This window comes from Acomys russatus, chromosome 12 (genome assembly GCF_903995435.1).
Source record: "Acomys russatus chromosome 12, mAcoRus1.1, whole genome shotgun sequence".
Classification (NCBI taxonomy): Eukaryota; Metazoa; Chordata; class Mammalia; order Rodentia; family Muridae; genus Acomys; species Acomys russatus.
The window spans coordinates 48,025,382-48,169,560 of NC_067148.1; the positions used below are offsets into that span (position 1 = coordinate 48,025,382).

Consider the following 144,179-nt stretch of genomic DNA (forward strand, 5'->3'; position numbering starts at 1 on the left):
CCTCTGAGTACTCACAAGCTTCACAATGCTCATAATTACTACAGTTGTCAGAATAAGAACTGTTTACACAATTCTACTAGCCTACTTTCTGTTGCTCTTTTCAAAGTCCTAGTAGATTCCAAACAGATGTTATATTTCATTGCCCTGCGCTTTATTGTTATGTAGGATAACAGATTTCCTAACCTCTCACTCATACTGAAAATACAGCCTGCAGTCTCTCCTGTAATGTTTCAGGACTGCATGGCCAGTACGTGATGTCAGAGAAAATTTATGTCTCTTTTGCTGTTTCTTCTGTCTCAGTACCACAAAGAAGTGATAGTTTAGCACTGCCCTGTAAGTAAATATAGTATGAGGCAGTGTTCTCCAGATCCCACCCCTTTTTAGGAGCTACTGGCAGTTGATACTTTCTGTGGGAAGGAGTATCACTGTGTTTGAAGGTATGGTCACTGGCAGCTTGCTCATGGTTCAGTGGATGCTTCTACACTCAAGCACATCTGGACCTTAGAATTTATATTATTAAACTTACATGAGTTATGAAGAAGAAGAAGAAGAAGAAGAAGAAGAAGAAGAAGAAGAAGAAGAAGAAGAAGAAGAAGAAGAAGGACGAAGAGGAGGAGGAGAGAGAAGGAAGATGAAGAAGGAGATGAAAAGAAGAGGAAGTTAGGAGGGGAGGTATTGGAGAGACTAAAGGGGGACTTGGAGAGTGGGCAGTGGGGTGTATATGACCATATTTCAGATTACATGTATAAAATTATCAAAGAATTAAAATTATAATTAGGTTTTTAGTGGATACAATAAAAAAATCTAAAAAAGAAATAAAAAAATGTTTCTAATAAACATTTAACCTAATGCATACACTAATTTATCATTTAAAAGTGGAGTTAATATTAAAATTAACAAAAGCCTTCATATTTCGTGAATCATATCCTCTGAACCCAGCATACATTTTAGAGTGGCAGCACTATTAACCACATGTTAAGACAGTACCGAGGCGGAGACAGGTAGATAACTGCTTGCTTTCGCTCAGAGCTCAATGGCCACGTGTGTTTGGGTCTTGGCTCTATTGTATCATGCGCAGGCCCATGAAGAACTTCAACTATGACTCACGTGCCTTGATCACGTGGACATGCAGCTGTAAGATGGTGGTATTGATATCATTCTGGCTTTTGGACTATACACGGCTGATGTGTTCTAGCTATGGAGAGCTTTATGACTCCTCTGTACATCTTAGTGCCAGCTGTCCGAGAAATGTATTTCCTTTGAAGACATCCTTAGTCGGATTGGACTTCAAAGCTGAAATCAAAAATTTTTTTGAGATAGGGTTTCTCTCTGTAGCCTCGGCTCACTTTCTAGACCAGGCTGGCCTTGAACTCACAGAGATTCACGTGCCTCTGCTTCCCGAGGCACTGGATTTAAAGGTGTGTGCCACTGCTCCTGGCTTGAAAGTAATTCTTAAGCATTATCTTTCTAGTGATAAAATAATGAAATGTACTGATTCTTGAATTTTTTTTTCCAAGCGGAAGAAGTCCTTCCTGTCATAAAAAAAGACAGAAATGTCCACCAGAACTATGCATTTGTTAGTTGCCGTGTCTTCTTGCTTTGCTTTCTGGGTGTGTGATGTTTCCTGTCATTTATGTCTTAGGCAAACACAACCTGGTTGTCATTTGGGACCAGAAGCATTCTACGCAAAATGTCTTTTGTTTCTTCTTTGAATTATTATAGAAGCCGCCCCATGATGGCTCAGTGGCCTATGGGGTTTTTATCAACAGTTAGGTATACTCTGAAGCACCTTTGCTGTTTTCATGGCATGACCATGTTCCTTTAGGGGATACATTCCTTAGAAGCCCCAAGAATGCGTTACCCTCTGACTAACAGCACTTGCTAGTGGCTGACTTCAGTTCTTTGAGAGGCAATGGAGGAGATTTTCATGCTTTGCAGGACCCTGCTGTTTCTCTTCTCTCTTCATTTCCTGGTTTTATTAGATTTCCATTCTGTGCCTGTGGATTCCCCAGCTAACTCTTTGCCACCAAGATCACTATTTCTATGTGATTCTACTGCTTCTGATGTCTCTGATTCTATGACATTTGTTAACTTCCAAACAACTAAAGCTTGCAGATTTTCATAGACTTGCTTATCCATATTTAAAATCAGAGTTTAAAAATGACTCATTTTAGCCTTTTTAAAAACGAAAATGAAAAGAGCAACTATAAACAATTGGTTATCTCAAAGATTTCTCCTATTCTGTCTGTTACAGGCACCATTGTACAAAGCCAGGTAGATGTTTTTTTGTGTGTTTGTTTTTGATTTTTGGTATATGTTGGCCATCTTTTCATATATATATATATTTAAACATAATTGGAGCCTCACTCCTTTTTATATCCAGGAATGGGTGTTCACTCCTAGTTCTTAAAAAATAAATTTAGTAAGTCATTTGGCTTTCTAAATGTATTTTTTTCAGCACAAGCAGGAATTTTACTGTCTGAATGAATGTATTGAGTATTCTTTGTTCATAATGCAAGTGGCCTGTTCCTGTAACTTTGTGACTAGTGCTTTGAGTTATTTTTTAATTCAAAGAACATTTTAAACTTTATTTTTTTTAGCATTTAGAGGGGCCAGTTGAGGACTCAGAAGAGAATGAAGCTAATTCAACTATTGAGGGATTTGACCATTGAAAGACTCATGGCTATCGGGTTTAGTCAGTGGAGGCAAATGGGTACAGAGTAAATAAAGCATGGTGTATCACAAGCAGTTTTCCTAGCATCGAACTGTTCGGTGACTCCCCATATCAGGAAGTAAGTCACAGGAGTTGGAGTCCATCTGTGCTCACCAGCTCTGTTGTGTGATGCCACCAGTTAGGAATTTGGTAACATAAAGAATGTTACATAGGTGCCAGGCAGTGGTGGCTCACGCCTTTAATCCCAGTACTTGAGAGGAAGAGGCAGGTGGATCGCTGTGAGTTCAAGGCCAGCCTGGTCTACAAAGCGAGTCCAGGACAGCCAAGGCTACACAGGGAAACGCTGTCTCGAAGAAACCAAAAAAAAAAAAAAAAAAAAAAAAAAAAAGAATGTTACCTAGGTCTTAGGTGTTTGCCTCATCACTGTGTGCCCTGCTCTTCCAAGGACTGCTGCGCCTTGAGGCCCAGGCTTCAACAGATTCTTCAAAATGCCATCTCAAATGGACCAAGTCATGGACGCCATGAGGGTTACATTTCACAGATTTGTAGGGGACAAAGACTCCTTGACAAAGGAGGACCTGAAATTGCTCATGGAAAGGGAGTTCCCTGGGTCTTTGGAAAATCAAAAGGACCCTCTGGCTGTGGGCAAAATAGTGAGGAACCTGGACCAGCGCCGAGATGGCCAAGTGGGCTTCCCGAGCTTTTTATCACTGGCCTCAGAGCTCATCACTGCCTGCACCACACATGGAACAGAAGGAGAAGAAGTAGGCCAGGTGGAGCATTGATGCTCCCGCCCTCATGAGTGTTCTCCTCCCACTTGAGGAATCTGCCCCACTGCTTCTTGTGAACAGAGCAGGACCCTTAGGAAATGTGTAAATAACACCCAACTCCAAGTCGACAAGCAGAAAAGAAAAGAGTCCGTTCCGTGACGGAGGAGCTTTTGAGCTTTATACTGTTTGCATCCTGTGGCCCCCAATAAAGAAAGTTCTTTAAAAGAGATAGAGATAGAGATAGAGATAGATAGATAGATAGATAGATAGAGAGAGAGAGAGAGAGAGAGAGAGAGAGAGAGAATGTTATATACATTTGCTATATTTTATTTTTATACTATCTATGTTAGTTTTAATTTATGATCAAAAATGTATGCTAATTGCAATTTTGATCAGTAATAGATGAGTTAATGACTAGTGATTTCATTTAGGAATCGCTCACTTAGCAAACTATTTAAGACCACAGCACTAAAAAAAAACTGCTCACATTGTGTGTGTGTAGATGTGTGTCCCAATGCACATAGATGTGAGATTTTGAGTGCATGTGATTTTGCGAATCACACGTCTATGACAGCCAGTTGTCAACTTTAGGTACTGTTTCTCTTGTTCAGACACCATCCATCTCCTTTTTTGAGAGCATCTTTCACTGGCCTGAGCAAAAGATGGATTACGTTATTTGGCTGGCCAGCAATCCCTAGAAATCCACCTACCCCCAATTCTCCAGTGCTTGGATCACAAGTACACAGCAGCGCCATTCTGCTTTTTTCTTTAAATTATTAATTTATTCAGATTACATCTCAATTGTTATCCCCTCACTTTTACCTTCCCATTTCTCTTTCCTTCCCTCTTTCACCCTTTTCCCCTCCCTAGGTCTGTGACAGAAGGGGACCTTTTTCCCCACCATAAGGTCACAGTCTATCAAGTTTCATCATGGTAGTCTGCTTATCCTTTTTCTGAGTGGCACCAGTCCTCCCTACCAAGGGGAAGTGGTTAAATATGGGGCACCAGTGTTCGTGTCAGAGTCAGTCCCTGCTCTCATGTAACTGTAGAGAATGTCCTGTTCATTGGCTAGATCTGAGTAAGTGCTCAGTGTTTACTGCACGCATTGTCCTTGGTTGGTACAGTAGGTTGAGCAGACCACCCTAGGTTCAGATCAATCCATCATGATGTTTTTCTTGTAGGTTTCTAGGACCCTCTGGGCCCTTCTATTTCCCCATTCTTCCATATTTCCCTCACCTAGAGTCCCAATAGGAAGTCCCTGCATCTTTCCCAATCTCTTGGTAAGGGAAGACTTTCATTGGACATCCCTTTTGGGCTAGTGTCTAATTATAAGTGTCTATATACCATGTGAGTCTTTCTGGATCTGGGTTAACTTAGGATGATCATTTCTAGTTCTACCCATTTGTCGATAAATTTCAAGATTCCCTTGTTTTTTTTTAAACATAGTTTATTAATTTATTCATATTACATCTAAATTGTTATCCCATCCCTTGTACCCTCCCATTCCTCCCTCCCTCCCATTTTCCCCTTATTCCCCTCCCCTATGACTGTGACTGAGGGGGACCTATTCCCCTTGTATATGCTCATAGGGTAGCAAGTCTCTTCTGATTGAACTAGAAATGCTCATAATGAGTGAGTTAACCCAGAAGCAGAAAAAGTCAAATGGTATATACTCCTTGTTTTTAATAGCTGAGTAGTATCCCATAGTGTAAGTGTACCACAGTTTCTTTATTCGTTCTTTGACTGAGGGACATTTATGTTGTTTCCAGGTTCTGATTATTACAAATAAGGCTGCTATGAACACGGTTGAGCATATGACCTTGTTGTGTGGTGGAGCATCTTCTGGGTATATGCCAAGGAGTGGTGTAGCTGTGTCTTGAGGAAGCCCTATTCCCATTTTCCTAAGAAAGTGCCAGACAGATTTCCAAAGTGGTTGTACAAGTTTTCACTCCCAGCAGCAATGGAGTAGTGTTCCTCTTTCTCCATATTCTCGCCAGCATGCACTAACACTTGAGTGTTTGATCTTAGCTCATTCTGCTTTTTAAAATATGTATTAGTTACTTGTCTTGTAGCTGTAACAAAATATCTGATAAAAGTGACTCTGGAAGTAAGATTTTATTTTGGTTTAGAGTTTCTGGGAATACAGTTCATTGTAACGGGGTGTTTGTCGGTAGGAACACGAGGCAACAGGTAAAGTTACATCCACAGTCAGGAAGCAGAAGGCAGTGACTGCTAGTATTCAGATCCCTTCATCCTTTTCATTCAGTTCAGATCTCAACCCATGGAGTGGCACCTCTCACATTTATGGTGACTCTTCCTATCTCAGTTAGCCTGATCTAAGTGATGCATCACAGATGGACTGCCCCAGGCTTGTTTCCGTGGTGATTCTAAGTCCCATCAAGTTAATAGTCAAGGTTCAGCATCACATACAGGCTCAGGGAATCAGACTCAGGACATCAAGCTTATTTGGCAAGCATGTTAAGTTACTGAGCTGTGTCCTAGCCTGCCCACTTTTTCTTATACGGCTGTTGTCAAAATGACTTTACCTGTGCCCTTCTCTCCAGTTCATATAAACCTTCACATGAAGCTCAGTCTCTGCAGTCTCTGATGCCTTGTAACTCCTACCTCACTGTCAACAACTGCCTTTGTTTCTACAAACTCGGCTGTGATTGCTCGCTTGAGTTCCTTGCTGTGACAGAAATCTTGTTATCTCCATATAGGCTTTTTCACATCAAATGGATTGCAATGCAATAGAGGGAATTTAAACCCATTTACTGTTCTCTCCTATACCGAGTTCGTTCTTTTCTTCCCTGCATTTATCACCTTTTGATTTATTTAATTTTTTGTTTTGTATGCTTGATTTGCCCTTAGGCCTGCTTTTGTTTATAAGGCTACTCTTCTTCAGTGCCTAGTGTTTGCTATCAGTGAACCATCACAAGCCAAAGGCTGAGTGCATTTCAAGGTTAATTTTATACTTTGACTAGGTACATTGATGCTTCAGTCCAATTTTTAAAATTTAACTGTTATAGTTTAGCAACTGGATTTCGGCTTGCTGCTACTTTTACACAACTTCCTGAAGGAAAGGTAAGAAAGTACGCACATGCCTTCAGGTTGTTGCACTTATCTGACTTGGGTTCTGAATTACTGAGACTCTGACGCAGTGCACGATGGTGCAACAAACTAATCTAGTGTGACACATTTCTTCATTCCCTGTGAAACACTGAAATGCCGACCTTGGTAGCAATGCGATGCTTAGCACCTGTGTACTTTAGCAGAGCTAATGTACGTAGGGCCCTAAGCTAACATTACACTTGGGAACAGGTGCAAGTGGTTCCCAAAGCGAAACACGTCAGTTGTGGATGGGAAAAATGGAATGCTGTAGGGGCAACAGAGGAACCTACAAGTCTCAGTGATGTGTCTTTTCAGGGCTACAGTTGAAGGGAAGCTCCACATTGCTCCTATGTTTGAAGAGATATTTTGTTTAGTTAAAAATTTGAAAAATGAATTTTGCCATACTCCATCCATGGCTTAGAAATTCATAAAATAACTTTAGGAGAGAATAAACATACAAACACATCTATCAAGAGACAGTTATTCTTTTGAGAAAAAGAAAAATTGAAAAATAGCACAATTAACATATTTTAGATCTAAGTTAATAGGAAATACAATTCTGAAAGGACTTGCGCTACTTGTAAGTGTATTTGTCTAGTAAGCATGAGATTTTATGTGCAATTGACAGTGTAGTAGAGGGTGAGAAGAAACAGAGGGAAATCCTTGTGAGATTGTGGCACAGTGTTACTAGACTGGACTACTTCACATTGCTGCAACGACCTAAGCAAACTTCCAAGAACAAAGATTATAATTTATTTTATAGCAGGGGTCATTTAAAATGGTCATAATCATGATGGCAATGACTGAACAGATTCACTAAACAGAACATTTTATTTCTAACTACAGGTTGAGAATCTGACTTAGCATGAAGGATAGTGTTTATAGTCAGTTGGGAAGGCTGAGGAGTGATGCTGGCGGCAAAGAGGGTTTGGTGTGTACTGATAGCGTTTACTTAAGCAAATTCTTTCACTCTCACATTCATAGTATAATGTTTCATTGCCTTGCTGGCAAATCAACATGGTTTTAGTTTTCTGTAAAAGGTCAAGTTTTCAACTGAAGTTATTTGAATAATGTCCATCTTCTTCGGTGTTATATTGTTGTGAGACTGTTCCAAGGGAGGTGTGGACGAATGTCTGTTGGGGAACCAGTGACCAACCAAAGGATAACACCAAAGTCCAATTGATGAACAAATGAGTTTTATTGTGTTACTTACAGGAGCAGAATTGACTAAAACACAGGCGCATCACCACATCTCATTCCAGCATGGGCGAGCTCATGAAAGCTAGAAACCTGGAGGGCATTGCACATTCTACAGGCAGCTCAATGGGATAGAGCATTGTCTCTAGGTAGTTCAGTTGGTCTGAGCTTCATCTAAGCAACTTGACCTCTTCCAGGAGGATCAGTGAGTGAGAGTCTTTGCACAGCTCAGCTAGTTCAAGAGTGACTTTCAGCAGCGGGTGCTGCTAAGTTACGTGATTGGGGATGGAGGGACCAAGTGTGTCTTGTCATTTTCAAGGGCTTTTTGAAAAGTTGAATTGTTAACATCCAGTGTCTTCATGAGCTCACCTCCAAGATAGATGATTTTATCTAGGAGGAAATTGTTGTACAAAACACACATGTGTGTGTGTGTGTGTGTATATATATATATATATATATATATATATATATATATATATATATATATATATATATCAATATCACCTTATTTATGTATAATTGTCTCTTCCTCACACTTTGGGATGCAAATTTTTGTAAAATGTAGTGACCTCTTAAAAGTCCAGTATAATTGACTTTACTGTTTTCTTAAAAATTTCAGGACCAACAAGTTTCCTAAACCTCTTGCTTAGAAATGAAGCTCTGAAATCTACTTTTCAGTTGGGGCTACTTAGTACAAATGTAAATGTAATGAAGTTAAATACCTGCATATCAAATGACTTGTTGCAGGCAATAGAATAAACTAATGTTAGCTACAACCATGATTCTGCACTGAGCCCTCAGAGGTGGCCTGTGGTTGCTTTGTCTCTGACATGGGAATCTTTTTTTTTTTTAACATTTTTTAATTTTAATTTTATTAATTTATTCAGATTACAACTCGATTGTTATCCCATCACTTGTATCCTCCCATTTCTCCCTCCCTCTTGCTTTCACCCTATTCCCCTCCCCTAGGTCTGTGACCTAGGGGGACCTCCTCCCCCACTATATGGTCATAGGCTATCAAGTCTCATCTTTGTAGCCTGTTTATTCTTTCTTTGAGTGCCACCAGGCCTCCCCACCAGGGGGGGAGGTGGTCAAATATGGAGCACCAGAGCTCATGGCAAGGCCAGTCCCTGCTCTCCACATAACTGTGGAGAATGTCCTGTCCATTGGGTAGATCAGAGTAGGGGTTCGATGTTTACTATTGTATTGTCCTTGGTTAGTGACATGGGAATCTTATGACTTCTGCGAGCACACTTTTGGCTGTGACTAAGCTAGTTTATTAAGCTGTAATAGCTGTAATCATTTTGGTTGGAATTATCTGACTTATTTTCTTTGTTATTTAAAAAACTTTTTATTGAATCTTTGTAAATCATGCACCCCAATCCCACTCATCTTCATAACTCCCCTCCTGCCTTGCAAACTTCTAAACCACATAAAAAATAATCTTGCTGTGGAAGCTGTAGTGTGTCACAGTATATCCCAAAGTATACTCTTTTGTCCATGTCTTTGATTGCAAATGTTCATTGCAATGAGTCACTGGTCTGGTCTGAGGCCTCTGGTTTCTGCTACACTATCAATAACGGATGCTCACTGGGATTCCTCTCAGATATCCTTTTCTTGCCCTGTTTCATGGAGATCTTTCAGCTTTGTATCTGTAGGACACACTCCAGAAGTCCATGGATGGGGATAGATGTTGGGGTGTGCTAACTCAAAGCCCTGCATATGGGCTTGGGTGGCAGCTGAGCTAGTCAGCCCACTAGCTCTCCTGTACCCACACCACCAGGGATAGCTCTCTCATTGGCCTGATTAGCTGATCCAATGCTGCAGTCAGCAAGGGGCAGAGCCAGTTCTCCTGCTATCACCAGTGCCCACACTAGCAGGGCCAGCTCTATTGTGGTACCCAGTCGAGGTGCAGGGCCCACACTTGAATGTTGCAGCAGGTGAGAGGTTAGGCTAGCTGTCCCACTCTCATACCCTTGGATCCAGCTCTCCCATTTGTTGCAGGTGGCAAGGCACAGGGTCGGGGTGGGTGGGCCTCTCTCCCTTGCCCACGCTACCTCACAACAGATGAGTTGCAAGGCCAGCTCTCCCACACTCATACCCTCAGGACCAGCCCACGTAATGCTAACCCAACTCTCACAACTAGGGCCAGCTCTACTGTGCTTCCTGGGTGAGGTGCAGGGCCTGCTTTCCTGAGTCCTGCAGCTGGCAAGGGGCGGGGCCAGTTCTTTTGCTTTCCTGGCGTAGGGGCCAGATCTCCCATGCACATGATGGGGCTGTCTCTACACAGCCTTTAGACATCAGTATGTCCCCCAGGTGGCAACTCACACCAGGGACTTCTGCCTGGCCTTTGGTAGTAACAGACCCCCCTGCCTGCTACACAGCCATGGACCCAGACATGGCCCTCGGTGGCAGCATGGCCCAGGACTTCACCAATGCTTTAGGTGGCATGTCTGGCTATTCACATCAGGCTGTTCTTTGCTACCCTTGAGTCTCCAGTTTCCCCTCTCTTCATTGTGCACATATCATACTGCTTCTCTTTCTCATCTTAGTGGTACCTGGGGCCTCTGGGTATCTTGAGATTCATCTCCCGCATGCTATGCCCTGCCAATGCCATGTGACACTGGACTTGCCATCTGGCCTGGCAGCATGGCACTGGGCTGGGGGTTGTCTGCCTGCCGGGGACACGTGGCATTGGAGTCTTGTTTTGTCTTTTGAGATGATCTGGCTTCTAAGTCTCCTCCATTAAACTTGCATAAGTAGGATAGAAATCCAACTGTTGGACTTCTGGGACTCTACTAAGTGGAAAAGCAAGGGTTCCTCTTCCTATTCCACTCCAAGCACAGAATTAGGGCTATAAAGTTCCCCAGACCTATTGTTAACCACCCCCCCCCCCCATTTTTCAAATGTGATTTGCTTTTTAATTTGTTGGAACTGTGATTGAATGATGGAAATTATTTTGTCACAAGGAACTAGACCTGAGAACAGACACTGCTTATTTTTTTTTCTAGCAAAAATTATATTCCTATAGATGTATAAGGAAGAAAAGACTATATATATTTATTCACAAGGCCACATATGCCTATGCTTTGCTCTAGAATGTTCCTTTGCGTTGGACATTTCCTATCTGAGTATAGTCACTAATAGTGTCTCTTCTCAAAGTGTCTGATTTAGGAGGTAGTTTCTGTTGTCACAGCACTTGGATGGCAAATAACAGTAGACAAACTTGAAGAACAGCTGGCATTGCCATTATGGGCCATGCCAATCAAGTCAAGAGGCTCAGAGTTTAGGTATCTGAAAGGGGATGGGAGGTATTTACCAATATGAAGGAGCAAGTACCTCAGAACTGTGAAGGATCCTGTCTCTCTGCACTGATAAGGACAAACAAAGCCTCCCATATGTGTTGTAGGAAACGCATTTGCTCTTTCTGCCAGTACAAAGAACTAGCCCTGTCATACTGGTCATGGTTGAGAATGGCCAAGATCAATATAACAAATGACAGCTCACACATTCATTGTTCATGGGAGTGTGCAAACTTGTACAGCCTTTATAAAGATGGCAACCCATCTCCCTCAAAACTCTGTTACACCACTCTGGCCTATGCCCCAAAGACTCAACAACCTACTACAGAGACATTTGTTCAACCATGTTCATTGCTTTTCTATCCATAATACCAGAAATTGGAACCAGTCTATATGTCCATCAACTGTTGAATGGATAACTAAAATGTAGTACATTTACATAATGAACTACTTTTCATCTGTTAAAAATGAAATCATGAAATTCACAGGTAAATGAATGAAGCTACACAAAATTCATCCTAAGTTAGATCAGTGCCTCACTGAGCCAATAAATGAAGAAAAATCAAGTTTCTTCCATGGAGTCTTATTGTGTATTAGCATCATGGCAGGCCACATGCCCAGGAGTGGTTGGCTAACAGAAAAACCTCTTCTTGATGTCATGGGAACTAACACAGAGCTGCACAATAGGACAATGGTGCAAAAAGTGAGGGACTTTGGAGAACTTAGTCCTAAATGGGATGTCTTCTCTTCATCAACCCCCATCTCCCAGAGCCCAATACAAGTAAGAGGATGTGGAAAGATTTAAAAGGCCAGAGGGGGTTGTGGACTCCAAGGAAACAGTGTTTTCCAGAAACAACAGACTGATGCACACATGAACTCCCAGACTGTCAGAATATACTGGGCCTGAGGGGAAATATAAGGTCCCATCTGTAACTAAGAAGTTATCTAAACATAATGCTTTTTTGCAAAGGAAAAATTAAATTTCTCCAATGGAGTCTCAGTGTGTATTAACCATACATCTAGGCAGGCTACATGCCCAGGAGTTCTTGGCCGACACAAAGTAAACTCAGGGCTATTTTTTGTAGACTTTTGTATTATACTGCTTTGCTTGGACATTTTTTTTTATTTATCTTCTGTTTGTATTTTTTATTTCCTTTTTTGTGTCTGGGGTTTGCATGTGCCTGTATTTCTTGTTATTTTGTTGTTGTTGTTTTGGTTGATTTTTGGGTTTCTTTTTTGTTTGTTTGTTTTTGGTTGCTTTTGAGTAGGCAGGAGAGAGTTGGGGGCCATGAAGATTGAGAAGAGTTAGGGAGAAGAAAAAGTATGATAATATCATATATGAAAAATTCAGTTAAAATGTTGAATTTTTTAAAGATAGAGAAGAATGAGCAAAGCAGAGAGTGGTAGAGAGATTTGCGTCTCTTCTGTCTCAGGCCCTGTTTAAATTGCCCCTGGAGCATAGGACACCATTACTTCACATACATTAAAAATGTATGGCTAAGCTCTCTTCCCGAAACTCCTGTGATTTTAAATCTTCAACTGTGTCCAAGTTAGAATTGAAACTTAACATTAGAAGACTTAAATGTCTTTTGTGATTATATTGTAAATTGGAGTTTATTCATTTTATATAAAATGGAGTTTATCTATAACAAATGTTAATTGCTTGATATTATGCTCTTTTATGCTATTATGCTAATATTATGAGACACCAAGGTTTCTGCCTATATGGTAAACAAAATACACATAGTTTTTTTTATTAATTTATTCTTGTTACATCTCAATGATTATCCCATCTCTTGTATCCTCCCATTCTTCCCTCCCTCCCATTTTCCCCTTACTCCCCTCCCCTATGACTGTGCCTGAGGGGGACTTCCTCCCCCTTTATATGCTCATAGGGTATCAAGTCTCTTCTTGGTAGCCTGCTATCCTTCCTCTGAGTGCCACCAGGTCTCCCCCTCCAGGGGACATGGTCAAATATGAGGCGCCAGAGTACGTGTGAAAGTCAGACCCCACTCTCCACTCAACTGTGGAGAATGTCCTGTCCATTGGCTAGATCTGGGTAGGGGTTTGAAGTTTACGGCCTGAATTGTCCTTGGCTGGTGCCATAGTTTGAGTGAGACCCCTGGGCCCAAATCTGCCTATCATAATGTTCTTCTTGTAGGTTTCTAGGACTCTCTGGATCCTTCTACTTTGCTATTCTCCCATGCTTCTCTCATCTAGAGTCCCAATAGAATGTCCTCCCCTCTATCCCAGTTTCCTGGTAAGTGAAGACTTTCATGGGACATGCCCCTTGGGCTAGTATGCAGATATAAGTGAGTATATACCATTTGACTCTTTCTGCTTCTGGCTTAACTCACTCATTATGATCATTTCTAGCTCAATCCATTTGTCCACAAATTTCAGGAATTCCTTGTTTTTAATAGCTGAATAGTATTCCATAGTGTAAATGTACCACAGTTTCTTTATCCATTCTTCTACTGATGGACACTTAGGCTGTTTCCATGTTCTGGCTATTATGAATAAGGCTGCTATGAACATGGTTGAGCAAATTTTTTTTGTTGTGTGCTGGAGCATCTTCTGGGTATATTCCAAGGAGTGGAATAGCTGGGTCTTGAGGAAGCCCTATTCCCAGTGTTCTGAGGTAGCACCAGATAGATTTCCAAAGTGGCTGTACTAGTTTGCATTCCCACCAGCAGTGGAGGGGTGTTCCTCTCTCTCCACATCCTCCCCAGCATGTGGTGTCGCTTGAATTTTTGATCTTAGCCATTCTGATGGGTGTAAGATGGAATCTCAGAGGTGTTTTGATTTGCATTTCCCTGATGACTAAGGAGGTTGAGCATTTCTTTAAGTGTTTCTCAGCCATTTTATATTCCTCTGTTGAGAATTCTCGGTTTAGTTCCAAGCCCCATTTCTCAATTGGATTATTTGGTTTGGTGAAAATATGCATAGTTTTTAATCTCTGAAACTATCAAATAGTAACTGCAGAGGTCCTTCCATTTTGCTTCAAAAGATTGATAAAACAGCTTTTTGGAATTTTTTTTTAAAGTGTGTGTAATGAATCTGGTATATCTAGCTAGCCTGTGAAGAACTCATTGAAATAAAAATGTTCTGTCCAAAAGTGCATACCACTCTGGAAAGGCCAGTTTGAAAACAAGAAAGTATTAATATTAACCAATGTTGGTATAAATAATTGTGTGTGTGTGTGTGTGTGTGTGTGTGTGTGTGGCCATGTGTGATGTAAAGTTATTGTGAGAACAGAGTAATTACTTTTAGAAAAAGTGCTTATAGCTTATAGCTTAACTGTTATGGCCTGAAGTAGAGAAGTCATTGATAAGAATTTCATGTGGTCTCTTGGGAAACTCACACCGTATATACACTTCTATAATTTTAGCTGTGGAGAAACCATTCTCTTTCCTCGAAAGTTCGGGGGAAATTATTGTTGCAAGCCCCAATACAAACAGAAGCTTTATATCCTGTCCAGATAGAGTCTTGTTACATCCCTCTATATCGCCCCCACCTTTAGACCCTCAGGAGACAAGACAGCTTTCTGTATTTTTCCTGCAGCTCTTTTCAGAGAGATGAGGTCCATGTGTATGCTGACTAGTCCTTGCTAATGACACCAAAAACCATCCTGGGACTCTATAGGATTACATACTTCTCAAGGACTTTTCGTGGGTGGCTGTGCTTATTGAATTTCCACAGAAACTTGAGACAGGGAATTCCTTAGGGAATGAGGAGATTGTAGCCAGAATGAGGTAGGGCTGACTCTGAGCCACTTGCTGTGTTCCAATGATTTGAATGTCTTTTCTACCTTGTCTGGTGGCAGTCAGAAAGGGTGGATCAGGATATGTGCTCACTATATATCTACTGACTGAGCTTGTGGAAAGTGCTCCCTGATTTGGCAAAAGGCTAAGGCTCTGTGTACAGCCAGATCCTGCATATGTAGCAGGTAGGCTGTTTCTGTGTTCTCCCCTTCTGATCATATCTATTGGAGATGCAAGTCTGTTGGGCCTTTGGAAACATTCTTAGCCTTAGAGCTAAAAAGTATATTTTGTTTTCCTTTCTGGGTTACATTTACTCATTGAGAATCACATAAAAACTACCAACCCTCTCTGCATGAAAATGCCCACCAAGAATTTTTTTTCAACTCAATGTCCATAATTATTAAGGTCAGTTGAACCTTCCATAAATAGCAACAGTTAGTTCAGGGCTGTGTCTGTGGACTTTAAAAGTTGGTATCATTCACTTTCAAAGAATTTATGTGAATGCTTAAGTCACAGAAAACAACAGTCACATTTGACTGAGGTATTGCTTTTGTTTTCCCTCTTGCAAGGGGCGAGCTCCATGCCAGTGTTACAGTTGGCTGTGATTGCTAGCTGGCTGCCTGGTAACGGCACAGTTTGTGCATTCCATGGCCAGGCTCCAGAGAGACAGAAACACCATAGGGGAGCGGAAGTGCTAGCTAGCCCCAGGTTCCTGACATGAACATTCCTGAAGGTTCTGCTGAAAGACTGCTTTATTGTCGTGGCAGATTCTGTGAGAACAAAGGCCCCATTTTCAAGATACAGAGCCATGTGTTGTTTTAATGAAATATTTTTTGATTATGGCAGTAAGTTGGTCAGAGCATTATAACATGCTGCTTTTGGGCATTAGCTCATATAGGCAGCGTCTCCTAATTCATGGAGCAGGTAGCACATCCTTACTTCCTCACAAGACTATGTTATTTGAACAATGACAAATAGCAGGCACAGGCAGGGTTTGGGGGATTCCATAGTCATTTTAGCCAAGGAGTGATACAGAATATAGGACAGTGACATGATTTTATTACCTGTTTCACACTTAAGATTGTCTGGAAAATAATAGTATAATTTAAACCAACATGGGATACTTCCATGAGATGTAACAAATAAAAGAGGGCATTAATTTGAAAGAGAGCAAGGAAAGATATATGGAAAGGTTTAGAGGGAGGGAAGGGATGGGGAGGGGTAAAGGGAATAATAGTGTAATTACATTATAATCTCAAAACCTAAAAGAAGTAATAAAAATTATTCTAAGTAATATAAAAAATATGGAGCATTGCTTCAAGTTTTTTCCTGCAGACTGGAAGTGTTTGACAGGACACTTCAGTGTCTTTGTGTGGGCATATCACCCTTTCTTGGGCATGGTGAGTTGAGGGGTGGGCTAGGCAGGAAGATGTAGGGTGGAGAGACGAAGCCGGGACTCAGCTGTGCTCCGTTCTACCAGGATTCACTGGTATGGTCATCAGCAGGAAGTCACCTCCCTTTTCCTCATCTCTGAGGAGGACAAATCAAACTGCAAAACCACTGTGGCTCTGAAACAGCATTTTTTGTGACAGGACCGGCTTGCTTTTGCATTCTGAGTAGCTTCAGGGTATTTGAATCTTAACAGGTGAACACGAAACCCATGGTCTATGTCCAGCATGTGGGACTTCCAAAATGCATCGCGCCCTCCTCAGCACTCCTCCTCAGCAGTAGGAACCACTGCACTAAGAAATACAGCCAAGGCTTCTTTTTACTTTCTTCAAATTTTGTTTTCTAGGTCTAGAACAATGAGTTCTTGGTTAATTTTAGTCTTGTAGAAATTTACACGCTGAATCAGATCCATGCCTTTGAAGTGTCTCCTATAGTGTCAGTCTATTTCCTTATTTTATGGATTTTTAAATAATAACATCTAAAAATTATTTAGTAGAACTCCACCTATGAAGGCCTGGGGGTAGCGTTCCTTATAAGAGAACCTGATGAGATGACCTCCTTTGGCCGAAGTGCTTATCTTGTAAGAAACATCATTCTCATGATTTTAGTTTTCTCTAATGTCCTGTGTCCTGGCCCAAAGATTTCCCTTGAGGTTTGCGGCCAAAGTACTGAATGAAACATTTAGCAAAGAGTATTAAAAAATGAGACAAATACATGTTCATTTATGTCTTCAAGAGCTGGAGGTAGGGTGCTGGGGGTACCCTGGTGTACATGTAAGCAGCCTCGGCTATAATGTAAGTGCAATGCTTGAACGCTGATGGTGGCGAGTGGTTCCAGGTTTTAATGCATAAGAAGTAGATCCATTTGAAAAACTGCGTTTCAGAGCGTTGGGAAAGAAGTGTTTCACTTCTTTCCTCAAGCTGGGAACGGCCTTGTGGAATCTGTCTTTTTAATTGGAGTTTCTTTCACATTCTGGTCTCCTCTAGAGGTCGGTTCATGAACTCTTGAATAGCTTGGTCCAAAGGAAGCCATTTTTTGATAGATGTTTTCAAAGCTGTGATCCAGCTGCAAGAAAAAGAAATCATAGAACAGATCATTAGGTCTGTCAGGCAGGCCCTGGGGAGGTAAGATGTGACAGAATTCTTTAATTTATTTTCTAATTGTTACTCTTGGCTATTTAGTTCGGAATTAATGGGAAAAAAACATGCTCTATGGATTTCGGGTTGAGCGAGAAGGTGAAATACAGAGAAGGCTCAGCAATGAAAGCGAGGGGCATAGAAGAGAGGAAGATGTGCATAAATTGTGATCAGTGGAACTATATGGCTTTAACATGGCTAAGAGTAGTTTGTTGCTTTCATTTAATTTTAAACTTTGTTGATCAAACATTTAATAAACATTGCTATTTTAGCAAAAAAAATTTCTTTATGTTAAATCCCAGAAACCACACAACCTTCTAGTTAATTCTCCAGAAACCACACAACCTTCTAGTTAATTCTCCTTTTCTCTCTCTCTTTCATTTTCTTGGACAATGTTTTATGAAACCTTGTTTCTAAGGTCAGGTGCTGTATACTAAACTACCACGAATAACAAGCAGACACAGTTACCCAAGAGTATTTCCAACAGCCTCAGGATGGTCTCAGAATCACAAATGAATCTGTGGGTCTCTGGACTATAATTTTTTATCACTTTCTAAACTTACTTTAGGGGTAAGTGGAATAACATGCAGATCTAAGTTATTTCCCCAGTGGCTCAATATAGGTTTTTTTACTATTAAATAAATAAATAAATAAATAAATAAATAAATAAATAAAGTCCCCATGGACCTGACAGTCAGCCCCAACTGTTCAGCCTGCTGTAACAGAGAAACCAGTAGGTTTTATCATATGGGACGTAGATCAGTTTCAGTGACCCTTGCTTCAGTGTGCTAGCTGTAGGCTTCCCGTCATCTGCTTGCCAGCTGTCCAGGAAGAGAGTCCTGGCAACACACCTAGCAGTAACCTGCCTGCCTCCTAAGCCAGTGCTTCCTCCAAAGGAGAGCCACCAACAATGTTTACATAAAGGGAAAAGGCAGATGAGGTCCTTAATCTCTTGCCTAAGTCTCTTTGTGAGGGAGATTCCCTAAAAACCCCACTTTTGGAGTTGTGTTTCTTTGTGTTTAAACCACAATTTCTTATATATGTCCCTTAAATGTTATATCAGGTCATGTAGTGGCTTTACTAAGGAATTTCTTTATGGGAACTTTGGAGTTGTAATAAAAGGCCTGGGACATGTGGGAGATTACAGTGATGCAGGTTAGAGTCCAGACGGAGATAGAGGACATGGGCATTTTGGGGAGATTGGAAAGGAGGAAGTTGGTGCTGAGTGACTCCTTCCCACTGTGTTGTGTCTAGTGATGTCACCACTCTTATATTTCATAACCATTTGAATGAAGTGTTTGTGAATGACAACCCAAGACTGAACACAGTACAGATTAAATCAGCTTTATGTCCTACAGTGGCTTATAATAAAACAACCAACCAACTATAAATGTCAATGCAAGCTATGTGACAAGAGATCAACTGACAAATCTATGTTTTACTCAAGTAAGATATGCTAAATATAATTTTAAAATCTATGGAATATTTACAAATTGTAAATGGTGTGTGTGTGTGTGTGTGTGTGTGTGTGTGTGTGTGTGTGTGTTAATGTTGAAGCCAGAGTTACTCACTGTCTTGGGAGGAATTCAGGTTATCATGTCTTCCTTTGAGGGGAAAAAGTATCTCTAGAGAAGTCACAAAAAAAAAAAAAAAAAAAAAAAAAAAAAAAAAAAAACAAAAAACCCAAAAAACAAAAGGGATGAAAGAAAAATAATCCTGGAGAATAGTAAGTATGAAACTTGCAAAGAAAGGATGGATTGCCCTTAGGGAATGGAGCTGGGAAGTAAGGGGATGGGTTTGTTTGTCAAGGCTGACACAGAGGGAGGAGGGGGAGCTCTTGGCTGACCTCTTGTCGACACTGATAAACAGAAGGCGGAAGAGGAGGTCCTGGCTTACCGCTGGTTTTCTGTTTTATTTTCTGCACAGAAATAGAAAGTCTTGAACTCTTCTGATGAAGGCTTGAGTTCAATTACGGATTGCTCAAAGCCGTGGGTCTGTTCAGTCACCCTATATCCTTGAAGATATAGGCCACCTGCACAGGGTGAAAGCAAAGAGGCGAGAACAAGTGAGAACAGGGAAAGTAAGGAGGAAAAGGTGTCAGGAAAGGTGTTAAAATTCTATGTGTGAAAGGACTGCTTTTCCAGATGAATAGCCCCACACTGATTAGCATCCAGTAGCAAGGCTGGCAGCAGAATTAGAACTTCTTGGTTCCATTTGTAAATGATAAGTGTTTATCTTTTCAAACTCTGTGCTTGGATAAGCTTCTTTACCAGAAGGACGTAGGTTTGAAATAAAATTTCCATTATCAAAGAGGAACAGCTGTAATACCATATAAGAAGAAAATTAAATAGTATTTCTTGGGGCAGAGTCATTAAAACATACTTCCTGAAGCATGGTGAAGGCTGCAGGCAGTTTCTACAACCCACACAGATTCTCACCCATTTGTGTATATACTGCAAATCCCACTTAAAACATGAACCTAGAGGGTGATACGAAAATGCTAACTTGAATTAGCAATGAGAATAGATGACTAATTATAAAAAGTAATTTTCCTCTCATGGTCCTTTAAATCTAAGGACCTGGTTGGTCTGAATTTTGTTTCCATTTTGAGGTGGACTGTTTCTTCTCCTCTGGTTGCCCAATCTTATACAGAGTCTCAGGCATTATCAGTTATAATAGTGACAGGATGTTTAGAGATCCACTCCTCCTGTGTAGCCTTGCTCTCATCCCCTAGCACCTCCAGCTGTGACCACCATGCACTTCACTAAAAAAAGCAAACAAGAAAACACCACACTGCTCTTAAGAGCCTATGCACTGATGGCATGGAAATATGGAAAGGAGATTTGAGTAGTGTTGACTCTGGCTTCTGGTCAGTCACATTCACCATTAGCCATGTGAAGAAGACAGATGTTTTCATTTATGCAGAATGAAGGGTTTTAAACCTTAGAAATTAGGTAGGGGGTGCTTTTTAATTTTTATGGAGGATATGAAAGGCGATATTAAATTTAATTTTTATTTTCCTTTGAAAAGAGTCCATTTTGGACGTCAAAAGAAAACATTGACTTCAGAAAAGAACAGGATTTTTCTTTCCAATTCAGTCAGCATCAGTGGTATGGTGTTTACCAATAGGGTGATACCACTCTTGAGACAGCCTGATGGACGAGGGGTGCATAGGATGGAAAACAGCTTAGAACCGCATCACTGACTCACCATAAGCTCCCAGACTGGTGGCCTTACTCTACTTATGATATTTGTGTATCCATCAGTATTACTTTCCTCACATCGGAAAGAAACACCACACCATGAGCAGTCACTCCTTAGCTCAGGTGCCAGCCCGGCTGATAGAAATCCCTACCCACTCTCCATCTCTCTGTATTTGCTATTTTCCCTGCAGCACCTACTAGAAAAGCAACCACACAGCACATACCCTTTTTTCTTTGTCTGTTCTCTTTCACTTACCATAATGTTTTCAGGATTCATCTATATTACATACCATATTAGATATTGGTGCTTTATTCCTTTTAGTGGTAGTGTGATGTTTTGTTGCAGGGACCTAGCACACTTTACCTCCATGCTTACTAACTGATGGCAGCTAAGACTCTCTTGGACAAGGCAAGTCATTGTCTTCAATGGGGTAAGCATTACACGGTCCAGTGGATGGCTCCACACCTCTGCTGGTGGGGACAATGCTGGATGATAACATCAGCAGGTCACCAAACCAAAAGACACAAAAGTGTGGTGGAAGAAAGGTATGTGGGTTGGTGTGGAGGGAGGAGGATAAGAAAGAATCCATCTGCGTATCAGCTGTTTTTCTATTGCTATGATAAAGTGCCATGAGCAAGTCAACTCAAATCATAAAGAGTTTATTGGAGGCTTTTGGTCCCACAGGGTCATGCTCCCTAGCAATGGGGAAGAGCAGCACAGCGGGTGGCTGGAGCGGAAAGCTAAGAGCTAAACCTTGAACCACAAACAGGAAACAGAGAGAGATAATTGGGAACTGTAATAGCTTCTGAACTTCAAAGCCCGCCCCAGTGATACACTTTCTCCGTCAAGGCCACACCTCCTAACCATACCCAAACAAAACTAATAAATAGAGACCGAGTGTTCAAATGCCTGAAGTTTAGTGGACACATCCCATTCAGACTACCCCAAAATGTATAGCCAGAATGCACAATGTATATGTATGAAACAGTAAAAACAAAGATATAAAAATATAAAAGAATGTAAAAAAATATTTTGAGTGCAAGTAACAAAGCCTTGTAGCCATTTTTCTAGCCACTTGCCGGGCCTAAGTGGCCATGAAGCTTGTGGCTGTAACCCCAGCACCTTGTTAAAGGAAGATTCTCTGGGTCCATGCCTCTTTGTTAGGTTAGTAACAGTAATTATCAGTCCAGTCCATTGTTGGCTGAATGAACTGTGCAGCCATTCTACACCCCATTAACTGTAGAATAATCTCTCTGAGAAGTGCTCACAGACCTTGGAGGGATTTAGTAACAAACAATGGTGGACAGTCATAATTTGTCACATCTAGATTTTGCTGGGGAGAGATAAAAGGGGATGGGGAGAGACTGCCAAGAGCCCCAGCCTTAGGTAAAAGTCCTTGACCAAGGCTCTTCTGAAATAGCCTTAATATTAGCAGATGCATGAGACCAAGTAGTTCATTTTGCTAAAGGACAAGTTCCTCTTTTGATGTGAAAGCAAAGGTAGCCTCCCGGGGACCAAGGGGACGTCTCTCCAACCCCTCTATTGCACACTAGAGGCATACATACCCAATTGAAAGGACAAAATGTGGATAGTGCCTAATACGGTTCGCACTGAAAACCAGGGCTACACTGGTCTCTACAGCTAGCTCTCCCCTCTCTTTTTACTTTTGTCTTTTCTCTTGTTTTGTTGTTCTCTGTACTTTTGTGCTGTGGGTAAAAGAGAATTCCATGTCAGTAAAATTACAACTATGTCTAGGAACAGGTAACATATGAGGTCTCCCAGCTCTGAAGAAGAACCAGTGTGTTAACAATGAAAACGAGTTAAAATATATAAAGCAGTAAAGAAACTCAGATGCTAAGTCAGAAGCATGAAGCAAAGAATACCATGTGTGTTACGGTGGTAATTCGAAAGCAGTAACTAGCTTTATATTCCCTGTTTTAAGATCTGACATAAAAGTCACCATTGGAGCAGGCATGTATACAGAGACTAAAGACTTTGGCATATAAGTTTTGTTTTAATTATTTTGGTCGTGATCCATAGGTCTAATAAGTGAATATTATTGCATGTTTTCATATAATTGAGCAGAAGTTTGTGAGGAATTATACAATGTTTTTTTTTCATTTAAAAATAAGTGTATTTATTAATTAGTATGTGTGTTTGTGAATGCAGTATATTATATATATTTCACATATATGAGAGAAAGAGAGACTATCAGGCACGTGGACGACAGAGGACAACTGTTTCGAGTTTGCTTTCTCCTTTCATGGTTTCTGGGGGCAGAACTCAGGACATTAGGCTTGTACTCCTTAGTGTCATTAGTGTGTGCCATGTTTTCTATTCAGTTCTTTAAAAAATAGTCACAACTGACTGCACTGATTACATGGCTTAGAAACAGAACCAGGGCCTTCGGCATTAGAAACCCTGTTGTAAAAGGTAACCAGGGTCTAGCTCAGTGTTATCACTCCCCCAGGAAGAAAGCTACAGGGACTTGTAAGTTGTATTAGAGCTAAGCGGAACTTTTTGAACACAGGCATAGCAAGAATTCTAGATTAGAACGGGTCAAATGTCATTTCTTTAGCATCTCTAGGAAGAATCAAAGATGAATACTGGAATTCTATGTACTCTTTCTTTTCTGGTGGGGTTCATATTGGCAACTTGAAGATTCTAGACCCATCTGTGAGACATGTCTCTCAGCACACCTGTGAATGCCTATCTAGATTAGGTTATGATTTCTTCCTCAGGGCTGAGCTGAGAAGACCCCTCCATATATGGTGGGCAATTTCTGGCAATAGCACTGGCATGAGGAAGCCCAAGGGGAAAGGTCTTTTGCTTCTGTGCCCGCTTGCTGTCATCTCTTGGTGGTGAGTTGTTGCTGCTGTCACTTTCATTGACATCAGAACTCAGCTTCTTTGGCCTTCCAGTGTGGACTGAAGACCAGTGGCCCTCAGGAATCATCCACACCTCCAGCAGCTGACTGGGACTGAGGAAGGACCCAGTCTCCTTGCTTGAGCAGCTGCTGGGTTCTCAGCATCCCCAGTGTGAAGCAGCCACAGCTGGACTCTCCACCCACAGCTGGACTCTCCACACTGTACTGTGTAAGCCAGTCTAATAAAACCCTCTTGGAAAAAAACCTTTGGACATATATTCACTATATTGGTGTGGGTCATTTCTCTAGGAAAAGACCAAGACCTGCTGAAGGGCTTGCTGATGGTGGAGGAAATGCAGAATCGGTTGTAGAGGAAAGTGGTTATAAATACCTGCTAAGGGCATGGGGCCAAATGAAGAAACACAGATTATAAGTGACATGAGTGTTTCTGTCATATTTTGTTAAGAGTGTGTTCATATAGATATTTGTCTTTTCTCTCCCATTTATCATGTGTTATAACATTGGTTCTGAGAATATCAGTGGTTATAATATTTAAAGTTTGTGATGTTAATAGAATGTCCCTCAAGAGACTTTGCCACCTATTTTAAAATTTATAATTCATTTATAGTTATACATGAGATAGTTAAATTATGTTAAGCATAGTTATGACACACACACATATACATATATAAATCTTTAACACACACACACTCATAGCCCCGACTAATGCAAAAGGCAAATGTTTGTAGATTGTTAGGGACTATGCTCTTTTAATAAAGTAGGTTTGTAGGCTCTCCTCCAATACACACAATTTCACTAGCTTTGAGTAGTTAGATAGGTGTCCAGTAGCAGACATGCTCTCTCTCTCTTATTGATCAGATCTTAATTTGAATTAGAGAGCTCTTGGTTACTGCCAAGGTATGTGTGCCACTACTGTTTCTCTGGGAATTCAAAAAAAGCTCATGATCCTCAATGAGTTTGGAAGTCCTTACATTTTTTTTCTGAGTTTGGAGAAACATGTGAATTTAGACTTAAACACCCCTTTATATATATATGGAAATAATCTCTTGAAGATTAGTTTGGGGAGGGAGTGGCAGAGATGGCTTAGAGGTTAAAAGCACTGTCTCTATTCTTCCCAATGTCCTGAGTTCAATCCCAGCAACCACATGGTGGCTCACAACCATCTATAATGAGATCTGGTGTCTTCTTCTGGCATGCAGGCACTATGGGGGCAGAATACTATATCAATAATAAATAAGTAAAATCTTAAAAAAAAAGAAAATTAGCTTGGTTGACTTGGTAGTAATATTGATATTTTAAATTAATGTTCTAAGTCAATGATGAATCTGCAGTTCTGATTGTTTTGTTTGCCTTAATTCTTACTCTATTACCATACATTAAAGTTGGAGAGTGTAAGCTGCCCAGGAAAAGCCTGCTCTATTAGTTATGAAAGAGGCTGTTTAACTCTTCATAGCTGTATATTCATCAGGGTCATGTAAAAAACATCTTCAGTATGATTAAGAGGGGATGCATTCCACTGCTCATCCTGAATGGAAGAAAGTGGGTCATGGAGTGATGTGAGCTTTCTATCTCTTTAAACATGCAAAGAGTTGGAGTTCTTAGTAGATTATTTCTTTCTACCTGGTATGTCCACTGTACTTAGCTATACATGAGCAGTAATGCTGAAAATCGGAGTCAAATGACTTGGGTTCCATATGCACACTACTGCTAATATTGAATGGTCATTCAAATAGCAAAAATTTCAAGTGGAAATACGACAATACCAATTAGCTTTATTAAAAATTATAGGAGAATATGAAAATGGAGCAGATTTCATTGGTGAGTAGGAAGGAGGTCCATAGAGAAATATGAGAAGGAGGGATGAATACTACTGAAGATGCTTGAAAAGGACTTAGTATATAAAATTACATATAATACATATAAGTCTATGAGTATACGTATACTTGTTCAATGAATGTTGTGTGTCAACTTGACAAAGCTGAAGTCATCTGAAAGGATGGAACCTCAATTAAGAGAATGCCTCCATAAAATCAGGCTGTGGGTAAGCCTGTAGGGCATTCTCCTAATTAGTGATGAATGGAGGAGAGCCCAGACCATGTGGTGATGGCGTCCTTGGGCTTGTGGTCCTGGGTTGTATAAGAAAGGAGACTGAGCAAGCCAGAAAGCAGCACACCTCCATGGCCTCTTCCTTAGCTCCTGCCTGCGGGTTCCTGTCTGTTTTAGTTTCTGTCCTTGCTTCCTCCAATGGTGAACAGTGATGTGAAAGCAATATAAAGAAACCATCACCTTCTCGACTTGCTTTTCATCATTGTTTTCTATCATAGCAGTAATAACTGACTAAGATAATGAAGTTGACACTTTTGGTGATAGTGCTCCTCCTGATTATCATAGCGGGTGTAACAAAAATATCCAGCACCAGGCATGATAAACCCACTTCTGAGTTATTGGTCAGGAGAGTCCAAGAGACTCCCCTCAAACAGCATAGGTCATTGCTGTTGCCCTTTGGTTGCCTTTCAGAAACTGAAAGTAAGTTATTATTGCTGAAACTACTCTGTGATTTAGAAAAAAGGATTTAAGCTGGGTCTGACCTGAAAGCCTCCTCCCCTAGGACTAGCTTTTATAGTACCAGAAGATGCTGTGCATGCTGCCAATGGAGGGAAGTAATCAATAGTTCTACCCAGCTGTGACACCTATGGACCACAACAATGACCAGTATGGCTAGAGGTCCCTAAAGCTGCAATAGTGCCTCTCATATCACAGCAGTCTAATTGGAGTTAAATCCTGTACAACAAGAGGGAAATTTTGTCTGGTGCTGGAAACCAAGCCAACTTCTCAGAGCTAGTGAAGTCAAGGATGGGCCCTAGAAGAGAGCCTCCTACTGCCACTTTAGTAAACCAATATGGCTGCAGATTGCATTCTAAAACTTATCCATATATGCCCAGATGAATGCAGGTCTTGTTCTTCATCAAAGAAGAGTCTGTTTGCCAAAGAGTGAAAACCACAACGTGTCAAGATGCAGAGAGTACTTAGTTGATCATGGGTGACCGGCTCCAGTAGATGCATCCACAACACGCCTCCTACTAAGGCTCAGGGAACATCATGGATCAGGGGGCAGAAAGATTTTAAGAGCTGGAGGACCAGGAATTCTGCTGTGAGATCGCGTCTCCTAGAAACAACAGGGCAGCTTCACCCACCATATCTCAACTATGTGGCTGCCTGAACAGGGCGGGCGTGGTGATAATACTGAAAGACATGCTAGTGTAGAGGGGGAATCCCACAGCCAGACAAGGAGCTAGAGACTCTGGCAAACTGAACTGAGCTAAAGCAACTAAAGACCGAAGAGACGGGGAGAAGCAGTCTTCACCATGGGTGAAAGCCTAATTGGTTATTCAGCACTAAGTGTTCAGTCCTGAAATCACTGAAAACACACAGACACACAAACACCAAACACACTTGGCCAAATACATGTGTAACAATAATAATTAAAGAAGAAAAGGCCATGCATTTGAGAGGCAGTGAGAGAGAGACATGGGAGGGGCTGGAAGGGGAAAGAAGGGGGCCAGGGAGTCAAAATTTGAAATAAATAAATTAATTAAAGAATATTTTTTAAAATGTAAGAAAGCTCTTTTGTACATTTCAGATATAATTATTTTATTATTCATATGATCTTTATATATCTATCTTTTAAATTATATATATATATAAAACTTCATAAGAATGCAAAATAACTGTGATAAATGAATATAAATTATATGAGAGTAGGCTTTTATGCTCATTCCACTAAACATATAGCTGGTAGTATTTCAATAACAGCGTCTCATTCTTCACAGCACTCTTGCTTAACATTCAGATGCTATTTCCATTTTATAAGCAAGGAAAGAAAACTGTGGGAAGTTGAGCAAACCAACCACAAAAAGCAGACTGCCAACATCCAAATTAGGAATACTCTGAGGAAAAGATGATGCTTCAACCTCAGAAAATGACTAGCATTCCGTTTGCAAGCCATTATTGACCAAAGGAATGCAGAGTTTGTGTTTTAACTTCTAGAGAACAAGTATAAGGCACTAAAGTTACAGGCTTAAGAGTTAGCCTGGCTGTTCAGATCTCAGTAGATTGCTTATTTCTCCACTTGCGAGCCATTGTTCTGAGCGGACTGTGTGGCTGCATTTCTACTCTACAGACAGAACAGTGGTGGTGCAACAGGGCCTCTTCTGCAGGGTCCCTGTGGGCTGAATAGTTTCCTAGGTGAGACAATAGTCCAGGACGTTACAAAGGTTCAATAGAGCTAAGATTTTCTTCCGACTATTGTAATCACAACAATTTCAAGCGACGTTGATTCCTTACCTGACGCCTGAGTGGAGCGAATGCTCGCATAGAAGTACAAGCAGCCATCCTTCAGAATGCAATAGTGTTGGACCCACTCATCTGTGCTTGTCTCCAGCTGATGCAGAAGGCCTAGACATTCAGGGTGTTTGATGGCCAGAGGTGGGAGGCTACTGTTGTGCAGCGTGACATCTTCCCAGACATGGTTCTGCAGGCGTAGCACAAGGATATGTAAGCAGTCATCTCGCGTCAGATGCCTTTGACCCACACAGCAGTGACATGGGGATAAGTTCGGTTTGCCGTTAGAGAACCTCTGTCCCAAATGCTTTTATTAATATAATCTCGCTGCTCGGGTAACAGACAAATTTAGCCTCTGCCTGTAGAGAACGCCTACTTCTCTTTGGCTTCTATTGTGTTCTGAGGAAATCAAGAGTATGAGCCAAAAAACAAAAAACAAACAAACAAACAAAAAAACAAAAACCAGGAGATTGGGATTAGAGAGCCAGCGAGAATAGATACCTCAGGAAAAAGTAATTAATGCCCCGTTTGTAAAGTGCTGTCCCAAAATGCTGCTTCTCACATCACAGGGATTTCCCTCCAAGGCCCAGTTCCTGGTAGGTCCACTATGAATAACAGCAGCCCCTAGTTCATGCCTTTCTTTATCTGAACCCCGACTTGTGCAAAAGAGCAAGTTAAATGCTCCAGGCCAGCTTCAGCCTCGGGCTCTCACGGTCACTGAAGTGGAAGGCTCATGATAAATGGAGCTCCTCTATCCTGGAGGGCAGCCCTCAGTCCACGGGCCTGGGAACCAGGCTCTTTCTGAGAACTCTGACCCGCAGCCAGCAGCACTGCGCTTTATCTCTTCATCAGAACCGGCCTGTGCTTGCCAGTTTCTCTTTGTTTGGTTTTGGGTTTGCCCTTTCGTTTTAACAAGGCAGTGAAAAGATAGCAGAACGCAGAGCTTTCTGTATTCAGTGCTGTGAAGTGGGGGGCCTGCTGGGAGTTGGGCTGCTCACTTTTTTCACTTGCTGCAGACACTCCGAGTGCATTAGCAGACTAGACACCTCTTAAAAGTACCCAGGCTCATCTCGGTTGGTGCATTGGAGAGATGGGCGAGTGTGGTGAGTGTTGTGTTCCAGGTAAAATGAAAGACAAGTCCTGCTGTTCGTTATGTGACAGTGCTTACGATTGTGCTTAAAGGACAGTTACAAGGCAAGGGCATTCAATCTCCACCCTGAATTTCTGCTAATGTACAAACTCAGATGTGTAAATAAGGTAATAAGTTCATGCCATCTTTTGAAGGAATGATCACATTAAGTAAAACCTATAACATCATTACAAATCACATCCACAGCATGAAGTGAAACAGGGGGGCATTAAGACAGTGTTCCCCAAAATGTGCTATGGCACAAACTCAGAAAGAGCGCTACCTAGTGCCTTAGGGTCTGAAGTGATTAATGGCTTGTCGGATGATGTAACAAAGGCACCTGGCATTTTATAGGTAAATATCTGACAGAATGATATTGCTCCAATGTTGGAGACCATGGATGTGGAAGAATAGCAGCTAGCGGGTCTATAGAACAGAGATGAACGGATGACTATGCACTCTCTGACCAGCCACCCAGACAGCAGCAGCATCCCAAGATATCCTGGAGATCTTGAGAGTACAGAGAAACAGCAGCATTAGCATATCACCATGGTGGACTTGCAAGGGGTGTGGCTCTGTGTGAATTCAGAAATTACACCTAACTTTGTGACTCTGTCCCTGAGTCTTGATGGGAGGAATCTCATACAAACTCATGAAAATAATAAGAACAGCAGGACTGAAAGTTCCCTTCTCGGATCTGGGCAGCATGGCAACCATCTTGCTCCTTCCTCCTCTGTAAGGAAACACAAACTGAAAGCAGAGACTAGGATGGAGGAAACCTTACCTGGCGGATAGGACGGGCTGCTTTGTACATTGCCTCAAGCCACCTGGAAGACAATGAAAGGAGAGGGCATTCCATGGGGAACCCTGTAGTGTCGCACAGAGAAGCTTCTCTTGCTTAACCTGCCGTTCAGGCAGGGCAGTCCTGAGCCTCAGATGTATTTCAGCACTCCTGGCTGAAGGTAACACATTCTTGCAAATTTAAGGTTAGTATGTGGCAAAACCTTTTCCTTTAGGCATATCTGAAGTAAAAATCGTGCTATCTCCCCACGATCATGATTTGATCGGTGTCTGAGAGAAAGTTAATTCACTATTTCTAAGGTTTGGAATTTGTTAACAACAGCATGGCTGTAATAACTACAAGGCACCGACTACTAAATATGGAAATACTGGTGGATGACCATTGCCTTGAGTTCTTTCTTGCTGTTCTTTGGACATTGGCTTCATTGGTATGCCTTACGGTGTTCCTTAAGGCTTGTGGTATGCCTTAAGGCTTGTGCCTTAACCTGGCATCAGCAAATTGACCCCATCCCAGTCTGCCAATCTTTTCCAGTCTTGTTTCAAATTCCCAAACTTCTAATCAAACCACAGTGTTCCCTGTTTTTCCCAAAGTCCAGTGTATTTTCTCTGTTCCATTTCTTCTTCTTCTTCTTCTTCTTCTTCTTCTTCTTCTTCTTCTTCTTCTTCTTCTTCTTCTTCTTCTCTTCTTCTTCTTCTTCTTCTTCTTCTTCTTCTTCTCCTTCCTTCCTCCTCCTCCTCTCCTCCTTCTCCTTCTCTTCCTTCCTCTCTCGTCTTCTTCTCTTCTCTGTCTCCTCTCTCTCTCTCTTCTTCTCGTGCCTCTCCTCTAAATAACTCCCTCAGTCCCACACTCCCAAGCCCTCACTCACTGCTCTCAATTGCTGTGCCATATGTCTTCTCCTATGAAACTTTTAAACTTTTATTTGTATTCAAAAGAACAAATACCCCATCATTTTAGTTGATGTTTTGTTTTGCTTATTTACTTTTTATTTTTGAGATTATAATTTAGTTCTCCCTTCCCTTTTCTCCCTCCAACCCCCCACCCCCAATATACCACTCCATGCTCTCTTTCAAATTCATGGCCTCTTTTTTCCACTAATTGTTATTGCATGCACACACATAAGCGCGCGCGCACACACACACACACACACACACACACACACACACACACACATCTAACCTGTTCAGTCTATATAATGATGTATGTATGTTTTCAGTGATTATAGTTTGGCACTGAACAAACATTACCTCCCCAAGAAAGACTAGCTCTCCTACTTTCAGCACTCCTTAGCTGCCTATAGTTTTTTGTGTAGGGCTGAGGCCTTTTGGTCCTTTTCATATCCACATTGGCATGTCTATTTGTGTCATCAATGTTCAGGTCACATTTGGACAGTCATGTTTGTGAGACTTCATGGGTATTGCTTCTGATGTGACTAGGAAACTCCCAGTATTCTGTCCCTTGTAATCTAATAATCTTTCCACCTCCTCTTCCACAGTGTTCTTCATTTATTTCCTTCTGGGGCCAAAGATGAGCTTTTTGTTATACAAATAATCCACAGAAACTTTAAAATAATGTCTAGGCATATTAGACATAAATAAATACTGTGCACATCATATTATTCTGGTATTCATTTACTCTATATTTACTTAAATATGCAGTATTCCACAGATAGGGATGGAATGCTTTGTGCCTGAGGTGTTTCTGAACTACTAATCTCTTTAATGCTGGAGCTGGGTGAAGGAGGTATTCTTTAGGACTAGAATGTTGATGTGCTGCTACCGGCTACCTTTTCCAGTGGCTTTCTGTTCTGCACTCTCACCTCTCATTCAAGCTTGTCCAGTGAGCTCCATTACTGCAGGGAGACAGTCACAGTGGGTGTCCAATAGTCAGAACCCATTTCTACCCTCTTTGTGGATTATGTGCATATCCGATATCCACGGAGTCTCCCTCACTCAAAGCCCCATTATTCTGTCTAGCTCATCTCACTATAGGGTACTGGTCCATATCATGCTTTATTATCTTTGTACCAATAGTTTTCTGTCTTACAATATATACATCTGGCAATTCGTTAGCAGTGAGAGCCATAGACAGCTAAGGAGCTACGGCATTATTGAGCTGTCGTCTTTTAAAAAAAAATAAGGAGTGTTACAATAGTAATGTTAACAGAGTATGCCTGTGTTCTTTGACAATTCTGATCGAAATTATAATGACATCCTTAACTTCATGTGCTACCATTTTTTTTTTTTTTTTTTTTTTGGTTCTCTATCTTATTTGTGTTTCCAAGAATATGAAAGATTCTCACACTGAAAGTAAAACCAGAGAGGCGGGAGATGAATGAATTACCTTTTCATCTCTTGGTTTGAAGTCGCACAGAGGCAAAATATTCTACTCCCAGACTGTGGCATACAGTTAAACACAAATGGTTTTCCCAAGCTGTTGTCAATGTCAATTTCTGCTCCTTCTAATTTTATTACATCTAGAGGTGGCCACTTCCCTTCATCCTATAATCGATAAAGAAGATGCGAAGTTAGTGGAGAAAATGAAAAAGAAAGGAATATCATGTTGATTATTTCAAATAGATTATTTTTCCTTTAAAATGAAAATAAAGTAAAACATACTTTGCAGATTATATTCTTTTTAATATATAACACAATACCCAAAATTATTTGTTTGAGTTTTTAACCTCATTTTGAACAGTTGTTCTTTTTTTTGAATAGCTGTTCTTAATATGAGCTTTATTTATGCCCATTTGGGAAAGTATTATTAATGCCAGCTTTCCCATCACAGAAACAGGACATCAAAAGAAACCTGTATCACACAATATACATTGTAACAACGTGACATCTCTAGGCAGCACCTACACTATGAGTTCCATGTGTCAGGCCCCCTGCTTAATCATTTCTAGCAGCTGACTGACCTAACTCACGAGATAGTTGCTTTATCACCTCTGTATAATACATCATAAGACAGCAGCACAAAAAGACCAAAGAATAGTTTTTCTGTAAAGGACAACATCTTAACATACTATGATATCAATGTAAAACTAAAATAATTTTACAGGTAAATAGTTTTTACTTTTGTTTACTTTATAGTTATTTCTTAAAACATCCTTGTCATTACTCACACCTGTTTTTACCAACTTTGCATTGAGCTGTAACTTATGTAGCATGGCTTCACTCGCTGTGTAGTTACACAGCATTGCTCTTTAGCAAACTTCCGGAGCTAGGAAACCACCATTGTTATCCAGTTTCAGAATATCCCCATTAACCTCTAAATTTCCTTTGAGTCTATTTGCTTTCAGTTATTACCATTTCCCAAATCATAGATGAACAGATGTGTTTTGGTCCTTATGCATTTGGCATGCTTACATGTTTAATATAAGTGGAACCATAAAACTTGTTGGGTTTTCTTTCTTTCTTTCTTTCTTTCTTTTTACTTAGTGTGATGTCTTTAAACTTCTGTGTTGAAGCAGGAACTATCACTTTCTTCTTTTTGAAGACTGAATGAATGGTGTTCTATTGTAGGAGATATCATTCTGTTTCTCCATGTGTAAGTTGACAGATGTTGTTTTTCTTTTCCTGATGTGGAGCTATTTTGAGTAGCACTTCTATGAATATTTGTGTACATAGCTTTGGCATATAGGTTAGTGAATGCAAGGATATTCTTCGACTACAGATAGTATCTCATACTTCTATTGATCTCTCATCTTCACAACACCTTTTTAAGAAAGACTATTAGATCCAGTGGTGCATATCACTGGGTCTAATAGCCCTAGGCAGGGATGGCATAGAAGCAGAATGTGAGCCCTGCCTTCTAGTAGCATCTTTCCACACTGCATCTATCAAATGTCTGGCTTCTTGGATCGCTGGGATACAGGGGACTGTTTGGGCCATCAGTTGTGAATGCTTGTGTTATTCAACATTTTGCTGACTCAGTTACATTTCCAGGCACACTTTAAAGTTGAATTAGAAGTAGAAGTAAATCACAAGTATCTTTTCCCGTTGGTGGGCAACTGGTGTATTCACTTGCCGAAAGCGAATATCCACAGACTCTGCCTGGTGCAGTCCTATTATACAGACAAGGTGATGCTGACCTTACCCTTAGTGTCGCTCACACTCAGGGAATGTGTGTGAGAAAAGTGAATGAAAACTTATGGTTTGGGTTTTAAAACCGGGCTTGCTTTCTCTTACATGTTGTGCATCTCAGCTGCTGTCTCATGTCCCCTGCTGGTGAGCCTGCTGTGTCTCTGGGAGCAGTTGTAGTGACACTTTGGTCCTTTGCAGCCGGTGTGGGTCCTCCTCCAGCTGTGCTTTCTCAGTTTACTCTTTTGTCTCAACTCCACTGTACAAGGGCTTTTAAATCCCTCTCTTGGTGAGATCCAGATGTTGGGATCTTTTAATCCCACTTTGAATCCAGTCCTAATACTGCCCGCACTGTGGTGCCATGCTCAATAATCACTTGTTTTCTTGAGATAAAGAACAATTGAAATTCAGCTTCTATTTTATTGGCATGCCTTAAAAATCTACTTAAGCAAAATTCAGTCTTCTGGCTTCACAATAATTATTAAATTGGTCCTGTTTGATCTTTTCCCTAAAGCTCTGCCAAAAGTCACTCTTAGCTGTGATGGGTGATGAAAAATTTCAAGGCTGCATTCCCCACAACTTTGTATTCTTTTGTCCAAGGCACAAAAATCCTTTCTTTTCCTGAGCCAGTTCACAGGTTCAGCTGCTGCTGGTGTGCACGATTGATTAAAATAGCATGGATGCTGAGGGGTTCTAAATGGCAATTGTTTAGTGATGTCCAGAAGCTCTGGACTGAGAATAAAGGACCTTGGGCTGTTTTGTAGGGGACGTTGGGTAATGTTGGCCTTGTCTGTCATAGGAACAATATTTTTTTACAGGATGAGTTCCAAAGGTCAGACTGTTCAGAATAGGGAAGCATCAAGCAAGAATGATGACAAAAACCTAACCTAGAGTGAATGCACTTCTAAAATAGATTATTATTTTTTTGTGCAGAAGATTAAAGACAAGGGCATTTTGTGTTTGTGAGATTCTCTGCTAAAATAAACCTACCTACAGATGCCTTTGAATTTTTGTTTTGGACAAAATTTTTGTTTGAACATGATAGAAATTTGCTCTTGCCAGGTTTCCTAGTCTTCAAAGAGAAAAAAAAAATGTGAGGACATTGTATATCTGCAGGTACAACCCTGAAAATCTACAGACTAGTGAGGAAGCAGGGAAAGGCATCTCTAACCAGGAGAAAGAGATCATTCTGAGTCAAGAAAACAGTCAGGATTTAATCTAGATAGAAAGAAAGCCTATCTTGAAGTATCCCATGAAAATACAAATAAAATGCATGACTGAGAAGATGTAAAGCTGAGGGTTAGAGCCAAGTTGAGGAGTGTCCATCAGGGCTTTTGAATGACACTCAGCTCCCTTTATCTCTCGGTGGCAGTTTGGACACCTTCTCCATGCCAGAAACTAAAACCACTACTCTTTGAGAGCCTTGAGAAGCTGCCCATGTTTGACCATGCCCTAGGATCGACAAGCAATAAAGGGCATGGATGAGAAGGATGAAGGGAAGAGGAAGGCTTCCACTTCCCTGTCTTTTGCCATCTCTGTATAATGGACAAATTAGAAGTTTGAGGAACTACAAACCCCTCCCTAGATTATTTGCTATTATTTGTGTATGTATGTATTTATGTATGTATGCATGCATTTGTTTATTTGTTTGTAGTTTTATCTTCCCCTTCTAGGCAGACAAGACAGGACAGAGGTAACAAAAAATAGAAAGTCAAATTGGCACGAAAACTCACATCTATGTTTACAAGTAATAATAGCTTCCTGGGTAAAGCTTCATGACTTTTGACATTTTTGTTTTCACTTTGATTTTTAAAAAATGACAAAGACAATTTCATTGCCTCTCTAAACTTGCAGCCATTCACGTTTGAAGCTGAAGTACAGCCACAAGGTTTTTCATCTTTCCACAGAGCTATGGCTCTTTCCCTGCTTTTGTAAAACTCCTTGGCTGCAGATGTGACATCAACAGAGGCAACTGGCTGCAAACTGAGAGTTTTGTGCTTTCTCTTTCAGTTTGCCTGAAGTGGGGAATCAGGTTTTCAGTGTGACAAACACAGGCTGACTGCACCATGTTGTTTCCTGGCAGCAGCAATACTCCAGACTCCAGGAGGCCCTGGGAGCCCTTGCAGCTAAAGGAGCTTATCACTGGACAAATCCTGATGCTATGCCCAGACACACAGGTTTCTTCTGGAAAGTTAGCTAAGGGGATGTTTGCCAATAGTATTTGAGTTGAGGCTACGCAAGCTCTACAGCTTTGAAGAGAAATGTATGTCCTCAATTGAACTGCTCATTTGTTACCATTTTTCTTGGTAACTAAATCACACTTATAGTGTGACCACTTTCATGCAACACTTAGCATTACAAAAAACCAAACCAAACCAAACCAACCAACCAACCAAACAAAAAACCACGAGGGATTGGGTATGGTGCTATATGCCTTGAATTGTAGTATTCATGGCATGAGGCAAGTTACCATGATTTTGAGGCCAGTCTGGACTACATAGGGAGTAAAAGGAAATCTTGAGGTGTATATCAAGACCCTGTCTCAACACCCATACTGGACTCAGCAGCTTGAAAACTATGGGTACAAGAAGAGCATTCTGCGTAATAAACTCTTAGATGAAATGCTTATCTTAAAGGGCCCCGACTTAATGCAAAGTACACTGGTGCTCACTTATCCTTAGGGGACACAGCCCAAGGACTCCAGTGGGTGTGTGAAGCAGGGAGTGTTGAACCCTCATTATAAACATTTTTCTACATGTGTTGTATGTAGAATGTTGGCATACAATACTAGACTAGGTTGATCCTTCTGGGTTTGTGTTACTCATTTACACAAGTACCGCTCTACATTATGAACATAATTAACTAAAGTAATGATCCCAAAGCCATGATGCTATGACAGGAAGTCTGATTGAAATGGCTACCAAGTGACTAACAAGTGGGTAGTATGTAGTGTGTACATATACCACAAAGGGCATGAGTTATGTCCAGAATGAGATGCAGTTAGACAATAAGATAGATCACATTACTCAGAAAGGTGTGCAGTACAACATGAATTATTTATTTCTGGAATTTTCCATTTAGGGCTTTTGAAACACAATAGATTGCAGGTAATGAAACCCCGAAACCTCAGAAATAAACCATAATTACAGGGAACTACCACCCTGCTATTTCCTTTTAGAGGGGACTCTACAGTCTGAGAAGTGGGGTTTTATCCACGTTGTACTCTTCAGTGTGTCATTTAAATGACTTGCTATTGACCTCATAGTCATCCTGTGCCTCACTTTCTGTTTTGCAAAGTAGGATTACTGTACGTGTTGATCTTATGTTAAGTGTTTAAGACATTGCCTGGCATTTCATAAATGATATATAAATGTTTGTACTAAGGAGCTCCCAACAGCCCCAGACAGAGGCCAGCTCTACTACAGAGAGTCAGGCCCTTACTTCTGAGTTGACAAGAAGGGAGACCATGTCTCTGCCATGCCTGGGCTCCCAACCTGAGTACTGATAAGTTTCTTTCTCCTTCCATTCTCCCACTACTCTGAGGTTCTTGTAGCATCTACTAGATGCCACATTGGATACTCAGGTTCTTCCCGGATGTTAGAATTAGACTGATTTTCTGATTAGGCATATTGCTCTTTATTTTTTTTTTTTTCTTCCTCACAGTTTAGGAGCCTGTAGGCAGGTCCTTACAAATCCTAGCAGCTGTTCTGTCACTGAGCTGCAAGTCCTTCCCCGCTACTCACGCTAACTCTTTCTGCTTTAGTTTTCTGATTGTTGGAGTTTTCCAAGTCTAGTGTTTCCATTAGCTGTGGTCATTGGCTAAGCGTGGTGCCCATGCTGTGAAAAAAATGCTTCAGCCCTGTTGAGAGTGTTCTAGTTCGCAGTGGGTGCAGCTGTTTTCTGCCGAAGCCGAGGCTTACTTTGCCTCTTTGAGCATGGGAAATACGACTCCACACCCTCTTTTTTCAGATGCTCTTTCCTTCTTCCTTCCTTCCTTCCTTCCTTCCTTCCTTCCTTCCTTTCTTTCTTTCTTCCTTTCTGTTTTTGAGAAATTAGTTGATAACATGAAAGATTCTGCTTTTCTTTTGAAGTCTTCACTTCAGTTCCGGTATTTCCTCCTGATACTAAATTTCCTTGCGTCCTTGACATTTGGTTATTCTGAGGGTAGTGCAGAATCCTCTGCCTTTCACTGCGTGTGTTAATATTCAGCACCCAATAGGTTCTGCTGCTGCATTCCTGGCTTCTAGACACAGACACCAACCAGTTCTACATGAGGACTGAACTTCTCTGTCAACCTTTTGATAATTTTTCGTGTCAATCCTCCTGAGTCTTGTGGATGTTCCAAAGAGCCCAAACAATGAGTGTTTCCAACTCTGGGGACCCGAGACACCCTCTAGGGCCAAATTTAGCTTCTTCGGGCTCTTCTGGCTCTCACTTTGGACAGAAATGGCATGGGAGGGAGTCCCAGACAACTCCAACCTGGGTGCTAGTCCATATTTTTGCTCTGTATGCTCTTGTTTGACCTGTGAGGTTGGACATTTGAGAATCTGGTTTCTCTTCCCTAAGAGTTACTCAAAAGTGTCCTGCCACCAGCTTCCAGATCCAGTAGAATACCATGTCTCATATGCTTTACTGCAGTGGGCTTCCTCCCGTGCCCAAACATCAGCCATTGCTTATGTAAGCTCCAAGAGTCCTGATGGCTACCCTGATGCAGACCCCATATTCTCCAGACTTCACACTTATATCAGCAACCCAATACCCATCACACACTTGACTGCTTAGCATCCTTGGTTCACCTTAGCACTGTTATTTTGCTTTTTGTGTTATGTCTGTTTCCACAGAGATTGGATTTTTTTCTGCTTGGGCACCCCAGTATCCAGTGAGCTAAAGCAAACCTTTACAGTGATTTCTGAGCACTCACTTCCAAATGTGTCTTTCTTGGGCATGTTTCTTCCGCCTTAAGATACTCTTTAAGGATCCCTGTTTATGACTCTAAATGAGAGACGCATGGGAGAACAGCAAAATAAAAGGATCCAGAGGGTCCTAGAAATCTACAAGTAGAACAATATGATAGGCAGATTTGGGCCCAGGGGTCCCGCTCAAACTAAGGCACCAGCCAAGGACAATACAGGAGGTAAACTTTAAACCCCTTCCCAGATCTAGCCAATGGTCAGAATATTCTCCACAGTTGAGTGGAGAGTGTGATACAACTTTCTCACGTACTCTGGTGCCTCACATTTGACCATGTCCCCTGGAGGGGGAGACCTGGTAGCACTCAGAGGAAGGACAGCAAGTAGCCAAGAAGAGACTTGGTACCCTATGAGAATATATAGGGGGACGTAATCCCCCTCAGGAACAGTCATAGGGGAGGGGAATAATGGGAAAAGGGGGGGGGGAGGAATGGGAGGATACAAGGGATGGGATAAACATTGAGATGTAACAAGAATAAATTAATAAAAAAAAAAAAAAAAAAAAGGATCCCTGTTTATGTTTATTACTTTTTCATATCTGTAGATAATAGTTCTTTATATTAAATTTCCTGTTTGAGTTACTTAGTATGATGCCTCTTTTTTTTTTTTTTTATGTTGTTAACTTTGTAGTAGTTGTTTGGTCAAACAATTATAAGTGTTGTGTGAATGTATCTTTCAGACCTGATTAATATTTGAATCAAGAATGTTTGAGTTAAGCAGTGTAGCCCCCATAATTTGGAAGGATTTCATCCATTTAAAGACCTCAAAAAGAAATACTGACAAAAAAGAAATCAATCTTTTTCCTTCCTTCCATCCTTCCATCCTTCTATCCATCCTTCCTTCCTTCTTTCCTTCCTTCCTTCCTTCCTTTGTTCTTCCCTCCCTCCCTTTCTCCCTCCCTCCTTCCTTCCTTCCCTTCTTCCCTCCCTTCCTTATTTTCTCTTTCCTTTTCTGTGTTTGGGATTACTTCCAGAGACTTATGCATGCTGTCCAACAACTAAGCTACATCTTAAACGTCACTATACTCTGTCTATCTACTGTCTGAACCCAGACTGATATATTAGGAGAACATCAGAAATACACACTTGAATATGAATAAATTAATAAAATATATTAAAAAAGAAATACACACTTGAGGCTTTCTGTGGGTCCCCAACCATTATTTTTATGAATGCCATTAATAGTCCAATGGGGAGCGCCGTGGGTTCACACCATTCTTCTCTCTGCCTCTGCTCAAGCTCCCCATCACCGCATTTCCATTTCCTTCCCTTTCATTGTTGTTTCACCCAATTTCTTTCTTCTTGAAATCTTGTCCTTGTAGCCTCCATCAATCTCTGTCTTCTCACAAAGCATGGCTGTGTCATGCCACTCAGTGCTGAATTATGTAAGCTCTATGTGGATCTTCTTTGAAAAATTCCTTTGATTTTTTATTTCTTTCTTTTTTATTTTTAAAACAAGGTTTATCTGTATATCACTGGTTATCCTGGAACTTGCTCTGTAGATCAAGCTGGCCTGGAACTCAGAGATCTGCCTGTTTCTGCCTCACAAGTGCTGGGATTAAAGCCATCACTGCCTGGCTTTGATTATTTCTTAAATAAAAATTTTCTCAATTAAGTTTAATAGGCATGTGACCCATATAGGATATTGCTATGAAAATATGTATTTATTGTAAAGTGGCTATATATGTGTGTATGTATGTATGTATGTATGTATGTATGTATGTATTACTTTCTGTGGAAAAATAATTAAACTCTACCGTCATTGATTTTTATTATTTAATCATCTCTTCTGGAACATTCTTCACTATAACTCTAAGTTTTGCCTGTGTACTCCCTTGACAATCACCATATACTTAAGGATTCTCTTTTTTTCCTTGAGGCATCAAATGAAATTAGCAAATTGCAATTACAGTTTATTGTTTCTCAAGTAAGAACCATAAGATTAAGGTACCCCCTAACCCCAACAAACAATAGGCACATAGATGTAAACAAGGCAAGAGAAAATAATGCATACTAAATTCCTATGGGTGATCTCTGTGCATCTGGAAATTATAGTGGCCTGCTGATTCAGTGTCTTTAGTAAATGAGAGAGAATCCTTTCCCAGATTCCTCAGAAGAAGAGACATTGTCTGATTCATAGTGAAACCCCATGAAGATTAGAAAAAGGGTCAGAGTGCCTGTGTAACTTTACAGCCATTGTTTTGTCATGGCTAGAGTCCTGGCTAGGAATATCTACCAAATTTTTTGTTTAGTCTCAAGAAGTAACGTAAATGGCTCAGACATTATCAATTAGGACATTTTTCTTGCCCAGTGTGAAAAAATAGTGCAGATGGTTTTGGCTGGTGTTTAGGTTTTTCTCTAGTGAAAATTAACTCTTTGGCCCAGATTTTCCTTCCTGAAATATTTATCTTAATAGTACTTAATGACTTTGACATTATAAGGCAGTATATTATGAGCACTTCATTAACAAACAAAGAAACAGGCAAGCGATGTTAAATAATTTGACCAAGGAAATGTAGCTAATAGATGGAAAAATCAGGATGTGAACCAAAATTTACTCCACTACTGTCTCCATGAAATGAGATTTATTTTATAAATGCCTGACACAGTAAATGTCACATTCACATTAACCCTGAGGGCCAGACATGTTGTTATCTCCCTCTCTTAGCTGAGAGCAAAGGTTGCACAAGCTCCTTACAGACTGAAGGCTGAGCTGGGGCTTGTGTCTCAGTCCTGACAACCTAGCACTGCCTTCTTAATCTCTTGTTAGACAATCTGTTCCATCTGGGTCTTGTGAATTCACATGGCCATAAGCTCATCAGAGTACGATCGTGCTGCTCTCCCTGTATTGGAGCCTGGCCACTTTTAGGTCCTGAAGAAATGCTCTGTTAACAGTTCACACACTGTGAAAGAAACTACATGCATGGGACCCAGCATTAAGGTTTCTTATGGGATATGTAGCTGGCTTTTTGCTGTGTTACTTTGCAATAGTATTTGTCACCCATTATAGATGTGAGTAAGCTTAATTCTGCTTCTGAAATTTAAACTCTTCCTGAAGTTGGGTGAAGGGTACTGCTAGTAGCATTGCCTCAATCTAATACTTAGGTCCCCAGCAATATTGAAGCCTAGCCTTGAAGGACTTTCTGCTTAGGACAGATGGTTGTGTTAGAAAGCAGGGGTAGGGCATTCCTTCTACGTAGAGGGTATTAACTAAATGGTTGCTTGGTGGATTTGGACAGAGTAAGAGGAAGAAGCTGACGAGTCGTTTCCTCTGGAAGGTGAGCTCATTTCTTTACATCTTCAGGACAAGGTTTGTCCTTCCAGCTGAGGTCATATGATATCTTGTGATGTGCACCTGAATACATCTGAGAGCTGTTAGATGAATCAGATCTGCTGTGCTTCTGGTTACGTGCATCTCTAGCTTCCCCAGCTCCAGTCTTCAGCTTCTGTCATTTCTATTCATTCACTGAAGCTGAGTTATCACATCTCTCATGAGACCCAGAGCATCATCCTATGGCCTTCATAGTTTCTTCATGATTCTGTTCCGTTCTTTCTCTATGACAGGACTGGCTACAGCTGTCCCATCATTTAGAGAGAAGGTCTTCTCAGAAGGGTGTACAGGAATGGCTGTTTTTAGCCAATCCCCACCCAACCCTAATCCTGTTCTACTAATTGTGGTTATCATTCCTAAAGTTAACACTCTATTTAACTTTCTACTGATGCCCCATGAGGATGGGGAAACTTTTTTTATTCATCACCTCTGCATTCTTACTATCTTAAACTATACCTAACCTAGTTTGTTGAGTTAAAGAAGATATTTTATTTCTTTGAAATAAATACAGGGATCACTAGATGTCATGTTTTGTTTATATGCTTCCCTGTTTATCTGTGCTACCAACTTCTTGAATGAGGTATGATTTTCTTTCATCTCCCATGATATCTAGAAAGAACAGGCTTCTATAATACTTCCTGACTGAATATGTAAGAGCAAATGGCACAAGACATCTCTTCTTTTATAGAACAACTGGATACAGCATTAAGCCAAGAAGATCAAAAGTAATTGACTCGGACAGATTGCTGCAGACTCTAAGAAACCACAGATGCCAGCCCAGACTATTACACCCAACAAAACTTTCAGTTATCATAGATGGAGGAAATATGACATTCTATGATAAAGCCAAATTTAAGCAATGTCTCTTTATAAATTCTGACCTACAGAAGGTGCTAGAAGGGAAAATCCAAACTAAGGAGATTAACTACAACCGTGAAAAGAGAGAATAAATCTCAGACCAGCAATATTAGAAGAAGGGAAGTGAGCGCACACACGCGCGCGCACACACACACTTACACACACACCACCGCCACCACCACCATCACCACCACCACCACCACCACCAACAAAATAGAATGAATCAACAATTGTTGGTCACTGATATCGCTCAATATCTATGTCTTAATTCTGAACAAAAAGACATAAGTGGAATAGACGTGAAAATAGCATCCACACTTCTGCTGCACCCAGAAAACACACTTCAATATAAGGATATAGACATTACATCAGAGAAAGGTTTGGGAAGATATTCCTAGCAAATTGACCTAAGAAGCAAGCTAGTGTAGTAATCTCTTAATCATAAGAACATACTTTAAAAACTTACACCCCACCAAATTGGGGTATTTCCTCACATACCAAAGTTAAGTCAGAATCAAATATGCAGTTTAAACCTGTAACCCATAGTGAAATACCAGCAATCATTAAGCTTTTCCAACCAAATTTCTACCAGACTTAATGCCATTGCTCCCCAAATTATTCTGTGGAAGAGAAACAGAAAGAACACTAACTAATTCGTTTTATGAGGTCACAGTTACCCTGACACTTAAACCACATAAATACCCTACATAGAAAGAGAATGACAGACCAATTTCTCTTGTGAACATAGATGTAAAAAATTCTAAATAATGTTCAAGAGCCTCCTATAGCTTGCTAGTGCTGATAGTATTGGGTGCTATTACAAAGACGGAAACATGGGGCACTTCAGAAAATCCTGTAGGCAAGGTCCACAGAAAGCTTAGGTATAGTCTATCTGGGAAGGAAATGTTTATCCTATGGATGGCAACACTGCTGGTCCCCTATAGGAGTTCCTGTCTTCCTGTGGGACTCTGTGTCTTCCATCTTCCAGTTGGGATTTTAAAAACAGCTATAGGCCTCAATGAGAGGCATGCGGACAGAGGCCATAGCCTGAAATATTGCATACAGAAACATCTCTTTACCTTCATCTAGGTGGGTCCTTCATCAGCACAAAGCAAGGAGTGGAAAATGGTGCCCAGTGAGGTATGAGAAATGGTACTGCATAAGACAAATATTATTTTCTTCCCTTCTACCATGAAACATATCATGCTCACTCCATATAAAGAAGTTCCGTGTACCTGGGATTACTTTTGAACCTAGAAAGTTATCTACATGTGTTCCAGTTGCCATCCTTGGTCTTGCTTTCCCACTTGTCAGGGGATCACAGAGCAACCTTTGCCGTAGACTAGCTGATTCTGGCCCATAAGCTATGTTTTCCCAGTGCCTATATGTTTCTGGCTGTAAGTAAGTTACTTACTTGTCAAATCAGTCACCTAGTAAAGCAGCACTTACTGTCTGAGACTGATGGCTGCAGTGTGCCAAATAGTACCCAGGGGTCCCTGGTTCCACCAAAACAAAGAGTGGGTTAGGAGCTAAGGGAATCTGCCAAGTCCGGTCAGCCTTACTTCCAAAATACACCTACAAGCCTGCTCTCCTTTCCTCAGCATGTATCACTGTTTTTTCGCACAGGTCAGCATTGTTTGGTTTGCTGGAATCACATGCTTATAGGTCTTTCAGTTTCTCTGATTCCCCAGTCAAACCATCCCTATGATTGAATCTAGAAGCATTCTTTTAGTCTCCTGTTGCTGCTGCAATAAATAGGCCACAATACAATGTCTTAAAACTACCAACATGAATTCTCTCATAGTTCAGGAGGCCAAGTCTGAAATTAGTTTCAGTAGGCTAAAATCAGCATACTGAGAGGGGATTATATCTTCTCGAGGTCGTGGAGAGAAATCACATCATTGTCTTTTCCAACTCTAGTGGTTGCTTGAATTCCTAGGCTCCTAGGCTCATCAGTCAACCTCTTTGTCTGTTGTCGCATTCTTCTTTGAGTCTCCTTCTAATAAAGACTCTTAAGGTGGCATTAGTCTGTCTGAAACATCCAGGATAGAATCTCCATTCCAAGACTCTTACCTAAATTGGCCATACCCACAAACTCACATTTGCCATAGAAGATAACGTGCTGACTCTGTAGAGTAAATTGTAGACATCTCTGCTGGGCAGGAGAGCTGCTCTCCCATGGAGAGAGAACATATTTCTTATTTGGTTGAGATCTGCTGTTGATTTACCACTCTAAGGCAAAATCTATAACCTGTCCTATAGCATGCATGATCCAGCCCACATTTCCAGCAATTTCTCAAGCAAGTCTTCTCCTGCCTTTCTATGCACCTGATCTATTGTCAAGGGTCCGCTTTTCATGAAACCTCAGACCCTCTCCTGTTTGGAGTATTAGAGACCACTGCTCCCTCTGTTGAGTCATTCCTCATGTGGCTGCCTGTTTGCTTACTTTGGGGTTTGGCCAAATGCTCAATCTTCTAAAAGAACTTCTTGACAAATGCTGTCTGAAGAAACTACTATGCCCTGGTCATTTTAACTCCTCTGTCAGCAGGTTAATCAAGTGTTTGCCATCTACCTCACTAAAATGCCAGCTCAGTAAGTGCAGGTGCAATTTCTTTTATCAATTGTATCACAATGCCTACCATGTTTTGCAAATACTTAGCATCCATCAACCTCTGATTATTGAAATAGATAGAGTAGGAATCTTAGGGAGAAGCTCAGCATAAGACATAATTCTCATCTTTCTATATCATTGACTTCTGACTATGAGGCAACAAAGGGGCATTTTTCCTCCTTCACTATTCTCTATAGGAAAATTGAGTGAGAAACTTGACAAGTACACTTGGCCAATAGTCTGTGATGTTTTCATCATTCCTTCTTGTTACACTTGTGCTCATGCGCAAACTTGTTGAAACAGGTTCCTCACCAGTAATGAACATTTTGCAATTCACTCAGGACTTACAGGAAAGAGACAAAGTTTACCAGCGTTGAAATACTCTTTGAGCGAATAGCCCGTGTGGATTGTAAGAAGGGGAGGGAGCATGCTGGAAAGTTTTCTAGGTAAATGACAGAAAATTGCATTTCATTTTCCTAAAACTAGCATCCTAGTGAGATACTTCCAGATTGCAACACATTTTCTATCCCCGCCCCCAGAACAGTGAGTGAAACATACACCTTAGGTCCTTTTTTCATGTCCAATGATTCAATGCTGCCTTGTTTAAGAGACAAATCCTTAAAAATGAGAAGCCCCAAGGAATCTTCATGACTCTCAGAATAAATCTGAAGCACTTCACTGTTTCACATCTCATGATTCCTTATCAACAAACCTTCAGGGCTCCACTTCTTGGCTCAAGTCCTCAATTCCTACTGGCTCAGCATACTCTTTTCCTTTGGAAGAAAGTTCTGGTAGCTATTTCCTTACACTGGGAATTAAATGCCCCTCACACAGAAACCTCTGTGTTCACAACTTCATGAATGAGAGTAGTCTGTTTCAGGAGATTAGGGTTCTTGAGGCCTAGATTCTAGCAGCATAGAATGTGGGCTGATGATCTACGAGCAATAAATGCCTTTACAAGCTCTTGGGATGGTCTAGACTCTTGGAAGATGCCAGATCAATTAGAAAGACAGTGGTGAGTCATACTTAAAGTTTTTACTCATTAGTAAATCACCCAATACTCAAAGTCTGTTATTATCGAAACTTTAATCATTAAAAATGGTTTTACATATTTCTTTAGACTTTAATATAAGATAGCTTGATGATATCTCTCTTATCCTAACACTAAATCAAAGCACAAAATATGGAGGAATTAAATAAGTTCAATCATTTTTGATCAAGAGTTAAAATTATTGCAATTTCCTGTGTAGAAATCATCTTAAGAGACATGCATAACTCCCAGATGCTCATTTCTCTTGCCTTTCAGTTCCTTTATCTAACATTTGCCAGACAACAGCCACATGTAAGCATTTCTTTGAGGGCAGAGGCACATAGAATAACGGGGTGGACATAAACACGGCCTGCAGGTGCAGAGTCCCTCATGCAGGAGGCTGTGTTTTAGCAACTGTAGAAACTGGAAGTTGAGAGGTAGCAAACAGAGGGAGTGGGCCAGACTTTTTGTGCTGGGGTAGGTGAGAAAAATTAGAATAGTGGCACACCTAAGGGGGGCTTGAAGGTGAGGTTCAAATTGTGGAAATCATAAAAGACAGACTGACGTGTTTGACTTTGTTCTGGGAAAAGACATTGCTAAAACATTTTAGACAAAGATGCCATACAATTTGCATATAGGGAAGAGCCAGCCACACGTTTAAAGTACCAGTACTACCATTTATATCCCTTAAAGGACATGTTTTTGTTGTTGTTTTGTTTTGTTTTTTTAATTCAAAGCTGCAAACACTGCACCTGGCAGAACCTACAGTGCTGCTAACCAGCTAAATTAAACTACTCTAATCCTCCTCATAACCTATATATATCCCAAGCACTTTTAATTTTTTTTTTCTGAGAAAGCATCATAAATTCAAATGCATTGGTTTTTGGAGACATACAATGAAAAGAATTGTCTACAAGGCAGCAATTTACTTTTTTTGCATCTCACAGTCTAGAACAATGTCAATAGAATGTCTGCTCATGGTCAAGCTTATAAGAGCCTGAAAAGGGGACTGGATGTCTTAAAGCCATAGTTGAGCTCTATTTGCACAATACGATTATGATAATATTATCAATTGACTTAAAAACAGAGCCTCAAATTATCTCCAGGGATGCCATATTACACAGAGTAGCAGGTCAGTCTGATTTGCGTCTAGACAGAGTCTGGGCTCCTTCAAGAACCACCCAAGTGAGCTGGAGGACACAACTCCATTTCTAAGCCTTGTTTCCATTTGCAAATGAGATAATGATGTTAACTGTGGTGGTGGTTGCTAAAACTAAATGTTTCTTAATTGCTTCCTGAGTTCCCATTTTCGTGAATAATAAGCTCTTAGTGTGTTGTTTTTATAATTGTATATCTCTGTTTGAATAAAAATATGATGATGAAAAATTTTTATATAGTCTTAGTTTATTGATTTATAACATGATACTTTATTAGGAACTATAAATATTTGTTACCTGGGGTTTCCATATTTGTTAATCTACCTACTTTTTAAAACTTATCTATAACTCTCCCAGATTACTATTAACCCACTCTTATAGTCATTTAGAGACAAGACCAACAAAAATCTAACATGCACAACACCCACACTCTTACCCAGGCAATATCTGTTCTCAGATTTCAATATTCATATTACAACTGTTGTCTTATATTTAGTATCTGACCTTTGTTTCTTTTTCATTTTTTTTCTTCACTTTTTTCCCTTTCTCTCTATTTTGTTTGCGTGAGTGGTAGTTTCACTAATTTAAAATGGTCCCCAACTATGATGTCAAAGTACTTTCTGGAGTACCCAAGTACAAGAGGTAGTACTGTTCCTTATTATATAATATCTAATAATAGGTATAATTGGTTCAAGCATGAGATATAGTACTGATATGCATTGATATTAAAGAATCTAGCTACTGGAAATAGTGAGAACACTGCATTTAGGAAATTTATCTTGGCTACAATGATTATAGCATGTGATAGGTTAGCTTTGGAAATAAACAAGCCTATTTCTTGAAATTTCTGGTAACTTTTTTTTTCACTTTATGCAGCCCAATTATGGCTATCTTATTTGCTTTGGTTTGCATAGCTATTTATTAGAGGTTCCTAATTTTATACTGTCCACTTCATGATAAAAATCAAAAGAAAGTTGATATGTGTATTCAGTATCTTTGTCATTATATGTTGCTTCAGCCTGTCAGTGGCAGTTTGTGTTTGTTTCTGAACTCAGTTAATTGCATAATGGTCATTCATGCAAAAGGTAACCAAGTGGTCATGGTGGTCTTGACAGCAGTCAAATCCTTACATTTTGTCAGGTGAGAAGAAAACCTCATAAGAATTTGTTCTGACTCAGGAAGTGCTGTGGTGCAGTTCTCAGGGCTGTGTCCTCAGTGGTGCAGCAGGAATGCTGGCTCAACACGGTGTTGCAATGGCTGCTTTTTTTTTTTTTTCATCTCTGGCAGCTAAATATATATTTTAAGATCTTTAAAAGAACTCCATACCTCCTAGAACTTAGCAATGCTCCTATAAAATAAATTCTTCATTGCAAAGTACCCACAGCTCTTTCTAGTCTTGATGTCTTTTATTTTGTTTTTTGGTAGAACTGCAAAACTTAGGAACATACTGTTTTGAGAAACACTCTGTCCAAGAAGAAAACCAAGCACACTAAAAATGGATGATATCTAGGTACTCGATGGGCAGCTTGGTCTTTATGTGGGTCCCCTAGTAAGAGGACCTGAGGCTGCCTCTGACAATGACTCTGTTGCATGTTTTTGGATCATTTCCTCTGTGGGGGTGGGGGTTGGGCTGCCTTGCCAAACCACCATGGAAGAGGATGTGCTCAGTTCTGATGTAACTTGATGTGCTCAGTTCTGATGTAACTTGATGTGCTGGGATGGGTAGGTGGGGGTGGGGTTCCCCTTTTCTCATGAGTAAGGGAGGAGAGATAGGGAAGCCAGGGAGGGAGGATGGGACTGGGAGGAGAAGGGGGGCTATGATTGGGATGTAAAGAAAATAAATAAATAAGTTAATTAAAAAATAACACACACATATGGATGATATCATTGACACCACTGGCCTTTGACAGTTGTTTAGGTTTTTAAACTACCCAGATTAAGACCATGGCATCCTTGTAATAAATAATCCCAGAGACAGGTGTAGGAAGATGTAATTTCTATTTTTATATGTAAAGATATTTGTCTAACACATAATAATTAACTAAGCTTTTGGACTATTTTATATATGGCTTGATTGTGTTACTATTATTTAGTTTGTACTGCTGAGTCACAACTTAATCGCCTTGTGTCTGAAACTCTACTGACTGAGAGCGGGTATGTGTTCCACACATGGAGATGTGCTTGTGCACTCATGGCCAGATGTGTGCTCACTCTTTTCAGTGCAATGTTAAATTAGTGTTGGTTAAGTTTTAGGATAAATTGTCTCTCCATATTTAAAAAATATGATGTTTTGCATGATGTGGGGCAGGGTCATAACAATATTTTGCCTAACATAGAAGTGTTCTGATGCATAACAGAAAGCATGTCAAACTTAAAAATGAATCATCTATTTATCAGTTTCCTTATTAATAAGAGAAACAATAATAACCAGTCCTTCGCATTTGCTGATGAGTGTGTACATGTGTGCACATGTGCATGTGTGTGTGTGTTTGATAAGTACTTGTCAATCGTGTGCTACAGTGAAGATATTTGAAGAAAGAAATGAGACTTGATTTGCCCCTTTGAAAATGAAGGTTATATTCTGATAAAAAAAAAAAATGAGAAAAGACTTCTTTTTGAAAGAAATTCATGTTATAAGGAAAACACTTTGGAATATTTCTTATGATAATGGTTAGGTTGGCTTAAACAATGAGACTCATCTATAGAAATCATACCTACATAATGAAGACATTTGGCTACGTTAGCCCTTTGTTACTTCCATCCTATACAGATACCCATCTGCCTCGTCCCTCAGTATGTAGCCCTACACATCTTCAAAGGCAAGCATCATTACAATGCTAACCCTCCCTTACATAACCTGAGACAACCTTATATCTGTGGCTTTAGTCTTTATGATCAAACTTCTCCATCAGTTTTCTTGGTTGTTAATAACAATGGCATGTTACAGACACTCAGAACAACTTCAGAGCCACCATCATTCCTTCCAATAACACAAAAGAATATTCAGATACTGTTGCGTGTAACTTTTAGCTATTTGTTCATTAATCAGCTTATGTCTATATTCAAAGAAAAAAGCAGTAAAATATCAAAGCAGCGAATTCTCTAAGTCCTAAGAGTGTGCCCGGTGTGTTCTATCACTGATGCCATCTTACTTAAAGGAAATGAAATAAATGCATGGGGACTTCATGAACACAAAATCTAATGAAATTATCGTAACTTTCAGCACAAAGTAAAAAAAGATTTGTTGTGCTTTTATTTTCAATTTCTTTGGCCTAAGCTTCAGCCTTTGGTATGTTACATAGCAGAGGTTCAGTTTGCATATGTGTGTCAATATCCTCAACCACACAGTTTCACTCAGTAGGAAAGTCATGGGTCAATTTGAAAGGGAATCTGACACATTTTTCTGTTAAGAGTTTCCTTCATGCCCTTTTTGCCACAGCACTTATGAAGCCTTCTACCAGCAGGAAATTGCCCCTTTTCCTCTTGCTCCCAGCTATAAGGTGAGTCAGTGGAGACTGCAGCTTTCACCTTTGAGAGAAATTAGCTTCTGATGTGCAGCAGTAGCAAATGGATTTTGATCCACGAGGAACATAGCATATATATATTCATTCCCTATATTATTATGGAAACAACTATGCAGAAAAAATTAGAATGATATAGTGGTTAAGCTTGGTTTTAGCTACAAATGCAGCAATATTCTAAAGGCATTTCAAAGACATGCTCACAAAACTGAAAGACTCAAAGAAAGACAAAAAAGTAATGAAACAAAGAAAGTGGTAGCCAGAGATACTTTTGTGGGTGATGGAAAAAGGCAAGGCTACCTCCAGAAAGTGTGACAAGAGCCCCACAAGAAGACCAACAGTGCCAACTAACCAGGGCCTGTGGAGTCTGAAGCACCAACCAAGGACCATGCATGGACTGGACCTAGGTCCTCCCTACAATCTAGCCAATGGGCAGCTCAGGCTTCATGTGGGACCACTAGTAAGGGGAACAGGGACTATCTCTGACATGGACTCTGTTGCTTGCTTTTCGACCACTTCCCCTTGATGGAACTGCCTTGCCAGGTTATAGGGGAAAAGGATGTGCTCAATCCTGATGTGACTTGATGAGCTGGGGTGGGTGGGTAGGTAGGGGGGGCTTCCTTTTTCTGAGGAATAAGGGAGGGAGAGGGCAGGGTGGGACTGGGAAGAGAGAATGGAAGGGGCTATGAAAGGGATATAACATGAATAAATAGGTAACTTAATAATAACAAAATAAAAAAAATGAAAGGAAAAGAAAAGAAAGAAAGAACAAAGAAAGAGCTGTGTTGTAGTGGTCTCCCACATCAGAAATTCAGAAACTGTGTGAGTTCAGACAGGACTCAAACTATGACCTAGACCCCAGAAGAATCTGCAGAGTCCTGACCTTCTCCCAGCCTGTGGATTTCAGAGACACATTCTTAAATGTATGAGTCAAATGATGTAAGATTACTCAACAAACCAACTGTATTGAAATACCATTATCCAGACATTAGAGGGAAGGTGGGAAACAATTGCACTTGCTGCATAATAATGCACTGTTCCAACTGATTTCCTATAGTAGTCAAGGAACAGTATCGGAAGTTATCTAAGTGCCAGAGATGATTGAAGAAGGAAAGGAACTGGAAAAAGGAGTTAGATGGACAGATACCTAGTTCACATTAGCTTGAGATTGGTGCTCTTCCCCGGTTCTTAGTGCCACCACCTAAATCCAGCCGCTTCTCCTTTGGGTTATCTCTTGAATTATATTATCTCTCAGAGGTAATTAAAAGGTCCCTATTTTACCCTACATCCAAGCACCCAGAATCACATCACCACACTAAAGAACTGCTTTGTTTATGCTCCTTGAATCCAAGCCAGCACTCAAGGACACTTTAGTCTGAATTATGCTTTGTCAGCACCTGGCTTTGGTCTGTCTGCAGTCATGATGCAACCAAGGGGACCCACTTACACCTCCTTGGTTGGTCACAGCATAAACCTCTCTAGCTTTTCTTTATCCTGTTCTATTTATTTAGAGTTCTTTTTGTCCCATTTCCTGATACCCTTGTGAATCCTATCCACATTAGAAGTTTAAGATCAATCACCACTGATTCTGAGAGTACAAATTTTTTCTTATTTAACCTTGTTTCTAAAATAATGATTAACTGCATCCTTCATAAACAAAAGGTGATCAATAAGAACATTTAAAAATGAGTGAACAAGAAGATCAAATATGGCTCGTTGGAGAACACCTAATACCATAGATTAGTAAATTGAGGAGACAGGCTTAAATATACTGTGTTTTAGCAACTAAAACTTATTTTATATGTTCGTATGTTTTCATTTATTAGATCTTGTTTTTATATAACAATTTTACTAGTACCATATTTCCTCACTTAGTGATGATATTCTGAGAAAAAGACTCAATATATTAGTCACAGTCAATTTCACAGTAAGTGAAATTGTAATATATATATTACAGTGAAGGCATTTTAAAGGTTATTTCTACATAGTTTTAACTTGGGATTTTCTTTTCTAAAATATTGACTGCTGGTACCCAACATGAAATTCTGGATTGAAATTCTCATGGTAACCAACTCAAGCTTCCCTGTTCCCATAGCACCCATGAGAGAACAATGCAATCTCAGGGCTGCTGATAGCATCAGATCTGACGAATTCACTGTTCCCTATAAATTATTCAAGAGCAATCTCAACTTAGCAGAAATGAATTTCCCTTTCCATGAAAAGGCAAGTTTTGGTCATTTTCACTTTAAAATAACCTAATGGTATTGAAGACTAAATAGACAGATACAGAATATTTATCAAGGTATTTCTGCTTTGAAGGCCAAACTGACCTAAATTCATGCCAGATTTAAATGCAACTTGATATCAAGATGAAAGAACTGGAGGAGAATTAATATTAAGCTGACTTTGCCTCTCTTGATTTCTGATAAAAAGCTTCAAATGGCAGATGTTCTCCCGGTGATTTCAGAACACACTTTCCATAGCTACCCTAGGCACTCCGTTTGCAAGCTTTTTACTTTAAGATTTCTCGAGTAGCATTATGTGTAACTCATTTAATACTCTAATTCCTCACAATGCAATATATTCATCTGATCACCACACAAAATGGCAGAATGTACGAAGAGATTTAGGAGCCTCAGCTTGGTTTGCCTTGTCATTGTGTTTGGCCAAAGCTAACAGGAGATGGCAGACTGTGGCATTATGCAATATTTAGGACAAGGATGACTCAGTTTAAGTGGAAACATTATCTTAGTTCTGAAGTAAAAGGGCAGATCTGCGACAGATATTCTTCATGTAAACAAAGAGGGCAAACCTATCACAAGGGAAAAATGAAAAGGACACTGACATCCCATGGATAATGTATATTACCAGTGAACTGTTGAGTGTTTCCCCCAAGATTTTCTCGTGACAAATAAAGACATTTTAATTGACTGACTTTGCTCCTCTTGAAGTAGCAAATATTTTAATCAAGGGAGAGGAGGCTATCCCTACAAGAAGGAGAGCCATACAATGGTTTCTATTCTGATGATGACTTTTTTGGGTTGAAGCCTCCGAAGAAGTGTGCATATTGGTTTAATATTATTTGAAAAGGAGTTTCCAGTCTTCTGGACCAAGATTTACAAAGGCACTCGTGTGGCTGCTGCCAAGTACAACTTGCTAGAAAGCTAGGTCCAGGAAAGAAGGCAGGTCCCTACACAGAAATCAAAAACAGTATTACTGTTTGCCTGATGACTGTGAACCAAGCGGGCAGATAAGCTCGATCCTTTCTCTGATTCTTGGAGTTGGATGAAGAGAGGGTTAGTAAACATCCCAATAGTTAATTAAAATAGGAGGCAGGTAAACAATCCAAATTTACTTTAGCTAATTCTGTTCAGATGCCACCTTCCAAGTCAAATATGAAGACACCAGTGCACACAAAGAATATGGTGATTTTCTTTATCATCACCATCCTCCTCCTCTTCCTCATCATCATCATTATCATCATCTCCTCTAAAGCATTTGCTTTGTCATCAGTGTTGTGTGTAGCAAGGGTGGACAGTGAAGCTTTCCTACCATCTGCATCACTGTCAGTACCATCAGAACGTCTTCCTCACTGTGCCCCAAGTACAGGACAAGGGGAGGACTCGGTGCTCTCGAGATTTAGGAGCAGTCCATGACTGACATCAAAACTACACCATCTGTAGGAACTTTGGAAGAAGGTCTTGTTTTGAGAGGCAAAGGAGGACTGGTTTTAAAAGAGTAAGGATTCAATAGAGCTTTGGCTGTCTTTGGTAGACTTGAAACAATGCCTGGGATATATGACAAGCTTCCAGATGAGTCTAAGTGGAGCTTTTGACCAAGATTTGGAAAAATACCACAGTAGAGAGGAGGTAGAGCAGGTTGTTCTGAAGGCTCTCTCAAACATCTGAATCCCACAGTTTGTCCCTCAGTGAGATTTTCTGTTTGCTTGCCTTGTTGGTTTGTTTGCTTGTGACGATCCCTTCCTTTCAGCATGTCATCATGTTACTGGCACCACCAGGGTCATCTCAATTGCTTACTCTGTCCCAGTAGGAGAAGAGAAGCAGCAACTGGATTTGAGAAGGATGCCTGCCTTACATCTGCTTGTGCATCTTCCTTTGTGCCAGGTGACAACACTCAAGAAACAACTTGATGGACTCTCAATACTTATTAAGAAAATAACAACTAAAATGGTTCCAGATTTCATGTCAGGTCCTCAGGTCTACCTATTTCTTCTGCCTACGTCCTTGTCTATAATCTTTTCTGGGCTTTATACATTCTTGCTGAGCAGACACGCTTCTTTGACACAGAAAGGAATACACTTTCAACCTCATGCCACACTCTCTGATGTATTGTGCCAGTATCTAAAGTTACCATGTTTCTTTTCTGTATCTTCCTATAGAGATGGTTCAAGAGAACTGTGGGTCCTTTCTACCGTTTTTTTACATTTCTGTCCCAGTCATAAAGTAAGCTCTCAATATGTATTTGGTGAATAACTAAATAAATGTCAATTTCCCTAAGGAATAAATCTCTTAAAGATGAACAGAGTATCAAGTTTTGACCCTGGGGATTCCAGGCACTGGTCAGTCTGGGAAGTACATCATTTGGGAAAATTCTTCTTGAGCATACATTTTGTAAAAGGAATGTTGTGGAGGAAAAAGCAGAAGGTGATGGAAGAACCTACAAGAGACCAAGGGGAAGTTTTTTTTTCCTATCCTGACATGTTCCTCGTGGGGAGGAGCCCTCTTAATACTGCATAAGCAGCACAACAAAGAGCATCAGTACAGGCACATGTTCATTTGTTACTCAACCCACCATTACCTGAAGCCTTTCAGACAGGAACTGCCTGTGTCACTACCAACAGAGACTTCATAGTGGAAGGTACCTGAAGCTGTAAGCTAGTATCAGCAGGCGTTCTCAAGCGAGCAACTGCCTAATGTAATTAATGACTTTTGTGCTGTATCATCTTTAGTCCTCATTTTTCTTTCTTTCTTTTTTTTTTTTTCTTTTTGATTAATTTCTCATTTTTCCTCTAGCATTTACAAAAGAGGTAGCTTTGAAAACTAACTGTGAGTAAGCTACTCCACCTACTGGGCATCTTCCAAATTACACTGAACGTTCTAAGAAAGGAAGCTAGAGACTTGGAAATGATCTTTTAAGACTCTGGATGCCACCTTGATTTCCAGAGTGGTTGTACAAGTTTGCACTCCCACCAGCAATGAAGGACTGTTCCCCTTTCTCCACATTCTTGCCAGCATGTTCTTTCAGTTGAGTTTTTTATCTCAACCATTCTGACAGGTGTAAGATGGAATCTCAGAGGTGTTTTTATTTGCATTTCCCTGATGCCTAAGGACATTGAGCATTTCTTTAAGTGTTTCCCAGCCATGTGATATTCCTCTGTTGAGATCTCTGTTTAGCTCTGTACCCCAGTTTTAAATTTGGTTATTTGGCTTGGTGGTGTTGGTGCCCCTGATTTGATCATTTCCCCTTGTTGGGGAGGCCCAGTGGGCTCACAGAGGAAGGGGATGCAGGCTATCTAGATTAGACCTAATAGGCTGTGGTCACATGGTGGGGGAAGAGGTCCCCTTCTGTCAGAGGTCTAGGAGAGGGCAGTAGGGCTGAAGAGGAAGAGAGGGTGGAAATGGAAAGATAAGAGTGAGTGGATAACCATCAGGATGTAACATGAATAAATTATAACAAATTAAAAAAAAAAAGATTCTATGGCACATACACATCTTCCAATCTGCCTGCGTTCTTTCTGAATGCTGCAACTATCTCTCCAATATGTGTTTCTTTGGTTTGCTACTGTGAGATCAGAAAATGACCAGCTCAACTTTTACTTAACAGTTTTCTAACTTTTCTTCTTGTAGACTTAGATCTCTCTTTGCAAGCCCAACTTCTTAAAATAACTGAACTGAATGTGGGACTTGAAGACCAAAGGCAGCAGTAAGAGGTTTCCAACTGCACAAAACCAAACTCTGATAGTTAAATCAAGCATGAGATGGATCTGAGGATTTCTGCTATGAAAAAAATTAAGGCGTTATATACACTGGAGCACAAGTATTCAATTATTCCCCCCCCCCACTTTGTTTTAATGCAGGATCTCACTATGTAAAGGTGGCTGGCCTACATATCACTATTTTAGATCAGGCTGGCTCAAACTCACAACGATCTGGTTGCCTCTGCCTCCCAAGTGCTGACATTAAAGGAGTATACCAATCTCACTAAGGTTGATGCTTTTTTTGTGTGAAATTAAGAGTCACTTCCATCTCAGTGGTGTGAAAATTTGCTCTCATATTTAATAAACAGTAAAATTATATGTATGCTAAGATTGTTTTAGAGTGAATTTCTTTATGATTTATCAGTAAGTTTGTGACCTTCTTTTATGTGTTTTCCAACCCAGGGTCACAGAAAAACTTTGGGAGTGAAACTGAGTCCTTATTGGAAAAGGTTTAAGAAACCTTCTATGGAAGGATGCCATCAGGATATGTGAGCAGATGGCACAAGCAACCAGGGAAAGCTGGGATAAGAGGCACAAAGGCAAGTGAGGCCAAAGCCTTGAGATTATAACCTTGGAGGGTTTTAGATCAGGGTTTGTAGTCTCCAACTACAATTTATTTTTGAGTAGGCACAAAATTGGAACAAAAGCTAATTATAAGAAATGTTTATTCAGGAAATTTATGTGTTTACCCCTGGGATCATAGAAATGGCCATGTTTCAGACCAGAAGTAAACACACACACACACACACACACACACACACACACTCACTCTCTCTCTCTCTCTCTCTCTCTCTCTCTCTCTCTCTCTCTCTCCAAGCCAAGAAAGGCATCACAACAGGAATTCACTCTGCTGACCTATGAACTCTAGACTCCTCTTGTTTATTCAGAGTCTGCTGATGCAGCCTCCACTGTTTGACAGCGATTTTTACTTGGGTTTTTGTCCTTGGCTCTTTGCTCTTGTAACGTACACACCTATGTTGGTTCTTGGTGACCTCATGGCGTATAACACCATCTACCTCTTCACATGACTAACCAAACTGAATCTCACTCACATCTGGGTGTCTAGTAGTCATATTTAAGGTGACAAATAGAAGTCTTAGGTATCTATAGAAATCAACTGTGTGGCTTCCTTCCACAGTCCAGTCAAGTCCATTCTTTGGCACTGGTTTTCTTCTGATGAATTTCATGATTTGGCCCAAGAGTTATATCTTTCTGGTAACTGTTATTTAACCCAAAATTGTGAAATGAATCCTTCATTATAAGATTGTGGGCTGCAAAGCTTGGCTGACCTTTAGAGCTCACACTATCCCATTTTTTCTGCTCTACCCACATGTGTTCTTCTAATTTGATGGATTTGAAAAGATGTACAAATGTAGCTTAGTTGAAGAGTACTTGCCTAGCAGGCACAAGGTTGTAGATTAGATCCCCACAATTGGAGGATAAAAGTGGATGATATCACTCTATGATTTGCTTTGTTTTGCTAAAGGAAAATACAAATGTAAAAGCCCCAATTACAAGAAATATTTAAAATATATGAGTGAAATGATCCTACTTCATGCTGTAAGTTTCACTTTCTGTTCAAAATAAAGTGTCTTCTCACTGTGTGCCACGACACAGTCAAACCACTCATCGGAAATAGGGAATAGAATGCTTTTTGAAAGAGACACTATTATTTTAAGCACAACAGTGACCTTTCTCTCTGAGCATCTACAAATCCTCATGTATGCCATGCCTCCTCGTCCCACACATACACCCCCATGTTCAATTTTGTGTGTAGAGATTCATAGGACATAACAAACAGTGGTTTGTTTTGCATGGTGGTCAAGGAATGTTTTCTCTTGTTTTGAGCCTGTTTGAAAATTCGGTCACAACTTTGATGTAATTTAATCCTCTGCTGTCCCTGATGATTAGATACAACCTACTTGTTTAATACGTAGTAAACACATCTGTTATCCCTCTTCTTTTGTACTTTCATTTTTTTTCCCTCTCTGCTAGATTCTAGTACGCCATGATGGCACCCACATTTAAACTGGTATCTTACAGCTTAGAATTTATGACAAAATTAACTCTGCCCTCATACCACCTTCCGTCTCAGCTGTCACTGATGTTCTCTTTCTAATCATGTCAAACTAGATTAGTGTCAACTTGACTGCTAGAAAAGAAACATGGAAAAGCTTGAGCATATAAACACTCTTTGACTATCTCACGCAGTCAGAAATACAACAAAGACTAATGGAACCCAAGTCTGGCAGACCTTAGCTCACCATGGGGACTGCTCTCACCTAAAATGGCTGAGACATGAGCAGAACACTTGATAGACTCATGGAGTTGGGAGCCTATCACTGAGCTCCCACTACAGGCCCCACAAACAGGAGTTGAAGGTGACTGGATAGGAAGGTAAGTGGCAGGAGCTATAGGGACCCGGGAGGGAAGGAGGACATTAGGGAATTCTCAAAGAATTAATACAAATAACTTTTAAAGGAGAATGGTCCTAGTAAATAAGGCTCTACTCTAACCAATGACCCTGGAAGTAACGGTACTGGGGAAAGGATCAACACTCAAGTACTGAACAGGACTCTCCAGCACGCTTATCTTTTACAATTGAAACAAAATTGCAGGGAATACAGAAGATAGAAAGACTTATAGGGAATCTAGATAAAAGAATGATTAGAAGTGGACTTTAATATGGCTATGATTAGTATGTTCAAAGAAATAAAAGGCCAGATTGATAATTGCAGCATAAACAAGAGGCTGTAGAAAAAGAATCAAATGGGCAATAAAGTAAAAATGTAAAGTTTAAATTAAGAACTTTGAGGAGCAAATTAGCTATTAACTATAGCTGGGAACTGAGCCAAAAACACACACAGCTCACAGAAGAGGCTATTCGTTTGGGTTTTCTTGTTTCTGCGGATAAGTTAGCTTCTTAGTGTCACAGAAAAGAGACCTAGTCAAAATACTGAAAGAAATAACTACCAAATCAAGGATACTGCCACCCATTTCAAAATCTGAAATTACTAAGGAAAAGTAAAGCAACTGATGGTCACTAACTAAATAGTGTTATAACAGAAGATGAATGATCCAAGATTAAATCTTTGAAGATCCAGGAAAAAATTATAGTAGAATGTGGTAAAAATAGGATTAAAAATGAAGTGCATATAGTGTTAAGTGAACAAAAGAATAGTAATAATTTCACATAGGTTTATATGCCATATAAAATTAAAACACATGACATTATGAACATATTGCATAAGATATTGTTAATTTAAATTCCAGAATGTCCACAAAATAGTATACAATTTATTATAAAATATACATATAGTTTTTGCATTAGGCTTTAATAGTTTAAGCGCTGTATAACAATCTTTCAGATAGGCATTAAAATAAAATAAAACTAATTTGCTAACAGAAAAAATGGAAGAGAAATACAGAACAGAAGAGGAATATGGAAAGCAAAATAACCATTTTAAAATTCAATTTTACCTGTAATTACACTAATTATAAATGGACTAAATATTCTTTCATTACTCTATTATTCTCATCTCTTTAACTGTAACACTTTTTCAAAAGTCTGGTCTTTGAATGCTTTTAACTGATGTTAATTAATTGGCTCGTTCCAAACTACATTACCTAGACCGATTTTGGCAAAGTGATCAGTGTCCTCTATGTTGTACACTGGAGAGTTGCTTCCTAATTTTTGTCTCGTCTGGGAACTCATCATCTTCTTTTCTGAAACTACATTCTTGTTGTTGTTGTTGTTTTTACAACACATATTCCCCCCCCTGGGTTTTGCTTCCACTTTTCTGGTTGTCTTGACTACCTCCTTCTCTGTAGATACTCAAAGTTCAAGTTAAAGAAAGGCTCTTTTAGCATCTTTAGCAACTACTAGAGCTGAAATAATTTGCCACCTACCATATTTAACATATACATTGAATCTATCTATTTATGTATCCATGTATCTGTCTGTCTGTCTGTCTGTCTATCTATCTATCATCTATCTATCTTCCTTAAATACCCTGTATGGGCACGCCAATCACAATAATACCTAAGGTTCAGATTATATACTCATTTGATCAGCTCTTATTTCAGTGAATTATTAGAATTTTACCTCACCAATTATTTTTCCAAGGAAACTCAGAGTCATCTATACTATACTGTAGACTAAATGTTCATGTTTCCTGCATTCATGTGCTGAAATCTAATCGTCACTGGGAAGGAATTTGGAGGTATGATTCTTGAAAGATTGGGTCACAAGAGTGATCCCCTCACAGATGAGTGTAGGCCCTGTTAAGCCACCACTCTCTTTTCCCTCTGTCCATGTGAAGGCACAGTGAGAAAATTGACGGGAAGTGAGCCCTCACCAGGTGCTGAATGTGCTTGTAATTTGCATTTGGATTTAGCAGTCCCCAGCACTGTGAGAAATGCCACTTGTAAGGCCCCAGCTTGCAGTATTAGATAAGATGACTTGCCATATTCTGCCAGCCACCCAATCCTGTTGACTCTTGTCCTGGTATCTTGGTAGAGTATTCTACCCAGTCAAGAATACTGTTCCAATCCTACTCCTGTCACCCGCTAATTCATTTGCAGCACACAGTCAGAATAAACTTTAGAAAGTCTCATTGTCTGGGGTATTTTCTGGCTTTCTGTTTTAGTCAAAGAGAACATTTCACAGTTGCTGTTTTCATTTTGGGCCTTTGCATGGCTGTCTCCTGCTTATTTTGTAGACTTATGCCCCTTCCTTCTCAGTTCTCCACCTTAGGATCAGGTTGTAGCCACAGTAGCGATGTTAAGTTTCTTTCTTTCTTTCTTTCTTTTTAACACATTTTTATTGAAAAATAAAATAATTCATATTACATCTCATTTTCTATCCCATCCCCTACATCCTCCCATTCCTCCCTCCTTCACACTTTCATCCCAATCCCCTTTCCTATGACTGTGACCAAGGGGGACCTCCTCCCCCTGAATATGGTGCTAGGTTTAAACATAGCACTTTTACTTTGTCTTATTCCCTCCCTCCCTTTCCCTTTCCTTTCTTTCTTTTTTTTTTTCTTTTTCTCTCTTTAAATATAGCTCAGAGATCTCATATACCTTGTTTTCTTCACCTAGATAATAAAAACTTATCCCAACTTTCTGTTTGGCTAACTTCTTGGGTCTCAGCTGAAATATTATATTCCTCATGCCCCACATACATACCACACACACACCACAGACACACAAACATACCACACACATACCACAGACACAAACGCAACACATAACACACAGGCCACACACACAACAGACATAACACATACACACACATTACACATACACACACACACACACTGCAAGGAGTTATATCTTCACACCTCTTCCTAATTTATTCATACTTTTCACTCTTTTCCCAGTTGTCAACCTAATGCTCACATTGTATCTGAGCTTATGATCACTCCTTACTATCTGCTTTTCTCTTTCCTTTTTCTTCCAACATAATATTTTTCTTGATTAATCGGGAGTTTTACATAAAGCACCCTGATCACATTCACTTCCCTGTTGTCTTCCCAGGTCTCCAATCCCCCTTGTGAGTTCCCCTGTAACGAAGGGGAAAAGAAAAATTAAATTCAGGGGGAAAAAAGTCCAATTTGTGTTGCCCATACACTCATTGGATCAAATTCCCAGTGACCCTCCCTTAAAGAAACCCTGGCTTTTCCTTTTTTAAGGAACTCATTCATTCTATTATCTAGCAGCATGGTGCTGCAAAGATTTCTCAGCAGAGGGCGCAAGAGGAACATTGTAAAGCCAGGGACGCTCTTGCTCTGTCCAGTCTACAGGGCAGTCCGGAGTGTAGGATATGACCATCAAGAAGGCACTTTATTCCAGCCACGTGCCAAGCACATGCTGTCCCTCTGGGACTTTGCAGCTCTAGCATGGTCTGGTGATCTCCTTCCTGTGATCTTTGCCGTATGGGCACACCGTGCAGGGCTCCTGTACACTCTGATGCCCTGAGTTTTCCTGCTTACTTCCCTCTCTCCCGAGATTTATCTCCTTCCTACAGCACTTCTTCTGCAGAGACTTTGCGGCAAGGACTTCTCAGGTTCCAGGCTTTTCAGCCACGCAAAGATTCTCACTCCTACGGTTTCACTACGCACCGAACACCAAGGGAGGGGTTCCTGCTTTGTGAGGCCCCAAAGGGTTGTTTCCTGTTTGTCCTGCGTTTGTAGACTGCTCGGGTCTGACCACCCAGTGAGGCACAGGCCTCCAGTGGACACATTTGTTCTTTTCCCTGGAAACTCAGCTTTGGAGAAAGGAGGACCTCTTCTGAGTTTGTGCTTCATGGGGTATGCCTCCTGTGAAAAAGACTCAGCTTTCTTATATATTATAGTTATTATTATTATTTTTTAAAATCACAGTTTAACGACTCTACTCCGGGGAGCAGTGTGATTCTCTTTCTTGGTTCAATCAGACTTGATAACTCTTTAAGGCTATATAAAAATATATAGCTTTATTTGTAATACTAATCCCAATTACATATTTACTTATAGATTTATTTTCTTACGTTGGCTTCTTAAAGGAACTGTAAGCACAAACAGGGCAGGCACCATGTCTGTTTTGCTTTCTTCATGGTGTATAAAAATCTTTCCACTAAACACTTGTTGCATGAATGACTTCTGAATGGGTGAGTGCATTTTCTGTTAAATGATTCTGTTATGTGTTCTGTTCGCCTCATTAACTCTCCTCAAGCATTACTATCTATTTTGCAGATCAGACATAGTGTGTTGTGGAGTGTGTAGCACTTACAGGGCATCTCATCTGGGCTCTTTAACAATGAAATAAAGCTATATTTTTATGCTCCAGGTGCATCAAAGGTGACGTAGCAACGGTGGTCACAACTGTGTTCTTCATAGCACCTTTCTCTTACCTGTGCGCTGATCACAGGAACCATCTCTTTCCCCCACAAAGAAGATGAGACACGATAAAGTTTTTTCAATTTTTCACTAAAATGGCTACTATAGTTAAAAGTTTTCACATACGTTCCACTCCGGGCTTCACACTTTCAAATGCCAAAGGTTTGGTAGGGTAATAGAAAGAAGCGGATCAGGAAAGGAGCAACAGTGAGGACTGCGGCAAACGATGGTGCCAGCACAACCTTCCTCTGGGTACACTTGATACAGAGATTCCCAGAAACACACCCCAGGAGCCACACACAGATTCTGCACCCTGACTATCACCTAGCAAAGCCAGACAGAAAGAAGTGGGACCCTTCTGAATCTCAGCGGTGAGAGAGCTTAACGCAAGAGCTGCGTGACTCAAAGATGTTCCCTGTATGATTTTGTTGATGAAGAGCAGTAAAAACTACTGTCTACCCATCCCTTGTATCCTCCCTCCCTCCCATTTTCCCCTTACTCCCCTCCCCTATGACTGTGACTGAGGGGGACCTTCTCCCCCTGTATATGCTCATAGGGTATCAAGTCTCTTCTTGGTAGCCTGCTATCCTTCCTCTGAGTGCCACCAGGTCTCCCCATCCAGGGGATATTATGATAGGCAGATTTGGGCCCAGGGGTCCCGCTCAGACTATGGCTCTAGCCAAGGACAATACAGGCCATAAACTTCGAACCCCTACCCAGACTTAGCCAATGGACAGGACATTCTCCACAGTTGAGTGGAGAGTGGGGTCTGACTTTCACACATACTCTGGAGCCTCATATTTGGCCCCTATTTTTTTTTACAAGAGACAGAAATGAATTACCATCACACAAGACAGACAACTTCAGGGTTATAGTCTCTAGAGGACAGTGTGCATGCTCAATTCGTTGGTTTCTTTCTTCTTTTTTCTTTATTATCTATTGACTTTAGGTTAGAAGACACTTAGCTGTGATATTCACCCAATTTGCAAATTCAAATTACCTTAAAAACCTTACAAAAATTTTTACCACATTTTCAGAGCTACATTCCTTCCTATTCAGGAGGCAGAGGGAAAGGAGACTGCGAGGCTGTAGGCAGAGTAAGTGGACTCTTCCGGGCTTCCGAAAAACCAGTGTGCGTGCGTCCACAGGCTGGAAATTCGTGTCTGATGTTTCCACAAGCGTCTTCTAGATTGAAAATTTCTTGTCTGTTCCACTTTAATACTCAAAGAAACAGAAGCCAACTATCGATAATAATTTCTCATGCTGTTTAGAGAAAAATCCTATTTTCCTGCACTAGAGGAAGACAAGGTTTCCCAAAGGAGCTACCGGTATGGTTTCACTTTCCCATGAAAGGCAGAACCCTTGACCGTGTGCCACAAGTAAGCAGCTCGTAAGGCAGGGAGTCAATAGGAGACCATCTCTCACTTTCCCTAGGCACTGATTTCTTTACTATTTTCTTCTTCCCAGGAAGAAATTAAGTTTGTTTATACAGCACACAGTGCGTACGTATGTATGTACACACACACACACACATACACACACACACACACACACACACACACTGTAAAATAAAGACAGAAGGGAAAAAATAAGATTGTGACATGAATGAGGTAAATAGCCAAAATTCTTGCTTTGAGTCCTGATTAGAGGTGGGTTATGAATGTCCCTGGAGTGAGGCCAGCAGCCCACAAGGCTGCAGGACACGGCACATCCTTGGTTGAGTGGGAGAGTGTGTGTGCCCCTTATGACACTCAGCCTGTTTATCTCCTCACATCCGTTGAGACGATTTTACGAGAAGTTGTAAAGTAGGAGAGATCTACATGAGATCTCTGTCGTGGTTTTCAAGCATGTTTGCATTGGCTTAACAAAATGAGACCCTGGATTGAATCTGGCTGGGGAAACACACATGGTAACAAAATGTAAACTGTGAATTAGATTCGCCTAAGGTCTTTTCAAGTGCATGGGCCCATCCCAGACCCACTCAGACACAGGAATCTAGCAGGAGGACTGCTTAAGCACAGCCTTGGGGTTATTCTCTGTGCGATCCCAGCCTTCCCCTGGAGTTTAGACATCACCATTCTTGTGAGATCTGGAAAGTGGAAATTGGTACCCCAGGTGGCGTGCCCAGTTCTCTGCTTCAGAAACCTCAACAGCACCAAGTTCTGCCAGCCATGGCACACTGCCCACACCATGGCCTGAGGAGCTATGCTGTACTTTCCACTTTGATTAACTAATACTACTAGAAACTTATTTTGGCTCTTATTTTCTTTATAGTGATGAGGAAATCTGTATAGAGGATTGAAACTGAAGTAACTGGGAAGAAAGATGTGCCTCGGTTTATGCAGCAGAAGAGAGCACACACTACAATTATCTGACTTTTGAAGGAAGATCAACTCTGGGACAGTCAGAGGGGAAGCTGCTATTCCCATAGTACTGAAATATCACTCCTTGAAGGGTGACTCTTGGACACGGGGTAGACCAAGGAAGTTTTACTTCCCAAAGCTTTTTTTTTTTTCATACCCAGATCAGCTGCCATCCACCCTCACACTTTACCTTTCTGTGTTTGTAATAGAGGAGACAGCTGTCATGCCTCAGCACAAACCACCTCTTCCTCCAGCCCTTCACAAAGCCCGTGTGAGTCCTCTTGTGCAGGTAGCCACGGCAGGTGGGCCACGGGGTGTTTGGACAGCGGCTGATGTCGGATCCTACCACCATTGTCAAGATGTCTGGACCTAGGAGCATGAATTTGGAAGAGTTCAGAAGCTTAACATTTTATAATATTCTGGAGGGGCAGTGACTACGCAGAGTTAATGGTTGGAGAATCAGTCATAGTTTTTAAAACAGAGAAACAAAATCCTACCATTATATGAAACCGAGTCTCTTAGACACTCAAACCTATGTATTCATGAAGATAATCAGAACTGGACAGCTACCTCTGTTGACTCACATCTCTGTGGTGGAACTGATGTGAGACCCAGGTTTCCTGAACTGTATAAAACTCCTTGGTCAATACCATGACAGTTCTGATGACAGAGTCAAGTCTGTGCAATGTTACTGGTTGTAACATCAAGCCAATTCCTTAAAGGTTAGATTTACTTCCTAAGAAGAAGGGTGTGGACGTATGCTCCGCCCTTCTGCAGCACTCTTATTTGCAACAGTTAGCATCCTTCCTCTAAGTCACTACTTATGTCTCTTGCTAAGACTGTCCCTCATCAAAATCCTTGAGTTCTGGGAGGTCCTAGGTACTGACCCCTTTCTGTTTTCAGGTTAAGTCAGGACTGTACCCTGAGCTTCCAGTTCCTGTCTCTCTTGGAATGCCTTCTTTGCTGGTGGACCTCAGCGACACAGGATTTCTGTAGAGTACAACTTGCAGAAATTGTCTCTGTCCCGTTAATATGAGGTCGCTGCCTGCCCACTGTGCTTTGTTGCTGCCAGCATGGACACCACACACCTACCTTTTGATGCTTTAAGACAGCTCTCTGAATGCCGTGCAGACAGACAGCAACCCTGACACGCTTTGAAGACTGCCAATGGGGTATGACTTCATTTACAATTCCTCTGAGAGGAAGGCCACATCCCTAAAGGAGGACATTTGGCCTTGGCAGCGCTGACTTCATCATGATGTCTGACATTGAGATTACCGATCTGTTTAGAGCTGTCTATGGAAATGGGGGTCAGCGAGGAGACTCATCTTCTATAACTGACAAGCTCCAACCCAGGGGATCATTCCTGGCTGAGCCACATGGCCCTGAAAATAAAGATTTGTCCCAGAAAGGCTGACACAGTCTTAACTTTAGCAGCACGCAAAGTACCTTGGTAATTAAATAACTCGCAGTATGTCAAGATAATTCTTCATTGCCATGTAAATACATTTTAATTTATTGAACTGCCCTTAAGCTCCTGTCAAAAACACATCCAGAAAAATTAGAAGAAATACTGCAGATTGACCAGCAACCCACAAATGTCTTTGTCTTTGGACTACAGTCCCCAAAGAACTGCACTCCTGGACTAATGTGCACAGTTGACACATCTGCCAATTTATTTATGGACTGCTGCAGTGGGCTGGCCCTGAGGTCATTTTCCTCTTGCTTACACAGGCTGCATGTGAGCTTCTCTGATACCGATCAGACTAAGCTTGTGCTTCTGCCTGGTCATAAACATAACTTGGTGCACCATGAAAAATTCTCTCTGGGGCAAGACTGCAGCTGGCCTTGCTGCAGCGTGGTTTTATCATGTGAGAGGAAAGTTTCTCATACCCAGACTGAGGACATGGGCCTGATGCACCGGGAGTTGTTGCGCTCCGAACAGCTGTTGGGAGACAGTGGTTTTATACTCTTTACCACATGCTACTCAGGGCCCAGAGGACTCAGGCTTGGCATTCACAGAAGAGCTTGAATGAGATTTTAGACTTTTAATATTACATTTTGTAAAAAAAAAAAAAAAAAATGATTTCTATAGCCATTGTACTGTATACATTAAAAGAACTAAAATTTTAAGCGTCAACCCTTAAAACCTCCTGTAGTTATTAAGTTTCTAAGCCTAAAGTTACGAGACGTCTTAATTTGGTACACCCCACAGTTAACCTCAGCCAGTGGGTTATTAAACTGCGAGCCTTCGTTCAGCAGGTTCAGCATGAGCCTTGACATTCTGTGTTTGTAACAGGCTCTGAGATGATGTCCAAATACAGTATCAGTTGTGAGTCTCCAAGCATTCCTGCTTCCATGAGCCCTTGCTGCTTGCTCTTTGCCTACTGACTACTGTATTTCTTTATTTCTTCGACTGTGATTTAGTTTCTTTTGGACAAATTTATTTTTAACCCAAACATACATATCTCAGTGAAAAAAAAAAAAGCAAAACAACAACAACAGCAACAACAACAACAAACCAAAAAAACCTAACCCCCCACAAAAAGAAACCCAACAAAATCAAAACCTACAGTTCCTGCACTGCATATTACTTATTCTTATCAATTTCCTGATCGTGGGGATGGAAGTGCACCACTATTGCTTTTTATCCATTGGGCATCTTGCTTGCTTTGAGTACTGGCTGGGATGAAGAATGTCAAAAGATGGCTGTCTACAGCTTGAGGTGAAAGAGTCAACAAAATTGTCAGTTTCATGAGATAAAGGAGTTTTAAAAATCCCATCTTTACCCACCCTAGTGCTTCAGTGACAAAGTCCTTCAAAACAAAAGCTCCCCAGAAAACGCTTCTCCCTTCACATGTTGGCCCATGTTTGGAAGTGGAGAACTCGGTGAGGTTATTTACAGCTACAGGGAAAGGGAAAAATAACTTCTTTTTCTAATTCACACTTTCTCCTTGGCTCACTGTCTTATTATGCCACCAATCTTAAACTGTGGCAGAGTCGCACCTCTGCTGTCAGACAAACTCTACCACCCTCACAAGTGAGGAAGAGAAATGTGCAAGACTTGTTCTGTCCCCGAGGGCTTGCACTGTGTTCAGCAGCTGAGAACCTGGCCTCCAGAGGCACTTGCGTGTTTGATTTTACTAAAGCCTGCACTTAGTAAAACAAAGCCCTGATGGAGCAGAGGCTTGCCCACTCGCTGAGCTTCAGTGTGTTCCTTTACTATCTACTTTGGTGATTAAATCTCCTCTTTGAGTCTGCCAATAGCCAGCCCTATAAAAAGCCAAGGCCACTGTATAAGGGCAACCTAATTACATAAAGGCTCAGCAGAGCGTGATGTTTATACGTGTAATTCTAGCACAGGTGGCTATGGGTAAAATTGAAGGCTGCCCTGGGCTGTCCAATGAGAACTTGTCTCAAAAAAGCAAGCAAGATTACAAAATCCCAAAGGTCCACATACAGATATTGCCATTTTTTACATGACACTGAGTGTCATACAACTAATAATGGCAATTACAAAATTAGAGTTTGTACCCGTGTGTGCCTCCTTTTCAAATGCTACCTTGTTGATATAAGATAACAAAGTAAGGCTTTCAGTCACAGGGCTGTAACTGTTTGGCCAAGTCTGGGCTTAAGAAGAGGATTAAATGGGAGGAAGGGGATGAAAACAAGTCATTATGTATATGTATGGAGTGTCAAGAAGCAAAAACAAAACCAGAAAGACTCTGGCTGGGTCCTGATGCCAGGCTGGTTGTGAAAGATTCAACACAGAGAGTTGATTAAAACTCCAATTGTGGAGGCAGCATCCACGTCCCAGATTTGAAAGAGGTGTGGGTTGAGTCCTGCTCACAGCTAGATTCAGAACGTTCTCTTAAAAGTAACTTGATGTCCACAACTCTGAATTAGTGTCACAATCGTGTATGCTCCTACAAAACCTGCTGTTTCTCAGCAATCCTGTTTGCTTTGCTCAACCTGCTCTCAGCATTATTACCTATATATGTCAGTGCAAGGTTCTAGCTGCAGTTACGTATGGTAGGACCCATTTGAAAGGCATCTTCTGTTGCGGATAAATCAAGGGCAGAGTGGCCGTAATACCACCTAGATCATGCCAGGGGATTTGCTTTGGAGTTGTGGGTTCCTTGCTTTCTTGTTTACTCCTTGTTCAAGTACAATAATTTGTTTAATTTATTTTCTCTTTCGTGATAGGCTTCACAAAATGGATTTGATATAGGAATGTCACCATACTATCTTGTGTATGTCTGTCTTCTTATTTTACATAAGTGATGTCATGGTGTTTTTCTGTATGCCTGATTGCCTCTCTTTCTATCTCCCTTTTGTTTATTCTTGTCTTTTCCAACTTGAAACCATCTTTTAAAAAAATCTACCAGTGATGCTTCCAAGTGATTAGAAATGCAGACTGTGTGTGCATCTCAGCACAGGTTTACACATTCCCCTAGTGATGGTCACCAGGCTGCCTCTAATTCCTTTCTGTCACGTAAAATCCTGCACAAATGACCTTCCTTGTATTTGTCCCTTAAGTAGTTTTTGGGTTTATTGGTCCAGAAGACAACTGCTAGGCCTTAGGATTTATTAGATGTTTCACCAGGAAGTGCAGATTACCCCGTAGACTTCTTGTATCTCAGCCAGTGCACGAGGACTCTCATTGGCTTACCATTATGCCCCTGTCAAACCCAGCGGCTATTCGATGACATTTTAAAAATATATTGAATCTAAAACATCATCTTGTTGACAATTTGCATTTTTTTGATTAGTGGCAAAGCTGATCCATAATTTCTTTTACTGGCATTGATTTTAACTTTAAAATCGAGGTCTGACACAACTGAAGTCCAACTCTCTATATAGAATAATATTTAACGCATAATGTATGAGCCCTTTGTCACAGTTTGATGAACAGTTGAGTAGTTTTTTTTTTGAGCTTTCTAGACTAATCTGTGTTCCTACAAAAGAACCCCATTCTAATATGTTATTATAGTTTGGAATATACCTTCATATCTGGTACAAAATGTTATTTTGCCATCTTGTCCTATTTATGAATAATGTAGCTATTTATTTATTTATTTATTTATTTATTTATTTATTTATTTATTTATTTGGATTTTCGAGACAAGGTTTCTCTGTGTAACAGCCCTGGCTGTCCTGGACTTGCTTTGTAGACCTGGATGGCCTGGAACTCAGAGATTCGCCTGCCTCTGCCTCCCAAGTGCTGGGATTAAAGGCGTGTGACACCTCGCCCGGTTATAATGTAGCCCTTTAAAGACAATTACCTTTTTGCATATTTGTAGGTAAGTTTTCTGAGCTACCCATACATTTTAATTACATTTTATTGTAATATTATTGAAAATTTAGTGTGATTTTTGGAAGAATTAAGATAGTCACATTTTGCCTGTAAATGCATAAAAATAGTGTTTATTTCCAGACATTTAGTCCCTTCCACCATACTGGATTAAGCCTAAGGCCTTGAACACAGAACACACTACTCTACACTGACCTGTATACCTATCCAAGTTCTTTCACAGACGTTGAGAGAATCATAGTTTTCCATAAAGATCTTCATTCTTTGACAGATTAACTCTAAACACTTCGAATTTCTGTTGCTGTAGTTAATCACATGTACTTTCCCCCTCTTTTCTTTTTCTTGTGGTTAGTACAGTATATACTGTTGATTTTTTTAAAAAGTTACATTATTTTTGAGGTTATAAATACATTATTTCTCCCTTCCCTTTCAGTGCTCCAAAGCCTTGCATATACCCCTCTTTGCTCTCTATCATATCCATGGCGTGTGTGTGTGTGTGTGTGTGTGTGTGTGTGTGTGTGTGTGTGTGTGTATACATATATATTCCTAAATATAACTTGATCAGTCTGTTTGGTGTTCCTTGTGTGTATGTTTCCAGGGCTTTCCATACCATACTGGATTACCAACTTTTACAGGAGAACCTAGTTTGATAAATTTTTCTCTTAGCTGTAGGTTTTGGTCAGTTATAATCTTCAATCAGAAAGGCTCTGTATCTTCTCAGAATGTATACTGCTGTTTCTATCGCTTATATTATATTAGCTTGGTCAGGACTTTTGCATGTGAGCTTCTTTAATGGAGTAATGGAGACTATTACTCCACACTATTCTGGAATCTGGTGTTAAAAACATCTGGTTATATTTCAGTTTCCTTAGAGGTAATGCAATATTTCCATCCTGATGCTTAAATAATTTCTTCTTTTTCTTTAACATTTTTAAGTTTCACTATAGATTGCCTGTCTAAGAGTTTTTTACACCCATCTATTTGGTATTATGTAAACATATTCTGATTTCTTTCTGTATTTTTTTCATTAATCTTGGAGGCATCTTGTTTTGTTTCTAATAATCTTTTTCATGGGCAACAGATATAGCTTGGTTGGTAAAGTGTTTTCCATTCAAGCATAAAGACCCAAGTTGATCCCCAGAAGATGTATTTTAAAAGCCATGCATGATGGCTTGTGTTTATAATCCAGCACAGGCAGACACAGGAGACACAGGCAGTGGCCAATACTGGACTCACTGCCGAGTCAGCCTGTGGCCCAGTGATTTTCATGGCACTGAGTCACTGTGTATCACTGGAGAAGGTGGAAAGCACCCTTGGAATGACACCTGAAGCTGATCTCTGGCTTCCACATGCATAAGCACATATCTACCCACATACATGTACATCCCCATAACAAACACATGTATGTGTACGCAATGACACATACACACACCCCAAATTTTCTATTCCATGTATTTACGTATGTTGTCTCAGGCATTCTGTTTTTGTTTTTGTTGATGTTGTTCTTTGGTTTTTTGAGACAGGATTTCTCTGTGTAGCCTTGGCTGACCTGGATTTGCTTTGTAGACTATAGACCAGGCTGGCCTCGAACTCACAGATATCTCTCTGCCTTTGCCTCCCAGAGTGTTGAGATTAAAGGTGTGTGCCACTGTAGCTGGGTGGCATTCTTGATTAAGATAGTTTTATGTTATTCTTTTGGTTTTGTCCTTTGCTTTAACTGTTTTTTTTTTTTTTTAATGCCTGCCTGACTCTCTTTCTTCCCTCTCTCCCTCCTTCTCTCCTTCTCTTCCTCACTTTCTTCCTCCCTTTCTCTGTTTCTTACTGACACTTTCTGTGAGGGTTTATATACTAGCTTGAACCACCTAAGTACTTTGCATTTATTTTATTATTCCGTTCACATCCTACTTTTTCAACATTTGCCTTTTTCATACTTAGCACTATCTATGACTCTTCCTGTTTCCCATCCTATATATGTCCTCCTTGACCAATTAAATGATGTGTGTTGATTTTATTTTTAAATTTCAATGTCTGTTCTCTTAGATGTATTCATTCTACCTTGCTTATTACAGATTGTTGATATGTCAATATCCTTTCCCTGCTCTGCTTCTCAGATTCTTATTTATTTTTTTTACTAGATAATACCTACTGTTTTGGGATTATTAAAAAATACTTTGGAAACTATGCACTAGAGGAAGTTTAAATCTGCAACCCTCTCTTGTACGCCCTACTCCCACTCCTGTGAGTATGGTGGTGAACTTTAGGACAACATACCTCGCGGGCTGCTATTTCAGTCCAATTGCTGTGTTTATCTTGTTTGCTTTCATGGTGGGTGACCAAGACTCCCAGAGACTCTCCTGATTATCCCATCAGAGATGTTGCTGTTTCTGAGTTAAAAGCTGTGCTACAGTCAGTCACCCCTAAGTACGTGCAGAAGATCATATGTGAATGCGCAATGACCTATGCTTCCACCCAGGTGGATGCATCTCGCTGACTGTCCATAGCAGGTGCTGCCAGCTTTCTGGTATTTAGTGGTATTGAGGCAGAACAAGGTTTGCCAGGAGCACCCGAATGATAAAATGATAATAATCACCTCCCCCGCCCATTCCTCACAGGAGATACTGAGCCCTCTTCTGCTGTTTAATGTAATTCTCACAGCCGCAACAAATACAAGCATGGCACCATCTTCGCCTTTCTCTTTCTGAATTCTTCTTTAACGTCCCAGATCCACAATTTACCTCCTGCCTCAAGGGTGTGTCTAGTGTTGAACTGAAGTGCTGCTAAAGACAGGGGGTCATCGTCTTTTTTTAAAGAGAAGGAAGTTAAGGTGGAACCCAGATTATAACCTAGCGTGTAACCCATTCTTCCAAGTAACTCTCAGAAACAAGCAGCTCAAGCTAGGATGTTGAGGTCACTTTTCTCCCTACTGTCAAAATCAGTAGACAAAATTTCAGCATTTTTTCTGAAGCCAGAAACTCCTCGATTCAAGTTTTAGAGATGGTCTCTGTTTTCCTTTAGCTTCCAGGAAGGGTTACGTATTATAAACAACATTAAGCTTGTTGGAGCAAAATAACACTATGAGTAAAAGTATTACTAAAGGTTTATTTTCCCAAAAATGAAATTACAAGGAATTATCTTCAAGAACAGCTAAGGACAAAATTAACGGATAACATTGCCTTACTGTCTTATGCTATCAAGTTCGTGTGATCAGGATCATAAATCCTGCCAAGCTGTGCTTCACAAAGGATAAACATCAGGCTAAGACCTACAAGAGTAGTTGCACGTGCTAACTGATAATGATCTTGCATTCCTGGGATACTCAGCACACATCTTACAGAACAATAAAACATCAAGCCAAATTCTACCTGGAAACCATTCAGAATACAGACGTACAATGCATTTGTAGATGGTTTTCAAATGTTAGTCTGCACTCAAGAACTTTTGGCTCTCGCTAACCCCAAAGCACAAAAGAAGGCAAGTGACACACACTTACAAGGGCACTTGTGGTCCATTCCACAGGCACATTTTAAATAGCATTATCAGTGCCTAATAATGCTTCAGGAGCATCCCAAACATCCAGGGATCCAGGAATAAGATACCTAGCATCCAGGGATCCAGGAATAAGATACCTAGCATCCAGGGATCCAGGAATAAGATATACCTAGCATCCAGGGATCCAGGAATAAGATATACCTAGCATCCAGGGATCCAGGAATATGATACCTAGCATCCAGGGATCCAGGAATAAGATATACCTAGCATCCAGGGATCCAGGAATAAGATATACCTAGCATCCAGGGATCCAGGAATAAGATACCTAGCATCCAGGGATCCAGGAATAAGATATACCTAGCATCCAGGGATCCAGGAATAAGATACTTAGCATCCAGGGATCCAGGAATAAGATACTTAGCATCCAGGGATCCAGGAATAAGATACCTAGCATCCAGGGATCCAGGAATAAGATACCTAGCATCCAGGGATCCAGGAATAAGATACCACATCAAATAATCCCATGATGGAACACATTTTCTAGTTGAATGTATTTATCCATGAGATTTAAGGACTTATAAAATAGTGCCAAAGAAAGTTATTTTTCAGAGAGATCAAGGGCATTAATCTGCCCACAGTTTGTTGTAAATGGATGGAAGGGTGCAGGGGACACATTCTCCCTACTCCTGTCGTAGTTCCATCTGTGTTGGAACTGCTTGACACCCAGGCCTCAAGTGGTCCAAAGAAAATCTCTCTGTCTGTGTTTGTCTCTGTCTAACACACACACACACACCCACACACACACCACACACACACACACAACACACACACACACACACCCCGCATACTAAAACCCTGAGTTGTTTTTTTTTTTTTAACTTTGCAAAGAAATGTAAAAACAAATGGAAGGAATGTATATAAAAAAGAAATAAAATGAGGTGGTAAATGGATTCATATGATGAAGATGTCTCTTTTTTTAAATTAAAGAAGTGTTTTGGTAGTAGAGTATAGTTTGTTTACTGACATTTTCAGTGGACAACGATCAGTACAAAGTATGCACAGTTTAGAAGAGAAATGTAATTACTTGGATAAAACATCATGCTGCTAAAGGCATCCCCTCTGTATCTGCCACCTTCTCCTATTAGAACTTCCCGTGTATTGAGCTCTCAGCCTTTCCAGTGAACTCTGGAGCCTGTAAGTGGGCCACCTACCTTTCTTTGCAAGGTGCACAGCTTCTGCATGCTCAACACTGGTGACCTCAGTGCCGTTGACAGACAGCACCACGTCTCCGATCTGAAGTCCAGCTTCCTCAGCAGCACTGTCTGTAAGTAGACAGATGACAACAGTCTCCTTGACAGAGGGTCCCAAATTGAGTATCCTGCTGTTTGTACTTACAAAAAGACTCTTTTTTTTTCTACAGAGCCTTTCTGTCCAACTTTAGACAATTGCCTATGTCATTAATAAGAAAGAAAATGCTCTCCTCACAGCCTCCCTTTCATTTCCAGGACTTAAACATTCAGCCAGGCATTTGAGAGGCTCCTTTGCAATACAATGCCAGAGCTGCTCTGAAACTCAATCTATTCATCTGCAAGAAGGTTGAACTACTGGTTCTCATTCCCCATTGCTGCTAGGTCTCTTTGTAACCCTGAGAAAATCACTTAACCTCAATATCGTCATCTGTAAGAAGGGGGCTGGGGGCAGAGCCTCGCTGCAGGACTGTTCAGGGAACAAGTAATTGAAATACTTATGAAGTTGTGGCAAAAACAGACCTTGGAGTAGTTCGGGAGGGGGTGAGAAAAGAAAGAGTGCCAGGGATGTTTTTTCCCTTGCATTGTTTGGGCTCCTCTCTGAGTCTTTTCACATAGGAAACTGAGCATTAGCCTCAGCTTTTGGGCACTGGACTGTGGAAGACTGGCGGCCCATAGATTTCTATCACTTTCACTTATGCAACAAATCTTATAATTTAAAAATATATAAATGTAAAAAAATAGAAAAACAGTTTAAAATCAATATACTATTTTAAGATTAATTCACTCCTTAAGACATGGTCTCCTGCAGATTTGACCAAAATTCTTCCTACAGTAAATAAGTTTAATCCTATTTTTTCTCTCTTCATTCAGTTAAAACCCATTTCTTCCCTCTTTGATGTGAGTGCTGAGTACATTGTGTTGTTCCTCACCTCACAGAGAAATATGAGCAGTAGCACGTTTTTAATATGTACAATGCCACTGACCTCTTCAAAGAATATTCCTTTTAAATATTATCTTTCCATTTTAGTTTCATTTTATTATTTCATTTTATGCATATGTGTGTGTTTTGTCTACATGGATATCTGTGTGCCAAGTGGATGTCTGACCAGAAGAGGGAGTCAGATCCCCTGAAACTGGAGTTACAGATGGTCAGGAGCCGCCATGTGAGTGCTGGGAATCAAACCAGTATTGTTTGTAAGAGCCTTCCTCTCACTTAGGCATTGAGCCATCTCTCTAGCCACAAAGAAACAATGTTAATTTATGGGCTTTTTGTTTTTGGTTCTTTGAGACAGGACTTCTCTGTGTAACCCTGCCTGTTGTGGAACTCCCTCTGTAGAGCAAGCTGACCTCAAACTCACAGAGGTCTGCCTGCTCCTGCCTCTATAGTGCTGAGATTTAAGGCATGAGCCACAGTGCCTGGTCAATAATGTTTATTTTATAATGTGACTCAGTTGCCAAGGGCAACATGATTAATAAGCCATGGCTCATTCAATACAGAAAGGGATAAAAAATAATCTTTGATAATCCCATTTGTTTATGTACTCCTCTGCTTATAGTATGTATATTCCATCTCATTAAATAGTTGATCATTTGAATCAATTTCAATGAATACATTGCTCCATTGTTTTAAAAGGCTCAGAAAATTTGCTTATAACATTGCAAAACAGCAACAAAGATGCAGTGCAATTTCTTATTATTTTCTGCATTTTCCATAGTATCAACTATTGTCTTACTGGTTAACAGTCATTCAACAAATACATATCAAATGAATACATGTACCACTACAAATTATATGCTACAGTTCTTTTTGTCAAGGACCTTCAATTCTACTGATTAAGAAAAGAGACACATAACAGAAAAGAATATTACATTTGTAGAAGAGCAAGTGTCAGATAGAAAACAAATTACAAAGACACCATGTATTGTGATTTTGGAAAAAAGAATTCTCACTCCTATTTACAGTGATTATAAAATTACTTCCAGAAAAAGGATAATCTGCTCTGATGTTAATGGATAAGTGACTTATGCTTCATGGTGACTATCAAGGAGGACAGAGTAGGGGAGACTGCTAGTTTTATATAAACCTAACTCCTCTGATGGCTGGGTTCACAGTTGGTCAATCTTTCTCAGAATCCTTTGCAGCTGAGCATGCGCCATGAGAAAGGCCTAGCCACTGGACTAGGAGCAGAAGTGGCACTCCATTTCTAGGCCTAGGCACTAAACACACAAGAAGGCTACCTGTTGTGACTCCCTTTTTCCTTTGTTGAGAAGGTGCAGGTGACTTCTGGGCCCCAGGGGATGATAGAGTCATGAGGAAAAACGGAGCCCAGATGATGCTACATTATATGTTTCCAGTCAACTATTTCCAACCACCCAAGACCATCCACGTTAGATTACTACCATGCTTAATTGCCTTTTGTTTTGTTCACCTTGAGTTGTGTGTGTCCTTTTGTTGCCAAAATTAGCATAATTTCAAAACAAACACCAGCACACCAAAAAATGGGAAGTATTCTGGGCAAAATTAGTCAGACAACGTTGTGGCTCAGGTGAGCTGGCACAGAGGCAGGCTGTGGGCCGATGGGCATTGACTTTGGTGATAACATAAGAGAGACAGCCAAAGGTGAAGGGCATTATAGGTGAAGATGCAGCCTTTGTACGTATGGGATCCTCTGACTTTAGGGAGATATTAAATATTGCAAACCTTGTACACGTTTTATACTTCAGGCTTTAGGACGATTAATTTAGAATAGAGATAGGGTAAGTTAAACAGATTGGCGTGGATATTATTAGTAGAATTTATACAAGCCTGTAACATGATGCTAGAGATTAGGGGATGCAACAATCTGTCATATGACCTGGAATGTTTTGCTGCACTCATGTGGATACCTGTCTGTCTAGCCTCAGTGACCCATAAACGTCTCACCAGCAAGTAAAACTTTTCAGTTTTTATCATGGTATTTTCTATACTCATAATAAGTTCTGATATATGGAAGGAAAATTTAAAACATTGGTTAAATATGTGTTTGATTTTAGATACACTAAGAACTATGGGGCATATAATTTAAAATGTTCTTTGGGATGAGTGAAAAATATATTTGGGGATGGATGGGAAAGCTCAGTGGTAGCATGATTATTCAGCATGAGTGGGGCCTAGGCCTCAGCACAGACAGAATGAGAGAGGATTTGAAGCATAGGTATTAAGGTAGAACCAAGAAGTAGATTCATAATTCAGACAATGTAGGGGAGAGAAATACAGAGCACTGAAGAGAGATAATTTAAAAATAATCACTATTAGTAAGAGAGAGAAAGGGACTGGACTCTAGAAATATAAAGTCAATAGAGACCACAATGAAGACAGGGCTTAGCCTGTAAAGCACAGCATGCAGAGCTGAGGTTGGATACCCAGCATCTGCGTAAAAAGCTAGGCATGGCAGTGGACAAGAGTAAGCTCAGTGTCAGGAACAGAGAAACAAGAAGGATCCCAGGGGCTTCCAGTCAGGATGTCTCTCCAAAATGCTGAACTCAAGGTTTAGTGAGAGACTTGTCTCAAAAAGTAAAGTGGAAAGCAAAGAAAGAAGGTGTGTGATGTTGACTCTGGCTTCTACACTCATGAACACGTATGTGCTTGTGCAATTACACCCATACATACATGCACATGGACACATATGGATACACCGAGAGGGGAGAGAGACAGGGAGAGAGAGAGAGAGAGAGAGAGAGAGAGAGAGAGACAGACAAACAGACAGGCCGACAGACCGACAGACAGAGACAGACAGAGAGAAGCATAAGACAGAGAAGACAGAAGGAAAAAAACTCAAGGTGAAGAGAATATCAACAGGTCTATATTAAGGCCATAAAAGCAACTATAGTAATGTCATAATTAATCTTAGTCTGTTCAATACATTAAGAAAAAATGAGGACTCCTTTCAGGAAAACAAGAGAAGTAGAAGGAATTGGAGCATTTGTACTAATCAATATGTTAAATGATTCACTAGGTAGGTCAATAAACACTACAGAACCTAAAACAAAGTGCATGGTTAATAGTAGGTTTTCTAAGTAAAATTTGCTTTAAAATAATTTTTAAAGACTCTATCACTATGATGAGGGTTCTATTTTGGTTATACAATTTGATGTTCTAACCGTAGCTTTGCATTGGTGTTCTGAATCCTTTCTATTCTTGGCAGTACTCATTATCTGGCCTTTGATTGTAAGTTCTTGTGAGCAAAATTAGTAAGTCTGTGTTTTTCCTTCTTCTGATGAGTGCTGATGCTGAATGCTGTTAGTTTATTGATTATTTGTTTATCTTCATCAGGAAATAGCTACATACATTTTAAATTGTGCTTATTATTGGTTGTGATACCAAGTGTAACCATTCCTGGTAGGGGATTATTCTGGATCCCCTCTCTTGTTTTTTCCAAGTTTTAAAATGATAATTTATGCACATTACATGCCAACTGTAATCCTTTTGCTCTACTCCTATTTTCCTGTTCCCACCCTCCCTCCCTCTTCTGCCCTATTCTCTTGCCCTACACCTCTCACAGGTGGGGTCCTCCTATCTGACCACAGCCTATGAGGTCTCATCTGGATGACCTGCATCCCCTTCCTCTGTGCCAAGGGGCAGTGATCAAATAGCGGGCACCAGAGTTCCCTGCTCCTTGCTTCCCACATAAAGAATGAGATGTCAATTGGCTATTATATCCCCACTCTTATGGCTGGTTCTTAGAACTGCTTTTAAAAAAAAACATATACATTTATTTTGTTACACACAAATAAAACAAACTACATACAACAGGGAAAACCATGAGACAATCATGAGTTATATAAATGTTACATTCATAGGGATTTGGCTATTTGTTTTTTTTTTTTATTTTTATCATACTTGAAGTAAACATCTTTCCTGTCTTGTTGGATCTAAATTTCTGAATGAAAATCAATATCTATTCTATCTCATCTCTATTAACTTACATCCTTTATCTTGATCTAAAAAGATCTTATCCCCTAACCAACTAAACTTGATTATAAGACTAAACTATTTGGTTAATTGTAAATAGTGGGTCCTGGCTGTGGTACTCTGGACCGTCATGCATCTTACAAGATCTGCTCTATCCACTAATGATGCTGTAGTCTCAAGACAAGGGCTTCATGGAAGAGAAAGGTAGTTCAAGGTGACTTGATAATACACCTTTCCAAGGCTTGCCCTGTTTGAGGCTTGTCTTGGTACAGAAGTAGTCAACAAAATTTTCTAAGGAAGGTATGAGGTAGTAGGAAAACAGGACTATGATTTCCTTAAATTATAGCACCCTACAAATAGATATACTTCTAAGTTTATTAGGAAAAGCTAAATAAGAAGTTACCTCATGCTTTCATGCATATTTACATGTAATGAAGAGTCTAAAAAAAATCTTCTACTTAAAAAAGAGCACGTACTTTTCCCTTTGAAGTTTGTGCTTTACCAGTAGCATTTTAAATTCTGGGGCTTCAAAGAGACAGGCTGTGTTCACCATTTCCTCCCTTGCGTACCCTGCCTTAAATGTATAGTTTTCTTCCGAAGTCTGCTTGCTACCAAAGTTGAAACATCTGTTTCTTTTGTTTATGCCAACAGATCTCACAGGCACTCCGGCTTTCACAGAAGCCGCGCATGCAGATGCCAGCCGGGTGTGGGCAATTAGTTGTGTAAGTGCCAAGCAAGCTCACACTCTGTATACTTATGGATAATCATTTCCACCCCACCTACAGGTCTCTTCTCTTTATCTTCTTTATCTTTAGTGTGTAATTAAGCCTCTCTACTGCATTCAGAACAGTGTTTTGTAGTATGAATAAGATTCTCAGAAAGGCTGAAAATATGTGTAATTTTAAAGTCCCTCAACCCCTCATTTAGTAGATTTGAGTCGACAATGGATTTGAGAGGGATTCTCAGCACTGAGAAACGCATTTAAGGAAAAATGAGAGAAGGACACTCAACAGCGCCGTGAATCCCTGCCAGGGTGGCACTTTCTTGTGTTGAATAAAATCCTGGGTTAACTATGTATTGTAGCATCTCTGTGACAGAAAAGACACTTCAGCTTTCTTATTGCAAAACACCCCAGGGCCCACTAAATTAAAAGTTCCCCGCAGAGCATACTGCTATCGTTTGTTTTGTATTAGAATGACAAAGATACAGTTAACCATTGCAACTGAATAGTTAAAAAGATATCAGAAATGAACTCTGTGATGGTGGATTTTCATGATTGGAGACACACCTCTGGGCTTTAGGTGAATGTATGTGGTAAGAGTCTGTCCATTGGTTTGGGTCTTTATTGAATAGAAAGGAGAAGAGAGAGGAGAGGAGAGTGAGAAAGAGAGAGAGAGAGAGAGAGAGAGAGAGAGAGAGAGAGAGAGAGAGAGAGACAGACAGACAGACACAGAGGCAGAGAGACAGAGACAGAGAGAAGAGAGGCACAGCTAAGCACCAACTGTCATCTCTCATTGCTTCCTTTTCTGCCCAGAAATGAGGAGCCCTAGTCTCATATTTCTGTCACAATGGCCATTGTCATACCTTCCCAGCCACTTCTTCCTGTATCATGCCTTCCCTGCTATTGTGGTTTGTATCATGGCCATTTCTATCACTATGGCCTCTATAATGCCTTCCCTGCCACCGTGCCCTGTATCATACCTTCCTTGCCACCATAACCTGTATCATGACTTCCCTGTCACCATGTCCTGTATCATGACTTCCCTGTCACCATGTCCTGTATCATGACTTCCCTGTCACCATAACCTGTATCATGACTTCCCTGTCACCATAACCTATATCATGACTTCCCTGCCACCATGGCCTGGATCTTGCCTTCCCTGCCACCTAACTAAAATCTGACAAGTTTTTGCCATGCCCATGTTTTGTATCTGTATACTAAATTCTAGAACAATGACTTAGACATAACCTTCATTATGAGTAACAATTAAGGCTTTGAGTTAAGGAGTAGGTTCAATCATCTAGCTTGTGTTCTATCCAAACCACTATGAATGTAACATTTATAAAACTCATGACTGTCACATAGTTCTCCCTGCTGTATGTAGTTTGTTTTATACATGTGTAATAAAATAAATGTATTGAAAAAGAATAATCTCTAGCAGGAGAAAGCAGCACTGAGCTCAAACCATCTTATATTATGAGGTAGATTGGGAAGGAGAACCAGTAATGTAATGACTGATGGTGCCGCTGTAAGGAGCACTTGTCACACATTCGTGAGAAGCAGAGTGCAGACTCCAGCACCCTCACAACAAGCCTGGCATCCTGCATATGTCTGTAACTCCAGTTCCAATGGGGGTAGAAAAATAAGGATCTCTGCAGCTGGCTGGCTTCATCTTACCCAAGAAAACATGAACCTTGGGTTCTGCAAGAAACAAATGGGCCAAGACAATAGACAAGGACACCCATACCTTATTCCGGCCTGTGTATTGTACACAAACTTGCACCAGCACACATGCATGTACATATGCTCACACAGACATAGAGACATACATATAAATTAAATCTTTAAACTAATTTGTAATAATATTTATGTCTAAAATTTTTTTCTTTCCAAGTAGCAAAACAATTTAAATAAGTAAATTGTTTTCTTTAAAAAGATTTGAGGATAGAAAATATAAATATCTGTGCAAAACACCTTCTCAACAAAATATGATATAAGCACTCATGTCAATTATAACCTTCCCTTTTCAACTGGTCATATGTTCATCTGGTGTTTGTAAACTCTCTTCTACTACCCACTCTGTGTTTCCACCACCCTCAGCAAGCATTTCAGCAGTTTTGGTTCTTTTTCTGGAGAAGTGCTGAAGGATCTGTGCACATTGTCATCTTTTCTGGATGAGGCTATTGTAGTTTTTCATTGTCTTTAATCACAGGACAAGATGACACAAAAAGATGCCCTAAACTATCTCCTGTACCCAGTAATAACCTTTCTTACCTCCATTATGGAGAAGAAATCCAATTCTGTCCCAGTGACCAGGATCAATCATTGCTTCCCTCCACCAATACTACTATTATTTTCTTAGCCTGTTGGCTCAAGGGCATCAGAAGCCCAAACTGGCAAGTGGGAAGTCTGAGCTGTCAGTTCAATGGGACGTTTGTTGTATTTCCTGGCAGAAGTGCTTTCCCATCTGGAACTAAAACTTCTAGTCTAGCCGAGCTTAAGGTCACAGGGAGAGGAAGCAAACTTCTTCCTAGTGGGTCACCAGGAGCAATAGTGAGTGGAACTGTTCACTTTTCCATCCCTTGATTCCTGGACCAGTGGTTACTGGCTGTGAGAAAAACTGTACCATAAAATGGATGCTGATTCAAAGCATATGCCACCTTCTGGAGAACCCTGCCCCCACCCTCCAAGCTGCTGCCACCGAATTGGCACTGTAACTGTGTCTGTAAAAGCCATTTCTTTATATTGGGCCAGCTGCTTCAAGATAGTGGGAGACATGTTAGGACCAGTGGACTCCATGATCCCACATTTCTGACTATGCAGTGACTTCCTTGGTCAGAAGCAATACTGTGTAAAATACCATGACGGTGGATAAGGCATTCTGTAGGTCCCCAGATGGTAGTTTGGGCATAAGCATTACATGCCCAACAACAAGTATTGTCATATCCATGAAGGAAATGGTCATCCTACCACCAGGTCACTGGCTGGTTACCTGGTGCCATATCTGAGGCTCAATTTTGTTCTCTGATGTGGACATATCTGTCACTTAGCAGCAGTTGAAGCCATGTTAACTTTGGCAGTGGCAATATATTTTGTTGAGCCCATGCATAACCTCAACCTCTACCACAACGCCACTTTGTTCATGGCCCCATTGGGCTGGGCAGTGACAGGGAAGCCTGGGGAAAGAGTCTGACTGTTCACAGAACATGTCATCTATCTACTTGACTACTTAAGTCTTTTTCTGCTGAAGTCACATTTTAATGAGCATTTACATGGGACACAAGTTATCTTCACATCCTTTGGAGAGCTCAGACCTATCTACATACTCCTTTTCCAGATGTCTTTCTCACCAGTTTCCCAATCATGCTCTTTCCAAGTCCCTGACTATTGCCTACAGACAATGAATCAGTGAACAATCATACATCTGGCCATTTTTCCTTTCAAACAAAATGTATGATCATATGAACTGCCCAATGGTCTGCCCACTGTGAAATTTGCATTTGCTGCCATCTCTCAGGGTTTTCCCAGAAAGGAGTTGTAATTTTGCAGCTGTCCACTTCTGGATAAAGCCTGCTTAATGTGCAGAACCATAAATAAACCTGGTTCTCATCATTTTTCCCTCAGTCACTAGGTCATAGAGAGCACCCAATAAAGTTATATGTGCATGCTCGGCTGCAGATGGCATTGTAACAGGAGTGGAAACTATAGGCATTTGGGCAACTGTTTCATGTAATTTGTTTATGCCTTCAGGACATGCTCAGGCTCAATCACATATACAGTAATTCCATTTGATAATTGATTGCTTATGTGCCCATACTACTTTATGACTTGGTGGGTCAGACAACACCCAGGTTATGACAGGCAGCCCATGTTGATTACTAACTTGGTGGCTCACTGTCAAATGATCAATTTCCACTAAGGCCCAATAGCTAGCAAGCTGAGAGTTCTCTCTCAAAAGAAAAATAGTTGTCTGCAGGTGATGGTGGAGCCTTTCCCCCAAATCCCATATGTCTTACCTGTGTCTCATCCATAGGGCCTGCCAAAGGTTCCCAACAGCATCCCTATCTGCCACTGCTACTTCAAGTACCATTGGGTCTGCTGGGTCATATGGTCCAAGTGGTAGAGCAACTGTAGAGCAGCCTGGACCCATTGAAGAGCCTTTTGTTGTTCTATGTTCCACTCAGAGCTAGCATCTTTTCAAGTAACTTGATATATGGGACAGAATAACACAACCCAGAGATGAAAAATGTGCTGTCTCCAGAACCCAAATAGGCCCACAAAGTGTTGTGATTCATTCTTGGTGGTGGGACGGGCCATATGCAATAAGTTATTCTTCATCCTAGAAGGAATATCCATGCATGTCCACACCACCAGAGTTTTAAAAAATTCACTGAGGCAGAAGACCTTTGATTCTTGGCTGGATTTCTCTGATACACATATGTCTTATCAACAAGTTACCAAAGTGTGTAAAAGTATCTTTATTTGCCTAATGCAGTTGTGTCTCTGAGGCTTACTGTCTCCATCTGTTAACCTAAGCCTAGTCCTGGAAGCTTCTAGCCTCCATACAATCTAATCTGGGTCTAGAATTTTTATAGCCTCTGAGACATACTAATTAATAAGCTTACCGTTTTTGTTCTTTCTGAACTCTGGCTGGCTGGTTCAACTCAGCTGTTCTGGCTCAAAACTCCTCTCCAAACTGACTGATTCAATCTGGCTTCTCTCAGCTTCCAACTTTTTGCTCTACTTGGCCTCAAACTAACTAGAACCCTGTTCTAATCTTCTGGCTCCTTCTTCTACTCTGGCTCATCTGTCTTCACTTGTGTCTAGCATGTTCTCTCTACAACCTGTCTCTATAAAATTCTCCTAGTAAAACTGGCTCCTTTCTCTATCTCTCTGTGCTGCTCTCTGGCTTCAACTGCCTCTGCAGACCTGCACTGAACTCAGGAATGAACTCCAATCTGCCTGCTTTATTCTACTACTTCACTTTACCTTCATTGTTTAAGATTAAAAGTGTGTACTAAGAGCAGGTCTGTATTCTAGCCAGAGTAGCCATTTTGGTAGATTAAATTTCTTCTACAAAAGTGTTTATACCTGTGATCTTTTGTTCCACAAAATATCACAATGATGATCCAGATGATTAAGATCTCTTTGAACTAAGTTATGACAGAGGCTAGGGAGTTAATATATCCTTGAGGTAAAACTGTGAAAGTTACTCTGGCCTTGCCAACTGAAAGCAAATTGCTTCTGGTGGTCCTTATGGACAGGTTCCAAGGAAAGGATATTTGCTAGATCAATAGCTATATATCATGTACCAGGAGATGTGTTAATCTTCTCAAGTAAGGATACCACATCTGGTACAGCAGCTGCAACTGGGGTCACTAACTTATTGAGTTTCTAATAGTTGTCCGTCATTTTCCAAGATCCATCTGTCTTCTGCTAGGACCAAATAGGAGAATTAAATGAAAATGTGGTGGGAACCACTACTCTTCCATCTTTCAAGGTCTCCATGTTGGCACTATCTTCTGCAGTTCCTCCAGAGATGAGATACTGTTTTTGATTCATTAGTTTCTTTAGCAGAGGCAATTCTAAAAACACTCCTTTAGCCTTTCCAAACACAGTAGTCCTCTCTCTACAGGTCAAGAAACCAATATAAGAGTTCTATCAATTCCAAGTATATCTATCCCAATTATACATTCTGGAAATGGGGAAATAACTACAGGGCAAGTTTGTGGACCCACTGGATCTACTGTTGTTTGGGCTTCAGTCAAAACTTCTTTAGTCACCAGAACTCCATAAGCCTCTACTTTCATTGGAGGGCCACAATATTTCTTGAGGTCTCCCAGATTCAGCATCAATTAAAAACCAGTATCCAATAGAACCTGGCAAACCTGATTGTTTTCCTTCTCCACAGTGTACAGTTACCCTTGTAAAAAGCCACAGATCTCTCTGGGAAGCACTAGAGAAAGGCTAACAGTAAAACTCTTAGTTACGTTGTCAAGGTCCAGCCTCAGAAACCTGGCCATCCCTATATTCTTGGGTTTCTGGGTCTGCTAATTGCCTTACATCTGGAAATTGGCTCATAAGATGAGATTCCCTTCTTACCACTATCCAATGTAGCCTTTCCTCCAAATTGTTTGAGAAAATTTCCACTTATACAGATCAAACAAAAATACAGTAGGCATCTTATCTATTTTATACCTGGAAACACCATGTTTGATTAGCTAGTACCAAAGGTCCATGAGTCAGCCTACCATAAAATTCACTTTCCCTGTGATGTTCATTAAGGGTCAGGCCATTATGGACTTTGCTTTGTTCATAATGACATTTTATGATAGCTACACTCACCTTGCCTTTGATGATTCAGTGGTGCCACCTGTCCCTTGCTACTTCTGGGCCCAATTAAATCCACTGCATTTAATTCATCTAACTGAGCAGCAGGTGTCTCCAACCCCTAAGATCTGGCACAAGGAAAAGGAAGACACCACAGCTTTTCAAATATGCTAGTGCCCTCTCATTATTTGTATTTTATAGGATTAGTGAAGGGCATGTCTTCTGGGCCTTCTCATTGTAGAGAATTAGGTATTACTTAGCATACCAACTCTAATATTGCAATGTTCAGGAGCCTTAAAATCCCTTCATCAACATTAAGCCAAGATATAGCAGGCAGCTCCAAGTTCTTTCCAGTAGGCCATCTTTTGACAAATACTTCAACCAACCATTCAAACATTTTTTTTAACTGTATGAACTTCCATATTAAACTTAGATTCTCTATTCTGTGGGTCCACATTTATAAACCTAGCCCACCCGGATCCAGTTTTATGTTCCCTCCATTATCATCCTACAGCCTTAAAATCCATTTCCATATATATTCTCTAGACTTCTGCTTGAGTGAATTAGCTCTTATGCTCATTAACTCATTAAGCTCTTATGTGGTGTTGTGTGCCTCCTCATAGACTACACTGTCTATCTCCCCTCTAGGAGTCTGCGTTGCCTTCTCTGATTATAGGTCTAGAAGCAACTATTGGTGGTCCCAAAGGACATCAATATTGCCTTGCCTGGCATCTCCTTCAGAGAAAGTCACTGTTGGTTTAGCAAACAACGGGGATTAATTTTCTCAGTCAAAGGCAGAAAATACAATAATATATTAGGGGGTGGTGACCCATCACCACATCATCACATCTTCTGCTCAGTGTATCTTTTTCCAGAAAGCCTACTTCAAGTGAATTAAACCCTTGAGAATCTGAGGGTTCAAAACTCTAAGCTTCAGAAGGGTCCCCCAACACATCTAAGTTACATGATGCTGTTTTTTCTTTTTCTTTTTCTTTTTTAACCAGCTAATGACTTTACATTAATCTCTAACACATTTGAAGGCTGGGAATTAAATTTTTCTATACTTTAGCTAAACTTACAATGAAGGCTTCAGTTTGATTTTTTCCAGAACTTGAGCTTTGTCATCACTGGAGAAAAGCTTCTCTTCCAGGGCAAAACTTTAGACTGTTTATGTACCATGGGAGCTGGTCAGTTTTATCACTAAACTAACTGTTCTTCTTCACTGTATTCTGAGATGCTAGAAGTTGTTTAATTTGTATCATGGAGCTCATTCTTTTCCTCATCAGTTTATCCAGAGATGCTAAGAACAACCAACCATTATCATAATTTTCTTTGTATTGCCACAAATTGTCAAAAGTTTAATGCACAAAGTCACCAAATTTGTTGTCTCTTACAATTGGTGAATTAGGATAATCAAATGTATTTTCCTCCTTAGGCTTGTAAAACCATTCACACCATGGGCTTTTAATACTCTCTGAACTTCTAGGAGAGGCTTCAGTAACTGGAGAGGGTTTGGAACTGTAGGTCTAGGTCATAGCAAATTCGAAAGTCTATTGAAGATGCTTTAAAAATTCATCCTTATACTTCCATTGCTTTCGAACTATTTCTGATACCAAAATCTGTATTAGTCAACATTCTTAAGACCAATTGAACTTATAGAATGATTCTGTATATTTATGTATCTATCATCTCTCTCAATCTCTGTTATTTATATCATCTATCAATCTATCTATATCTCTATCATATATATTTTATGATAAATATCACACACACAGTCTATCTATCAAGTAGACTTAATAGAATGGCTTATAGGTTATGATCTAGTTAGTCCAATAATGACTGTCTACTAGTAGAAGTTCCAAGAATCCAGTGGTTGATCAGTCCAGGAGGCTAGATGTCTAAACTGGTCATTAATGTATACCGGAATCCCAAAGAAGATAGGCTCTAGTGCCAGTGGAAAAAAATAGACTTGCCAGAAGAGCAAGCAGGCAAAGAGAGCAAGTTTTTTTTTTTTGTCCATATCGTTTAGATAGGTGCCGGAAGTAATTGTGGTCCAGATTAAAGATGGGTCTTCCCACCTCTAAAGATCTGTTTTGGATTAAAAGTGGGTCTTTCTACCTCAAATGATTTAATTAAGAAAAATCTTTCACTCATATTCCCAGTCATTATAGTTTTAGCAATTTCCAGAAGTAGGGACATTGACAACCAAGAATAGCCATCACAGCCTATATCAGCAGGCTTTCCCTGCCACCATGGCCAGTCTCAGGCCTTCCCTGCCACCATGGCCACTCTCTTGCCTTCCCTGTTTCCATGGCCACTCTCAGGTCTTCCCTGCCACCATGGCCACTCTCTTGCCTTCCCTGCCACCATGGCCACTCTCAGGCCTTTCCTGCCACCATGGCCACTCTCAGGCCTTTCCTGCCACCATGGCCACTCTCAGGCCTTTCCTGCCACCATGGCCAGTCTCAGGCCTTCCCTGCCACCATGGCCACTCTCTTGCCTTCCCTGCCACCGTGGCCACTCTCAGACTTTCCCTTCCACTATGGCCACTCTCAAGCCTTCCATGACATCATAGTCTGCACCATTCTTTTCCTGATTCTCTGGCCTGTAGCATGCCTTCCCTGCCAGAAGGATCTCTATGCCAACACTCCAGCAGCTAGAATAAACTCTTTCTTTTGCTTTTGTCTGACATTCTGCCACAGCAAAGTAATAGTAGCTAATGCAGAAAGTGATACTAAGAAGTGAGTTCTGCAACATTCAAGTCACTTATACTCCTTTTTTCCCCCCAGTAAACTACACAATCTGTGTATCTTGGGCCTCAACTTGTTGCTCTCTCTCACTGTAAACCCTGGTAAAGGGTGCAATGATCATTTCACAGCCTGCCAAACCACTTAGTCCATTATATTTTAATTGACCTCATTCAAATTCCTAGGACCCCTCACATTCCTCTCTTAGGCCATGATCTGTGTGGATGCTTCAGATAGTAAAAGACCTTGAAAGGATTGACAGAATCAGGCTATGGAAAACCACCAATGCTGGTCTCCCTAATGAATGCTTAGTTCTGGCCAATATTTGATTACTATTTGCCTCTTTCATAAAGTGTTAGTATTACCCTAAGTTTAGAGGCTTCTAATCCATTCCTGCTTCCTTTTCCTCTCTCAGCTTTGGGCTTGCATCATGGCCTGAAACTTCTCTGCTACCTCACCCTCGTCCTCTTTTCAGGCACAGCAACTGGATGTCGATTTTAGTCTATTCTCAGATGGTAGTAAGATATAGGTAAAAGGAATTCCATTTGTTACCTTAAAGTTTTCCTCTATCAGTTACTTATCAGTATTTTGTAAATTATGAGAAGGGGGAGAGGAAAATAAAACCACAGGTAGAAATATTGCCTTTCAGCCGGAGGAGACAAGAAGAGAAAGTGCCAGTTAAAAGAATAAATTAATAATAAAAAATTAAAAAAAATTTAAAAAATAAATAAATAAATAAAAGAGGAAAAAAAAAAAAAAAAAAAAAGAAGTGTCAACAGATGCAATATTGAAATACGGAACAATCAAGAAGCCAACATAGGCTTGATGCCTGAGACGGTCTCAGGCTGAGGGGGAAGAAAAGGAAGCTAGAAAGGAATTCTGAAATTTAGATCATTATATTAGATTGCTTTATAGTTCTGTGGTTATGGGTTTGATCTGGAGTTTTAATTGCAAAACAGAAAGAAGATAAAAGTTAGGACTCATTTTCAACCTCAGAGAGGGAAAATATGTTGGTAAAGTAAGGTGGGTGAAGAATATGAAGGAAAGTTATTTTATAATAAGTGGATGTTACTATGCTAATGACATAGGCTTTTCTACATTAGGGACGAGATTAACCATCTGTGTCGCTAAGAACAGGTGATGTGACGCTTACTGGGCTTTCTGTCCCTAACAGTTGAAAATAAACTGTCAATATCTGGTTAAGGAAGATTCAAAGGTAATTATGTGATAGTAGGATTTTTGTTTGTTTGAATCATGGGTCAAGATGTAGCCTGAGTTAGCCTTGAACTCCAAGTTTTTCTACCTCACTGTGCAGAGTTATAGGGCTAAAGGGATATACCATGATTCCTGGGATGTGATTGCTGTTTCAAAAAGAAAATGGTTATATGCCAAGTACTAGTATATCAAGAAGAGGCGAAACCTCATTTATAACAAACTGTGTGATGATGCTTCTGTGACTGTGACAGCTCACTGGGTATCGAGTGCCACAGTGTCAGTATGTCTTGAACTGGAACTTATATTTCACAAGACCGTCCCTCTCTGTTTTCTATTTTGCGGAAACTTGTGCCCGGTGGAGGGCATCCCTCTGTCTTCTGGTCATGGAAGACTTGGCTTTCTGATAATTCAATTCAACAGCCTCATTAGACCTAACTGAACCAGTCCAGTTTGGTCCCCAAAAGGCTATTTGAGGTGGCATTCTTGTCCTCTTTTTCTGACTCTGTACTTTGTGGCAGAAAAACCAGAGCTGTTGAGATTCTTTAGGTCCAAGTGGAAGCTTTCAACAGCAATGAAAAGAAGGCATCAAATCATGCTTCTGACAAAATGACAACATCGCTGAAACAGACACGTGCACTGGCTCATAACCTTTAGCTTTGTGAGTCAGCTCATTGACTTCGTTGTTTAAACCACTTTGGGTCAGGTGTTTGATTGCATCTTAATGGAATATATCACAATGAAGTATTTCCATATCTTGAAATGTTAAAACTTGAGTCCTGGTGTTTATAGACATAAAATCTTAAGCGAGTTTCCCACTGACTTTGATCCCAATATAGCCATTTGTTGTTGTTGTTGTTGTTTTTCGAGACAGGGTTTCTCTATGTAGCCTTGGCTGTCCTGGACTCACTTTGTAGACCAGAGCTGGCCTCGAACTCACAGTGATCCGCCTGCCTCTGCCTCCCAAGTGCTGGGATTAAAGGCGTGCGCCACCACGCCCGGCTCAATACAGCTATTTTTAAAGGAGCATGGTAATAGCAAGGTTTTATATATAGAGAACAAATATGAAATACTTTGCTCAGAATGGTTCTCTGTAATGAACATAAATTAAATACAACATGTTTTTGTACATAAATTCAAATTAATCAACTCCTACTCTGAAATTATAAGACATTTAAATTATTTCTTTTAAAACACAGATGAACACTAATGAAATAGACATCCAAATTCTTGGCACCCCTCTTAGGTTTAAAATAAGGATACTCATGGGATGCTAGGTCCAACTGATGCATGTACAACCTAACTCCTACCCACAAGGCACAAGGAACACTGAAGAAGAAAGGATGGAAAGTAAGGAAGTCTGCTGTGAGAGTGTGTCTTTTAGATATGACAAATAAGCTATGACAACATGGCTGCCTCAACAAGATCTGGACAATTTCAACAGCAGTAAACATCACAAAGAGGATGAGAGAATTCTCACAAGGCTCCCACACATAGATGAAGAGATATAGGCAACTGATGACTGTTGAGAAAGAGAATCAGTCTTCCCAGAAATGAGCCCCTCAATTTGTTATCCAATACCAAGTGGTCAATTCTAAAAACAAATGCAGAAAAGCAACACAAAATGGGATGAGCGTGTTATGTTTATATATTTCATAACATATTTGTAGCCATAACATAAATTTAAAGAGTATGAGTTACAGAGAGAGAGAGTTGGGGTAGGGTATGGGAGGAGTTGAAGAGAAGAATGAGATGATGCAATACTTTAATTATGAATAAAAATTTAAAAGGATACCTGAGGAGGCATACAGGAAGTAATTCAAGGTGAATAGAACCTTCCAGAAACCTGTATATATTGACAAACTGCAGCTTTATGTCTATCAGAGGAGTGCATTCATACAGAATGTCTGGGTTTTAAAAAATAATGTCATCATGACCTTGAGCACTTCTCAGGATTGTTTGGTAAGCACTCTCAGAAGTTGTTTCTACTGTGCACGTGGACTTTCCAAGATGGGCAGAGGGAAGGTTAGTTTGTACATTTTGATATGGTTGAGGAGACTGTTTGGTATGAATTAAATGTTTGGTAAGAGCACTTACTGGTATCCACTTCAGTTACCACGATGGGTTTGGAGAACTGAATCCGGAATCCCCAGGGATAATCTCCAGTTCCTTTGAATAGTCGCACAGTTCGTTCACGAACTGCAAAGAAAGCAAAGAATCCATTGCCTTGAGTTGACATTTAGCACTATACACTACTAAAGTGTATAAGTATATAAGGATACACCATTGAATTGTAAAAGTAGTATGTTTGCTAGCTGATTCCATGCCAGGCCAAATAAATATGTTCTAAGCAATACTAAGTAATAGCATGTATTAATTATACAAAATTCTGGGTTTCATTGTAATATTTTCGTACAGTTTGGCCTATTTTAATCCTTATGACAGATGACGATTCTAATATTATTATATATCTGTAGAAGACAATATTGAAGTGTAGAGCTTTTAAATATTCGTGTCAAAGAAACAAAGCTTACTACTGCTAGGCAGTACTACACCTTGGATTCACCCCTACCCGCTCTATCTCAGCCAACTAAAACATATACAAGTCTTGCAAACTCTAGGTTCTTAGATCTGTAAACTAGAATATTTATCACAACATTATTCATGGAAAAAAGAAAATTGGAACACAGTCCATAAACTGAGGTTTTACAAGAAGCAAAGGAAAGTAAGAGACCTGGCTCACAAGGAAAATATAGGAGTAATTGGTTTTGAAAGAGGTTGCTCATCTAGCTAACTTTAATTACTGTAGCCCAGTTATCAATCCACTTTTCTTTCTGTAATTTTTTTCTTCATGCTACTTTCACACCTTCTTTTCTGCATCATTCTCCTTGTAGTGTGTGTGTGTGTGTGTGTGTGTGTGTGTGTGTGTGTGTGTGTGTTTTCCTCACAGCTTCTCCTTGTTAATCAATGTAGCTTATCCATGACATCAATGTATCCTCTAACCCTCTTGACTTTTCTCTACCTCAAAGCACCTGGCCCTCTATGCCCACTATGAAGACTTTCCAGGTTTGAAATCCCAGTTGATCCCCAAAGATTACAATCATCTCAGTTCAGAACTGTTTTGGGGTTTTTATTCCTCAGTGGTGAGAAAAAGGTATGAGTCCAGACTGTGAACATCAATTGCACTTTGCCTTGGAGACTTGTAAAGAGTAAATAATAATAAAGTATAATTGGAAACTTTCTCAAGCTTCAGACATAGATTCTTAATACTAGATGGACCTTGAGCTACTTGTGACTATGCTAGGCAATTACAAGACAAGAGTGAGGTCCTTTCCTAAAGAGTAGGTGGGCATTAGAATTTCTGGGTAATACATGTTGCTGCATCTTTTCAACGTGCTGCTTCTTGTACTTCTGTGGATGTTATTTTTTATTTCTCAGATTTAGATCTCTCTCTGGTTCAAGTTATAGAGATGTTTCTTTTTTGTAGAGTTACCTTATCTTAAAGTCCACATTTAAAGGCACTTTGCAGAATACCTATGTGTAGACAAAATATGGGCAAAACTAAAAGCACCTAGGAACTCTTGAGACATTGAAGTGATGGATAAGGAGATTCCAGAAGGTGGTGAGAGCTGTAGAGTTTTGTTCTTACCATCACTGACAGATGGTCTTAGACGAGGTGCTCATAACATTTGTAAAACTATTATGAGTGTAAATTTATATTACATTGCAGAGCTTGTAGAACGAGTTACTTAATTTTTCTCTCAGATATTCTAGGGTGCATCATTATATTTCATTCTGTCCAGGCATGCTCAGTTGTGACCTCCTTGGTCAGATAAGGAAGATAAGCATCTGTTATAAACAAGGGGATATCCATCCTTTTTCACAGGTTCATTGCAGTCCAAGGCAGAAGTCATTACTTCACTAACATTTGCTGGGCACTGCTTTACTCCCAGGCACTTTCTTGTGTAATAGGACTGTAGCAGAAAAGATGGAGAAGAGTCATTTCCTCTTGAAGCTTAAGTGTTAGACACTCATAGCCCAAACTGGCACTATTCAGGGAGGGGTGGAAGGATAACATCTTCATATGGACTCCTCCTTGCTTTTGTAAAATGTCTGAAGAAAACATGTGGTTCTTCTTTTGTTATCAGGAAAAGCATAGTGATATTGCTGAGACAGTATTCCATGTATGCCAGCTCCACAGTACTGTGTTCTGCAATGCTCTGTGTCTCTGGGAAAGTTTGCTATGCATTAAGAGAATTCTCTGTTGGTATGACTGATTGGACAATATCTTATTGGATTTCATAATTTAGGAGGCAGAATTGAGTAATTCAAGGACTTGTGAGTAAATATTTCAACCCTCTGAGATAGGCTGGTAGCTAATCAGGAAAAGGGAAAAGCAGAAATCCATTTCTGACTGTTGTAACAATAATTTTCTAATATCTCTACTTCTCAAGGTTTCTTGGTCCCTCTAGGTTACTCTCTTGATGCTATCTTCTGCTTTTGACAGATTGATTTACCCAACCAATATTTGATTAATGGGAGATTTTTATGCACTGATTCAATTCAAATCGTATTTGTTGTTTTGTTTTTCTATTCCATGAGACTATTAAAATTGCTATTGCTTTCAAGGTCATGTTTCTGTGCTTTTGGTTTTTCAATCAAGCAAATTGAATGTCAACGACACATATGGAAGAATAAACATTTCAATAAAGTCTTGAAATGGTGGGCTCAACTGTAGAACTCCCCTGTGGGAGGGCACAGTCAACACATTTGTAACGAGCTCCTTCCCCATCCTGAAGACAATTTCTCATATTTTAAGATTTATGGTTCTTCTTTCCCATGGCACTGTCTAGTGAATAATCTATAAGTGCCACACAGCTGCTGACAAGCCACAAATGAATGTCATTGTTGTTTCACAGACTGTGGGTGCATTGTCAAGTAATTTATCCCTCTAGACAACAGTTCCTTACCATCATATTGTTGGTAAAATCCAATTGAAGGACAAATATGTTCATGAATATAACAAAATTCACGCACCGAAATACCCTACATTCTTTTTTTTATACCCTACACTCTTTTTTTATACCCTACATTCTTAAGATAGCTGCAGCAATGCAACATTACAGCGAGAGATACCTTTGTTTGCCTATTTTCCAACTTGGAACTTTTAGAAAATTAAGGACTAGGTTTTGTTTTATAAGCATAAAATTCGGCCTTCATAAAATATATTGTGACACATGTAAATTATCATTACAGTGTCTTTGAAATATTATTAGGTAATTAACATAATTTAGTTTAAAAATTATTCATTTATTTGCAGCCCACTTTCCTAATGTCTACATTTTTTTCTTGATATCTGAATGCTACTTAGTCAAAAAGATATACATCCTAGTATAGGGAACACTTGAAGTCTTAGTAACAACAAAACAGTTTCAGATTGAGGTTTAGTGTAATAAACCCTCAAAATGTTCACTTGCAAAGTGTAAGTAGATCTCATACACATACATATAAGCCTATACGTGCATGCATATGTGTGTGCAAGAAGATTATATTATATTCATATATAGATATAACGTATATATAAAAATAGCTCCAAATTTTCTTTTACCAAGGCAAAAAAAAATAGTACAGTAAGGAAAATTCTTGTTTTTTGATGACTGGGAACATAGTAAACTTTATAGTAAAACATTATTTTTTTTTAAAGATCTTATATATTAACTTTTACTTACACTTATGAAAGGAGTAGTTGTATTTTATTTATATAGCAGATTCTAGGTAAAAAAGATAGTCGAAAATACGTGTTTAATTGGTAAGTGTATTAATAATTAAATTGTGTGCAATTTACATGTGAATATACAAATACATTTATGTGAATATATTTATTATTCTGCACAAAATAAATTGAAAGATTAAAAATAGCAAAGATGGATAAAAATAACTTACTTTAATTTTCATGTAGATAATTTCATTCCAGGTTTTATAATACTATACATCAGGGAGAGAAGCAGCCAGGGATGATTTTGTAAAGTAACACGGCTGGTGAGTTACTCTACTCACTCAGTACTACTTTTTTACTGTACTTATAGTGTTTTATTCATGCATTCAAAAATGCGTATTGCTTTTCTAAGATGAGATAGATCCATTCTGGTGGCTGGAATCCATCAGTGAGTTAGGAATATTCTTGGCCCCGAGGCGCCTTTCAGTCTGCGTCCCTTCCCTCGTGCTATAACTCGAATAAAAGTTATATGCAGACACTTTTATGTTTTTAAGATTACTGTTGGGGCTTCATTGTCTCTCTTGTAATTTCTCTGACTTTTTATTTCCTTCTAGTAAGGAAATCTACCATAAGATTTGTTACATTTGGTGTTCTTTTGTGAAAGACCGCAGGCTGAGCTTAGACTTGCTGTGTAGCCAATGCTGACTTTAGATTCTTTTTAAAGGATATTTATTTTTGTCATTTTAATTGTATGTATACCTGTGTATCTGGATAGGGCATGCGAATGTGTTCAGGGGCCCATGGAGGCTAGAAACTTTCAAGGCCCCTGCCTCTGGAGTTATAGGTGAGCTGTGTGACACGGGCGTTGAGAGCCTAGCTCCAGTCCTCTGTAAGAGCTGCACTACCTGAGTCATTTCTCTGGCCTTAGCCCTGAATCCACTTCCCGTGTGCAGGATTTCAGGTGTGTGCCACAATCCCTGTCTTATGTTAGCATTTATTCCAAATCTAGTACTGCTATTCTGAAGGAATAGCTCTTTTTTATTTTACATGAGAGCTTTATATGAGTTATATTTACACAATTTCCCCTCTCCTTCTCCTCCATCCAACTTTGCCCCCATTCTTCCCAACTCCCTCTTAAATACATGGCCTCTTTAATATGCATACACATACAAATTTATAAATACAATCTTCTGGATTCATTCGTTTAGTGCTGTTGTTACATATATGTGTTTAGGTCTAACTATTTGGAATTACATGGCCTATAGGGGGTTTGTCCCTGCAGAAGACTGATGCTCCCTCTCATAACAGACATTAATTGATTGTAGTTCTTTCTTCATCTAGGCATGGAGGCCTTGTGAGATTTCCCCCATCCACATTGGCATATTAATCCTTAGGATTCTTTTTTAAGGACTGGGTCTTAGAATTTTAGTAATTGCAGGTTCTCTAACACATGCCAACTACCTGTGTTCTTCAGTGTTCCTGGCTCTAGCTATGCGTTTTCTAGGGTGATTGCATCTTTCTGTAACTTTCAAGTTCTTACCAGCGACTGGTCTTGGCTTTTTACTAAGACACCTGGGGCTTTCTTCAGGATTCCCACCATCCCCCCGGAAGACCCATGCGGTGGAATGGAAGTTCTCCGTGTAGAATCCTTTTTCTTCAATATCAACTCGAAAGCCCAGATCCACAGAATGAGCATCATCAGAGGTGACTGAGGAGTAGAAAAAGTGAGGAGTTAAGTTACACTCTGGCAGGAAAGGTGGTCCAGGTGAGAAGCACCCAGATATGCAGAGGCGAGGTCCCTACGAAGGAAGAACATTATCCTTTGCATACTATTTTTACATACTTTTAAAATATCATAATCAAAACCAGTATTCCTGAAGCTGTAGAGAGGACTCTGCAGTCAGGAATGCTTACTGCTCATCCACAGGACACAAATTCAGTTCCCAGCACCTACATTTAGTGGCTCAAAACTGCTTGTCACTTTAGCTCTTGGAGATCTGTCACCCTCTTCTGGCCTCCTCAGACACTGTACTGTCATGCACACACCCATACACACACACACACACACACACACACACACACACACACACACACACACACACACAAATAAAAATAAGACATATCTTTTAAAAAATCACAAGATACTGCTTCAAGCTCTGTGTGATGGGAGGCTGTGCACTGGACAAGTTACTGGAAATACTTTAGTTAAAGGAAATTGTTTGCTTTTGAAAACGAATATACTACTACTTAGTATTTAGAGGTCAAGATGAAACCAGTTAAGACTAGGCATCAGCTTTCAGAATCCATTTTTTTAAAGCACCAAGTTCAAGGGAAAGGATTACCTGATACAAATTCGTGTTGCTGTCTTTATCTTGAAAGAGGTACTACAAAGCGCATTTCTAGAAATCTCACTGGGGGTGTATATGAAGAGAAGTTTATACAAGGAGACGTGTAAAATTTCATCTACCAGTTCTTCCCTGAGATTCTACGGAAGGCTGTGTCCTTAAAAAGAAATGAGCTTGTCTTTCCACATTACCTGCCACGTTTCTTTGTGCCCTAGTTAGAAAGTTCAAACCTGAGTAGAATCCCGCTCCATCCCTTTCAGCCTTTCACGCAGGCACAGTTGAAAAACTGTACTTCAGAGTCAAAAGCCATGTTTGAGAAAACAACATCATTTATTTGCATTTTCTTAAAGAGCGGGGCATTTAAAGAAAACAGTAATTCTCCTTATTATTGCAAAGTGGCAAAGCACAGGTTGATCTGATGTCTGGATTCTCCTGCCTCCTCTCCCCAAGTCCTGGGATGGATGGTATGTGCCTCAGCAGCTTCTTCTTTTTTTTTTAAATTTAAATTTTTAAAAAAAATTTTATTAATTTATTTTTATTACATCTCAATGGTTATCCCATCCCTTGTATCCTCCCATTCCTCCCTCCCTCCCATTTTTCCCTTACTCCCCTCCCCTATGACTGTGACAGAGGAGGACTTCCTCCCCCTTTATATGCTCATAGGGTATCAAGTCTCTTCTTGGTAGCCTGCTATGCTTCCTCTGAGTGCCACAAGGTCTCTCCATCCAGGGCACGTGGTCAATATGAGGCACCAGAGCATGTGTGAAAGTCAGACCTGACTCTGCACTCAACTGTGGAGAATGTCCTGTCTATTGGCTAGATCTGGGTAGGGGTTTGAAGTTTACGGCCTGTCTTGTCCTTGGCTGGTGCCATAGTTTGAGTGGGACCCCTGGGCCCAAATCTGCCTATCATAATGTTCTTCTTGTAGAAGGATTCAGAGGGTCCTAGAAACCTCAGCAGCTTCTTAAACACAGTAGAGCATCTCACTTTCCTCCCTGTCCCTCCTCACAAACTGTAGTTCTCCCTACACCATTCTCAGGAAGTCTCTGGCTAAACTCGCTTATAGCCATCGTCACCTGACCAGCAAGGCAGAGTTCTGCTGTGGGTCACAGTGGTCCACTGCCTCCATCTGGCCCCAGCTAAGCATTGGTCTTCTGCTCTCTCAGTTTTCTCTGAAGAATCAGTCTTAACAGGTCTTTTGCTTTCTCAGAACTCTACTGAAGAGAGCAACTATTAGTTGTTGTCCTGACACATAGATAAATGGACATGTTTGCTTAACTTATGTGAGACTATACTAGATATTTGATGGCTTGGGTGGTTTGAGGCGCATTCATTCACTCACTGAACTGACTTGAAATAAGTGCTCTTCTCCTATGAGCCAGGTGAAATTTTATGTGCGCTGGGGATAGAATGATGGATAAGACACTGGCTCCTGGTGCAGTGCGAGAGTTTAGCTAGCTGTAAAGACAGGCATGTCTAAAGGAAGTCTATCACCATAATCTATTCAGAGGATGGGGGGGGGGAGGATGAGGATACACTGGGAGGAGTGAAGCATTCCTATTATACAGTCTAAATCTAAAATGACAAACGACACCTTTTGAGTGTCTATAGAACACCAAAAGTATGAAAATACCACATTTGCTCGATTTGAGAAGTCACAGCCAGGATATAGGTGTACTACAAACAGTGTATAAAATCATCTGTAATTTTGCTTTTACATTTGGACCCTATCCCCAGATACTATATGATGCCCATACAAATATCCCAAAGTGCCCCAAATCTGCAATCAGCAATCTACAATATTCTTCCTATATCCATAGGTAATGCTGATTGAATTGATGTACTGTTATGTTTGGATGTGAACAGAGATGACATATAGCAATATCATATAGTTACAAAGTTGGAATCTAAGTAACATGAGAACATTATGGGACATGATGCTTATTGGATTAAAATTATAAAATGTTTAGGGCAGAATAATATAAATAGCATAAGGCAGAACATGATACCTTCTTCCACATAGCACATTTCAAAACACTTTATTATCTTCTTTTTAAAAAAAGTTTCACTTTTTAAGTAATTCTGAGTGTGACATTTGATTGGGACAGGTAAAGTAAGCCCAAAATTTTATAATACTTTATTGATGTACCTTTCTCAGCTTTAAGACTAAATTAACATTTTTGTTGTTTTTTTTAGGTATAATAGGACTTTCTAAAGTTTTAGATTCATTTCCTGTGTTCTGTACCTTAAAAGCTGAAAATAATTTCAGTTATTTTTAAATGTTTATTGATGTATCTCACACAGATTTCTGGAACAAGTGGTTTATCTTCAGCAATAAATGCCTGTGTTGGCTATGCCGTCGTCCCCTGTCCTGTGAGGGTCTCAGGGCAGGCCTTTATACGGATCACTGTTTTTACTAATATGTGTGAGGTCATTCAAACAGCTCACTTGCTTACAAACAGATGTGATCCTGTGGATGAGTAGCTCTATATTTACTCAGTTAGCAAGACAGAGCTAATGAACATACTCTTACACAAGCGGAGACATAAAATTTGTGTTCAACTCCAATGAAGCAGCAAGCCACACACCTGCTGAAAATTTATAGCTGCTAGAGGTCTCAACAGCTGCTCCATGTTGGACCTTGATCTAAGCAGGCAAGCCCAGATAACACTTTGTCAGGAAGAGTTTGTTACCAAATTAGATTTGGTAGATGAGACACTTAACAAATGAGCATTTCAAACATGCGCTACTGCTGAAATTGCATTTTAACTCTTTTATTCCCCAAAATGCAGTCATGTTCTTTTACTTTTCATGTTTTAGTTTTTGCTTAATAAAATAATAATAATGATGATGATGATGATGATGATGATGATGATGATGATGATAATATAGTTTAAAAGTAACTATATCATGTGCAAGTTACCTCTGAGCACCTTCGGTAGCCTTATGCTTCTTTCAATCTAGTGTATCATTTGGAGAAAATGAAGAGGTGGTCATGTGAAGACGCAAGGCTCTGATTGATTGTTCCAGAAGGAGCAAGGTTTTATTTGAGTTCAACCAGATCCAGTCATTTGCTGTTTAGTGCCAAGAGCAGGAGTGCCAATTAGACTGCCTGAAATTGAAACCCAACTCTAAGACTAATTATATATAGCTGAGTAATGTCGGACATGTCACTTATCCTTTGCATGGGGCCCTGATTAGCAAAAGGAGGTTGGAAATACAGTAACATAACTCATAATCCTACCGGGAATTATATTAACAAGAAATGTATCCTAAGTGGCCCTGAATAGCACCTGGCATCAAGTAGGCTCATCACAATCCTTAGGTTGTATTATTTAAAAGTTTTAAAGTAGGTGTTATTTTATTTTAGGTGGATATGTATTTCATTTTATGTGCATGAGTGTTTTTCATGCATGTATGTCTGTGCAACATGTGCATGCCTGGTGCCTTCAGAGGTCAGAAGAGAGTTGCTGATCTAAGGGAGTTGCAAATGCTTGCAAAACACCAGGTGGGCACTGGAAGTTAAACCTGGGCCCCTTGCAATGGCTCTTAACTTCTTAGCTACTCTCCAGCCCACTTAGCTCTTATTATTAGGAATTAGAATTGGTTCACTTACTCCTTCCCTAATTCTTCCCCCCTCCTTCCTTCCTTTCTCTCTCTCTCTCTCTCTCTCTCTCTCTCTCTCTCTCTCTCTCTCTCTCTCTCTCTCAACTAATATTTGGAAAGTAGAGCGCCATAAGAATTCTATTAGCTGAAGGAAGCACGGGATATGCTAAGAGCTATACTCACATGGTTAACCCCAAATTCCTGCATCATCTGTTTGTGATCCAGGGGCCATTTAAGATTATAAAAACCAGAGGCCCATTTTGTAGCTCTTTCCCACTCCCATTGCTAGCCTTCAAGTTATCCATCCAGTATACCTTAGTCAGCATTCCCCATAATCAGATGGACTGATCAACTGTGCCAACACAGTAAACATGTCATCCTTAATGTCTTTTCCGGTTATTACATAGGAAGTTAGAGATGAGTGAGATCAGCAGAGTGAAAATGCCAGTGGTAATGATGCTCAATAGAACTGTCAGGATTTAAGTCACATATTCGTAGCATAGCCTGACTCTGTAAATGAGGAAAAAATTCAAGCCACACATTAAACAATAGCAGCCCAAGCATCTCTGAGTGAACTGCAGGCTGTACTGAAATTTTTCTCAGGAAATGTAGCGTGCCTTCAACATAGCAGTGCCTTGGATAAGCTGGAAGAGAAGAAGCAGACTCTTGTTCTTGGGTCTAACATGGACCACATTGGTAGGATAAGTTTTCATTCAAAACAAATTTTACCCCAAAGAGAACACAATCACTGTTTAGTTAAAATTGTGTTAGGGCATTAAATATGAGTTTACATGAGCATTACGGCTGATCTTGTGTTATTTCAAGCAGAGTATTGGTTAAATGTTTTAAATAACTTTGCAAATTGAAAAACAATAATCCCTGACTTGCTGTGCTCGCCAGTTTTCATTGTATAAATATCCCCTCCATGGCCAGTATCAAGCTAATGACCTGCCTAGTGAGTTATTGTGTGGAGAATGTGCACAGCTGGCTTGGAGAACAGCTATGCGCTGGCCCCAACGCATTTGTGATTGTTTCTTATTTCAAAAAAAAAAATGCAAAGCACTCATGAATGTCTAAGAGCAGCAAGGGAAAGACAAACCATTACAATGAATGGAATAGACCCTCACTAGGAAGCCAAGCTACTGAAGAACCCAATGAACTAGAAAGAGCTTGACCCATCTCTATTACATCTGAAGCCCATTTTCAGCTAGTCAAACCGGCAGAGTTCCTATTGTTCGATATATTGCATAGATCGTTGATTACAGAGTAGTATTCCATATCTTATAAAGGAAGAAGAAAAAATTTGAATATTTTCACTGTAAAAAATCTATAAATTCTTAAGGACATAGATAAATTTAACTTAGAGAGAGAATGGGGAGGGACAACTGGAATAGATGGGCATTTAGGGGGTGATATGGAAACCTGATACAGTGGAAACTTCCTGGAACCTATGAGGGTGTCCCTAGCGGGGACTTCTAGCAATTTGGGTCATGGAACCTGAACTGGCCATCTTCCGTAACCAAGCTAGTCTCCCAGTGTTGGTACTGGGACACTAAACCAGCTACAAAACCTACAACGCACAACCTGTTCTGCCTGCACAATACTCTGAGGTGATGGTGCCTCATTGCGTGTAGGAGGGGCCAGTCAAGGACTATCTAACTTGAGGCCTAAGCAACAAGAAGGAGCTCATGCCTGATACTGCCTGGATGGCCTGGACTGCAAAGTTGAATGGCTCTGAGACCTAGGGTAGAATCAAGCACGACTGACAACAATAACAAAAAAGTCAATGAAATGATTCCCAATGATATTCTGCTATACTCATAGAATCAATGCATACCCTAATTGTCATCAGAGATGCTTCCTTCAGGATTGAAGGAGATACAGAGACCCACAGCCAACCATTAGGCAGATCTTAAAGAACCCCAAGGAGGAGGGGATGGAAGGATTGCCAGAGACAGAAGAGTACAGAATACCAGCAGAACACAGCTCACAGAATCAAATAAGCAAGGCCCATGAGGACTCATAGAGACTGCAGAGGCCATGGAGCCTGCATAGGTCTGTGCTAGGCCCTCTGCATACAAGCTGTGGCTGTTCAGCTTGGGGTTTCTGTTGGACTCCTAACAATGGGAGTGGGGGTGTCTCTGAGTCTTTTGCCTGTTCTTGGAACCCTTCTCATGCAGCCTTGATATGAGGGTTCATGCCTAGTCTTACTGCATTTGTTATGCCATGTTCATGGATGTCCCTGAGGAGCCTGCTTTTTTTCTGAGGAGAAACAGAGGAGCAGTGCATCTGGGGGGAGAGGGAATCTGGTAGTAGTTGGGGGGGAGAGGCTGGGAGGAGGGAAGGCTGCTGTTGAGATGTATTGTATAAGAGAAGAATAAATTTAAAATGCATATCACTATATCTATCTATCTATCTATCTATCTATCTATCTATCTATCTATCTATCTATCTATAAAGCTCATGCAGAATTTATAAAGGTGTATACTTTTTATGTCTACTTTAGAATAAATTTAATTTGAAAAATTTCCCTTGTGCAGTAGATGCTTCACTATTTGTAAGTTACCTGGTGTAAATTTTTGTCTCTTTTTTTTTTTTTTACAATTATAATAAAATTGTTCATCCCCCAGTTTCCTAGTTTATAAAGATGAATAAATGCTGGCTGTTGTTTTGGTGGACTGATAGATAACTTGGTGATGTTTTACATAAGCTGCAGGTAAAAATGCAGATGAATGTATGGTATGGGTCACTGTATAGGACCGTGGTTTTACAGACACAACCAGCCCTTGTCCTCCCACACAGAAAGACCAGAAGCAATATTGTTTGGACCTCATTGCCATCAGCAGCCTCTTGGTATTTCTATCTGGCAAACCTAATAAAAAGCAAGAGAGTTGTTTGACATGGGCCAAAGAGGGGAGACCCTTGTGCTAGACAGAAAGTGGAAGGCAGGAAAGGAAACCCCAGGGAAAAGTGAAAACTGTTTTCAGAGATGACTTCAAGAGAGTGGAAAAAGCATAGCCGTCAGCCTCCGATTTTGATAAAAATGTTAAAAAAAACCACGAAGATACTTAGACCCTGCTTTCTTCAGGGTTTATATTAGAAACACTGGTATGCTCAATTACATAGACTTAGAAGCAGGATTTGCCTCTGAACTTCATGCACAATAAAAAAAAAAAGAGGTGTTTCAAAGTCTACATAAGTGTTCGAGAAAGGATAATTTGTCCTTTCGCCAACCATTCACTGTATGTATGTATGTATGTATATGTGTGTACGTGTGTGTGCATGCATGTGTGTGTGTGTGTGTGTGTGTGTGTGTGTGTGTGTGTGTGTGTGTGTGTGGTGTTGTAAGACTTGTGTTGGGGGATAGTCTGATGTATTTTGATGCTAATTGATTGCTGTCTCTGTGACCCAACTTTTGCTTAATAAAAAGCCACTCCACCTGAGCAGAACAAAGAAGATAGGTAGGGCTAAGGGAAAGAGAAATTCTGGGAAGAAAAGAACTGCCATGAGAAAAAAGGAGAGAGACCTGAAGTAAAGGGAAGAAAGCCACTAGGGGTTAGATGGAGGAGAAGCACATGGCCTGTGTGGATGGAGAATCTGGCCCAGATAAAGAACATTAACAAGTATTTGGAAATTATGGGTGGGAGGTAACTTGATAAAAGTTATTAGAAACAGATGACATGAGATTGAGGCAGGGATCCCTTGCCTACCCCACTATAGGAGGTAGTTTAGAGGATTGATATCTGGCCTGCTCCAGGTTAACTAAGGCTATTTTAAAATATAAAAAGTGTCTGTGTCTTAATTGATCACTAGCCAGGCCTACAGGTAATACTAATAATTTTAAAAACAATAGATGTGTAGATGAGTTTATGAACAAGAAAATAATTCACATTATGCCATGAGATATGTAACACTTGGAACCTAGAGGCTCTCTGTATATTATGATGTGAAATATAGGACAGAATTTGAGAGTGTTTTGAGGCAGCATTACATGAACATTGCTGAGAATGTAGAAAGATGAAAAGGCAAGAGCTAGAGAGACCCAAGGTGTAAGCAGGACAGTGACAAATCGCAGAACCACTAGAAACTGCAAGGTAATTTCAGGCTTACCCTGACCACGATTTGAGGCCCGCCATGATACAAGCAGACGCACTGCCTACCCCTATGTGGAAATGAAAAATGCTAGAAACCGAATGAGTTACGTAATCTCCTGGGCCAGAGCCAAATCTGTCACTGCAACAAAATAATTGTCGTAGTGAATAAATCCTACTAGAAATAATTGATACCAAAAAAAAAAAAAAAATCAATGATGAACTCTGAAACATACTAAGTATCAACATATTTTAAAAACATGCACAAGATTACATACTATATAAATAAAACAGTTGATAAAATAAAGGTGGAACAGAAGGTGGAAGAAAATGAGCACTAGAACAAATTAGTGAAGCGGTAGGAACAGAGCTTTGGGAGCCTAATAAAGATGTGCATTCTCAGGTAGGGATTTCAAGTGTATATGAGCAGCAAGGGATCTAATATAGCAGTACATGTGGAATATAAATGATACAGTTCCAGTTGTAGTTCCTTGCTGCCCAACACAAGAAAGATCTGGAAGAATTAGGCATAGGCCAAAGGACAAGAATAAAATCTTTCAGAATAAAATAACGAACATAGGAATTTAAAGTTTCCTGCTGGTAACAACACAGTATTTGATTTTTTTTACATTGCTTATACTCCTTCCCCACATATATCTGGCTTCTGTCAAGCCCTAGTCTTTTGTCAGGCTACTGTTTTATTATGAGAAAGAAATGACACCGATGCCTATGATGACACTTGTGTCATTGTATCAGCTTGTCCACAGGACACAACACAACTATTCTCACTACTCTCTTTTCACCAAGACACTTTCTGTAGCTCCACCACGTACATTGCTTTGTTTTTGTCCTTTCAAAGAAATCAATCATAGTTCACTGAGGTTTTGGTGGTGTTTTCGCAAACACACTTTGCTTTTGTAAATAAGTTTCAAATAGCACATGCCTAAGAGTTGGGCTTATCTGCTTTAACATTAACTGTTGCAATCTTGGATCCATATTAGTTTTAGTACTAGCCACCCCCCACCATGTTTTAATCCATGTTTTACTTTAGTCAGTTTTCATGGGTGATTACTTGTTATCCACACTCAGAGGCCATTGTGAGGCTGAGAGCCAATGCTGGTTAAGGAACATAGCCGCTAAAGCCGGACGAAACAATTTCACAAAGAATACAGGCATGTCTTAAGACTTCATTTCAGGAATCTTAAAATGAGAAGAAAAGTTTTCACTTATAATCAACTATATTGACCTCGTCCTTTTACATTAAGCATATTTTATATACATATGCAGATTTTTAAAAGTAGAACACAAATTTAACTCAATGAACAATCCTATGGATAGCGATTTCAGTATCTAAAGAGAAGGAAGACAGCACTGTGCTGCAGGTGTGATTTCTGAAGGTCACTTACCAAGTACTAATTCTTTAATAGACAACAACGAGTTGATTGTTTTTTAAAAGCACCTCTCATTAAAAAAATAAATAAAACCACCACATCACAACATTCAAAGAACAGAATTGACATCTCAGAGATGAAGCAGAAGGAATTTAATTAAGACAACAAGCCGCTGTCTTTGCTGTTGCTTAGAAACACAGGCTTCTACTCACTGGAGCCTTCAGTCAAGTTGCTGATGAGCGAGCTGGCCCCAGCTGAGCTGCACCTCTTGCCGTCCTTGAACTGCTGCCTCCTCCTGGCCCACTGGTCTATTGCTTCTTCCTGGGAACCATCACTGGCTCTTCCACCTCTTAGAGCCAATTCCTGCGACAGCTTTCGCGCCTTAGTGATCTCCAAATTCTCGTCTAGATTAAACCATATTAAATATCAAAGTGAGGCACCAATTCAAGATAGGAAATGAAATAATCTTTGAAACACAGAACTATAAGAAAAATCATTCAATCTCTTCATGTTCCACTTGTTAAGTTGGAGAGAGAAATGGAGATATAAGTTAGCATACAGGTTTATATAGTCCAAACTATTACCTTCAATCATTACAAACAATGAAAATCAATTATTAGAAAAACAATATTATCAATAAAATGTCATAGTCCAATTAAACGGGAAAATTTTTAAAAAGAAAACTTGAAGTGCATAAACATAAAATCTAGAAAGCTATTTCATAATTTAGAATTATTTAAGATTTTTACTTTTTGATACTATACAAAAGGCAAACAACCTAGATTTGAAAATGACTTTTTATTTATTCTGTTCCTAGAAACAAATGAGTTTTTATAATTTTGTTTTTGTTTCTCTATAGAATTTTCTCATATATTTAAAATGGGAGCCTGTGCCACATATGCTTTGTATGCTTTACACCTATTCTGATGCTCAGTGTTGATGCAAAAATATAGATGAAATCTGGCTCAAACACACTGTATGTAGTTGAGCTAGTTAGTTTTGCCAATTGCTCACCAACTAGAGTCATCTGGGAAGAGGGTCATACATTGAGGAGTAGTCTCGATCAGACTGGACTGAAGTGTGTCTGTGGGGCATTCTCTTGATTAATGATTGACGTGGGAGAGCTCAGGCTCCTGTGGGCAGGAGTACCTCCTAGGAAGTTGTTTCTGGGTTATATAAGAGAGCAAGCTGAGCGAGCCACGAGAACCAGGCAGTAAGCAGGATTCCTCCACAATCTCTGCTTAAGTTGATGCAGGTTTCTCTTGAGTTTCTGCCCTGACTTTTCCAGTAATGGACTGTAACATATAAGCCATAACTCTTTACCATCTCAAGTTGGTTTTAGTCAGTGTTTATTTCATCAATTGAGAAGCGAATTAGGTCAATATCACTTTTTACTAATATTGTACAATGCAGTCATTCAAGTTAAGCTTAAATATAAAATACCTCCCAAGATTAAAATTTAATACCTATAAATCCTAGTATACCCCAACTAGGTAGATAATTTAGGCATGGTGATTTTAATATGTTATGCTAATCTCTATTCACATGTGAACCTCTCCTGATTCCACAATATACAAGGTAAGCACTGAGTTTTTCTGTGAACCAAGAGACATGCTGGGGCTGGAATACACATGCTAAAGCTCATGGAGGAACATTATCAAAATATATACTCTTAGTTTTACCAAATGTTATGGTTTGAACCTATGCGTCACTTGAAAAGTCATATTTTGGAAATCAACAGACCTAACGTTGAGAAGTTGAGACTTTAGTAGGTGATGAAATCTTGCCTGCTTTGCTTCCATGAATAGGATAATTTCCCTTACGATTTCTGAAGAAGTCTCGCTGGGCCATGTTGCTCTTCCATACACAGCAGAAGTGGACACTTCGATAGCAGGAAAAAGGCACACCACCATGCTAAATAAGTTCCTTGACCTTGTCTTTCCCAACCTCCATATATATTGTTCTTTGGAAATTATCTCTTACTGACATTTTGCCATATAGCAATGTGACTGGACTGGGACCTTAAGAATGGATGGGAAAGTCATTCTCTTGAGAGTATGGGGGATCTAGGAAATGAGGGAGAAGGCACAGAGAACTGGAGGAGCACTGCTGGAGGAAAGCAGTCTCAGCTGAAACTGGGGTGGCCTGGGCTTTTGCATGTCAACAGAGATGCTAATAAGTGCATGCCTGGGAAACCCCAGTTTCACCTGAGGCCACTCGCTTGGAAGTTATCTCAATGGCCATTGTTTTGTACAAGAGAATGGGTGGATTTCCATTCATCTTTGTTTTAAGCTATTGATAAAGAGCTTGAGTTCTCAAACTTCCTCAAGTCTTTGCCAGGTCTCTTGGAATCACACACTTCTTTTTTTTATACCTGTAGGGAAATAAACTTAGTATTCTGTGTTTAAAGGGGTAAGACTCCTACCTTTTCCTTTCTACTGCACCGACTCCCTTACCTCCTCAAACACCCAGCATTATGGCAAGGTTTCTTGATTGATGTACATACACAGACTTTGAGTGGGGAAAGATCTCTTCCAAAATGCAAATATCAGTTTGTGACTACAAAGATTTTTTTTAGCATTTGGTGAAATGACCCAAGTTCTTCAAAGCACTTCATAGTCAGAAAAAATTGTGCAATCCTGGCCTGATACCAGAACAATAGCATTCATAAAGCATAAAGCACTCATAGCTCTAAGAAAATAAAAATCACCAAAAACATGTATAAATTTAAATAGACTATCTGTAACTATTTTAATTGCTGAACTGTTTTCTGTATAAAAGTCCATGGCTATGCAAACAGGATACTTCACAGAGCACCTTGATATGATTTCCCTGCATTTGATCAACAAAATTCTCATTAAGTCTTTATGCTAAAGGGCATGTCCTGTATAGTGCTGTAGATACATAAATGATCAGAAGTGAAAAAATAAAGCAGCCCTTCATGAAACCTATATTTTAGCTGAGAATGAGAATATAGACAAATGAATATAACATGCAGCATATTAAACGCAAAAGAAAAATTTACATATGAGAGTAAAACATGGAAAAAGGTTTGAACTCAGGCTGAAACAAGGATAGCTCAGAGTGCAATTTAAAAATTGGTTTCAGAGAAGCTTTTACTGTGATTGCTATGTGAGGAAAATAACATAAGAAGACACAGTATGAATGATCCTGTGAGTATATGGAGAAATACTGGTCCAAATAGCAGATGCAGCCTATGCTAAGAGCCCAAGAAAGCATGGTGGATAGAAGTTTCTAGAAGTTCAAATAGATAAAATGTTCCTGGAATAGATTCATTATGGGAAAAAGAGGTAAAAGATTGCAAGAACAGACTTTTAATGAAATGTAGGGAACAGTGGTTGCAGTGGTTCACCAAGTGGGGACAATTTCAGTTTATTGGGAGTAATCTCATTTGTGGCTGGATTCTCTTTTGGATTTTTAACTGTGTCGGGAGAGGCAGTATATGGAGCAACACACTTCTGGGAATAGGAAAGACAGCTTGAGAGGGATATTCATCCAGGTGAGCTGCATCCCCTCCGGGAAACGTAAGCGCTCATGCTATAGGCTCCCTTGCAGCTCTAAATAACTAGGCACTGACAGAAGTCTTGGAATTTATGTGACTGGCCTGGCATCTGGAGCTACACAAAGTCCTGGCAAGCAGTCCCTGGGATCAGAAGGTTTTCATACAAAGTAGGGGGCTGTCCAGCTTTTGCACTGTGTTTTAGATGACTCATTTTTTTTTGTAAAGCAAATTTTATACTTTATGACAACACTTATGTAATAGATTATGCTTTTTCATATTTTATTCCTACTCCTAAAATTTTTGCAAACTTTTGAGTAATTTTGCTCCTGCTTTTAGATTGTTTCATTAAAACTTTTGGAAGACAGTTTTAATTTATACTAAGGAATAATGTTAACATTAAGTAACAAATATTTTGGACTCATTGAGAGACACAAGGGTCTTTTATGAAGTAACCAAAACAATGTTTTGCTGTTCTAAGATTGAAACCAGACAGACAGCATTAAGTACTTAGGAAAAGGCTTCCATCTTAGCCCTTCTTGAGGGCTAAAGAGCACCTGGGTTGTATCAATTGTTTGAGCAAGACCAGGCAACACAAAACAGAGGTCAGAGGGCTGCGGGAGTTAAAGGTCCTACGCATGGGTCCATCAGGATCAGTTACGGGTGTCTCTGGGTTTTGTCGTTTGTTTTAATTACCATTCCACATGGTCTCTAGAAACATGAATAACCTGCCCCAGGAAGGTTTGAAAACACACTTTACTGCAAGCATATTCTTCCTGTTCTTTCAAACATGCTTACCTTGAAAAATCAGAAGAAATCCTAGATTATTTAAGAGTGACACAGGCTAATATTTTCAACAAAATTGATTTGCCAAAATGTTGATCTTTTAAAGAGAAAATTTTTATTCTATATTAAGCTGCAGCTATGGTGATTTTTCTACACACTACTTATGGGTAGAGTTGGTTCCAGTGTAAAGAAGAGGCTGATAACATTCTTCTTAATATTTGTCTCACTCTAAATTGCTCAAGACATCTTATCAATGAAGAAAAAAATCCCAAACAGTAAAAACTACTTCAGCCAAGACTGTTCAAATCTCATAATGTAACAATAATAAAAAACTAAAAATTCTGTATAGATCATTGCACCTTTTAGAGCCTTCTGCTTCTGAGGAGACAACAATATGTCTGCAGGGTGGTAGGAAGTTTCTGTGAGGTCACTTTTGTGCTCCTTTTCTTCAAAGTGTGCTCTTGATGCAATCCTTTGGCACTCTGCTGCGTCCTGTTGGAAGTTGTTAAGTCCAAGGCTTTTGTCACCTCCATTACTATTCGGATCTTCATTAATGCTTAGTCCCTTATCAAAAAGAAATAGCTTTTCTGTAGCATGTGCCGTACAGGTGGAGTCAACGGAATTTGGCGGAAAGTCCATTTGAACACAGTTTTCATTTTGATACTCGCTAATTAGGTCTTCAAAATCTCTGTGGCACGTGTTCTTCACAAGTGGTGGTGCCTGGCATCTGTCATCTTCAACACTTTCCAGGTAGCTGGCTGACTCTCTAAGGTTTCTTGTCGCCATGGGACAGTTAGACACAACTGCACCTTCTTTGTGATTTTGAGGAGTGAGTCTCTGTTCCAACACATTAGTTATAGAGGACATGGCTGGCACTTCTGTTCTGCCCAGGGCTGTCATCTCTATATGATCTGCATGGTCCTCTGTTTGATCCCATTCCACAGAGCTCTGTATATTGCCATGAAGTGGGCTCTTTGAAACTGGGCTGTTGCAGGATGCAATCTTCATAGATGAACTCCTCCTTTCCAATAGTTGTGTGTCCACAGAAGATTCATTATGAAAAACAGTCTCATTAATACCTCTGCAAATCACAGCACCATGTACTTTGTCCTTCTCTCTCTCAACACCAATATATTGGCTAGGGGGAAGTGTGTCCCCAGGAGTCTCTATAGATTCTGAATATCTGGTGACCCAGTGGGACGGACCAAGTAACGGAGAAGACACCAAAGCAGGTTCACTGACAGGGAAGAATATAGAATTTGAGCACTCATAGTCTTCTCGTGGTAGAATTTTGTCACCTCTGGAGCCCATGTTGTCTGCTTTTTCTCCCAAGAGCTGTATGGTTGGAAAAGACAAAGAACGAAACTTAGAGCCTGAGGCACCTTGAGTGGGAATCATGCTATTCATAGTTCTTAGGGGACCATTGGTTCCTGCTGTGCATGTCTGTGCTTGGGAATCTGAAGTGATATTTTCCCTGACACCAGAACTGGTTTTCCTCTCTTTATCTACATCCCTGGAATCCTCAAAAGACATTTTACTTAAATCCATATTATGTAAACGTGTGGTCCTTAAGGTTTCAGATGAGACAGGAAGACAAGTGTTAGCTGGGAAGAAATGCTGTTTTGAGGGGCTGTCTTGAGGCATTTGGAAGACCTTCTGTTGAGAGGTAGCAGGATCTCCCCCCTTAGAATCATCTGGGGCTGAAGGCTGTGTGTTGGGTTTCGTTTTCTCTCCCATGGGAGGTGAGCTTAGAGAAACCACAACTGTGTCTGAATTCTCTTTCTGGACAGCATTCACACCACAGGGAGCATCATTCAAAGCATTTGAACTTGGATTCTGGTTTTCAAGCCTCCGATTTTCAGGGTGATTTATACCAGGCTGTGAAGGAGAGTCACAGGGTTTTTTCATGGTGTGAGTCAAGGAACTTTTTCTATGTTTTATAGATTTTCCTACGCTTTTAGGATGAGAGATATTGATGAGTATGCTCTGTTTTTTACTTATGTATTCAACCAAAATTTCTTTTCCTACAATGCTTATGTTCATAGAAGGGATCTCACTTCTAGAAGCCTCTCTTTTCCATGTACATGGAACCTTGTGTTTGAAATTTTCTGCCAATGCAGTACTGTATTTAGAGAAGTTGCCCGAAGATCTGGAGCCTCTCTGTGCTTGCTGGACAGAATAATGCTGGTGACATGTTGGACATCGCCTTTTTGTGGGGAAATGTGCTCTTGTTTTACAGGAAATGCTTTTTGTGGTTTCCACTTGCACACTGAAAGCCCCGCATTTGACTTCTCTAATAAATTTGCCTTTTTCTGGCTTTAAGGCTTCTACCGTGTTTGGAAAATCCTGTGCTATAATTTTTCCTGATAACGATTTTTTACAGTCATTAAACATGGCCACTGGTAAGACTTCCTCTAGCTGATGAGAGATAGCCGGAGGAGTGTCATCATTCTCTATCCTCTTGTGTATTTTGCTGTCAGATAGAGGTTGTTTATCATCTTTGGGGAGAAGAGAGGAATTCTGTTTTCCATTTATAGAAGCAGATATGCACTCGGCTCCATTTTCCCTCAATTTCCCTAATGCCTCAGTCTGATGAAACACAGCCTCTGAAGTGTGTCCCTTGATGTCCTTTTCAAAATCTTTTACATTTTTTTGGCATGCTTGACCAGATGGCTGAGAAGTACCTAAAAAGGAAGGAGAAAGACAACAAAAATGTTTTATGTTCACTTAAGGAACAGATGTTCCAAATCAACAGGAATATCATTTGTAAGTATGTTGGCTAACAGTTTCCATTAGTGCCCATGAAAGTTCATCTCAAATAAATGTCTTATTTTAAATTAATTATCTTAGGGTACAAAGTATCACACCTGATAGTTTAGAAAATAAACTTAAGCTCTATTCAAAGACATCTTCTGAAATTGAGTTAAATGCATCTTCAAAAGAAATGTAGGCAACTAAAATTTAAGTATAGTGTCTTCATGGGAAGTAAATTGACATGCTCAGAAATGTTTGTTTGTTTGTTTGTTTGTTAAGACAGGGTTTCTCTGGGTAGTCTTGACTGTCCTGGAATCACTTTGTAGACCAGGTTGGTCTCAAACTCAAAGAGATCTGCCTGTCTATGCCTCCTTGAGTGCTGGGATTAAAGGTGCATGCCACCATGCCCAGCTTCCTGCCCTGAAATTTAAATATAGCATTATTCTACAGGGTATGTCTAACACCATATAATTTTGTAGAATTAAAGATTCTGGTAAAAAGGATGGAAGACAACTCACTATGGCCTGTAGACTGCCTTTCCAACACCATGCAAAGATTCCATTGCCTCATATTTTTATAGGGTAGCTTCACAAATGTGAATTCGTATGGCATCTAGGCAATGTTAGTGAATAAAGCAGGACTGGTACACATATTTAGCTCAAGCCAATGGTTGCTGTGGGAGAAGGGGTAGATTCTTGATAGATTCTCTCATTTTCCAAGAGCTCAATTCTTGAGGATTGGCTCACATTGTTAAGGATCTCTCTAGAATTGTAGGCCAGTGGGTGATTTTCATTTTACTGTTTACTAAATTTAAATATTTTATTCTTACTTTATGAAGTTTGTGAACAAAATATAAAGATGCCATGTTGTATTTGTATTTCAAATGATATAAAGGGATATTGTTAAGTAGAACAGAAAATAAGAATGATAACAGCTACTAGTGTCACGGCAACCAATTACACAGATGTTAAAAAGCATAGTTTAAATATAGCCACAAATAATATAAAGTATCTTGATGTAACTCTAACCAAGCAAATGAAAGACTTATATGACAAGAACTTTGAAGAAAAAAATCGAAGAAGATATCAGAAGATAGAAAGATCTGTCATGGTCATGGATCAGTAGGATTAACATAGTGAAAATGGCCATCTAACCAAAAGCAATCTACAGAGTCAATACAATTCCCATCAAATTTCTAACACAATTCTTTACAGACCTTGAATTTTCAACTTCATATAAAAAGTCAAAAACCCAAGATAGCTAAAATAATTCTGTACAATAAAAGAACTTCCAGAGGTATCACCATCCCTGATGTTAAGCTCTACTACAGAGCAATAGCAAAAAAAAAAAAAAAAAAAACAAAAACAAAACAAACAAACAAACAAAAAAAACAAAAAACAAAAAAACAAAAAAACAAAAACCAAAAAAAAAAAAGAAAACAAAAACCCACATGATATTGGCATAGGAATAGACAGGTTGATCAAGTGAATATAATTGAAGACCCAGAAATAAATCCACACACCTGCAAACACTTGATTTTTGACAAAGAAGTAAAAACCATACAATGGTAAAAAGATAGACTCTTCAACAAATGGGGCTGGTGTCAGTGGATCTCTGCGTGTAGAAGAATGCAAATAGACACATATTGATCGCTGTGCACAAAACTCAAGTCCAAGTGGATCAAAGATCTTAACATAATACCCGCTACACTAAATTTAATAGGAGATAAAGTGGGAGAATAGCTTCGAATGCACTGGTACAGGAGACAACTTCCTGAACAGCACACCAACAGCTCAGGTACTAAGATCAACAATAAATTGAACCCCATGAATCTGAAAAGCTTCTGTGAAGCAAAGGACTATGAATAGGACCAAATGGCAGCCTACAGAATGGGGAAAGATCTTCACCAACCCTACACCAGACAGAGGCGTAATATCCGAAATATATAAAGAACTCAAGAAATTAAGCACCAACAAGCCAAACAATTTAATTAAAAAATAGGCTACAGAGCTAAACAGAGGATTTTCAACAGAAGACTCACTAATGATTGAGAAACACTGATAGAAATGTTCAAAGTCCTTAGTTATCTGGGAAATGCAAATTGAAATGACTCTGAGATTCCATCTTATATCTGTCAGAATGGCTAAGATCAAAAACATGAGGGACAGCACATGCTGGGGAGGATGAGGAGGAAGGGAAACATTTCTCCACTGCTGGTGAGAGTATACACTGTGGAAATCAATCTGGAGATGTCTCAGAAAATTGGGAATAGATCTACCTCAAGACCCAGCTACACAACTGCTGGGCATATACCCAAAAGATTCTCTACCATACCACAAGGACACTTGTTCAATTATGTTCATAGCAGCTTTATTTATAATAGCCAGAAACTGGAAACAACTTAAATGTCCCTCAACCAAAGAGTAAATAAAAAAAATTTGGTACATTTACACAATAGAATACTATTCAGCTAATAAAAACAAAGACATCAACAATTTGCAGGCAAATTGAAGGAAGTGGAAAAATATCATCCTGAGAGAGGTAACTCAGATCCAGAAAGACACACATGCTATGCACTCACTTGTAAGTGGATATTAGCCATAAAATACATGATAACCATGCTACAATCCACAGACTCTAAGAAGTCATGGAGAGACCAAGGGAAGTTGCTTAAATCTCACTCAGAAGGGGAAATAAAATAGTCATATGGAGTAGATAGAGGAAAGGAACTAGGTGGGAGAGGGATTGGGGAGAGTAACAGGAATAGGGATCAGTTTGGGGAGTGCAGGGATGGGAGGAGGACCAGAAGAGAAAAAGGAAATCAGTGGGGGTAGGGCAGGAATCTATGGGACAAGGGAGGCTCTTGGGAGTCAATGGAGGTGACTCTAGCCGAGACTCCTAGAAGTAAGGGGTGGGGAATGGAGCCTGAAGTTGCCACCTCCTGTAGTTAGCTCAGGCTTCTAGTGGAGGGAGGGAGACCCTAGCCCATCCATAAAACCTTAGACCCAAAATGTGTCTTTCTTACAAAAGTGTAGGGATAGAGATGGAGCAGATATTGAGGGAATGACTACCCCAACTGAGACCACCCCATGAGAGAGAGCCAACCTCTGACACTGTTAATGACACTCTGGTATGCTTGCAGACAGGAGTGTATCATAACTGAGAGGCTTCCTTCAGCAGCTGATGGAAACAGATGCAGAGAACTATAGCCAAACAATAGTCCAAACTTAGGGAGTCTTATAGAAGAGATGGCAGGAAAAAAAAAAAAATGACGGAGCCGGAACAGTCAAGGACACCACAAGAAGATCTACAGAGCCAGCTAACCTGAGTGCATGGGGGACTCACAAAGACTTAACCACCAGCCAAAGAGAATGCAGGGGCGGGACCTAGACCCCTTACACATTTGTAGCAGATGTGAAGCTGGGTCATCATGTGGGTCCCCAACAATAGGAGTGGGGGCTGTCCCTTTGTTTCTCCTAGCTGGGCTGCCTTGTCTGGCCTCAGTGAAAGAGGATGCTTTGAGTTCTGCTGGGACTTGAGGTGCAAGGGTAAGTTGTTACTCCTTTAGGGCCTTCCCTTCTCTGAGAAGATGGAGAGGGGGAGGGGGAGGGTGTGAGGGTGGGACTGGGAGGAGAGGAGAGAGGGGGCTGTAATGGCTACAAGGTAGTTAAATAAATAACAAATGGAAAAATATTTTTGCTAGCATTTATTTATTATTTTTAATGTAATTTTTGTCTTTATTTATTTGCTGAGAGATGGGGGAGTCGTATATGTAGAGGTCAGAGGACAACTTGAGGGAGTCAGTTTCCTGTAGAGATTGAACTCATGTCCGAAAATTTGGTGGTGAACATAGTGAATTATCTTACTGGTTCATCAAAAGCAGTACTTTTAAACAACTGATTAAGTTAAAAATTGGCAATAATTTTTTATAAATTTGTTTTAAATGCTATAGATTTAAACAATAAATACATATTTATGCAGTATATACAATAGTTGTAGTTCCGTGAATCCCTTAGCAGGAAAACAGAAAAAGACTACAGGACTTGAAGACTCTGACCACACCCATTTGTCTGTCTTCAGCCCTGAAGGAAGTGCTTCACTCTTGGCAGGCACTAGGAGAATTTTCCTGAGCTTGCTTACAAGTGAAAGTGTAATGTGGATGGCATGGAAGAGGAGACAGGTGGAAAGGTCTCTCTAAAGCCCATGTATCATCAAGCATGGATACAATAAAAGTTTATAGACTGACAAGCTTCCTTCCACAACTAGATTATGGCCATTCTTAAGACACTGCATGACAAGGGCAGTATAGTACACAGCCCTTAGTATTTTTGCACTTCTAGTAATTTTTAGTTGATCATATATCTAAGTCGGGACTGTAGAAGATGAATTGAGAAAGTAATACAGCAACACATTAGCAAACAACTTTAATAATGTCAAAATAAATAAACACTCTATTTAAAAATATTTTTTAGCCCACAGTACATATAAGTAATAACTAATGTAGAAATGCTACTCCTATGACCAAGTATTCAGACATATGAGTTTATGGGGGCTGTTCCTATTAAAATCACCACATTCTACTTCTTAGACCCCATAAGCTTGTAGCCATAGCATAATGCAGAAATGCATTCAATCCAACCTTGATGGAGTAGGTGGGGATTTTTGGAGGAAATGTGTCCCTGGGGGTGAGCTTTGAGATCTCAAATGCTCAAGTGAGGCCCAATGGGTCACTGTCTCTTCCTGCTGCCTGTGGATTCAGATGTATAACTTTCAGCTACTTCTCCTGCACCATGTTTGCCTGTGTACTGACATGCTTCTTACGATGATGATAATGGACTAAACCTTTGAACTGCAGGTCAGCCCCAAATAAATGCTTCCCTTTATAAAGGTTGCTGTGGTCGTGATATCTCATCACCATAATAACACCCTAAGACCAAATCATTAAACTACTCTATAGAATTTCTTAATACATGTCTTTCTTATTCTACAGATATCTCCGTGATAATGAGCAAAGTTAATTTGTACACACCCTCCACCAAAGCATCGAATTGGACTTACATATTGTAGTATTCAAGAGTTTCCATTTTCTATAGGCTTTTCTTCTTTTCCTTCTCATTTTTGGGAGATGTAGACCTTCAGTTAGCTCTACCTTTTGAAAGTACCAAATTGAAAATTATTTTCAGTCAGAATTTAGATTTCATCAAATTATGTACTAACTCATTTGTCAACTTGTCAGCATTGTATCTTTATCTGGCTTCTTTGTAGTATTCTACTTTGCCTCAGAATATTTTCTCTTCCTATTCAATTGTATCTCAACAATTTATTGCAATGAGCCAAACCATATGAAAATCCAAACATATATAACATATACACATACAAGTGCATACAGAGGTTTTTAGGTGTTTAGAGTGCACATTGTAAAGTTATATTGTTTAATAGATTTTCTAAGATTTATTTATTTTTTCTTTATGTTTATGGTATATATATGTATGTGTGTGTGTGTGTGTGTGTGTGTGTGTATAAATGCCCAGTGTCTGCTGTGGGAAACAGAGGTTGTCATATCTCTTAGAGTTAGAGCTATGGACTGTTTAGTCCCCATGTGGGTGCTAGGAACCAAACCTGCATTCTTGATCCACTTTTTCAGGCACCTTTTAACTGATTTTTTTTATTCCATTCTTAATACTGATACAACAATTTAACCTTTGTGATTTTTCTCTAACTTGAAAGTCATTAGATTTTTAGGCTTGTTGAATCAAGTGATGGAAGGGATGCTGTGCCGCCATTACGCTGTCATACTATATACTGTATTTAAACATTATGATGCTGGATACACACTTCAGCAGGCTTGGCAATTCTTTCTAGAAGATGAAATTCTTTACGGCTGTCATAAAGTAAAGAGTTATATTCCCCACTGATGATGTCTTAAGTAATAGCAAGTGTTGGGAAGAGATATTAGGGAGAAGGTAGCCTCCTAACAACTCAGGGAGCGCTGTTGGTAAGCAACCGCTTTTATGTACAGCTACATCTGATGTTCATTGCCTTTGTCCTTGAGAATAACTAAGAAATATGCAAAATCTAAGGAAAGTAGCTTGCAAGGATGGGAGCAGGGTGGCTTTATGTGTAGGTTTGAGCAAGCTTTGTCTATGGTTCAATCAACCAAGTTATTTATTTCTCCAATTTAAATGGGGCTGGCTTATGGCAAGTTTTGGTAACAATGTGCTTCAATTTCCCTCAACTCATTTTTCTTCTCTTCCCTTGCATCATGGAATTTATTGATTCCCAAACCTCCATATTCTGCAAGCTGTGGAAACATTATATCTCTGTGCATATTTTTTCCTCCTAGGAGCACCTCTCTTCCCAGGAAAATTTGACATTCATTGGCACTTCCATCTATTTTTTCTCTTCTTTCACCCAACGATCATGAATAAATACTTATGGCTGATATAATGAGCAATAATATTTTTTCTTTAGGAAGGCAATATGGGAATTTGATTAGATACAGATTACAAACATATAATTTAACACCTTTAATTTGTTATCATTTTTTTTATATCTACATTGGGTTTTCAATTTTTTAAAATGCTTCAAAAGGGTCGGGTGTGGTGGCACACACCTTTAATCCCAGCACTGGGGAGGCAGAGGCAGGTGGATTGCTGTGAGTTCGAGGCCAGCCAGGTCTACAAAGTGAGTACAGGACAGCCAGAGCTGTTACACAGAGAAACTCTGTCTCGAAAAAAAAAAAAAGCTTCAAAAGAACTTGTGTGCCTTATAAATTATTTTCTTTACAGTTGTGTGTCATTGGAGGAGAAAATGTGGCCATCCCACTGGATTCAGTGGAGAATCCTATAGACCTATTAGGAGATCTGGGTTTGTTATCTGTCTCAGATGCCTACTCGGCATATCTTCCAAGCTCCATGTGCCTAGTTTTCTTCATCTTGAGATAGAAATGGAAACACAGTCTTCTTGAAGGAGCTGTCTCTAAGAACCCTGGTGGAAAATGCTACAGTTTGTTCTGTTCAAACGACACCAGTTATTCTTCATGTGTTCATACTCTCCATGCACAATTAATGAACTACACCCATAACTAGCACTGTATAGTGGCCGTAAGGTCACTTCATTCAACTGCCATCTTGAAGATGAGAAACCAAAACTCAGACAAACTGAACTTAGACCCAGGCTACTAAGAATTGGGGGAATTTTCTCTTTGAGCAGACACATGTGGTTTAAATGCCCTGGGGTGCTTCTTCTCATACCGTCAAAGTTTATAGCTGATGTGTGTTGTAGCTATGAGAGAAAACAACTTTGTTAGAGAAGATTTAATGTACTATTTAGTGTTTATCTAGTACTTTGCATAGTGCTCAGCACATATATATGCATGTGTAAATGAATTTGACGGTCTGTGCCAACATACAGCTAAAGTATGAGCTTTCTATATGTATTTATTATGTATTTGATTTGTCAGTAGCTAATAAAGTTCCAAATTTGTAACAAAAATTGTTGAAAATTTCCCTCCATGGTATTTCCCTTGTTTTCTACTTCTATGCGAGGCACCAATGTTTGCTCATGGGAGGGCTCAGGATCTTTGATTTATATGACTCACATGACAGATTGAAGCATGTAGTTGGTCATACAGTGATGGAAACCAAGTGCATCCCAGTCTGTATGTGTACACAGATGACTACTGCAACCACAGTGTCTACTGAACCCTAGTAGAGTGAGGGGTTAGAGGAGCTGTCCTTTAGCACAGCCAACTTCTGTTGCTCTGCTTTTGTCCCATGTGACCCTTCTTCAAGATGTCCAATCATTGGAGTGCTTTCCCAGTCTTTCTCCTTTCTTTAAAAAAAGAAAAATGTTAACAAACACATCTTCCAATCCTCAAAGAACAAAAATGAGAGAGAGGAAGAATGTTTGTACAACATTAAAGAATTTGACTATTTCTAAAAAGTTTTGACTTGCAATCATTAGAAAAAACTCAGAATAAAACCCTCATATGTGTAGAGTTTTTAATTTTCAGAGTTATATGGAGGTGTCATAGTCATTCCAAAAGTTCCCCACAAAAAAATTGATAATGTATCCTTACTACATATCCTTTAAGCAAGTAGTTTTTTTTTTCTTTCTCAGCCTCCTTCCACCCTTTATACTATCTGTGGGAGGATGAGTTTGCCACTTAATCCAACCAACCCGACAAACATCTCTGAATTTGTTTCTTACTCTATCAGAGTCCTTATTTTGTGGTTGATGCAATCATTTCTTGGAGACATAAGTATCTCTGGACCATTTTCTTGAAATTATTATCTCTTTTGCCTCAGTACTAATTTTTCTCTCCAGCCTTACTTCTTCCCCAACTGTCACATAACTTGACAACAACAGATATTTAACACTTTGGCTATTTTCTGACTCAACACTCTTCACCTTTTCTTTTTTTTCAAGTTTACTCTAAGCAACCTATTATCTCCTTGGACTCAAGTGACAGGACTCTTGTCTAGGTCACAACTGGCATCTAGTCAGTCACTTCTTGTTTTTCACTTACATGGAGCCACACTGTCTCCTAACATTGCAATGATCCGCTTGCTCTTCTTTCAGACAAGTTGTTTGATCATCCTTTGCTCAGTCTAATCTTCCACGTTCCTTACACATTTCTTCATAAGAAATCTTCCCCTCCCCCATGGTTCTAATATCATTTTTCTAAGTGTAAAGCTTATATTTTCACTCCTGAAATTCTTAATTTCATGTGGTTCAGTATGAAACATGATATTGATAAGTAGATGTATCCTGAAAATTAAGCTGGGATTTTATTCAAACGAACATCCCCAGCTGAATCTGCGATGACCTCTGTTTTCTCAGTTCTTTCTCCTACGATGCTGTCTAGTCTCCATCAATGGCATCTCTGTCCACTCAGCTACCACCAACCCTCTATGCATCATCTCAGCTTCTCTTTAACTTCTTTTTCCAGCTCACCAGCAAGTTCATCTTATTATGTCTCCAAGCACATACACAACACACGTATTATATAAATGTATATTTAAACTCTGGATTATTGCAATTGCTTTATAAATACTTTTCTTCCAAATCCATATCCTTTTATGATTTACAGAGAAGCCAGACTAATTTTTTTAAAACAAAAACCAAATCATGTCACGTTCCTGTCTAATGATCTTGAAGTGTTTCTCATTTCATATTTAGAAAATCCTAAACACTTTATTTTTACACGTGTACCCAGTATTTAATTCTATCTACAAATAAAGTGTGTCACTACTAGGCCTTTGGATGCATATTGAGGAATCCATTCCATTACAGATTTCCTGGGTTTCTATTTTTCATGAATGTTGATTTGTTCTGCTGCAAAATCAGCAATAAAACTCAGAGAAGTTGCAATGACTGCTGTTGTATAAGCTGAGACTTAGCATATCTGTTGCCTTTGTGCTGTACTTTATAAGCTTCTTTTCCAACAGGGCTTTGCCTCGCTTCTGTAATTTACAGAAGAATAAAGAATGGTGTAAAAAGGAAATGCTAGCACTGTGTTTCCACCACAGAACTGAGTCATGGTACCATTATGCTCAGAAAACAGAAAGGTATTGTTAAAACTTTTCACTGGTGTAACAGTTCTGACAAATTACTTAAAATTTTTTTTCTATTGTATTGCTAAGCTGAATAATTTCCTTGAAACTTTGAAATATACTATATTACCAACAAAAGAAGAAAGATTTACAAATGGTAGGTAATTATCACTATTAAAATTCTTAGAGTCTATATTATGAAATAAATTCATATGTTAAATACTCAAATTCCAAGGCAGGAAATCATCTAGTCCTTTTTGTGCAACCCACTGGTTTTGGTTTTGTATAAAAAAAAAAAATCACTAAGAAATCAATGTTTGTCTTATATTATTTTTGAGACTTTAGCACAAACTTTGTAATAAAAAGACTGTCAGTGTGCATGTGCATGTACATACTTTCCTTGTTGGCATAGTTTTATGCCAACTTGACACAAGCTTGGATCCTTTGGGAAGAGGGAACCTCAAATGAAAAGCATTCTCACCGGAGGTCTGTGAGCAAGTTTGTGGTGCATTCTCTTGACTGACATTGATGTGGGAGGGGCCCAGTTTTCTCTGGATGGTGCTACTCCTGGGCTGGTGGTCCTGAGTGCTTTAAGAAAGCAGATTGAGGAAACCACGGAGAACAAAACAATGAGCAGCACGTCTCTATAGCTTCTGTTCAGTTCCTAACTCCACGTTCCTGGCATGACATCCTTGGATGGTGGTTTACGATCTGTAAGAGAAAATAAACCTCTTTCTTCCCAAATTGCTCACGGCCATGCTCTCCATCTTAATATTTTGACGAACCCAGAGTTCATTGATCTGGCTAGGCTAGACGTATCTTGGTGAATCTAGAGCTCATCGATCTGGCTAGGCTGGAAGGCCAAAGAGTTTCAGAAATCCGCATCACCATTTCCCCAGTGCTGGAATAAAAGACACAGGCTGTCTGTCTCTCTCGGGTTTTCTGTGGGTGTTGGAGTTCCAAGCTAAGTTTCTCATGGTTTTGTGAAAACCACTTTACTGACTGAGCTATTTCTCAAGGACACTGCAGTAGCTGTGGTTTGTTTTTTTTTTTTAACCCATACAAGTAAGACAAATTCTAAAAAGTCCAAGTTTAAAAATATAATTTAAAAGGTCTAGTATTCTCATTTATTTTGCATGTAGGTTCAAAGCATAAAATCCTGCCTTTGAACATCATTCTCGGCTGTGGGTAGCATGGGAGTTAAAACCATAGTTTCTTATCCTTAATTTAGAAAGATAAAGAAGGAAGGGATAAGAAGAATTTGTAGGAAAATAGCTAGTTCTTTAATGCCCATGCATCACTTCACACCTGCATTCAACAGGCATATAGTGATGAGTATTAAAGCCTGCAAATATGGGATGTGGGGGGTGGTAATTCTTGATGAACAGTGTACTAGTTTCTTGAAATTTAGCATCCTTAGTGAGCATCCTTCAGTGCATTTTGAAAGTTGTTCTTTATACCTTTGCTTCCTTGTCCTTGTAGAAGAGGGACTGCACTTATATTTCTGTTTGTACACATTTACATGCATACAACATTTGTACACATTTAGTTGAAACAGAGACACCCAAATTCCATAACGAAGACAACTGATTTTCTCTTTCTACAAATCTTTTATGGGTAGGTTTCTGAGGCACCTGAAGGGTGGTCATGACAGTCCACTAATGAGGCCTCTGGTCTTCACTGGGGCATGAATCTGTGAGGGTCTTGAGCTCTGAGAACTTGATATAAACAAGTCCTAAAATGAACATAAGTGTGGGAGGACAGTCACTATGCCGCTTGACCCATATGTAAACTACATGGATGAGACTAATTCTTGAAGACTAGAACTTTCTACCCCATGTATATTAAACCACAGTCTCTAGAGTCTAGGGGAATGAAATGCAAATAGAAAAGAATATTGCTTACTGTAATTTGCTTTTATTCATTATTATTGGTGTTTTTAAGGTATCAAGAGACAAAACTATGCTAGTAAACCATGGAAAAATAAATTCCACATGTAGTAAAGTTTAATCCATTAGGTGACCCTAGGTAGGAAAGGATGAACTAAAACAAGAGTCCCTTGTAGCTTCTAAGTGCCCGTCATGTGTTTGAGGATATCATCTATCCCAGCCCTTCCTTCTCATCAGAGGAATCAAAGTTGCATAGTATTCAAGGAAATGATGCGCTGAGCATCATCACCTCCCTTGTCACCCTGTCAGACTAACTGATGACTTTTAAAGGTTTTCACTGCTTTGCTCTGTTAAACACAGGGGTTTTCTTCCGCATCGTCTGGCGCTTTTGTCTTCCCTCTCACTTTCCTATAGGATGGCTCCAATGAAAAAAGTCCAATTAAAAATGGGAAAACCTAGTACACTCATAATAGAGGCAACCTCCAAATATGGTCCATTGAGCTAGGGGCTGGGCTATAGAGTAGGCTTGATTGAAAAAAAAAAAAAAAGTAAACATGATGCAAACTTTGAGGTCTTCACAGTTTAGAACAGAGATTCTCTAATTTTGATGTATCTGAGCTGACAACATACTAAATAGGTAGACTTAGAGCCCCATCTTCAAGACTTAGGACTCAGACATGCATTTTAAATATATACCCATTTCTTCTGTTTCATACATACCAAGTGTGCTTTTGATTCAGAAACTCCACTCAAAAAAAAAGGTAAAACTGGACAGGGTGAATGGAAAGGTATCCAGAGAATCTTGGTGACTTTAAGATGTCATGTTCTTCAGGCCCCAAGGAAACTTGCTGTGAATTCAGCGTGGCCTTGTCCCTCCCCAATTCCTCCTCTCTCTGTCCTTGTACATGAAAGCTTATACACATTTCAGCATCATTTTGGTGTAAGGGCAAATTCTATTTTTTCCTGTATCAACAAGTTTCTGGTAGGAAGACCCAGTGACAGATAATTAAATTTCACCCCCTCAGTTCCGTGGATGTTCACAGGCTGTACCCAAACTGTGTTCTAATCTCAGGTGTTAACTCCCCAATATCCTTTCCTTTCCTGCTAACCATGACGTGTGACCAAAAATCTAGCAAGTCAAATTAGCAGGCCAGGGCGGCTGGCCTAAGAAGACAACTCATGTTGGCCCTTTGATTGCTGGCGGTTCCTGTGACACTGTGTTGACATTCAGCTTCACAGAGTCAAAGGGCGCCTGTGCTTTGAGCCTAAGTGCCTGTAGGGGCTGCAATTATCTGGGAGTCCCTGGAGGCTTACCACGCGATGGGAGTGTTTGGATTGCTCAGGGCAGGACCCCTGCAGCATCTTTTCGTGTTTTCTGACCGAAACCCAAGGAAAACTGATCTATAACCACACTGTATTAATTCTAGACAGTAATAAAACTCTCACATGCTATTAGTAAATACCAAACAATCTTTATTCCCTAAACTAAGCCCTGCTCTGCTCATTGAAGGCTAAGAAATGTCTGTGACTTCATTCTATTTCTTCAACTCTTTAAGACAAATGTGATAAATCTGTTATTTAAAATGTTTTTTTTTTAAAATTTAATTTTATTTATTTATTGTATATGAGTGCTTTATCTGCAGAAGAGGGCATCAGATCACATTATAGATGGTTTTGAGCCACCATGTGGTTGCTGGGAATTGAACTCAGGACCTCTGGAAGAGCAAGCGGCACTCTTAACCACTGAGCTATCTCTCCAGCCCTATTTAAAATGTTTTAATGACAATCTTATTGTATTGTACATATTGAGTCAAGTATTTTAAACAAAATTTAAAGTACTGTGAGCAATATCATACCTTATTGCTTGTTTATAATTTCGATATTAAGTACCTTGAAATTATTTGTTGCTCTAGAATACATAATTTGGTAAGAGTATTACTGTAAGTAAAATAAGAGTCATCTGAAAGGGGCTTGAACTAAAAGATTTAATGGAGAAACTTCCAATAAGTTTAGAGTCACCACTTAAAATATTTTTCATGTTCATTTTATTCATTAAATAACTTTCTGTATAATAATCCAAACCAATACATTTGTTTACATGAAAGAAGAAAGTATTTCAAAAGGTCATATGCTTGATATTTTTTGCATTACTTTTTTGTTTGCAAATTGGACAAGCAGGATAGCTCAGTACGTAAATGGTCTTGGCTGGACAGAGCCCAATGACCTGAGTTTGAGTCCCTGAACCCACATGATAGAATAAGAGAACAGAGTCTTAAACACGTTTCTCTGACCACCATATGCTGCTGTGGGTGTCGGTGTGTGCGCATGCATGCATGCCCATGTATACCTACACACATAACACACACACACACACACACACACACACACACGCACATACACACATACACTAAAGTTTGCAAATTGAAATCTGGCCAATGGTGAAGGAAAATGAAAAGGTGTTCAGAATTAATTTGCCAGGTTAGCTTGATTACTTTAGGACTGTGTTTATGTTAGGCAAACAATCAGTGCTAACATTCCATCTCCAGCTCACTGAGATCTGGTCATTCTTATAAGAATATCCCTTTTGGCAGCACACATGTATTCCTGAGTTGGATCACATTAAAAACTTTTATTCTGCACTTTACAAAAATAATCAAGAACCAGACCATGAAAGAAGCACATCCAATGAAGGAGTTTAGAAGCTCATCCACCAAAGTCATATCCCTGTCATATCATTTTAAGGAAATTTGCAAAGTTGGTCATTGAACGACTGTTCCCCATAAGAGAATCCAAGACTATTTTATGAGCACCCTAATTGTAACTTCATCCACAGGGCTATTAAAAACTTTGGAGAGTTACACAGCTTTATATTAAATTTAATATAAGGTCAACTGCTAGCAAGAAGGACAAACAAGGGCAGAAGGCAGAGATGAGCTTTGTAGCTTTATTTTCAAATAAAGGATTTAGTATACTTATTTGGTATTATAAATTTATACTAGGATGAATGAAGTTAAAATTCTCAGAGAGGAAAAGGAGATTAAAAAGTATCTGATAGTTAAGTTCTTAATGAGAAAAATTAAGATGCTTCTGAACCCTAAGTGATGAAAGAAATCTTGCAGGAAAATACATATTGTCATAAAAACCTCTGGGCGCATATCATCCTCCGGTAGCAACAGTTTATTTTGAGGTCTGATTACAGATTATCCCAAACACCACAGTCAGTATTTTGCTATAAAATTGACATAAATCATATAGCAACTGAGATTGTTATTAAAAATGTGATGTCTTTTAATTTTTTCTTTCTTGAGCTCATATTAATGCTTTAGGTAATTAATAGGAGCCACAGATGAACACTCAAGCAGTATTAAGGATAAAATGAAGAAATATTCTATGAACATAGAGGGAATAATTTTCATTCTGATTAGTGAGTTTAATTTGCAATAGAAACTAGGCAGGATGTAGGAATTCAAAACAAGGTCTGCAGCTTAGAAATGAGACTGACCCTTTTTGCATTTAGAATGAATTTCAATTACGGTGAGAAGCCTTGCTTGTCAATTGCATTTTCTTTGCTTTCCAAATGCAAAAATTATTTGGAATAACCAAATTAGGATATGGATAATGCCTCTTCAAATGAACATGTTAATGTCTTTCTTATCACAACAACAGCGGCCTAAATACATTGTTTAAGCCACTTTTCTGGATGTCTCCATCTTATTTTGTTAAAAGAGTTAAGATACAAACAGCTATTGGATAGTTTGTCAATGGAACATTGTTTTCATATACAACATTCAAGTCAAAATGTTCCTTGGCTATTATCCTTTCCCAAGCAAACATTTCAGACCAGCAAATATTAAAATAAACACCATTTCAATTCTGAAATATACACAGACTTATAATCAAACATACATATAATCAGCTTACCTGGGTAAAGCCTTCACAAATTGCTCGGCTCTGAGAGAAACATTGATAAAATGCAAACCCGTTGTTTGAAAGGCAAGAAGATGAAGTAGGATTTGAATGGCTAGTCTTGTTCTATTTTAGTTTTATCTGGGTTTGCTAGGTCCCAAATCTGATTAGCATATTTAATCTTATGCAGTGTCAGGAATGGTTTACCATTCCTTAATCAGCCTATTATTAGCTGTCTTAATTGTTCCTAATAGCTTATTTTAAACACACCTTTAGGGTACAATGATGCATTGTGAGTTTGTGTGGTTTAGAGTTTTGGAGGGTGTGTGTGTGTGTGTGTGTGTGTGTGTATGAGAATCATTGGCATGGTATACACATGGTGCATAGGAACAAATGTAAACTGAAGTGAAAATGTAAATGATGTTGTTCACTGTTCATGTGAGTTGGTTGATTAAGAAGAGCTTGACATATCTTTGTGCTGCGGTTGGGAGGGAAGCATCATATCGAGTGACAGCTGACAGAGACTTTGCTTTGGAAGGCTAGAGCTGAAGTTCCCCTTCCACACCCCATGATTCACAATTTTTGAAATCCTGTGGAATGTGTACTGTAGTTGAGAATTGTTAAGTGAGTTAAGCATTATTTCTATTTGTATTCTAATGTTAAGAAAGAGAAAGAGGAAGGGAATTAGGAGAGGTGACAGATTTTTCAGAGGCAGCTTAGAACTTCTGAACATTAACACTTCAGCAACCCTCAAACTGCTGGGAAAAAACAAAACAAAACAAAACAGAACAACAACAACAAAACCAAAATATAATCAATAGAGAAGCTCAGGATCCTAGACTGGCCACAAAACTGAGGGTGAAGCTGGTGACAATATGTGCAATTGTCTGTTTCTTCCTAAATGGTGAGCTCTGGTAATAACTTGGTTAACCACCTGCTGTCAAAACACCCAGCTTGAGCTTTGGACTGCACACAACAGCCTTTAATTGAAGGGAATGTTAAGGCTAACTGCAATGAGATGTAGCTAGTTATTTCTCTATTGGCTGAGAGTGGAATACAGTTTTTGTGCCTAAGGCTCCTTATGTCCTCCTGGGCAGTACAGTTTTCATTCCCACTCCTGAAATAGCCGGCACAAAACCCTGAGACTCACAATTCTCTGTTCTCTCTGCTGTGTTCATCTGACTTTCCATGCAGAATGTCCCTGCTTAGACTTTATTAAAAGCTGCCTTGGCCTGTCCTCTGTACTTGTGTTTATTCTTTGGTAAGATGCTATTGAAGGCAGGTTTTCTTAACCTTAGATTGCCTCACCCAAGTACCAAGGAGATGCCCCAGTTTTCCAGGAATATAATGTAGATCACTTAAGGTTATTTTTAAAATCATTTTTATTACTTTATCACATTGATACAGAGAGGCAAAGACTCACTGTGCAACCCACTCTTGTGTCTTACACCCAACACATGTTAAGTATGCTCAGCCATCCAGTGTAAAAGTTGTTTTATTTCCTCAGAAGAGGGGATGAGATAAGAGCTGTACCCAAGCTGTGTAAACACATGGCTTGGGCTGAGCCCAGACTGTTTGTATATAAATATCCCGAGGCCTAGGCCTGGAAGCTCTGTATAATCTACTCTTCTACAGGGTTGGACCTTGAAGCTTCAGCTTCCAGCCTGTGCCAGCTAGCCTAGCTCCAGATTGTTTTCAGCCTCTGAGACTAACTACTGAACAAGCTCACCCTTTCTAGTTCTTTCTGAACTCTGGTTGGCTGGTTCAACGCTTCTCCAAGCCAACTGATTCAAATTAGCTTCTCTTGGCTTCTAACTAAATTGTTCTGCTTGGAAAAATTGCCTCTGTACTCTACAAACTGAGCTGCACTGACTGCAAGAACTGAACGGAACTCAGGAACCCAACAGAACTCAACTGCACTCAGTTGAAATGCATTCAACTGAGCTCAGATCCTCCTCTCTCTTTTTTCACTGCTCTTAAAAAACTTCTTTTTCCTATCTGTTTCTGTGAGAGTTAGGTGTATCCTATCCCCAGCTCATTCTGTCCAGTCTTTCTGATTCATCACTTTGTCTGTTCCTCAATTGTTGTCATTGTTTGAGATTAAAGGTGTGTACTAAAAGCATGTCTGTATTCCAGCCAGAAGGATTAAATTTGTGTCATTCCTGTCAGATCACACAGACCTTGAAGGTCTTTGGATGTGATTCTTTGCTAGATTAGCCATTTTGCTAGAGTAAAATTCTTCTATGACCCAACATTTAGTATTACAGCATGCTACACCATTTAGGTACCCTATTTTTAATGAATGCTTATTAATGCATAAAATAGCATATTCTGTCACTCCTTTCAAGATCTTAAATTATGATACTCAAGTTTAAAAAAGAAGTATGTGGTACGTTGAAGTTGGGGATCTAAGTTATACTAAAGAATAGGGCTCCTCATGCTCCCAAAAGAGAGTTCTTTTAGAAATGTTTTAAAAAGGATTTATTTATTTTACTACGACCATGTGGGTATGGGATGAGTATATAGGTACCGGTGCTAGGATCCCTTGGATCTGAAGTTACAGACAGGTATGGTCCTTGACCTGGGTGTTTGGAAATGAGCTCGGGCCCTCAAGAAGATACACTCTCAACCACTGAGCCTCTCTCCAGACCCTTGAAGTTTTGGGTAAGACCAAAGGGTGAGATTAATTCCTTAGAGGATATCTTTGTTTGTATGATAAAGAATGGATTTGGAATAAGGTTGCATGTAGTGAGACAAATTTTGGAAGCTGAGGTAGAAACCAGAAAAATGGTAGAAAAATGATGGTAGCAATGATGGAAGATCAAAAGGGAGGAATGAGTAAAGGAGAGAAAGAGGTAGAGGAAAGAGGAGAGTCAGGGGGACAAGAAAGGATGGACAAGGGGCAATAGGAGGAGGAAGAAAGTATGGCTATGGAGGAGAGGTAGATATTGACATTCAAGGGTTAAGGAGGAAAAAGTGCAAGCTGTCAGGCATTTCCATAAGGAAGTTAAACACTATGATGCCTAATCTCCCATGCTGGACCAGACTCCTGGCAAAGGGACACAGAAACAGAAGCAGGCTGGGCAGAAAGGGTAACATAAAGATACAGCATTTGGGAGGCTCAGTGACACCAAAGGAAGTGTGTCTGATGTTGAAGACAAGTTTTGAAGCCAACTAAATAGTTTCTAAGAAGTAGAAATATGTAGAGTAATAGAGGCAGAAGACTCAAACTTTAGAAATTTAGAAAATTGAGATTGAAAGTGTTTTGTTCTCTGCACTGATATAAGAAACTTTGAGATAGCTGTGTTAAATACTACCTACCTACCCACCTACCTAGATTTGGAACAGAACACTTGGTCTCAAGCTCTGGATCACCTATTTATAAGCAATGTGCCTTTAAGAATGGTATTCTCTGTTTAGACCATTGTAAATGTGTGATAATAGTATCAACAAGCATTTAATAATGTATCTATGAGATCCAAGCTCCAACACCAAACAAGGAGGAGGGTCACAGGAGGCAGAAGAAGATGCAGGAATTGTAAGGCAGTGATACACACTTTATGCACTAGGTGTGAAGGCTGCTCTAGACGCCAATAGGCATACAGGCAGGCACAAGGCAGCAGAAACATGGGCTACACACAGGTGGGCAAAGTCCCAAATGCAAATCCACACACAGGCCACAGGTAGGCACACCTAGGCAAAGGTAGAGATAATGTGAAACGACTTGCTTCTAGCATCAATGGCATGTTCACACAAAAACTCAGATAGGGACATTGTGTCAGAACCACTCATCAGTGTTTACTTCACATTCCTTGGATGTCCAGGGCCGGTCATCTTTAGCTGATATCCAGTGTCAGTCATGCTTTTCTGGAAATCCATATCAATGCCCTAGCCTAAGCTTCAATAGGCCCCCATGGCCATCTGTTCTCTATTGTTATGTATTTGTTACTTTTCACACTGCTGGAACACAATACCTGACAAATGCAAAATTAAGAAGGGGGTACTTTGTTTTGTCTCAGTCCATCATTGTGGGGAAAGTGTGGCAGTTGAAGTGTGGGACTGCTTGTCCCATCCATAGTCAGAGGCAGAGCAAAGGCCAGTGGTACTGCACTTGCATCCTCCTACTTAATCTAGAATTCCAGCTGCCCATAGAACAGTGCTGCCCTTATTTAGGATGGGCCTTTGGACTCTTTTTAAAAAATATTTTTTATTAATTTATTCATATTACATCTAAATTGTTATCCTATCCCTTGTATCCTCCCATTCCTCCCTCCCTCCCATTTTCCCCTTACTCCCTTCCCCTATGACTGTGACTGAGGGGGATCTCTTCCCCCTGTATATGCTCATAGGGTATCAAGTCTCTTCTTAGTAGCCTGCTAGTGAATGTGGAAATAGAAGGATCCAGAGGGTCCTAGAAACCTACAAGAAGAACATTATGATGGGTGCATCTGGGCCCAGGGGTCCTGCTTAAACTATGGCACCAGCCAAGGACATGCAGTAAACTTCGAACCCCTACCCAGATCTACCCAATGGACAGGACATTCTTCACAGTTGAGTGGAAAATGGGGTCTGACTTTCACACAAACTCTGGTGCCCCATATTTGGCCTTCGCACTCTTATAGAGGACTTGTTCAGAAGTTTGTTTTGTCGGTGATTCTAGATACTGCCAAGCTGACAGTAATAGTCACAACAGGTTATTTAAGGGTAAAACTATTAGAACACAGACTACCTCACAGCCTGTGCAAGTCTTACTGTGAGAATAAGGTAACCAGAGAGTTGTGTCCTTGGCAGCTAGTAATAAATAGGGGCCTGCTGTTGTGTGATGTGGAATGTTATCCATAGGCTCATGTGTCTAAATACTTGTTACCCAGATAATGGTGCTATTTGGGAAATGCGTGGGCCAGTAGGAGGGAGAGCCATGCTGATGGAAGTGTGTCATGGTGGAAAGGTCGTGACGTTTTCTGGATGGACCCCTCTTCCTGCTTCTGGGCTGTGGATCAAGTGAGACTACTAGCCTCCCACATGTGCCTCTGTGCTTCCTCTGCTATGATGGATGGGTGCCTACAGGGTTATAACACAAAATAAGCCTTTCCTCCTTTCAGTTGCTTCTAATGGGGTATTTGCCATAGCAGAAAAGTGACTGACATGAGACTCACAATACAATACTTAGAAGCAAAACAACCTATAAAGCCCAGAAAAATGTGAAGAAAAGGCACACTTAATTAAAATTAAAATAATAATATATGATAGACAAAGTGGTCAGGAACTTAAGAGACTAATATGGCAAACAAAGTAATATGTACAAAACAAATAAAGGGTCTCATTGGGTGTGAGTATTAGATATCATTACAGCCATGGTAACGTCAAGGTGTCCAGATGCATGTACTTTCTCAACACCGCACAGCACACAGAATTCCTGCTGGCCTATTTATGGTTATACTTCCAGCAGAGCCTTTATCCATGATGCAGATGGATGGCAGTGGTCAGGACCAACCAAGACCCTGAGTTTTCAATTTGGACATGTCTTTGGGGCATCTTTTAAATGATGTTCCTACTATTTCAGAAAAAAAAAAAACCCACCCAAAACAACCCCCCCCCACCCCAAATGACACCAAACAGAACCTGCAAATCCATTCTACAAACCGGAGGGAAACTATCTAAGAAATGAACTCACTTTAATAAAGCTGCTGGGTAAATGGATTTAAAAATCACTGTTATCTCAATGATAGAGGTGACTTTAGCTCTCTGCCACCTGAGTAAATAAATATTTGTAAGGAACTGTACTAAGTCTGCAGAACATCACAGTGCTCCAATAGACTACATTTTTAGGCTAGAGTGAAACAGGCAGGTTACAAAGAAGAGAAAACAACAACAACCAAACCCCCCACCACATTTGATCAGTAGTCCATTCTCTTCCCTAACAGGTAAGAGCACTATTTTCAATTTCTACTCCTGGGTGGAACGTCATCCTGAAATTGAAGCCGCTTCACGGTCTAAGTGGTTAGGAGAAAGTTAATCCATTAGGGCTCAGACAGTATGTTGAACAAGTATAGCTCCCTTGAGCCGGCTGTGAAAGCCAGGGCAGTTTTTTCTTTATTCCTTCAGCTGTAGTTTTTCTATCAGACTTCTAGTTAGAAGGAAAAAAGGAAAAAATTTCATTAGCAGATAGGCCTTTTTTTTTTAAAGCTTAAAGTGTATGATAAAATTTCATGGCCACCTCCGCTATTGTGGGGAGCATTACTATCATGGGAATTGTGAAAAAGACAAATGCCCATTGATTGTTGCTTCGAGTTCGCTGAGCAATAAACTGTGAAATATTATGTGGAAGGAATACAGAAAGTTCATGGCGAGGAATAGTTGCATGTGAACATCCTTCAGTAAAACAGAATAAGCAGCCACGTGCTGGCCCAGGCCACGCTCCTAGGAGCTTATGCTGCAGCTGAAAAGAAATGCTTTCCAAACAAGAATGTAGGTCGGTGATTACACCCTTTCCTATGCTGTCTTTGAATATTTGACCAAATAACGGCAAAGAATTATTTGAAAATCTGCTATATAGGACAAAAATTCTGCACAAAATTTAGTCAACATTTCAACATAGATGGGGAGAGGGCCAGGAGGCCTCACCTCTCTTTGAGAGACTAAGGGCAGCTAATGTTTACTAGGTTGTCAGGGTTGGTGGGTAGTGCTTGTGTGTGTGTGTGTGTGTGTGTGTGTGTGTGTGTGTGTGTGTGTGTGTGCTTTCCTTCAGTGGTTTAGTCACTGACATGTTGTCCATGCTCCAGTAAGTAACTTTATTTTTCACTTAAAATCATGCAACCAACTCTAATTTAACTCAGCCCCCGGTTACACACAAAACAGAACAAAAGAAAAAAAAGGAGCTGTTGCAAAGATGGGCGGGTGGAAGAGAGGAGTGCGGAGGGAAGACAGCTATAATTCATTCTTTACTATATGTGTGAAACCATAAAATGAATTTAAAAACAGAAAAACAAACAAATCAATATTTTAAAAGTTTTTTTTTCCTTTTCATTTCTGCCCTAGCATTTGGAGAAAGAAAGAAAGTACAAAGAGTGGTATAGAAGAGGAGGGTTGCTTTCGGTATTTATTTTCACAATTTCTTTCTGCAGTTCTTGCCTATCTACACCTTTTGGAAAATATGGGCATGTGCCACAGTGACTTACAACCTCTGCCTCCTCAAAGCACCTTCCTTCATATTCCCTGGTGGCATCAAAGCTTATACTTCTTCCTTCTGTCTCAGGGTCTCACAATTTTCATCCTGTTTTCTCTTTACCCACATCTCTGGCTGGGCCTTTAACAGGTTGACTAATTTTCGCAACAAGCTTTCAGTGCTCTCTCTGTATGTATGCGTATGCTACTGTGGATTGAACCATATCTCCGTGGCTTTCTCACCACTGAGCTGTGTCCTCCCCACTTTTCTTATTGTGAGCTAGGGTCTCACTAAGTTGTTCAGTGTGGTTTCAAAGTCACTTCGTAGTTCAGGGAGGTCTTGAATTTGCAGTCCTCTAGCCTTAGGGCAGATTATCAGGAACTCCAGGGTTGCCTTGCCAGGTCAGGCTATGAGCTTTTGATTCATCACAAACTATAAAAAGTGAAAAATTCAAAATGCAAATATTGACCATAGTTGACGAGCAATTAAGGTAGATTGTGCTGTATATATAGCTTTAAATCTGACATTAAGTACACACAAGCCGATATGTTGGCACCTTTTACCCCAAACTACAAACTTAATATTGAAATAGACATTTATAAAATTCTTGGGTTCAAACTCAGTGCCCAGTGGTAATATACAAGTATATTACCATTGGGCCACACTTCTAAGCCAAATCGAAATTTTAACCCTTTCATCGGGTACATTGGTACCCACCTGCAATCCAAGCACTATATACACTGAAGCACGAAGATTGTGGTTTTGATTCCTTCCTAGGCTACAATGAGATTACAGCTCAAAAAAGAAAAAAAAAATCTTCCATGCATGGAACCCTTAAAATGACTTGTGCATTTGCTTATGGACATCATTAATCACAAGCAGATGATACTCACTAAAAGTTGTATTTGTGTCAAAAAAATCACCAAAACATTAAAAACACACACAATATACAAACAATATATTTTAATGCGTTGTTACATCGATTCCCATTGGATACATGTGTGACACGTCTTCCTCTAGAACTGGCTAAGATAACAACCATTTCTGTTTACATGTGTCTTCACCTCTCCAAGGTCAAAACTTAGGAATGATTATTAAAAACAACAATTTATTCACAAATTCCCCCAAATACAGTAGGAATCTGAAATTAAATTTATACATTTTGACATCGGTATTTTACTTTGCTCTTGAACATTAAGAATGTAGGAGTTAGCTGGGTGTGGTGGCGCATGCCTGTAACCCCAGAACTCTGGGAGACAGAGGCAGGGTGAGTGCTGTGAGTTCAAGGCCTGGTCTACAAAGCGAGTCCAGGACAACCCAAGGCTACACAGAGAAACCCTGTCTCAAACAAAACAAAACAAAGAACAAAAACAAAACCAAGAAGAACATGGGCTTTTACAATTTAAAATAAGAATCCACAAGTATTAAAAGCACATTTGGAACAAAAATGAAGTTCAATTGATCATATTTCCTAATAATCAAAGTATAGTATTTTATTATAGTTACATAGCTCCAACTTACCATGTATATAAATGTCCTGTATAGGTTTTGGTTTGGTCTAAAGTTCTGATTTTAATAAACCTTCATTAACTGCTAAGTAATAGTATTCATTAGTAAAATAAATTCTTTGAGAAGTTATATTATTTAGGTATATATATTTAGGTATATTATTTAGGTATTAACAACATTTGGTAAGTTCATTCTTCTCATCATCACTTCTCTCTCTCTCTCTCTCTCTCTCTCTCTCTCTCTCTCTCTCTCTCTCTCTCTCTCTCTCTCTCTCTCTCTCTCTGTGTGTGTGTGTGTATAAGGCAGAGGCAGAAGTCATCTATCTTCTTCCATTGCTCTATTTATATGTCTGGGTCTTATGCAAATGTGCATGCAAGTGCCTTCAGAGGCCAGAAGAAGCTGTTGAACCCCCTAGAGCTGTAGTTGCACATGATTGTGAGCTGCCTGCTGAGGATCCTGGGAACCAAACTCTGGTCCTCCACAAGATTAGAAAGCACTCTTCATCACTGAGCTATCTCCACCTTGTGTTTTGAGTCAAGGTCTCTCATTTAGCTTACTGATTCACTAGACTGAGTGGCCATCAGGCACCCAAGATACTCTTTTGATGTCTCTTTTGATCTGGGATTAGATTTGTATGTCACTGAACCCAGCTTCCTATATGGGTACAGAGGATCTGAACTCCAGTACTCAAGCACCTCAGTGACAGCCATTTTTCTAAGCCCTCATTCTACAGATACTTTGGTAATAGATTTGATTTCCTAGTATAGGGGGAAATCTAGTTCTTATCTGCACACTGCAAACTTTTACAGTGGTTATGTTTAACATCTATTGTCTTTAAGGTCTCTTCAAGCTCTACCAGTGTAATAAACAGGCAAAATATTTATATGTATATAGTTAAAACAATTGCAAAACAGCCAATGTGTCTGTATTATAAAACTGTAAAATACTGTAATTAATTTTCCCTAGGATTTTAGCAACTCTCTTCTAAGGTATACTAATTAAGGCTTCTTAATGAAATAAGGTCAAAGCCAAAATATCATATTTCAGTATAATGAATACTGATGGCAGTTATATTTTTCCCAAAACAAATACATCCCTAATCACAAAATTAAATACAGTCACTGCTTTATTTAAAATGCAAATACACTTTTGATTTAGTTTCTGTCCTTCAGGAATAAAATGTTAATGTCAAGTGAAAAATTGGAGAATCTTCACTTGTCTTAATAATAACTTTTAGTGTAAGCACTTAGCTTTGAGTTCAACTGTGAGGTCCAGACACAAGTGTACATGTGTTTTTTAGTTCTCTACTCATGAGTATAGTATACAGCAATGGGTAAATTATCAAAATAAAATCATTCTTAACACTAGTCATATTAAACTGGTAGTAACACTGTAACAGTACTACCACTAGAACAATAGGCCAGGAGACTGATGATTAGATGACTAAATATACATTGATGCTCACCATTCATCTCCAACAAGGATCCAGTCTACAAGAGATGGATTAAGGTTTATCCCACCTCTGGAGCATACTTCATTCCAACGGGATCTTTCTTAGTAGAATTACAGTCAGTTTTCTGATATAAAATTGGCAAGCACAACAAAAACATTCACAAGATGACTCCAAATTAAAAAAAAAAAAAAAAACGGAGGCATCATTCTAACTTACAAAACTACTAATTTCGTAGTTAACAAATATTTTCAAAGCTCCCAAATTTTTATGTTATATGATTCTAAAGATCAATAAATATATCTAATCTCACTTGAGAGATAAGTAGGATTAAAAATTAAATAAAACTCCAGCGGGGTTATTGTTTCTCATTTAGAGGTTAGGGTTCATCCCAACCCAGTGCTTGATTAACTGATGGGCGATGGCTCGGCTCGGTGGCACGAAGAACGCCTGCTGCTTCCCTTTGGTAAGAACATCCACAACCTGAGACAGAAGCACAGCACAGCACTTCAGAGGCCAGCTACTATGGGGTTTCCAGTTGCTTCAGGGAGCCCTTGTCTCAATGTTAAAATGTTCCAGAAAAGCATATAAAAACAAGGCCAGGAATGCATTTCACTCCAAAGTCAAGGCAACATTTTGGTAAGGGTACCTTTTCCTGCAATTCTGAAACAACCAACTAATTCTTTTGTCAGTACAAAATAAAAATTAATTTTGTATGGGCAAAGCCATAAATGAGTCTAAAAATTTAATACTATAGTGTCAATTTTTTTCTATATAAAATTTTGGCTAAATCAGTTCAATAATGTATTTTTATTACTTAAGAGATGTTATTTTAAAAGTTCTCATGAATATATACTATGATACACATTTATGTATTTGGTGACATCTATGCCTTTCTTGTCCTTCAATATATTTCTTTTCTTCCCCTTTTACTTCCTGTTTGCATATATATATTTAAAGATGGACTCTTACTATGCAGTACAGGCTGGCCTGGGACTCACTATGCATTGCACTCAAACTCTTGGTGATCCATAATCTTCAGCATTATCTTTCAAAATACACAAAAACTTCAAGCATTTTTACTGCCTTTTTTGAGAGCTATTTCCTTTAGTATAAATGCCTGTGATTGATATTTGTTATGTCTGAACTAATATAAATACTTCAAGTTCACTAAGAGGGATTATCATTCATTCATCAGTGGGTACAATATGTGAAACTTGAAATGGCACTGAATCATCATTCTAGAGAATCTCACAGAGTGAGGCAAACAGGACATATCGACAACACACATTTTCTATATGGAATTATCAATTACATTATAATCCATTCATAATGAGAGGGTTGCAGCCATTCATTCAACTTGCTGAAGTACGCTTCCTTGCAGCATGCCCAAACCAATACTATCATGGAACAATCAATAGAATAAGGAAATTAAATTGAACTCTACCTGTTCTCTCGTGAACCATCGGGCATCCTCTATTTCATTCTTGTCAACTTTAATTTCTGTAGACACTGCCACAGCTAAACAACCAATCATTAAGGAGGAGGGCATTGGCCATGGCTGACAAGAGATGTACTGAACATGGCCAACTTTGACTCCACTTTCCTCTTCTACTTCTCTCCGCACAGCGTCTTCTATTGTCTCGCCTAATCAGATGAGGCAAAAGAACAAGTGGCTGGTCAACATGACTTGGGCACTGTGAGCGCCGAGCAGTTCAAACATTTTGAAATCACTCTGGAAAGAGCCCCCATTCCATGAATGCTAATTGCAGCCTGGAAGTGAAGAAAAGTATTACACTTGGAAGTACGTGCCCACGAATCGAGTGTCCAAATGCTTCAAGCCACTTTTCATTTCCTAAAAGCCCAATTTGGCAGTACATAAAATAATAATTATAAATTCTGCAACTGTCACATAC

At 39.7% G+C, this 144,179-nt stretch overlaps 2 protein-coding genes across 2 annotated transcripts in view; both read right to left on the reverse strand.

Moving 5' to 3' along the window:
* Positions 1-16,875: 16,875 nt before the first annotated feature.
* On the reverse strand, positions 16,876-117,399 carry LOC127196101 (uncharacterized). Its single transcript, XM_051153683.1, has 12 exons — positions 117,306-117,399; positions 114,393-116,717; positions 109,940-110,131; positions 99,835-100,002; positions 94,676-94,777; positions 76,579-76,689; positions 66,755-66,933; positions 32,107-32,264; positions 29,749-29,791; positions 27,839-28,025; positions 19,300-19,435; positions 16,876-17,332 (listed from the first exon to the last, which is right to left on the reverse strand). Exons 1-12 carry the CDS (start codon positions 117,397-117,399, stop codon positions 17,233-17,235), a joined length of 3,795 nt encoding a protein of 1,264 aa, XP_051009640.1. The 3' UTR covers positions 16,876-17,232.
* Positions 117,400-142,451: 25,052 nt separating this feature from the next.
* Nudt12 (nudix hydrolase 12) overlaps positions 142,452-144,179 on the reverse strand; it is an 8,362-nt gene continuing 6,634 nt past the window's right edge. Inside the window, exons 5-6 of the mRNA XM_051154421.1 lie at positions 143,711-143,910; positions 142,452-142,746 (exon numbers count right to left, since the gene is read on the reverse strand). Of these exons, the coding sequence (XP_051010378.1) occupies positions 142,636-142,746; positions 143,711-143,910 (311 nt within the window). The 3' untranslated portion in view covers positions 142,452-142,635. The remainder of the gene's footprint in view (positions 142,747-143,710; positions 143,911-144,179) is intronic.

Excerpts from the sequence above, each read along its gene's own strand:
- LOC127196101 (XM_051153683.1), bottom strand. The coding sequence starts at position 117,399 with ATGCCATACGAATTCACATTTGTGAAGCTACCCTATAAAAATATGAGG. Across the intron at positions 32,265-66,754 it reads TCTATTACAAACACAGAAAG|GATGAAGGGAAGTGGCCACC; the intron begins GTAAAGTGTGAG and ends TATCGATTATAG. Across the intron at positions 29,792-32,106 it reads TCAAACCAAGAGATGAAAAG|GTGGCTTGAGGCAATGTACA; the intron begins GTAATTCATTCA and ends ATTGTCTTCCAG.